Source organism: Hevea brasiliensis, chromosome 1 (genome assembly GCF_030052815.1).
Source record: "Hevea brasiliensis isolate MT/VB/25A 57/8 chromosome 1, ASM3005281v1, whole genome shotgun sequence".
NCBI lineage: Eukaryota > Viridiplantae > Streptophyta > Magnoliopsida > Malpighiales > Euphorbiaceae > Hevea > Hevea brasiliensis.
This window is the reverse complement of record NC_079493.1, coordinates 36,080,268-36,224,446: the sequence shown is the minus strand read 5'-3', so window position 1 is coordinate 36,224,446 and position 144,179 is coordinate 36,080,268. Positions and strand designations below refer to the sequence as shown.

At 32.6% G+C, this 144,179-nt stretch overlaps 4 protein-coding genes across 6 annotated transcripts in view; 2 read left to right on the top strand and 2 right to left on the bottom strand.

Annotated features, from left to right (window-relative positions):
* Positions 1 to 4,360, bottom strand: part of LOC110666229 (uncharacterized) — an 8,552-nt gene extending 4,192 nt beyond the window's left edge. The window contains exons 1-5 of the mRNA XM_021826642.2: positions 3,634 to 4,360; positions 3,239 to 3,394; positions 2,959 to 3,120; positions 2,487 to 2,648; positions 2,205 to 2,321 (exon numbers count right to left, since the gene is read on the bottom strand). Of these exons, the coding sequence (XP_021682334.2) occupies positions 2,205 to 2,321; positions 2,487 to 2,648; positions 2,959 to 3,120; positions 3,239 to 3,394; positions 3,634 to 4,017 (981 nt within the window). The 5' untranslated portion in view covers positions 4,018 to 4,360. The remainder of the gene's footprint in view (positions 1 to 2,204; positions 2,322 to 2,486; positions 2,649 to 2,958; positions 3,121 to 3,238; positions 3,395 to 3,633) is intronic.
* A 62,454-nt stretch (positions 4,361 to 66,814) lies between these two features.
* On the top strand, positions 66,815 to 99,027 carry LOC110671407 (ubiquitin C-terminal hydrolase 13). Of its 3 annotated transcripts, none has more exons than XM_058145352.1 (32): positions 66,815 to 67,066; positions 67,318 to 67,384; positions 67,789 to 67,939; positions 68,043 to 68,200; positions 69,963 to 70,228; positions 70,326 to 70,544; positions 70,646 to 70,754; positions 70,854 to 70,969; positions 72,792 to 72,890; positions 74,976 to 75,085; positions 75,575 to 75,649; positions 78,518 to 78,596; positions 78,712 to 78,858; positions 83,782 to 83,862; positions 83,967 to 84,086; positions 86,651 to 86,773; positions 93,134 to 93,211; positions 93,295 to 93,383; positions 93,538 to 93,646; positions 94,396 to 94,464; positions 94,549 to 94,659; positions 95,144 to 95,199; positions 95,326 to 95,503; positions 95,586 to 95,687; positions 95,772 to 95,843; positions 95,960 to 96,025; positions 96,312 to 96,377; positions 96,636 to 96,722; positions 96,856 to 96,972; positions 97,983 to 98,057; positions 98,141 to 98,227; positions 98,403 to 99,027. In XM_058145352.1, exons 1-32 carry the CDS (start codon positions 67,037 to 67,039, stop codon positions 98,442 to 98,444), a joined length of 3,354 nt encoding a protein of 1,117 aa, XP_058001335.1. In that variant the 5' UTR covers positions 66,815 to 67,036; the 3' UTR covers positions 98,445 to 99,027. The 3 variants fall into 3 exon arrangements, with proteins under 3 accessions (XP_058001335.1, XP_058001333.1, XP_058001338.1); XM_058145350.1 differs by having other exon boundaries at positions 66,880 to 67,066; positions 67,315 to 67,384; XM_058145355.1 differs by lacking the exons at positions 95,772 to 95,843; positions 95,960 to 96,025 and having other exon boundaries at positions 66,880 to 67,066; positions 67,315 to 67,384.
* Positions 99,028 to 114,334: 15,307 nt separating this feature from the next.
* LOC110671387 (protein BUNDLE SHEATH DEFECTIVE 2, chloroplastic) lies at positions 114,335 to 116,866 on the top strand. The gene is made up of 4 exons (XM_058145345.1): positions 114,335 to 114,706; positions 114,784 to 114,820; positions 116,015 to 116,098; positions 116,587 to 116,866. The coding sequence occupies exons 1-4, from the start codon at positions 114,407 to 114,409 to the stop codon at positions 116,637 to 116,639; spliced, it is 474 nt and encodes a 157-aa protein (XP_058001328.1). The 5' UTR covers positions 114,335 to 114,406; the 3' UTR covers positions 116,640 to 116,866.
* Positions 116,867 to 122,564: 5,698 nt separating this feature from the next.
* LOC110671385 (50S ribosomal protein L12, chloroplastic) lies at positions 122,565 to 123,397 on the bottom strand. The gene has a single exon (XM_021833831.2). The coding sequence runs from the start codon at positions 123,274 to 123,276 to the stop codon at positions 122,716 to 122,718; it is 561 nt and encodes a 186-aa protein (XP_021689523.2). The 5' UTR covers positions 123,277 to 123,397; the 3' UTR covers positions 122,565 to 122,715.
* Between the last annotated feature and the right edge of the window lie 20,782 nt (positions 123,398 to 144,179).

Here is a 144,179-nt window from a genome sequence, read left to right as displayed (position 1 = left end):
AGCCACAAAAAGTTATTTTAGGCTTATTTGAACATCCCTAAAAAGTTCAAGAGCAAATTTGGACTCTATTCCTATATATACAAGCTAGTGTAAAGTGTAAAAAGTGCTTGCTAAAGCGCAAAAGTGCAACGATAAATAGGAAAGCGCTTTTGTACACGCTAAGCGAAGTGCATTTAATAAGTAAGAGCTTTTTGCGCTTAAAGCACAAAGAATCTCAACTTCAAGGCCAATGTTGGAAGATATTGATACTGATTTACATGGAGATTTTGATGGAAATAGATCTTATTTTGGAGATTAGGATGAAAGTGTTGAGGACTTTGATGAAAAATCTAGTGAAAATCTCGCAGTTATAACTATGAATTTGAATGTTAAAAACTTTTAGATGTTTGATGATTTCTTAAAGGTTTAAATTTTATACAAGCATACTATATTATTAGTTAATTTTTTTTATAATTTTGCGGTCCCTTCAATGAAAAAAGCGCATTTTTTGCGCTTTGCGCTTTAAATGATGGGGTGATGCATCGCTTTGAGTGCGCATTATGCTTTTAATTACCTTGATATAAGCAATTGATTTCAATATAACTAATTAAGCTGTGTAAGAATAAATAATTAGTTATGTCTAAAAATACATCTCATTTCCCTTGTAATTTGAATTGATCAAAATTAAGCTTCACCATAATTAATTTATGAATATAATAATAAATTTGAGATTATTTCGGAGTGAATATTAATATTCAAATTCAATTGTCACAAATTCAACTCACCCTAAAGGCAATTGCATAATTTTTTTTTATTAGAAACCAAGACCCAAATTGGAACCGTACTTAACTCTATCAAAACTAAAAGTATCGAAAACCGAACTAGAACTAAAATATTGAAGAACCGAACTAAACCAAAACGACAACATTGAACAACTGAACCAAACCAGAACATTAAAAAACCAAATCAGAACCATTTTTTTATTATGTTCAGTTCCTATTCTGGGCAAGAACCGGAATTGAACCGAACTTGCATACCCCTAATGGCCCTATGCGATGGCTAATGCATGAAGTAGGAGCTGAAGTGCATGTAATTCATGGCCATTTTCTATTAAGTTGTGCATGTCACTATGTGAGTACAATTAACTTGAATTTAACCAACAAAATCTTTACAACAAATTATCTTTTGGAAAAAGAAAAATATATATATATGTTTTTTAATATGCATTACCATCATAGTTTATTACTGTTATATTGTTAATTCTTATTAGAATAGAGATATGTATAGCTATAAGTTAGGGGATTGAGTCAATCCCAATAATCATTTATATCTCATTAATCATGTATATCTTATCTATAAATGTATATAAATAGGTCACACAACTTGAGAAAATTAATAAAACTATTATTTCACAAATCTCTTCTTCCTCTTTTCTTTCAATTCTAAAGTAATTGCATAACATGCTAAAAAGATAAATTACAAATTAATAAGGATTTAGGATTCAAAAAATGCAAAACATTAGAAAAAAAAATTATTTGTTTAGCATATCTACATCTAATCTAATAAATTATTAAAAGAATTTATAAATTTACATGCACTTTTGTTTGGCTTAGTTAACCATTAGTTGTGTAAAAAGAAAACCATAACCAAATCAACAAGTTCAACTTAGAATTTTTTATTTTATATATATTGGTTTACTGGTTTCAAAATGAATTTTCAATTTTCTTTAGCAACCCCTACTTTTGAGCTAGGTGTTTGTGGTTTAGTTTTTATGGTATTGGTCAATGTGAATGAAGAGGCTGGTCAGAATTTGAGTTCAAAATGCTGTAAAGATCTGTTGATCCCCCTCTTCAATGTCCCACCACTTGAACTCAAACTTAGGCTCATATAAAATCCATTGTGTTATACATAAAATTATTGAAAGTTTGCACATCAGAATAAGAAACAGTACCATCAACCTCGAAATCATCACTAAAGGAGGTGAAAATGGTGTTTGCTTGAGCATTCCAAGGAAAAAAAAATATACAACACAGCAAGAACTGCAAAGATTTTCATATCTCAAAAGATAACAATTAAATGACCATCTTAGAATGTCTACATTCATATGCATGACAGTGTCCCTAACAATGGGAATGAAAAGATGCAGGCAACAACATACAGAAACGTTCCCTATTTCCCTTGGAGAAAAGGAAATGGACCACTGAAAAACATTTAATAGGACTTACCAAACCAGTATGGCCCAGTTCACCACATTTATAGCAAGAAACTTCTATTGGAATATTATCAACAAAGTTCACACAACATAGATGGCCATAACTCTTGCAGATGTAACACTGTATCTCCTGAATAAAAAATAAAATAAAAAGAAAAAGAGAGAGAGAAATTAGTTAAGGAACAAATAAACACAGTGACTAAAATTCAAATAATACAACTGTCTTGTTAGTTGTAAGTTTAAAAAAGAAAAAGGTATGAAAGGAAAAACACCAATGAAGGTACTGAAATGCAACCTTGAGATCATCAAGAGAATAATTGTTCTTGCATGAAAACATATCATGCCCAGAATCTCCGCATTTTAAACATACTTTTGAACTTTGAGGACCACCCTTATGTTTCTCTGGACAACGATTAGGACGGTGGCCACTTGATTTACAAATAACGCAGACTCGTTGCTACAAAGAGATCCAAGTGAAACAAATACTCAGAAAAAATATATATTTTAGTTACAAGGTGAACATAAATGCAAAAGAACAAAAGTAGAAGAAGATACAGCTGACTCAAAGAGTCTCTCATAGTAACAAGTAAATGATTCAATATAAGTTAGAATTTTCAATAGCGTTTTTATTTGCTCAATTAGAATCATCCATACTCAACGAACAAAAACATAATAGTAAAGAAGTTCAAACCAACTCAATCACCTTCGACAAACAACCCAGAAACAATAAATAAACAAATCTTTGCATCACTTTTTTAATTACAAACCTTGGAACACTGCTTAAAACCATGCTCCAAACTCCCACAAAGAAAGCATGGCCTTTTCTTCTTCTGAATTGATGGACAATTCAAGGCCATGTGACCTTCCTCGCCACAATTATAGCACGTCGACCATCCACTGTCCAGAGGATCAAAATATCTCCGGCCCCGCTGAGAGTATAACAGATGACAATATAAGTCTTCACATTGAATTGCATTCTTTTTTTGTTATTTTAAATTCTTTTTGTTTTAAATCGCAAATAAGAAAAGATATTTTAATTTAACTCACAAGAAGCTTTCGCAGCACAATATTCCCAGGCATCTCAACAACACCTGTGTACACATTTTCAAGCAATTCCAGTGTGGTATGAACAGCCTCAGCATTCTCCATTGTCTCCACTTTTCCGATTGTTTCTACCTTGTCTTCTTGCTTTGCAGTAACAGCCTAATGAAATTAGGGATTAGGAACAGTACAATATGTGAAATTGGGATGCCCAAAAATCAGAGAGCACAATCTTAAACTAAGTATTGTACAGAATGAACACGCTCAATTAATTAAAGCGGATTATATTACAACTCAATTGAGCCCCATAGTAAAAATTAATAGAATTCAATGAGTTAAGCAATTTAAAATCAATTCAATCAAGTAGAATAAGCAAGTTTATACTATAAAAAGTAACTCACGGATTGATCTCCAGTTTCCATCTTTTGAATCTTCTTCTTCTCCTTCCTTTTCTTAACCGAAGTGGAAACCTTAACCACCGTTTCAACCTCCAAAGACGAGGGTGATGCCAACTCCACCACCTCCCCCTCCCCACTATCACTACCACTGCCACTGCTGACAACGACAACGCCGTTGTCGTTCTTAGACACATTATCATCATCCAAAACGACACCGTTGTTGTCGTTTTGAGCCAATTTGACCGCCCCCATTAGAAGCTCTCTCTCAACTATACTCATACTCAAATCCTCGTTGGCGTCGTCGTCATCGTCGCCGCTGCTCACTTCTATCACCAGCTTGTCTTCATGTTCTTGAATTTTTCCTTTTAGCTTCTTTCCCTTTGCCATTTATGTGCAGAGAAGAAATCAAAATTCTTGATTTGAATTATAGCACTTGAGAAGCGAGAGTTCCATTTACAGTGTGTTTGGGAGAAGATATTCTTCCCTCTGTTTGGATCGGGGAAATGGAGAGGAGAAAACTCCGGTTTTTCTTGTTTGGACGATATATAGAGACAAATGAGGAAAAATAGGGGGAGAAATGTAATTTCCCTCTAAATCGGAAGGAGATAAGGAAAATGCAAGAATACTGGTCAAAATTATTTAAATGTCAGCAACAAAGAGAAGATGAAATTTGAAGAAGAAAATTAGGAGATATTGGTGAATTTGAGGTTAAAGTTTGAAGAATTGTGAGCAGTAGATGTGGATATATATGAACTAGAAGTATCTTGTCTAGTTGTACACAGTTACAGGGGTATTGGAACTAAATCGAATTGAACAAAAAAAAATTGAAAAAGAATTATTATCGTAAAAGCCCAATCGAAGTAAATTTTACTGTTTTGATTCATTTATTATTTTTCATCAAGGACTAAAATGAAACTGGATTGAAATCATACCGAATTGAATAATCAATTTTATATATATATATTTTTTATATATTTTAGATATATTATATAATTTTTATAAAATTATATATATTATATGTAATTAAGATAGTTATATATATAAAACTTAATTTATTATTAATTATAAGTATATATATGTAACTCAACGTTAACTTTTATTATTTTTATTATAAATATATTAAATTATTTTATAGTCATTAATCAATTAATTAAATTATTTTTTTATCATGTAGTATATTTTCTTATTAAAAATTATATAATTAAAAAATATGTGTAAGATAATAGAATATATTTATTAAAATATATGTCATGAAGTGACTTAATTTATATATATATATATATATATATATATATATATATATATATATATTATTTTATGAGATTGAATTATGGCCAACTCAAAATGTTAGTAGTGCAATCGAATAAAATATTTTATAAGGTATTTGATTATATTGGAGAGTATGAAGCAAAATAATATTTAAGATAATTGAATTGACTAAATTTAAGATTATATTAATTATCTTATTTTTAATTTGTCATACAAATTTTTTATAAATAACATTTACTATATTAAAATTAAATTTTTTTTTAATACTGATTATTCTGAATTAAAATTTAAATTAGTAAAAATTATATATTGTCTAACAAAATTTTAACTTTAAATAGTTGAATAAAAATATAATAAAGAATTTCTCTAAAGTCAAAAATTACATGATTTTATGCTCTTTATGTAGGTTACATTAATCCTAACTCATATTATATTTATTGATTTGCTGTTATTTTATAATTTGAGTATAAATATTATATGACTTATTATGTATAAGATCAAACACTTACTACCATATCAAAAGTTTAAACTTTTAGCAAAAGTATAAATCTAAAACCCTTATAATGTAGCAGCCCAAAAGCCATGGGTAGAAGGGATATGGGTAGTGTGCTAGCCCACTGAGTTATTCCCACTCAATGCCAATAATCCAACTCCAGCACCTGCGGGAGATTCAAACCTATTACCTTAGTTGTAATACCAATTGTAGGAACGAGCGTTTACCACCGTGCCAAAAGCTTAAATTTTTTGCAGAAATATAATTCTAACCTCTTATAGTATAACAGTCTAAGCACCATAGGTCGAAAGGACCTGGGTAGAATGTTGGCTCACTGAGCTATCCCACTCAGTGCTAACATTATGGATATTTAGTATTATCTTATACTTTTATGTGAGAATTATTAGTTTAATTTTAGTATTTCTCTTGATTAAGTTATTATGTTTACGTTACTTTATTGATATTTAATTTAATATTAGAAATAAATAATTATTTTTATTCTTTTAAAAGGAATACAATAATACTATAATTTTAAGTGTAAAAATCGATAACTGAATCAAATTGGAACCAAAACTAGAACCGAAAATAGAAGTGAAACTAGAACCAAATCAGAATAGAAAATACTTAGAACCGAACCGAAACCAAAATTTGGTTCCTTTTTTTATTTCAAAAAATGAAAAAATTAAAGTTCAGCTCTGATTCTGGTTCTTACAAAGAATCGAACTGGAACCGCAAAACCCTAGAAGCCACTATAACAAAAATAGTTTTTAGTAACATTCAAAAAACATTATTTTACATAAAATAAATGTTATTATAGACTTATGTTAATGTTTTTTACAAATACCACATAAACTAGTATAGCTATGTGTTAAAATGATATTTCCATTAAACATTTGTGTAAAATTAATACTACAACATTTTCAATAAATATTGTTATAATTACATTATAATAACTCTTACAAAATGATTTAACATTTGATTATTATACATGGAGTTTTTATTACAAAATAAATAAAATATTGTTAAATATCAATAATGTAACATTTTCACAAATTACTTTAATTGCATTAATAAATGTCACTTGAAGATCTTCTTATGACATTTGTAATAAGTTATTTTTTCTATAACAATTAAAATATTCATAAAGTAGTGTTAAATCATTTATTAAACGCCATTAGAAAATTATATTTCCATATTTGAAAATATAATTTAAGTGTTTATATTATAACAATTTTTAAACGATAATATAAAGTTTTTTGTAACATGTTACAAGTGTTTTTAAAAAGAATTAACATAACATATACCAAATATTACTAGAAAATATGATAACATTTGAAAATTATTATTAAAAAAATAACGTTTCATACGTGTGATTTAATAGTACATAAACATGACATATAATAATTATGATTTATAATATTTTGTGATATTTATAAATTATTTATATATGATAACTAATGTGGTATTTGTTGGCTATCAATACATATGCTTAATTTAATTAAAAAAATTAATATCGTTGCAAGCTAATTAAATAGGCATCCTGTTGCTTTATATAAATTTAAGATTATAAAGCAAAATATAAATATTTAGAAAAGAATAATAAAATGGTTATTTAAATATCCAAAAAGAAAATAAAATATCTTTTGATTTAAACATAATAAGTGGACATTTGCAAATATCAAAACATAAATCCTAGTCTTGAAGTCTTTGTCCCAAAAAAATACGGTTGGCTTTAAATGCAACCATTAATTCTTGCCTCTGAACAACAATGAAAATATGTCACATATAATTACTAATAATTAATAGTTAATATAAAATATATTTGTAATAAAATTAGAACAAATATTTTACTCTTACTCATAAATTTAGCACTTTTACATAAAGTAATACCATTGGAATTAGCAAAATTAATAATATTTGAAACCTGCTCAATGTTTTAATTATTAAAATCATATTAAATAATACCAACATAAAATGAAAAAATTTAAAAGTTTATCACTCAAAATTTTGGAATATAAATTGGTATTGAGTTGAATGATATAAATTAATCAAAATGAACATGCCTATATAATTTGTTAAGCACTTTTAACACGAATTGGTTCAGCTATTTGATTTTTCATCTCCAAAATTTTATTAGTCAAATTATTATAATTTTCTTTAAGATATTGTGCTCTTCATTCAAAGTAGTTAAATTTTCCTTAAGCTGCATATTCTCCTCTTTAACTTGTTGAAATTCTTGGGCTACATCAATATTATCCTTTTTAAACATACGTGAAGTTTTAAACATACGTGAAGTTATGCCATAACTCATACCACGAATAGGTCCATTTCTTTCAGGTCGAAGTACTTATGATAATATATCATTTTTCACAGGAGAAAATTCATCAGAACTTTCATAGTGGTTTATTGACATTTTGAATTTCCTCAATCCTATGCTACACGAAAAAATTAAAAAAAGTTTATAAAAATATCTCAATTACGTAACTAAATATGAATAACTTTCAATTACACTAAATACATATAAACGAATGTATGTGTAACTTGCAATGATAGTTGCTACCTCATCTGAAACAGGTATTCCATCTTTACGTTTACAATATTTGATCAAGAGACTTATTATAAATGTCAGTTTTTCATTTTTTTATGCTGCAATTAAAAATAATGTGAATTTAATTCTTTTGGTGTAAATGTTTTTAATAAATGTAAATGAATATATTAAAAAGGGCCAAAAGCATATTTTGCCCTTTAAACTTTCACAAGAAAATTAGTTTGCCTCCTCAATTTAACCTTAAATTAATTTGACCATTGAATTTAAAAAATTAGACCAATTTAATACATTTTTGCTAAGCCAGCTATGCGGTGTATTTTCACATGCTGATGCATGCATTAATGAAGGGAATGTGTAGATTTGGAAAAAAAAAAAAAGCAACAATTAACAACAATTTCTCTCTCCTTTTTATGACTCTTCTCTTTCCTTTTCTTTACCTCCTCTTCCCTATGCTTTTACAATTATCTTTGCTTATCTTCTTCTTCTTCTTCTTCTTCTTCTTCTTCTTTTGCCTCTCAACAACTAGCTTTCTTGTAACTTGATGGTTCCTCCACATTGACAACCCTTCCATTTTCAACAGGGTTCTCAATCCATGACCCTACTAGTCTTCAGCAACCCAATTCAATTGGTTCAATCACCTTACCCCACCCAAATCCATCAAATCCAAACCCAAGTTCACCTCTACATCCAAAATAGCTTCCCTTCCAGAATTACCATAATCAGATACCAACATACCCTCCACTTTTTAGGTCTCAAACCCATCCTTATGAAGTAAGTGGGCTCATCACTGAAACCCACAAAACTCTATAGAGGAGTATGGTAGTGACATTGGGGTAAATGGGTGGTCAAACTCTCCAAGAACCGTACTTGACTCTGGCTCATTACTTTTGACACAACCATACTTTTTTAAAACACGAAATACAATGTACACCAACCTTATAAATTAAGAAATACATTACTCTCTTTCATGATTTTGGGTGCTAATTCTTTTTGGCCTTTTGTTCAAATTGTCTTATGTTCATTTTCATGGAACGGTCCAACATGTGTGATGGTGAAATAATTTTTATTTTTCGCTTTCTAAATTTTAAATTTGGAATGAAGCATGTCTTCATAGTTCTAGATTGTGTGTTAAAGGTTTTTTTATGGGCACAAGAAAAAAAGGATTGCAGTTTTGAACCTTTGACTAAATTGAGAGGCAAATTGACTTTTTTATGAAAATTTAGAGAATAAAATATGCTTTTGGCCATTAAAAAGAGGAAAAAAAATCTATAATATTATATACCTCTATCTTAGCCCTTTTAGCTAAAAGTATAGTACCACAAGTGTATGGCATCTTCACTGCTTATTGACTTTTCTTTCCATTTTCAGATTTTTTTTCCATATAAATAAATAAATTAAATGGCTAAACTTATTTAGTTTAAATGATAATGTAACTATTTTAATTTATATCTTTGGTAGGTCATAATAATAATAATAATAATAATAATAATAATAATAATAATAATAATAAGTAAAAAAGTTAATCACCTGACATTCTTCTGTGTACCACTTAGCAACCCATTAGTCTTTATCAACTCTAAAAGGTGGATTTGCTTTCAATTTTGCCAATGATTTATACTTATGAAAATTTATTATACAAAATTTACTTGTAATTTCTTAAACGCCTACCAACTTCTTGAAGTACCTATGGTTTTCTACTTTCTGCTAAGTCAAACTAGTCTACCAATAATATATACATATATAAATTAGAGACAAGAATATGAAAAAATGGCCTGTTAAAAAATAATGAAATACAATTTACCTTCACAACCCTTCACATCTCTTCTTTTTTATCACTAGGAACTTTTCTCCAATCCGCATATTCAAGTGGAGTCAAATAAGGATTTTTTGCTACAGTGCCACAAAATTGCTCAAGCTCACCATCATCAGCACATTGATTCAAATTATCAAACTTTTCTTTAAACTTATCATTTTTAGAAAGGCTCCATACATCTGGAAGTAGAGTCGAACCTCGAGTTCTATGTGGTTGAATAAAATTTGCTACAAAATAATCAAAGCACATAGATGAATTGGTGGAAATAACATTAGTGATACTTACCCTCAATATTAGGGTCACTACTGAAATTTGTCTCATTAAAATCAAGAGAAAGTGATGGATGTGAATGGCTATGAGATTTTGAACTTTCATCATTGATATCATCTACAAGTTGAGGAGGATCCTATTGAATATTTGGGAGTCAACGGTGCTCAATTTCTTTTTTGGAGGTTGCATAGAAGTTGCCTTTTCATATTCTCTTCGAACTCTTTTTAGCATTGGCATTGTCTATCCTACATTTTTATTGAAATAAAAATATGAACGGACCAAAATTTTAGTTTAGAGGAACATGATTAATAAAAGTAATATAGCTTTGTTATTGTTATAAAATATCTAATATCTTGATTTTTTTTTTTTCTGTAAAGGCCATATTTTTCGTTAAAGTATGTTAATATCTCCCTTGGAGAAAATAAAATGCATATAAATCAATTAAAAAGAATTAAATGAACTATAAATTAAAATGCATACTTATCTATAAAACAAAACAAGCAATTATTTATTTTTGTAAGCATAATTATTATAATATTGAGAATAAAAAAAAAGAAAAACATAAAATACAAATGTGAAAGCTACTACCAAAATTCATGCTGACGTCTAATAAATAATAACTAAAGATAATCAAGTTTCTCAAGTTTTTCTTCCTTTTCACCATTTCTTTATCATAATACTTTCAAATATTTATTTGAATATTTGTTACTTATTATTTATTTATTTGATCTCTAATTCCAATCGCATAGAGTATATACATGACAAGTGTGATTAACTATTTGGACCCATACTTCTTCCAGCATCTATGTCCCTTTTTTTAAGCAAAAACAGATGGTGATTGAAAATAAAATAAAAAAAATTGTGGACAACACTAAAAATATGAAGCCATAATAAAAAAAAAAATTAATTTATAATCAATGCATGGTCACCAAATATGGCCAAAATTTTGGAGATATGAGTCCATGGCTACAATATTGGCCAAATAACATATTTAGTATTTTAACTTAGAAAATTACAAAATTCTATTTTAGTTTTTGGCCTCCTTAATTTAACATTTTTTCAATTATTAAAATCTAAACTATTAAGCATGATGATGGTTAAAATTCATGATTTTGTGCCAAAACAAAAATTTACGAATGTATCATAATTCTATTAACAAAGGAAAACCCAAAAAAAAAAAAAAAGAGAGAGAGAGAAAAGAAAACACTAAGAATTATATAAAATTAAAATAATACTCATATCTCATCAACCTTGTAAAATGATTTAAAGAACTAAACATTCCAATCAAATAGCTTTACATAAAGGATGAAAAAAAGTTAACATTAGAAATTAAAAAAACCTATTATCACAAAATCTTGCAAAAGATCAAGCAATGGCGAGCACTCTCCAAAAATTTTCTGTAAAAATTACAATTGGGTAAAACCTAGCATTTATGAACAATAAAAAGAAGTATATGCAGGGTTTGTGTTAGGGTTGGGGATAAAAACCTTGGAGAATATATGGCACTAATTAAGAGTTAATTTTAATAACCATTAACTAAAAAGGGTAGTGTGGTTCTTAAATATTTGGTGGTGGCTTGGGATTTTTATGATTTTGGACGGTAAGGAGGGAAAATTTTCCCTGTAAGAGTTTACCTACTTTTAAGATTAAAATTCAAAATATTAATAATTAATAATATTTTACAACTAATTAATTAATATAAAATTAAATTTGGATCGTTCCATTTTTGTATTATGATATATATAAAAGACCAATTGTTATCATGTTGAAAATTTTACCCACAAAAATATAATATTAATTAATAACATAATCATATAATGTGTTGTATTCTTATTTAAAATGGTTGCTATGTGATTTTCAATAATAGATAAATCTGTAAATTTTATGTGCCATTAAAATAGTTTAGATTTTTATATCACAACTAGAATCTTGATTTTCATTTTTTTGAAAATAAATTTATTATTATTATTATTAAGTTGTACATTTCTAATGTTTTTCCTTTTTTGACTTGAAAATAATTTGGATTTAGAAAATAATATCGTGTTAAATTTGTATTATATGCATTGCGTAGTAGTTACTTAAACTCATTTATGTAATTAATTAATTAATTTTATAACTATTTACTAATACATTTAATATATAAACTTTTTAAATTTTAAACAAATATTTATGGTTTATAGAAATGATAGAGAATGATTGAGTTAAATAGATGATTATAGAATTAATTGTGAATGACTCAATTATATCATTTGCTTCTTAAAAATAATGGAGTCTACAATCTTTGATGATATGTTAGTGACAAATTTAGGAACAACTTATTGGTTATCAATAAGGATGATAGCAAGTTGAGTATTTTTGGGTATTTCATCCGACTAAACCCTATCAGGATGGGTTTAGGTAGTTTAGAATCAGTTTTGGGATGGATTAAATTTAAAGAATCTTACTCGTGTCAGGTGTTAGTTATGTGTGCCCTAGAGCATGCACTAATCTTGTAACTTGTAAATAACATTGTAAATATTATAATAGCAATGAACATTTCATTTAAATGTAATGTATGTTTAATATCATATTTATTTGAAATTGTCCATTAGCAATATGTTATGTGTTCTATTCTTATGAGATAAGAATATGAGTGGCAGAATATATGGGACATTTATTATAAATCAGAGTTCGCAGCTAAAGGATATTTTAGTGGGCACATTATATCCAAAGAGCTGTCACCTCTTTTTATCTCCATTGAACAGCATGAGATGCTGATGAATATGGAATGGTGAGCCTCATGCTATCTGATATGAGATATCGGGATAAATACAGTGGGCACTTATGAGATAAGTAGGTCGAACTTGTGACGTTCAGATAACGTGAACATGGCATTTACTCGAGTCAATAAAATGTTATCTGTGTCATACTAGTGCATATAATTCTTAGACTTGAGATGACACGGTTGTCACTTATATGGGTGATTTGAGTTTGATACCACTTACATATTTGTACTGTGTATGGATACTTCGGTGTGTGTTGGCTCAAATTAGTCATATATTGGGACAAGTGTTCATTCAAGAGGGGATCCATAACCTTGAGTAAACAGGGTTAAAAGTCCTATGCGGATTTGAACTGTTAAGATTAAGTTCCTGGCCAAGACGGATGACTTTGTCACGAAAGGTGTTTCCTAATGGTAAAGTCTTAAATGTAAAGAATTAGATTTCAAATGAGTGCATAAGATTCCATAAAAAGGGTTTGACTCAACCATGACCCTTAATAGGATTGGGACATAATACGGAAGGATTTTAGTGCATGTTGACGTATGATTAAGGGTTTATAATTAAGGTATTCCTTATTATTGATTGGGTGGCCATGGCATACTATGCTAGGTGTCAACCATAGTCTATGAGATGCCTAAAATGATTTGGGGAAATTATTTGTGGACTAGAAGAGTTCCAATGATATTAAGGGTTAATATCATTTCTCATTACCAGTTAGTAATGAGCCTAGTAAGTCACACACCTACACAAGTTAACCACCAAGTAAATTATAATTTAATTGATTAATTAAAGAGTTTAATTAATTAGTTAAATAGAATTGATTTGCAATAAGATTGCAAAGTCCTTAGCATAACTTGAAACCAAATCTTGCATATTGGATATATTATATAAATTGAATTTATAGTTGAAGAGTTTAAATGTGAATTCAATTGTGAGATTAATTAATGGAGATTAATTAATTAAATGATATAAATTAATTTGAGAGAAAAATTATAATTTTGGGTTGAAAACTCAAAATTCATTACAAGGGCAAAATGGTAATTTCCCATGGTGACACTTGGCACCATGAGATGGTGACATGTGGCACCTATAGATGTGTGCCACTCGTCTTCAATGTGATGGAAGATGATTATTGATAATTTAATCATGGCTTGATAAGTGTCTTAATGAGATTAAGACAACTCAAGAGCTAGATTGAATTAGAGTTTGATAAGTGGTACTCCATTAATGAATTTTGTCTCTTGTATAAAAATGCTAGAAAAGAAGAAATTTCTTCTTCTCTTCTTCAACCTCTTGAACGACAGCTCTCTCTCTCTCTCTCTCTCTCTCTCTCTCTCTTCTTCTTATTTTCTTCCATTAAAGCTTGAAAGAAAGCTTGTTTCTTTCTTGATTCAAAGATTCTAGAAATTGTTTTTAGCATCTATACATCCATAGAACATCACCAAAAGTAAAACCCTAATAGTTAGTGGTTGGCAAGCATAAAGAGAGGACTTAGGCTACCATTTGGTGATCTTGGTGGAAGCTTGTGGTGGACAAGCTAGATGAGGTACAATTGAAGCTCTAGGAGACTTCCAAAGGGAGCAGGAAGTGTGATTCTGTGCCATAGAGGTTAGTCTCCTCCAATCCCTCTTTTAAGTTAGGGTTTGATTTGATTAATAGTTAATCAACAATCCTTGATGGCAAATGAATCTTAAATGCATGTTAAAAGAGTGTTTTGACATGCTTTAGGGCATTAGTTGTTGGCTAGGATCATAATACACTTATATGTTTGAATGAAACCCTAGAAAATTTTTGAAATCCAACCTCTAAGGCCCTAACCAAGCTTCCCAAAACGCCTTTAATTGGTATCAGAGCCAGTCTATTTGCCATTAGGATTGTTTATGGGACTTAATTGTGTGATTGGATGAGATTTGGGGTGATTTGAATGAGATTCGAATTGAAAAACCGTAAGAAAATTCTCTTTACCGCAAGAAACACGGCCTGGGCATGTCCCAGGCCACAGGCAGTGTTTCCGGGTTTGTGGCACACAAAATGGGTAGAAGGTTACATGGGCCATGTTACTGATTAACACGGGTTGTGCGTTTGCACCACACGGGCCATGTATTTCGACACCTCAGGCGGTGTAACTGTTACACGGGTCGTGTTATTTTCACACGGGGCGTGTTTTACATGGAGGGCATTTTTTGGCAAATTAAAGGATTTTTATGCAATTATTTTATAATTGATGACCTGAAACCATGCTTAGACCTAATTAAATGGTTTAATTAGGATTTTCAATCATGCAAATGAATTATGAAAATTGTTTTCATAAAAATTGAATTTGGGAAGGGTTCCTAAATTTGAGATTAATTTGAATGAGATTCAAATTTAGTTATAAATTGGGTATATGATATTCAATTTAATTATGCATGTATATTTATGTTTAAATGTTAAATGTTAATATGCATGATGGATGATCATGGACAATAAAAGACCATTGTGATTAGATTTAATTCTTTTATTTTCTTTGGGATGTAATAATTAATTTTATTTATAGAGGCATGTAATATAAGTGTCATATTACATAGGATGTAATTTCATTTGTTTAAGGATTATAAGGTCCATACTCTTGTAAATTCACCTTAGTATGCCAAGGGTTACTTTCTAATTGAATTGCAAGAAGCATGAAGAGATCAAGAGCATTGGTGGGACCAGTGGGAGCACATCAAGATCAAGAGTTGATTTATGTACTCCGTCAGTATCTCCTGTAATAGAATAGATGAAATGTTTCTTAATTCAATTCTTAGTGGCTCAGAATTGAATCCCTTAGAAAGTCTATGATCATACCATTTTATTTATTATCCATGTATGCATGAGATGTATATGAATGAATGCTTGTATGAGATATATGCATGCCAAATGTATAATGTGCAAAGTGAGACCTTAATAGTAATTAAGCCGACCACAAAATCTTCCAATAAATGATTAAGTTGGTAATGATATAATTATGGTAATTATATCATGGCTCTCCACTAGGGCAATTAAATTTGGAAATTTTAGATACTTACACTGTCGGCTATGGTTACATAGGGATGGTTTTCGTAGTCTAAGAGATTTTCTAAATTTAATTGTTAAAGCATGTGATGTTGTGAGCATGTGGGTACTTTGGTGATCAAGAATGGATGTACCTGAGGTCATCAAGGTTCAAACTTCCATACTCACTGGCCTAGTGGGCTCAACTTAACTAATGCAAGAAAGGCCAAGAATGGATGTACCTGAGGTTTTGAGCATTAGGAGCCAAAATTTATTGATTAAATTTCATATAATATGTGATGAGCAAGTGTTGTTCATTTATATGTTGTTAAAACTATCCAAGAAAATGTGATTTGAGGATATTTAACAATATATAAGAATTCAATCACCCACTAGAAATTCATCCATCTAGGATTTCCGTTTTCTACTATGAAAGTGTAGGATTCGCTAAGTTAGTAGGAGGACCAATTTGATTAAAAGACCATAACCATATTGGTGGTTAATTTACTTGATACAAGATGACTAATTTGAATCTTGCTTTTTCTACAGTAATTGAATCTGATAATTATGGCACAAAGGTCCAACCCGTTATCATGCATACTAGATGACAATAGGCTCACCGGATCTAACTTTTCTGATTGGCTAAGGAATTTGAGAATTGTTCTCAATCTTGAGCGTATAGGATACGTTCTTAATTCTAAGATTTCTAGTGCACTACCACTTGAGGCTACAGAAGAAGAACATGACACTTTGAGAAAGTGGCACAAGCCAAGTTCTATATGCTTGCTTCAATGACTAATCAGTTACAGAAGCAGCATGAGAAAATGCAAACATCTTCTAAAACACTGAGTCACCTTTAATAGTTGTTTGGTGAAAATAGTAGGTTGGCTAGATATGAGATATCTAAACAACTGTTCAGAATGAAAATGAAAGAAGGCCAGGATGTGGGAGAACATATCCATACCATGATCCGGCTTATAGAGCAGCTAGAGGCATTGGATTTCTTTATGGACTTTTCTCTTTAAATAGATTTGATCCTTCAATCCTTGCCAGAGTCTTTTGGAAGCTTTATCACAAACTTCCATATGACTAAACAGGAGTGCACTTTGGCTGGTCTTCTGAACATTTTTGTAATTGCTCAAGGCAATATGCCTGGTAGGTAGGGAAAGGAAGTGGCACTTGTTGCTTCTTCTTCTTCTGGTAAAACCAAGAAGAAAAAGAAAAGCAACAAGAAGAAGTTGTCTTCTGTCCCTGGCCCTTCTGGTAGAGTGGGCAAAAAGAGCCAAACTATGAAGAAGAAGGCAGAAGCAGCTCTTGCTGATAAGGAAAAATGTTTTCACTGTCAAAAGGATGGGCACTGGAAGAGAAATTGTCCAGAATACCTAGAATTAGTAAAGAGCAAGAAGGTAAAACCTTCTGAAGGTATAGCTATTTCTTATTTCTTAGATTCTGGTATTGCTTATCGTATTAATTCTGCTTGGGTCATTGATACTGGTTCTAATTCACATATGATTTCTGATGTGTAGGAACTAGTAAATCTTAGGAGCTTAGATCATGGATAAGTGAGGCTGAAGATCGGTGATGGATCAAGTGTTGATGCCAAAGCCATCGAATCTACTTCTCTTATTGTACATAGTCATTTTGATGATAATGTTTTGAATTTAAAGGATGTTTTGTATGTACCCAATATGTATAAAATTATCATTTCTGTATCTAGTTTGACTAGAATTTAGACTCATAAATGATGTATGTACAGTTTATTATTGTAATAAAGTTGTGTGTTTGGGTTACTTGCAAAATGAACTTTATTATGTTGATAATGAATGCAAAACAGCTCCAAGCACTTAATATGAAATTAATGCAACAAAAAATATCAACCTTAATTTAAAATAACTTTGGCACTTAAGATTAGGTCATGTAGTAGAAGATAGGATCACGAAGTTAGAAAGGATGGGGATTTTGTCCACTTTGGGAAATGAACCATCACCAACTTGTAAGTCCTGCCTTTAGGGCAAAATGACTAGATCTCCCTTTGTGGGACAAAGGTAAAGAGCTAAAGATATTTTAGAACTCATACATAGTGATGTGTGTGGGCCATTTAGAGAAATGGCTAGAGGTAGATATTACTACTTCATTACCTTCACTGATGATAAATCTCGGTTTGGGTATTTATATTTAATGAAATACAAGTCTGAATCTTTTGAAAAGTTCAAAGAATTCAAGGCTGAAGTAGAAAATTAAACAAGAAAAAGTATTAAAGTCCTTCAATCTGATCGAGGTGGTGAATACTTAAGTATAGAGTTTGATGAGTTCCTTCGGGAACAGGGCATAATTTCACAACTGACCCCTCCTGGTACACCACAGTTGAATGGTGTATCAGAAAGAAGAAACTGTACTTTGTTGGACATGGTACACAGCATGATGAGCTTCACTAATTTGCCTATTTCCTTATGGGGATATGCATTAGAAACTGCACTGTATATTCTTAATAGGATTCCAACTAAATCAGTTTCTTCCACACTTTATGAGATATGGCATGGAAGACAACCATTCCTTAAACATGCTAAGGTATGGAGTTGTCCAGCTTTTATCAAGAAGCTGAAAACTGATAAATTGGAAACAAGGTCCGAAAAAGGTAGATTTATTGGATATCCACAAGATAGTTTTGGATATTATTTCTATCTTCCATAATCACAAAGAGTTGTGATAAGTAGAGATGCAATTTTCTTGGAGAAAGAGTTTCTTCAAGAGGGTGGCAAAGGAAGGAAGATAGAATTGAAATTAGAGAATTTCACAAATAACCAACAACCTACACCCATGGATGTGGATCCAATGGGAGAGCCTATGCCTATAGATAATACATCCACAACACTGGTTCTTCATAAATCTAGTAGAATATCTCATCCACCAGAGAGATATGGATTTCATGAGAATAAACATGAGTTGTTTATTCATAAAGAAATTGATCATGGTGATGATCCTACTAGTTATGAAGAAGCTATATCAGATATAGATTCTTCAAAATGGCTAAAAGCTATGAAATCTGAGATGGATTCCATGCATAAGAACCAAGTTTGGGATCTTATAGACCTACCTGAGGGTATTGTACTCATAGGATGTAAATGGGTTTTCAAGAGAAAGATTGGTCCTGATGGAAAGGTAGAGACCTTCAAAGCTAGGCTTATAGCAAAAGGGTTTCACCAAAGGGAAGGAATTGATTATGAAGAAACATTCTTTCCCGTAGCCATGCTTAAATCCATAAGGATTCTTCTAGCCATTGTAGCACACTATGATTATGAGGTTTGGCAAATGGATGTCAAAACCGCTTTTCTCAATGGTGTTATTAAGGAAAACATATACATGGAATAACCCAAGGGTTTTGAATCCAAAGAAGGTTCCAAGGCGTACAAGCTTAAGGGATCCATTTATGGTCTTAAGCAAGCTTCTAGAAGCTAGAATAAACGTTTTGATAAAGCCGTTAAAACTTTCGGTTTTATTCAAAACATTAATGAACCGTGTGTGTATAAGAAGACTAGTGGGAGTATGACTACCTTTTTGGTGTTATATGTGGATGATATATTATTGATAGGCAATGATATTGGTATGCTAACATTTTTAAAAATCTGGTTATCAAGTACTTTCTCTATGAATGACCTTGGGGAAGCTACCTATATTCTGGGAATTCGGATCTATAGAGATAGATCGAAAAGAGTAATAGGTTTATCCTAAAGGCTTTACTTGGAAAAGGTGTTGAAGAGGTTCAACATGATTGATTCCAAGAGGGGATTATTACCAGTTAGGCATGGGATTCACCTTTCTAAGGAACAGTCTCCCAAGACTCTTGAAGAAAGGGAAAAGATGACCAAGGTTCCTTATGCTTCAGCTATAGGAAGCCTAATGTATGCTATGCTGTGTATTAGGCCTAAATTACCTATGCTGTTAGTGTGACTAGCAAGTTTCAATCCAATCCAGGTTTGAAATACTAGATAATTGTCAAGAATATCCTTAAGAACTTGAGAAGGACTAAGGATTTATTCTTGATATTTGGAGGAGCTGAACTTCAACTAGAAGGATTTACAGATTCTGATTTCCAATCAGATATTGATGACAGAAAATCTGTCTCAGGGTTTGTATTTTTGTGTAATGGAGGAGCTATCTGTTGGAAGAGTTCCAAACAGACAACTACAACAGACTCCATGACTGAAGCTGAGTATGTTGCTGCATGTGATGCTGCAAAAGAGGCTATTAGGATAAAAAGTTCATTTCAGAACAACAAGTGGTTCCTTCCATTGAGTCAGCAGTTCCTCTCTACTGTGACAATAATAAAGCCATTGCATAGGCAAATGAGGCTAGGTCTCACCAGCGATCCAAATACATAGAGCAGCGATTTCATATTATCAGAGAGATAGTTGGAAGAGGCGACATAGCCATGCAGAAAGTAGCTTAAGCTGACAACCCGACAGATCCACTGACTAAGGCCATGACACAGCAACAGTTAGACAAACATCTTGAGAAGATGGGTCTTGGATACTGTAGTGAATGGCTCTAGTCCAAGTGGGAGATTGTTAGTTATGTGTTCCCTAGGGCATACACTAATCTTGTAACTTGTAAATAACATTGTAACTATTGTAATGGCAATGAACGTTTCATTTAAATGTAATGTATGTTTAATATCATATTTATTTGAAATTGTCCATTAGCAATATGTTATCTATTCTATTCTTATGAGATAAGAATATGAGTGGTAGAATATATGGGACATTTGTTATAAATCAGAGTTCGCAACTAAAGGATATTTTGGTGGGCATATTATATCCAAAGAGTTGTCACGTCTTTTTATCTCCATTGATCAGTATGAGATAATGATGAATATGGAATGGTGAGCCTCATGCCATCTAATATGAGATATCAAGATAAATACAGTGGACACTTATGAGATAAGTAGGTCAAACTTGTGACGTTCAGATAACGTGAACATGGCGTTTACTCGAGTCAATAAAATTTTATTTGTGTCATACACCTAAGATGACATGGTTGTCTCTTATATGGGTGGTTTGAGCTTGATACCACTTACATATCTGTACTGTGTATGGATACTTCGATGCATGTTGGCTCAGATTAGTCATATGTTGGGACAGGTGTTCAGTTAAGAGGGGATCCGTAGCCTTGAGTAAATAGGGTTAAAAGTCCTATGCGGATTTGAATTGTTCTTGACAAGATTAAGTTCCTGGCCAGGACAGATGACTTTGTTAGGAAAGGTGTTTCCTGAAGGTAAAGTCTTATATGTCAATAATTAGATTTCAAATGAGTGCATAAGATTCCATAAAAGGGGTTTGACTCAACCATGACCCTTAATGGGATTGGGAGATAATACGGAGGGATTTTAGTGCACGGTAACATATGATTAAGGATTCATAATTAAGGCATTCCTTATTACTAATTGGGTGGCTATGGCATGCTATGCTAGGTGTCAACCATGGTCTATGAGATGCCTAAAATGATTTGGGAAAATCATTTGTGGACTGGAAGAGTTCCAATGATATTAAGGGTTAATATCATTTCTCATTACCAGTTTGTAATAATTCTAGTAAGTCACACACCTATACAAGTTAATCATCAAGTAAATTATGATTTAATTGATTAATTAAAAAGTTTAATTAATTAGTTAAATAGATTTAGTTTGTAATAAGATTGCAAAGTCCCTAGCATGACTTGAAACCAAATCTTGCATATTGGATGTATTATATAAATTGAATTTATATTTAAAGAGTTTAAATATGAATTTAATTGTGAGATTAATTAATAGAGATTAATTGATTAATTAATTTATATGTGATATAAATTAATTTGAGAGAGAAATTATAATTTTGGGTTGAGAACTCAAAATTCATTAAAAGGGCAAAATGGTAATTTCCCATGATGACAAGTGGCACTATGAGATGGTGACATGTGGCACCTATAGATGTATGCCACTTGTCTTCCATGTGATGGAAGATGATTATTGATAATTTAATCATGGCTTGACAAGTGTCTTAATGAGATTAAGATAACTCAAAAGCTAGATTAAATTAGAGTTTGACAAGTGGCCTTCCATTAATGAATTTTGTCTCTTGTATATAAATGCTAGAAAAGAAGAAATTTCTTCTTCTCTTCTTCAACCTCTTGAACGGCAGCTCTTTCTCTCTCTCTCTCTCTTCTTTTTATTTTCTTCCATTGAAGCTTGAAAGAAAGCTTTTTTCTTTCTTGATTCAAAGATTCTAGAAATTATTTTTAGCATCCATACATCCATAGAACATCACCAAAAGCAGAACCCTAATAGTTAGTAGTTGGCAAGCATAAAAAGATGACTTAGGCTGCCATTTGGTAATCTTGGTGGAAGCTTGTGGTGGACAAGCTAGCGGAGCTACAAGTGAAGCTCTAAGAGACTTCCAAAGGGAGTAAGAACTGTGATTCTGTGCCTCAGAGGTTTGTCTCCTCCAATCCCTCTTTTAAGTTAGGGTTTGATTTGATTAATAGTTAATCAACAATCCTTGATAGCAAATGAATCTTAAATGCATGTTAAAAGAGTGTTTTGACATGCTTTAGGGCATTAGTTGTTGGCTAGGATCATAATTCAATTGTATATTTGCATGAAACCCTAGAAAACTTTTGAAATCCAACCTCTAAGGCCCTAACCATGCTTCCCAAAATGCCTTCATCAGATTTAGGATGGATTTAGATTTTTAGCTTTATGTGCCAATTATCCAAACTCAATTATATAAATAAGTAATTCTTATGAATATTATAGTTTTATAATAATATTTATAAATTTTTAGAATATTATATTTTAAATAATTAGATTTTAAATAATTATTTAAGATCATCAATTATTTAAAATATAAATTATTAATAAAAATATTTTTATAACAATTATTAATTAAAATATATAAAAAAAATAAAATAAATTTGGATAATGTTCGAGTAATTGTAATTGGATTTAGGATGAATACAGGTAGTTTAGGATGACTTTTAATAGGTTTGGGACGGATTTGAATATTAAATTTATTAATTGGATTCGGATTTAGGTAAAATAAATTTCGCGGATACCGTACTCATTACAATTCCTAATTATTAAAATTCAAAATATTAATTAAGTAATTATTCAAAATTCATTTTTATAAATGAAATAATTATTTAAATTAAAATAAAATAAAAATATCTTATTGTATAAATTTTATATAATTATTAAAATAATTTTAAATATTATTAATGAGCTTTACGTCACTAAAGCCAGAGTCATTTTCAAGATCACAAGATCTTCAAAATTTAGCTTAAATCTAAATAAATTAAAATAAAAAACCTTTTAATCTTAATTTATGTTTTCAATCCAATACATATAATCATATTATTTAATGCTATAAAATGTGTTCTACATTTATGATTAATAACCAATAAATTAGAGTACAATTAACAACTGCATCAAGTTCTAACCCTATGTAGGGGTGAGCATTCAGTTTAAATCTAACCGAATCGAATTAAATCATAAAAATTGAATTATAAATTTCAGAAATCGAACTAAACTGAAATGAATGAAAAATCGAATCGAACAGAACCGCTCTATTTCAGTTCGGTTCAGTTCAAACTGATTGGTTTTTATTTTTTATTATTTTTAATTTATACTTAATTTTCAAGTTATTTGGTTTGATTTTGACCTTGGTTTGAACTTAATAAATATTCATCAATGAAATTAAACAATATATATATATATATATATATATATATATATATATATATATATATATATATAATTATATATAATTCATAAATTTCTCATAAAAATAAATTAATTCAAAAATCAATAAAACTATTCAGTTTGATTCGGTTTAGCCGATTTTTTTCTTTTCAAAATCGAACTGAACTGAAATAATCGAAATTTTTATAATACAAAATTGAATCGAACCGAATTATTTTAAAAATCAAATCAAATTACCGAATTAAGGCAGTTCAATTCTATTTATTCGGTTTGAACCGAATAATGCTTACCCCTAACCCTATGAGTTAATTGATGTTCCAAGACATTCAATTAAATTCAAATTTGGAGACATCTCTTGCATTTTAAGAAAATGATATGATACAATAAATATGACTTATCAGGCTTTTTTATTCTTCTTCTTTTTTAATAAGCAATTGATTTTATTAATGAAAGGCTCAAGAAAAAATTAGCATAAATCGCTCAACTAATACCGACCTAATAATAGGTGAATACAAAAAGGACAAAAAAAATATCTTAGCAATAAGCTTGCAATAACTGACAAAGGCAACAATCTCAAAGTGTAGTAGCAAACTCAAATGAAATATACAAGAATCAAGAAAGTATCTCCTTTTACCATGAGACTATCGACCAAGAAGGTGTTATCAAAATAGAAAGAGCAATAACTCTAACACGCCAACTAAATGAATCAATAATAATAAAATTAAATAAGTAAATATAAAAATATTAAACAATATTGTCAAAAATTGGTTCCACATTAAATGGCAATAGTTTACCAATAGTCAATATTTTCATGCAAATATAAAAGTACCTTTGTTAAAATCAACCATTATTCCTCATTAAAATTACCATCATTTTTTTCTTCCTCTTGTTCATTTATAGCAACGCCTTCTATGTCATTCCAAATCCAATTTGCTCCATTAATATCTTCATCACATTCTTTAATAACTCCATCAATATTTGAGAAAAGTGCATTATCAGAGTCAAATGTCAACTCATCGCCCATTTCATACAAGTCACGGGGCTTTGTCTCAATAATAACATGCCAATAAGCCTAAATCACATCCTTAACATAAAAAACTTGTTGCACTTGTGATGCAAAAACAAATGGTTCATCATTTACATGAACACCTATATGCACCAATTTCGATAAATTTACAAGTGTGAAACCAAGAGCATCTATTTTTATTCCTTTGGCCCACTTTACAACCCAATCACATTAAATAACACAACTTTAAACCTCTCATAGTAATTCAACTCAATTATATCATTAAGCACACCATAATTTGCAACCTCATCATTTGCGCTTTATATTTTTGTCATGATCATAACACTACTATTTTGGGTTTTCTTTGAGCCTTCCTTTCTTTAGTGGGGAACCAAATTCCTTTAATGATATACTGCTTGAATCTTCTAGCCATAAAATTTTGATCTTGAGCTAGCCATTTAATATGATCAACAATATGTGAACTTTTTAACTCTACTGACCGAGTAACTTAATAAATACATCATGAACATGTAATCAATAATAAATTTAATGTTCCAACTTTTCTTAGGAAGAAAAGGGTACATTACACTTACTTGGGATTGAAACGACTCATCAAATGTTGAATGATGAATTTTTTCTATATACATCTGAGAAGCCCCACAATTGCATATTTTATTACGGTGTTCCCTCTTTGTAATGCTTTTATGCTCCCTATCAAGAATATCAATGATATTTATTATAATTCTAACATTGATAAAACATAAACAAACCACAATACCTTAAAAGAAAAACAAAATTTAATACCATACTGAACAAATGGAGTAATTGCATCACAATACAACACATAGTGATGTGCTTACTTTAGTGTTAACTTATCCAAAGTCACCTTAAATGTTTTTCCAAATGGACGGCCTTATATAATAAGCATGGGAGCATCTTGTATGGTTAAAGGGTCAACATCATCATCATTATCATTTCTTATTGGTCGATTAAATCTTGTTTCAACACCTTCAACATATCTAGAAAAATGTGTGATTGATTCATTTAATGTATATTTACTACTTTAATTACTACACCACAAAATGTGTCTTTAACTACATAGGCAAGAGTCCTCTCATCAATAGATAAAAATTCATTCTTCTTGAATTCTATGTCATTTCTCCACCTTAGGCTGAAGCTTTTCTCCCTCAATGGGATTGCAATGAGCAAGAGTCCCTCATCAATGGGCAGAGCTAAATCTTTGACAATTAGCAAAGTCCTTCTCTACAATAGGTGACAACCCTGGACCATGAGCTAAAAGCCTTTCTCTTCATGGGCGAAGTCACTCTCTATGGGCAAAGCCATTTTCAATGGGTAAGGCCACTCTCCATGAGTAAAGCCAATAACCTTCTCACAATACTCATTTTTATAGTGTTAGTCACTCCAATCCAATCAAATTCAGAACCCACTCAATTTAAAAATAGTACTAAAATAGGAATTCTACTTTGTATAGGAAATATACCTCCATCTCATTGAGGAATATTTCTCCCACTCAAATTAGAAAAGATCTTCCAAATTAACTAGGATTTTGGCTCATAAATCTAACAAAAATCCTTTTCACCTATCTCCCATCTAGAGGCACCATGTATAGAACATACTTGATCATTCACTTTATCCTTTAAAAATAACATACAATTATATTATTAGGACAAGCATGAATCTTTTCATAACTAGACCTAGTTCATTTATGAGTTTTTAACCTCATAAGATGACTTTGGTAACCTTTCCCCTTCTGACAATGTTTCTCTCAAAGTGCCAAGTAAATCTTTAAAAGATTTATTGCTCCACCAATACATGCACTTCTTGTCAAATAGATCAAGAATAAATAAGATTTTACAATGGCTTTTGTTGCTTTCAAAAAGTGCTTCATCAGTGTTTTTCAAAAATCCATAAAACTTCTCTACTTCCTTATTTAACTCTTCAATATAGGAACGATTGGTTTAATAATCTTCAAAACCATAATATTCTGCCCTTTCATTAGCAAAACCTCTTTCTTCAATATTTGCATGGACAATTGCCATATCTTCTATGAATTGTTAAATATCGACTTGTACACCCAAACTACATTCTCCATTATCATATTGAAGATTATTAGATTTATCACCTTCCATGGTACTCAATAGTGATTCACCATGGCAGTACCATTGGGTAGTACCATTGGGTGTAACTTGGAGAGAATCCATATTATAATATACAATCCGTCACCATGTTCTTGGAAAATCTAAGATCATTGACACATTTTGTGTATGGACATGCAAGCCTCCCAGCTTTTGAAGATTTAATAGCAAAATCTAAGAAATTTAGAACACCTTGCAAATACTTCATACTTGATCTATTTGAATCGTATGTCCATTACTTGTTCATCAAAGCAAGCTGGTCTCACATTTTAATAGAAGAAATATATATTATTAATATATCGAATAAAAACACAATACAAACAATCATTGAATGCTTTAAATGATTAATTATATTGTTTTAGCAAGCATAGAATAAGGATTTGTGCTTAGCTAGTCTCAAGCCCGGATAAAGGAGGAGGGTTGCGATAGGTGATAACCAGCATAAAAATTTTCATCACATCTCAAGATATGAATTCAAATGATACAAACATTAGGGTGTCCTCTACTTACGACGTGCTACATCGGAGCCCTAGTGTAGTGAGAAATATGCAAGGGTGTAGGGCGTTCACCGAAAGCGACCCATCATGCTGGCCCCCGAGTGTAGCTTTAAGTGAGTAAGGGTTCCCACATCATAGACTAGTGTGAGTAAAGAAGTTAGTCCATAGGACAGATAGTAAAACAGATAATAGAACAAAACATAAGATAGGCATAGAGAACAATAGAAGATATCATAGAAGGAGATCAATTAGGAAAGAACAGGATAGGAGGAGGATCATGGTTGGTACTTGGAATGTTGAATCACTTACAGGAAAATTAATGGAGCTTGTAGATACCTTGAAAAGGAGAAGGGTGAATATTGCCTGCATTCAGGAGACTAAATGGGTAGGAAAGAAAAGCAAGGAAGTGGATAATTCATAGTACAAACTGTGGTTTACCAGAAAGGAGAGGAACAATAATGAAGTGGGCATAATCATAGATAGAACATTGAAAGATGCTGTAATAGCTGTGAAAAGAGTAGGAGATGGAATTATACTAGTAAAGCTAGTACTAGAAGGAGAAATAATAAATGTAGTTAGTGCTTATGCCCCACAAATAGGACTAAATAGTGAGAGTAAACAAAGGTTTGGGGAAGATATGGATGACCTAATGCAAGGCATACCGAATGAAGAGAATGTTTTCATCGGTGAAGATTTGAATGGACATGTAGGAAGTGATAGGCAAGGTTATGAGAAATTTCATGGAGGTTTTAGTTTTGGCAGCCGAAATGAAGAGGGAAAAAGTATCCTGGATTTTACTATGGCATACGACCTAATACTAGTAAATACCTACTTTATAAAAAGAGAGTCACATTTATTGACTTTTAAAAGTGGGCAACATAGAAGCCAAATTGACTTCCTCTTAACTAGGAAGACAAATAGAGCTCTATGCAAGGATTGCAAGGTCATTCCAGGAGAGGTTTTAACAAGTCAACATCGGTTAGTAGTCTTGGATGTCAAGTTTAGGAACAATTCAAGTAAGGTTAGAAGAAATAGTGTATCTCAAACAAAGTGGTGGGAGTTCAAAGAAGTAAAGCAAGTGAAGTTCAAAAATGAGCTTCTCGAGTCTGAAGAATGGAAGCTAGATGTGAAGACCAATAATATGTGGATACAGATGGTATCAAAGATTAGAAAAGTAGCTAGAAAAGTACTTGGAGAGTCTAGAGGACATGGACCACCCTCAAAAGAGAGACGGTGGTAGAATGAGAAAGTACAAAAGGCAGTGTAAGAGAAAGAGGGAATGGTATAAGAAATTACCTAAGTATGATAATAATGAGGCATATGAACAGTATAAGATAGCACAGAAAGAGGCAAAAAAGGCAGTTAGTCAAGCAAAAGTGCAGGCCTTTGAAAAGTTATATGAGAAACTTGAAACTAAAGAATGGGAGAAAGATATTTATAGATTAGAAAGGAGGAGTGTAACACCACTATATTCATTAGTTCTGTATATTCCACTATTCCGGTGACTAGTATTGGTCCGGACAGCCAAGGGGTTTAAAACCATATTTAAGTTATCTAGAAAAGCTATGAAAAAAAATTAATAGTAATTACATGAAGGTAAAATGGAAATGAAGAAAAAAAAAAGCATAATAGGTTAAATGAGCCGAGGTCACAGCGATGGGTGACTGAACCGGGAAGTGGCTGTAAACTTAGTCGCTACTCTGATTTCTTATGGACCCTATGGCACCCCAGGCCTAGGGATAATTGAGAAGTTAATGGTGTTGTGAAAATCACAGAAAAGAATAGAGAACAAGCTCAAATAATTGAATCAGAGTTCATGAAGCAATAAACTAATCAAACCGATAAAAGGCAATTTAGTCAATTCACCCTTAGAGGTGACTCTAAGCCTAAGTGTCCACTAAAATATATGAAATTAAAATTATGAAAAATATATTAGAAATGAAGAGGTGTGGAGAAAGAAAATGAAAGAAAAAAAGAAAATTTAAAATTTAATTACTTTAATAACATCATCATTATGTAAGCATGATATAATAAATATTTATGACTTCATTTAATTAATATTGGATAAGTATAAAAAGAGAATAAATGAAAATTTAAAAAGCCAAAAATTATGGTCTTCTTCCTTATGTTTGCCACCCCCTCTCTCTCTAAAGCTCTCTCTCATTTCAACCATTAACACATAAATTCAAGCTTTTAAAGCTTGATTTTACCTCATAAACCCTAACAAAAACTCATGGAAACCTACTAATTGATCCTAGAAGAGAAGAATTGAAGGGAGAAATTGAAGAAATTGGAGGAAGAATTGAGAATTCAAGAACACCATATAAGGTAAGTCTCTCTCTTGGTTAAATTGAGCTATACGTAGGGAAATGAAGTTTAATGAGTAGAAATTAACATAAGAAAGCAAGAAATCATGCATGTTAGGGAACCCATAATTTTCGGCCAGCTTGTGAGGGTGAGGAAATTGATGAGTTAATTTGAATTAAACATGTTTTGTTATGTTTTATGAGATATAAGATATGATTAGTAAAGTGAAATTGGCGTGAGTTAGACAATTACAAAATTAGGGTTCTTGGTAATTAGAGTTTGGTAGGATTTGGGGATTCTTGAGGATTGATGATCAATTGATGTTTTAATGCTCAATTTTGGTCAATTAGTGTGCATATGATTGTGAATTGATTATTGGAATTAAGTTAGATTATGAATGTGATAAGGTTGAATTTTGGTCAGCATCACCCCTATTCACTTAGAAGGCTATAAGTTGAATTCTGTTACTTCAATTGGTATAAGGCCAATTGAGGATGAAAATAGGGTCCTAATGCAATAATTTTCATGTAGAAATCTTGCCCTAAAACTGACCTTAAGTGGACTTAAAATCTGCTTGAATCCGGATTTAGTACCCTGTTGCTGGGCAAAATTGAACAAATGAATAGTACATGTTCAAATGGTCATAGCTTTGTATAGAGAGCCCCAAATGACCTGATTTTTAAACCATTGGAAAGATTAGATATAGTAAAATAACTTTCATGAAGAAAATAAATCCAAATTCTGACCATAATATAGTCAAATTACCAACCAAAATTAGGTTATTAAAACTGCCAGAACCAAAAAGTTGCCCAAAATTTTGGAATTTGACCAATCCGGCCAGTTATGGTAAGAGTGCCATAACTTGGGCTACAAAACTCCAAATGGAGTGATTCAAAAAGGTAATTAAACTAGACACATTAAGGAACAACTTTGATAAAGGAAAGTTGACCAAATTTCTACTGTAAAAAGGTCCAATGGAATAGTAAACCTTAGAGACAAAAACTGAAAATTTGCAATTTCTCTTAGGAGACTTTGAATTTCAATTGACAACCAATGCCAACAAAATTGTAACCCAAAATGTGGTATGTGGGTGTAATTAGAACTAACTTTCCTATTATTTATGGAAAAGTCAACATTTTCTATAACTAGTCAAATGAATAGTAACCACCATAGCCAAAAATACAAAGAACTCAATTTATGGGACTTTATAAGTAAATTTAAAGTGCAAAATTCAATTGTTGGACTTATTATTATAAATAATTTGGATAGGTATTGAAACACTTTAATTTTGTATTTTAGTGTGAAAAGAGCCTTCCGAGGAAAGAGGTAGAGCAGATTAAGTTAAGACGAGCATAAGTGGTTTGTGCACAATAATTTTTAACCCTTTGTTTTTCACTTGGATGTGTGTTGAATAAATGTGTGAATTTAATTTTGATGATTATGGATTGAGAATGTATTGAAAAATAGTGTGTTGCCTATTTGTAATTGAAAATTTGGAATGAAAAATGTTTAGTGCCTTGCATGAAATATTGAAACGATATGATTTCAAATTGTATTTCGAGATCACACTTGGCATGGCAATATCATTGTGTTCCTCCTCCATTTATGGAATTGAGATTGACTATGTTCCTTCCTCTGACTTGCCAGTTTGAGGTTGAGATTGGATGAGTACTCATTTAGCTAGTAAGCTACCTCCCTCATTGATTTCAATTAGTGGGGTTGAGATTGCTTTATCGTGGTGTACAACACAGTATTGTTTGGAAATTTTATGTTATGACCTAAGTTGTGTTATTGATTGGCAACACAGTGAATTATAATTTATTTTGAGAAAATAATGTTAAAAATGTTGACACCAATTTTACAAACTGTGATTGTAAAAAGTTTTAAATTTCTGTTTGTCGATGAATGCCTTTATTTTTAATGGTTTTAAAATTTGTTGTTGTGTACCACTGGGTATAGTACTCAGCGATGGCTTTTTCTTGCTGTCGCAAATAGAGGGAAAGATAAGGCAGCAGAGAGAGTTACTTTTAGCTGCAGTGAAAGCACTTTGCTTTGGATTTTGTACGGGTATAAAATTTTATACCCTTGTAAATTTATTTTGGTGTAAATTAGTTGTTCATATGTATTGTAGAACTTAATGAGCAATTGTACCTGAAAGTTTGTATTAATAATATTTTTTGTTTTCCTTTCTGTAAATTGAGACTTTTGTATGTAAATTGAATTAAATTAAATGATAATGAGGTTTATAGAAAATGTATTGCATTGTATTGATTGAGGTGAATTGTGTTGAAAATTATTGGAGTTGTGATTGAAATACATATTGGGAGTGTTTTTAACAGGTTTTGAAAAACTGTTTTCTCAAATTACAGCCGGCACTCTGCCGAAATTTTTATAAAATTTTAAAAATGTCGAATTATTCAAAATTCTAACTTATGACCTAAACTCCAATTAAAGACTTTTAATAATGATTCATCTTCACTTTACATCTTAAAATGAATTGAATTTGGTTTAAAATCCCTTGTAGTATATTTAATGAGTTATCAGTAGGCGAAGTTCAGTAATTCATTAGGTATACTACGGGATCGTGTTATACCTTACGGAGGGGTAAGGTGTGACAAGGAGAAAAAAAAATGTCAAGATCTTAATCAAGTTAAGTGTATTAAGGATAAAGAAGAAAAAGTATTGGTGAAAGATGAGGACATTAAAGAAAGATGAAGAAATTATTTTGATGATCTCTTTAACAATAGTCAAAGTGATAATAGCATGAATATAAACTACAGAGCAATAGAAAATAATGTGAATTATACTAGAAGGATTAGATCTTTAGAAGTAAAGTAAGCACTTAAGAGAATGAAAGTGGGTAAAGCCTATGGACCCGATGGAATACCAATTGAAGTATGGAATTGTTTGGGAGATATGGGAGTAGCATGGTTAACTAAATTGTTTAATAAGATTCTAACTCAAAGAAAATGCCTGATAAATGGAGGATGAGTATTTTAGTACCTATTTTTAAAAATAAGAGAAACATACAGAGTTGCTCAAACTATAGGGAAATTAAACTCATGAGCCATACTATGAAGCTGTAAGAGAGAGTTGTGGAACATTGACTACGTCATGACACTTCTATCTCTCCCAATCAATTTGGCTTCATGCCCGGTCGTTCAACTATAGAAGCAATCTTTCTCATTAGAAACTTGATGGAGAAATATAGAGATGTGAAGAAAGATCTACACATGATTTTTATCGATTTGGAGAAGGCTTGTGATAGTGTTCCAAGAGATGTCTTGTGGAGAGTGTTAGAACAAAAGAGGATATCTATTAGGTACATACAAGTGTTAAAAGATATGTATGAAGGAGCAACTACTATTGTGCGCACAGTGGGAGGGGACACAAGAGATTTTCTTATCTCAATTGGATTACACCAAGGTTCAACTGTAAGCCCTTACCTTTTTACATTAGTTTTAGACGAATTGATAAAACATATACAAGAGAGTATCCCTTGGTGCATGATGTTTACAGATGATATAGTCCTAATAGATGAGACGCGAGAAGGAGTCAATAGAAAGCTAAAGTTTTGAAGAAGTACTATAGAGTCAAAGGGTTTTAAGTTAAGTAGAACGAAAACAGAACACATGCATTGCAAGTTCAGTGAAGGCCGAACTGGTAATAGGGAAGGATTTAGTTTGGATGGAGTGGTACTGCCCTAAAGTAATCACTTTAAATATCTTAGCTCAATCCTTCAAGTAGATGGGGGATGTGAGAAGGATGTTAGTCATAGGATTAAAGCCGGATGATTGAAGTGGAGAAGTGCCACGGGAGTTTTATGTGATCGCAAGATTCCCAATAAGTTAAAAGGCAAATTTTATCGTACAGCCATACGACCGGTCATGTTATATGGTAATGAGTGTTGGGCACTGAAAGAGTTATATGTGTCTAAGATAAGAGTTGCGGAGATGAGAATGTTAAGGTGGATGAGTGGTTATACTAGACTAGATAAAATTCGTAATGAGAGTATTAGAGAAAAGGTAGGAGTGGTGCCAATTGAGGATAAGTTGAGAGAAGGGAGATTGAGGTGGTTTGGTCATGTAAAGCGTAGATATATGGATGCTCCAGTTAAACAAGTAGAGCACATTAGGTTAGAGGATATAAAAAAAAGAAGGGATGGACCTAAACTGACTTGGAGGAGAATAATACAACATGACCTAAAAGTATTACACATTTCTTAGGATTTAACCCAAAATCGTTTAGAATGGAGAAAGAAAATTCATATAGTTGATCCCAAATTTTTGGGATAAAAGTTTAATTGAGTTGAGTATATATATATATATATACACACACACAACCACTCAAGAACCTTTAAAATTGTAAGTAGAACAAATGAATAAAAATTAAAAATTTGAACTAATTTGGATCAATATTTAAATTGAAAAGTCTTTAAGAAATAGATCAAATTTAAGTCTGATTTTTTAGTTGCAAAAGTTTAGTGCACTATACATAGATTCCTTGCCCGTAAAACCTAAGGCCATATGAAGCTTAAAATCATAGCTAATTAAAGTTGGCTAACAACCTAATAATATGAAGCTGCATTTTCCAAACTCAAAATAAATAAGGAATTAAAATAAATTTTACATCTCAGTGATGTATATTTTCTCCAATTCTCACAATAAACATTCTACAACTAGTTCTTGACCGATGGCAATGAGGACCTCATCCCCCACCATAACAAATAAACTAATTAAGAATAGATAAAATCCACTATTTATTACATGCAGTGTTGGTAATGGCATTGAGTAATCTACGGTATATGTTTTAGACAGCGAAATTCCCAAATAAAACATAAAGATGAAAAGGAAAAGATTAAAAGAATTAGTGAAAAGGCATTTCAAGATTTAAGCAGATAGAGAAAAGCATCTAAATTTGGGTTGTAAAGTGAGTGTCTCGCTTACCACAATCGAAGGCTAAGATGAGAGACTTGCAATTCTCACCAATGGCCATGGTTCCCTTGTCAACTAATTCTTTGTTTGGGAAACTATAGGATTATGTTAGTCCAGCAATCTTGTTTGGGGAGTTGAGAATGATGAAGCTCTCATGGAGAGAAGAAGAAACATAAGAAGAAAGGGAAAAGTGATTGGGCTTTATTGATTATTGAATATAAAAAATAAAAGAACAAAATATAAATTAAAAAGGTGGAATTTTTTTCAAAAATTCCTTTTAATGAGTGTATGTTAATGTTTATAAGATTTGTGGACTGGGATTCGAATTTCAAAACTCTTGTAAGTTCAAGTTAAAGTCTAAAATTAGACCTATTAATATTTTTTTATTAACCAACCCATACTTATTCAAGCTTTAAAATATAAAATATTGAATAATTTGAGCTATGATAAACTATTCACATACCTGAAATTTTTTTATAATTACTTTTTAGATATTTTTAAGAAAATGGAAGCTATATGATTTGAATCCCTGAATATTATAATTTATTTTCTTCTAAAAATAAATTAATTAATATTTATGTAAATAATTATTTATTTAAAGAAAATAATAGTTATATTAATTTAAATTATATTATATAAAATTTTTGAAATTTTTTAAGATAAATTATTAACACAAGTGAAACATGAATTTGATAAGATGAAAATTCATGTATTAATATAAAAATAATAAATGTGGTTACTTTTTAGAATTTTAATAGTTTAATTACCCAACATGAAATTATCTCAATGGGAGACTATTAGAACAAGTAACTTATAATAATAATAATAATAATAATAATAATAATAATAATAATAATAATAATAATAATAATAATAATAATAATAATAATAATAATAATTTAAAAGTGCAAATTGAATTAAAAATTTTTAAAGGGCTAAGCATGAAAACATGTGGATTCGAATCCTGCCGTTTATATTTATCAAAGGCATATTATACTTTGCATGTAAATATTTTAGGTTATTAAAATAATTTTTTTAATGCGAAACTCTTCTTTTCTATAAGATATTCAAAATATAACAATATTTTTTATTTAATAATAACTCTTCAAGTTATAAAATTTGTATAGATAAATATAAATAGGAATAATTGTGTCTTTCTATATATCTGTCACGAGATGAATTCTTTTGTTAAGTTAAATTTTGCTTATTTTTTAATTTCACCGGCACTTATTAGAAAAGTTTAATTTAATTTAATTTTATTTTTTTTATCTAAATTAGTCAATGAGTTTTAATTTAAACTCAATTTAGTTCAAAAACAAGAAAATAAAAAAATTAAACTTATTACTTTTTAAATTAAATCAAGAAATTTAATACAAAATTTAATAAATTGAATTTTTTTATTTTTTATTCAAATTAAAAAATCAAGAAATTTAGTCCTAAAATTTTAATTTTGGGTTAAATTAAATTTAAATTGAAAATTTTAAATTAATTTGAGTAAAAAAATTAAAAAAAAAAATAAATTAAACATCCCTAACAAATACAGATGAAATTGAACATTTCACAATTAAAATTTTATTGAAATTTAATCAAAGCAACTTGAATAATATTTTTTTAATAACATTATAAATAAATGTCAAAAATATTATTTATAACGACAATTATCACTAATATTAGCTCATTTTATAATAAAATTTTTTAAATTGTCGCATAAAATGTTACAATAAATAAAATTCATGTGTCATTTGTTTCAAATGTTCCAATCAACGTTGTAAAAGAATGACACTATAACAACATTTTCTATCATCATTACTATAATAAAAAGAAGTGTTGTAATTGCTAAAAGTTTTAAATAAGTCATTAAAATGTCACTTTTTTAATTTTATGTAACATTTGCAAAAATAGTTGCTTTAAAAATATTACTAAAAACTGTTTTTATTATAGTGGCAACACCCATTTCCCATTTTCACATTAGATTAAGAGGAACATATAGGTTTAAGAGCCCCTAACTTACCGCAATGAGCAATTTCGTATCGGGAATATTAGGGAGTGATGATATTCTGATGGTCAAATTAGGGAACGAGCTATAGGAAGAACTCTCAATGGTGAATTGCAGGTGTTGTGTAATAGGAATAGTGAGTTAGTACTGCAGTCTTATATAACATAAAGGATGTGTTGGTGGGAGCTAATCACACAATTAGAAATCCACGAGTAATAGAGCAAGCAATTAAGTTAGGACTAAAAAATAAAAAGAAGGTTAGAGTTGATGATTGAATGGACATTTAAAAAAAAATAGACACAAAGATGAGAAAGGACAAGGTTGAGGACAAATGAGATGGATAGCTAAATACTATTGGTACTCATAATTACCACCGGCTAATTAATTTATAGCCTAAATAATAAAAATTCTTATTTAATTCTTTTTATATGTAAATTAATAAAACTATTTTATATTAATGTTTTACCTTTTTCCCCCTAAATAATTTAAGTTTTATTTAAAATATCATTCTAGAATTGCTCTGCTTCGCCTTCTAAAATATTGCTTCCTTTGTCTAAAGCTCATTTTCTTAAGATTAATATATATTATAACCTACGTAATTAATTAATAATATATATATATATATATAATTTGTCACGACCCAACCTATGGGCCGGACCGGCACTAGGACCTGGGCCAGCCTAAAGCCCCCAAGGCCCGTAGTAAGCCTAACTGTTGATTAACCCAACTCTAAGGCCCATTTGGGCCCAGTATCAAGAAAACAAACGGGCAGAGTCCGGCCATAAAATGGACTTTCCAACGGGGAGTTTTCGACTCACCCGACCTGTAAACACAATAAATACTCAATTGGGGAGCTCAGCTCACCCTCCACATACTCATATCCTCATAATAATAAATGGGAGCTCAGCTCCCTCATCCAATCCATCAAACATGCATATCATTATACGTTTATAGGTCCAACATGATAATAATATTACAGACCATAATCAATAAATACTTCTAACACATGCGGAAATTCTAGGAGTAAATAAAATTACACAAATATTGATAAACAACCTTCGTAGTAGAAAAGCAGGTTAACCCAGAATAAAATATCTTCCTGTGGCCTGTAAAAATTTTGAACTGAGTGAGCGTTCGACTCAGAGAGTAAAATATCAATTTTAACCATAATCTCTATAACTATCTAAAACTAATGCACCCTGTAGAGTGAAATGCAACATCAACAATATTTTCACATCATAACATCAAAAAGGTAATTTGGAGCACTCACACACCCTGTAGTATCAATCATAACATATGGGAGCTGATCCCCTATACAGCTCTCTTATATCCAACCTGATGCCAGCGAATTACTCAAGCTCGGACTTCCACTTAATAACCAAATCGAGGGTCCCAGCGAATTACTCAAGCCGTGACTACCCCTCGAAGGATCGGGTCCCAGTGAATTACTCAAGCCGTGACTACCCCGTCCTATCCATAGTCCACACCACATCACACGCACGCCAACGCACGCACACTGCTCCAAATTACCACAACAACATCCATGGCACATCAACAGTTATGAATGCAACATAAATCGTGCCTAGAGTTTAACTACATAAATATATGCATATAAGTGATGCATGGGCATGCTTGAACATATAATAATATCGAAATTACGATTAAAATTAATATTCTACTCACGGACTTGTGGCAATCACCGTGGCGGTGGGCGGAGGAAGAAAGGTCATCGCTCACGACAATTTTATTACAATCATTTAATAAATTTGACTCAATACAAACAAAGAAAAAGACCAATACGTCCTAAGTCGTGTCGAAAATCCGGCAGAGTCTCCCCTATACCTAGGACCTACCCAACCTGCAAAAGGGCTCAAAACACACTTCTATATCCACAATCCATATATCAACAACTCAATCACATCACACAGCCCCTCCTGGGCCCATCAAATCAATCATCCATCACAATATGTAAAATTTCAATTTAGTCCCTATAATTGACTATTTTTGCAAAAACTGCCCAAATAAGCTCTAAAAATTATAAAACTACGCTTGTGGTCCTTAGAAATATTACTAAGCTATTGCAAAAGAATCGTAATTTTCTAAGCTACCACGAATATTTTATGGATTTTCAATCCTATTTAAGCACTAGAAAATTACGAAAAACAAGGTTGGGTTTACCTTTGCCGATTCCGACTTAGAGGAACGCTCGGGATGCTGACAATGGTGGGGTAGCCAAAACCTCGATCCAATTCGGAGACTTTTCCAGAGTCTGATGCAATGCCGGAAATTCACAGATCCGGACAACTGTCAAATTTCCGCGAATTGAGGATACCTACACGAAGCCCAATAATAATATATAAAAAATCAGGGGTGTTACATTCTTCCCCCCTTACAGAAAATTCGTCCTCGAATTTTACACAAGGCAGAATAAAGCACATGATTATACATTGAACAGATAAGGGTACTTGCTATGCATGTCCCGTTCTGACTCTCAGGTGCACTCTTCCACTGACTGGCTCCTCCACAAAACCTTAACCATAGGGATCTGTTTTGATCTTAGCTGTCTCACTTGGTAGTCCACTATGGCTACAGGTTGCTCCTCAAATGTCAAGTTCTCCTTTAGTTCTATTACATCTGACTGTAGTACATGAGAAGAATCGGGAATGTATTTCCTGAGCATAGAGATGTGAAACACGGGATGAACGTGAGAAAGGTTGGATGGTAGCTCCAACCGGTAGGCAACTGCTCCAACTCTATCAGTAACCTCAAAAGGTCCAATATACCGAGATGCCAACTTGCCATTCTTTCCAAATCTCATGACTCCCTTCATTGGAGAAATCTTCAGGAATACATAGTCGCCCACTGCAAACTCCACATCCCTCCGTCTGGGGTCTGCATAACTCTTCTGCCTACTGAAAGCTGTTTTCAGTCCTTCCCTGATTAAAGGAACTATCTCTGAAGTGTACTGCACTAGGTCTACATCATGCACCTTCGCTTCCCCCATTTCCGTCCAACACAGAGGAGACCTACACTTTCTTCCATATAATGCCTCATAGGGTGCCATCCCTATGCTGGAGTGGTAACTGTTGTTGTAGGCAAACTCCACCAAAGCTAGCTGCTCATCCCATTGACCTCCAAAATCCAAGACACTCATGCGAAGCATGTCTTCCAGTGTTTGGATTGTCCTTTCGCATCGTCCGTCATGCGAGGGTGGAAAGCCGTACTGAAGTTCAACTGTGTGCCAAGTGCCTCCTGCAACTTTCTCCAAAACCGAGAAGTAAACTGGGGCCCTCTGTCAGATATTATGGAAGCCGGAACTCCATGCAATCTGACTATTTCTCGAATGTAGAGCCGGGCATACTATGCCACAGAGTAGGTAGTCTTTACAGGCAAGAAGTGAGCTGATTTGGTCAGACGGTCTATAATTACCCATATCGAGTCATATCCTCGCGTGGTACGAGGCAACCCAGTCACAAAATCCATAGTGATCATTTCCCACTTCCATTCTGGGATAGGGAGCTCTTGCAGCTTCACGGCGATACTGGTGTTCAAACTTCACCTTCTGACAAGTCAAGCACTTGGACACAAAGTCTGCTATGTCTCTCTTCATGCCATTCCACCAGTAGCTATCTTTCACATCATGGTACATTTTGGTGGAACCTGGGTGGACACTGTACAGTGTGTAGTGTGCCTCTCGCATGATTTCATTCCTGAGGTTGTCCACATCAGGCACACATATCCTAGAACCTTGCACTAGGGCGCCATCATTGGCAAATCCGAACTCACCACCTTCACCTTGCTGTACTCTTTCTATGATCTTCATCAATTGTTGGTCTCTGTGCTGGGAAACTCTAACTCTGTCCCTCAAGTCTGGCCTCACTGAAAAGTGAGCCAACAATACCCCCTCATCTGAAAGATCTAGGATTAAACCTTGATCCATCAACTCATGTACCTCCTGAATCAATGGTCTCTTCTCTGCTGAAATGTGCGCCAAACTGCCAGAAGATTTTCTGCTTAAAGCATCTGCTACTACATTGGCCTTCCCAGGGTGGTACTGGATGGGGCAATCATAGTCTTCCAGAAGCTCCATCCATCTCCTCTGTCTCAAGTTTAAATCCCTCTGTTGGAAGATGTACTTCAAACTCTTATGGTCGGTGTACATCTCGCACACTTCACCATACAGGTAGTGTCTCCAGATTTTTAGTGCAAAGACTACAGCCGCCATTTCCAAATCATGGGTGGGATAGTTCTGCTCATGCCTCTTCAGCTGCCTTGAAGCATAAGCCACTACTTTTCCATTCCGCATCAAAACACACCCTAGGCCAACTCTGGAGGCGTCACAGTACACGGTGTATCCTTCACCGCTCATAGGTAGTGTTAACACAGGGGCAGTGGTTAGACACTCCTTATCCTCATCATTATAACTGACTCTATCGAGCTCTCTTCCTGTCATTTGCATCTTATCCACTTTCCTTTTCCTATTTTTGGTATTGTTGGTATCATTTCAACCTGCTGTACTTATTCCTTAATTTTAGTCCTATCTCATCCTTACACCTTTTCCTTCAAAGATGTCTATCCCATCATCAACTTTAACTTTCTTTTTATTTCTTAGTCTTATCTTGAATACTAGTTTCATTACTTCAAGAATTCTAACCCTATAATTTACTCCTACCAGCACATTCTTCACCTTATGTAACACTTATAATTACCCATAGAAAAAAATTTTTTTTTTCTTGTATCCCCTTTTTTCCAACTTAACTATCAGAACATTATCATTCCCTATCAGCCTTAGTAGGAAATTGCTTATCCTGGATGAATATGAGCCCCATAAACTATAAGTTCCATCTGAACTAACACGGCTGTAGGAAATATGTGTCATGCCTTAATTCCAAACAAGATACTTCACGTGTTCATTCTCCTTAATATAATCATATATACTGCCCATAGCTTTCTAAACTTCAACCTCAAATTACCCATCAGCAACAATTTCATCTATTGAATCTCAACCATAAATAGTACTTCCTCCAGCTCATAGTTTAAAACAGTTGCAAGCCTTAGTAGCTAACTCAATTTAACTCCTGTCATTACTTTGTTCGTCCTTTCATACTTAATATTAGGTATGCACTTACTGTCATTCTCATATCAGGAAATTATGTATGAATTTATGCCTACTAAACTCTCAATAACTAGGTCTCCTTGACTCAGTTTCTGTTCCTTATATAACCTTCTAGAACCAAAAGCACAAGCTAAACTTGAAAAGAAAGAAAATATCCTCTTATATTCAACTACACCCGATTGTCATATTATAACATTTCACCTAAGTTTCTTGGTCTTTCTCTTCAAATTTCATCATCTCCTAGCACAATTATGCTCTACCTATAAGGTATCATCTGCATGAACCCTTTACCGTACCATTTTCCTTCTTGACATAATATTTTATAATTTATTAACTTTACTTATACTCGACCTATGATTCATATCTATCATCGTTTTTATTGTGCCCTTAACTTTTGTTGATTCCTGAAAGATTTCTCTCACTAATAAATTCTTCCAACACTAATTCCACCCTTATCTAGGGTCATTAATTTGATCCTTGAACTTTCTAGTGATTTATAACCATCCAGACTTGTCACTTTTCGTTCTACCCCTACTATTGTCCTGTCGTTATTGCTTCACTACAAAGTGATTCTGTTGATCACACTAAAAATGTTTGCCTGACATTCATAACGAACCTCTAACTACCTTCTCACTATCTCAAAAGTCTAACCTAAAACCTATGTGTCATTATCTATCATTCTTTTCCTCTCATCATACCTATTTGATCCCTTAGACCGACTTTTATTCAACTTATCGCTTACTAACTTCTCTTTCTCTACCTATTTAGGTAGTCCGCAATACCATCGCACACCTTCTAACATTTACTCATTATTATTGTATTCCATACCTCCATCACTTTTCTCACTAATGTGGTCCCATTTTGGGTTTTCCATCCTTGTCATTCTCCTTGCCAAGAATAACACTTAGCCTATCCTATATCTTAACTTTGTTCCTTTTATTATGCTCTTTAGGTTGTCCTTTCATTTATTTCCTTTGTCTTACCCAAAATAGAACTTGACTATTCTATCCTGGTTCCATTCTTCTTCCTAACATAATAAATTTGTACTTGATAACTATATCTTTCAGAGTCTCTATCGCGTTATCATATGTCTGTGCTACTCAGATTTGGTCCTTTGACCACTCTAGCTAGTACTTCCACTAGCATTTAGATTATATTGCATCTGCAATCAATTGCCCAAACTTTCATTCTGCACTTTCTTTATCCATTGGCCTTCAGATTTATCTTCGCTAATTTATTACTCTTAACACTATTATAATTAGATTATACTATTGTTTTGAATAATTTGAAATTAGAAAGGAACTCAGCAAATTACAGTCATACTTTTATTGTATGATCTCTATTCTTATCCTTTAGCTTACATAACACCCTTACTACCTCGAGAACTGATTCTGCAGTAATTTTATTTATTTGTTATTATTATTATTATCCATGTTTACTCAATTAGCCAAAACTTAAGGTTCCGGGCACCCAAACCCGTCATCCAATTCAAAGGATTTACATCCATCGTGATCTGATTATATATGATTCCTATAATAGAACTTGCATCCTCCGCAGGATACCTGAGCCAACTTCTCTCTACCACACTCTACAGTCCCATCTGGGGCACTATTTTGTTGGTCACCATTATTAGTAATAACTTTCGATCCCTTCTGAAAAGATAGGACTATACCCTAACTTGCTGCAACAAAAATACTACATTTACCACCTTGCCCAAAACCATGTCAAATTAATGACTCTCCTATCATATTATAGCTCTGTGAATCATCAATTCATAGTTCCGACTTTCCCTAGGTAGTAGGGTTGTACTTTATTTCATACTGATACACACAAGGTATACTATTCTCACTAAGTTCTAACCAAATGTTTGTCATACTGCAAAAACCATCCAAAATTCCATACTGAATACTAGATAATCTCACTTTATAGGTGTCACCTTTACTTTGCAACTAGTCCGAAACCTCTGGTCTGATGGCAATTCTTGATGTAACTCTAGCTCATGCTAGGGTAACTGAGTCACTGACTCTAGTTATCACCCCACTGTGACCTCTCAATATTCTAACTCTAGACCCCTAACTAGGAGTTCCCAACTCCTCTGCAGATATAGAACTCTGTTATGGTATTACTATACCAAAACAGAGACTGCCTGCAAACATCCTCATCATAAGCACTACAAGGAAGTACGCAGCTCTACACAATAATCTCATTTCGGTACTATAATCTGCAGCTTACAGAGCAGACATCGAGAACATTGTATAGTTACTACGATACGTCCTGACAGACTAGGTCTCCTAATTTCTTATCTCTCCTGAATCTTCTATTATCACAAACTTATTCTGACTGGGTCATCTACTGATGACTGCCAGTAGTGGTATCCTCATCCTTATCTAGGGCAACTGTACTTTTAAGACTCACTTTTATGTACTCGTGCCTTACACGAAATGGGCACACCATTTAAACCCATACTGACAAAAATATAACATTTCTTGGAGTACGTATCCTCATGATAGACCTCACATGTCTACTAACTCTATTTCACATTTCTGTGTACTCCACGAAAATCAAGACACTAACTGAGGTAATCTTATATTTCCCAAGGTATAACGTAGAATCTAGAAACAAAGAATTACAGGAAAAGACGAAATGTAATCCTATACTCGCATGTGACTCCTAGTAGACTCTTCCCAACACTTAGATAATTTTTCCCTATGAATCAAGCCTAAGCTCGATACCACATTTGTCACGACCCAACCTATGGGCGGACCAAGACTAGGACACAGGCCAGCCTAAAGCCCCCAAGGCCCGTAGTAAGCCTAACTGTTCATTAACCCAACTCTAAGGCCCATTTGGGCCCAGTATCAAGAAAACAAACGGACAGAGTCCGGCCATAAAATGGACTTTCCAACGGGGAGTTTTCGACTCACCCGACCTGTAAACACAATAAATACTCAATTGGGGAGCTCAGCTCACCCTCCACATACTCATATCCTCATAATAATAAATGGGAGCTCAGCTCCCTCATCCAATCCATCAAACATGCATATCATTATACGTTTACAGGTCCAACATGATAATAATATTACAGACCATAATCAATAAATACTTCTAACACATGCGAAAATTCTAGGAGTAAATAAAATTACACAAATATTGATAAACAACCTGCGAAGTAGAAAAGCAGGTTAACCCAGAATAAAATATCCTCCTGTGGCCTGTAAAAAATTTTGAACTGGAGTGAGCGTTCGACTCAGAGAGTAAAATATCAATTTTAACCATAATCTCTATAACTATCTAAAACTAATGCACCCTGTAGAGTGAAATGCAACATCAACAATATTTTCACATCATAACATCAAAAAGGTAATTTGGAGCACTCACACACCCTGTAGTATCAATCATAACATATGGGAGCTGATCCCTATCGACTCTCTTATATCCAACCCGATGCGGTAATTACTCAAGCTCGGACTTCCACTTAATAACCAAATCGAGGTCCCGAATTACTCAAGCGTGACTACCCCTCGAAGGATCGGGTCCCGGTAATTACTCAAGCCGTGACTACCCGTCCTATCCATAGTCCACACCACATCACACGCACGCCAACGCACGCTGCTGCTCCAAATTACCACAACAACATCCATGGCACATCAACAGTTATGAATGCAACATAAATCGTGCCTAGAGTTTAACTACATAAATATATGCATATAAGTGATGCATGGGCATGCTTGAACATATAATAATATCGAAATTACGATTAAAATTAATATTCTACTCACAGACTTGACGGCAATCACTGTGGCGGCTGGGCGGAGGAAGAAGAAGGCATCGGCTCACGACAATTTTATTACAATCATTTAATAAATTTGACTCAATACAAACAAAGAAAAAGACCAATACGTCCTAAGTCGTGTCGAAAATCCGGCAGAGTCTCCCCTATACCTAGGACCTACCCAACCTGCAAAAGGGCTCAAAACACACTTCTATATCCACAATCCATATATCAACAACTCAATCACATCACACAGCCCCTCCTGGGCCCATCAAATCAATCATCCATCACAATATGTAAAATTTCAATTTAGTCCCTATAATTGACTATTTTTGCAAAAACTGCCCAAATAAGCTCTAAAAATTATAAAACTCTGCCCCGAGGTCCTTAGAAATATTACTAAGCTATTGCAAAAAGAATCGTAATTTTCTAAGCTACCACGAATATTTTATGGATTTTCAATCCTATTTAAGCACTAGAAAATTACGAAAAAACAAGGTTCGGGTTTACCTTTGCCGATTCCGACTTAGGGAACGCGCTCGGGATGCCTGACAATGGTGGGGTAGCCAAAACCTCGATCCAATTCGGAGACTTTTCCGGTAGGCTGATGCATGCGTAGGAAATTCACAGATCCGGACAACTGTCAAATTTCCGCGAATTGAGGATACCTACACGAAGCCCAATAATAATATATAAAAAATCAGGGGTGTTACATAATTTATGTTATGTTTAATATTAATAAGATTAATACATGCGATAATTTATGTAATTAATTATTAAAAAATAAATTTTTTCTCATAATATTGATTATTATTTAATCATCATAATTGGTGCCGGCTAATTAATTTATAGCCTAAATAATAAAAAATCTTATTTAATTCTTTTTATACATAAATTAATAAAAATTATTTTCTTTAATATTATTATATTAATGTTTTACTTTTTTTTCCTTAAACAATTTAAGTTATATTTAAAATATCATTCCAGAATTGTTACCTTATAAAATTGCTTTCTTTGTCTAAACCTCATTTTCTTAAGATTAATATATATTATTGTTATGATGTTGAGTGTCATTCAATTATCATAATTGTTAAATATTTTAAAAGGACTAAAATAATAATAATAAATTACATTTAATCGCTACTGGTTTGTAACTTATGACCATTATTTTGTGACCTATTACCATTGAATGGCCAAAATGTTTATGATTGAATTAAATTTATTTTGAATTTTTCTTAATTAGCTTGCCTATAAATAGTAAGCATTTGGTGCCTCAAAACTATCAAATTTTCTTCTATCATTTAATGCATTCAAATTATTTTTTAATTTGGTATGAATTCTCAAAATTTGATCACAATTGCTGTTGATTCTTAATTCCTTACAATATTAGAAAGAGATCGTTAAATTCAAAACCAAAATATCAAGTAGTACCAACTACAAAAAAGTGTAATAATAGTATGGCAAATAGAACTGTTTGTAAATATATACAAAGATGATGAGCTTCCATGGTTAGTTTTGCATGTGTTTCCTTTTACCTTTATTTTTTTTTATTTGTCCTTGTTATTTATCTATTGATGTAATGATGACATTTTTATATTTTCTTTTTATTTATTTTTATTTGTTTATTTTTTTAAGTGATGATATATTTTAATTTTATATGTTAATTAATTTGTTTTTCATAGAAAATGGATTGCAAAAAGAGATAAGAAATGCAATTTTATTGAAAATCTAACTTAAATACGTAAAGTTTAAAAATAAAGTGATAAAGTGACAGTATTATAATTACATGCTGCAAATTTTAATAATTAAATTATATAAAAATTATTAGAAAATATTTTAATAAAAATGAAATATTAAAATTAAATTAAACATAAAAATATTAATTTCTATTAAATTTATACATAGCATAAGCATTTAACTAGTTTATAATATAACTTGAATTTTTTTGTAAGGATTTGAGATGGATAATTTGTTGAAGGTAATTTAATTTATGTAAATATATAATACAAATTTAAGTTGTGTTAGAAAGAAAAATATGCAGTGCATGACCTAAGCCGATAAAATTGAACGTATATTGAAACATCGACAATAATATATTTATCATTATTTAAATATAAATTTAATTAAAAAAGCACATCAATGTTGACCTAAATGTCCTCCTGTATCACATTGTAGAGGCCACCTAATATGATGTGGATTTCAAAGACCATTGAATTGTGGGACTGCTAGATCTTTCTTCTGATTCTGCATTCCTTTCGAGACTCATTTGTTTGTCTGAATATAATTAGTGGTTAATGTTGTGGACCATTATAGCTCAAATACTAACGTTGTTCTGCGGCCGGTTGAGCATATTTCGATTTAAATTAAAAAATTAAATTAAATTGAGTTAATTTAATTTAAAAATTTAATTAATTTAATTTATAAATTTAGATAATTTTGATTAATTAGTTCGATTTAATTATTTTGATAAAAAAAATTAATATCAAAATAATTAAATCGAACTAAAATTACTAATATTTATATATATATATATATATATTAAGAAAACCTTAAGATTTTTTAGTTTTGATTTCTAAGTTTTTTTTTTTATATTTTTGTTATTGAGATTTAATATTAAAAATATAAAAATTTATAAAATTCGATTTGATCGATTTAAAATCGAACCGAACCGATATTTATCGATTTGATTCGATTTAATTTTCTCTTAATAATCGATTTGGTTCGATTTTTAAATTTTTTTTATTTTCAATTATCGATTTTATTAGTTTGGTTTGGTTCCAAACCGAATCAACTATTTGCACACTCCAGCCTATGATGACCTGAAAGAATGCTTGGCATAACTTGTGGAAGCTTCTTTTGTATCATAATTTGCAGAAGAAGACACATTAAAAGTCATATATTGGAAGTAGGGGTGTGCAAACGGTTGGTTCGGTTCCGAACCGAACCGAACCGATAAAATCGAAAATCGAAAATAAAAAATTTAAAAAACTGAACTGAACCGATTGATAAGAAAAAATCGAACCGAATCGAACCGATAAATATCGGTTCGGTTCGATTTTAAACCGATCAAACCAAAATTTATAAAATTTCATATTTTTAACATTAAATCTAAATAATAAAAACATAAAAACAAAAAAAATTAGAAATCAAAACTCAAAAATCTTAAGGTTCGGTTCGGTTTTCTTTGATTTCGGTTCGGTTCGATTCGGTTCGATTTTTTTTTATTTTTTTATGAAAATAACCGAACCGAACCGATTAATCTGAAATTATCAAAATTATAAATCGAACCGAACCGATTAAATTTTAAAACCAAACCGATTAAACCGAATTAATCGATTCAGTTCGGTTTTTCGATTTAAACCGAAAACTGCACACCCCTAATTGAAAGGGCATTATGTTAGCAAATAGAGAGATGGGTGGGCATAGAGGTCTATAGTAGTACCATCGTAGGAGTAAAATGAGTAAAATATTATTATTTTCTTAAATAAAATTATACGAAAATGGTAAATTTGAAAAGTGTAAGTTCTACGCAATAAGTATTGTAAAACATTTACCAACGAGATTTATCCATATGGTATAATCGCTAATAACGTTTAGCAACTGAATATCCATTGCTATATCCCTAAAATTTTTTATTTCAAATATTATAATAGCTAATATAAATTAAAATTTTAATATTATTTTAATAATAATTCTACTTATACTAAAAATCTTATTATAATTTTTAACATTGTAATTAGGGGTAAACATTTGATTCAAATTAAATCAAATCAAATCAAATCATGAAAATCGAATTATATATTTTAGAAACCAAATCGAATCGCATCGATGAAAAATTGAATTGAACCGAACCGCTCTATTTTGATTCGGTTCGGTTCAAATTGATCAGTTTTATGTTTGATTAATTTTTTAATTTACACATGATTTTCAAGTTATTTGGTATGATTTTGACATTGGTTTGAACCTAATAATCATTAATCAATGAAATTAAACAATTTAAATATATAAAATTACATATAATTAATAAATTCTCTATAAAAATAAATCAATTTAAAAATCAATAAAACTATTTGGTTCAGTTTGGTTTAACCGATTTTTTTTTCTTCAAAACCGAACCGAACAGAAATAACCGAAATTTTTATAATATAAAAACTGACATAACCAAATTATTTTAAAAACCGAACTAAATTATCTAATTAATGCGGTTTAGTTCGATTTATTCGATTTGAGCCGAATAATACTTACCCCTAGTAATTATATAATTTGAATTCCATAAATATTATTAATTCATTAAAAATTATTTAAATTATTATAATAAAATTAATAAAAATCTTAAACAAAGAATCTCACTTCCACTAATTTATTTTTTAATTTTTTTTAAAGAATAACAAACCTGTAATATTAAATTTTATTTAATTTTTGAATAAAAAATTTTCATTTTATAGAATCAACTATTTTATTTACAAAACTAAATTATTATTAAAAATTAATATTTAATTCAATAATATTTGTACAAATAGATGTTAAATTTTAATCTTATTCAATTATAATTATTTAATTTGTTACAAATTTACCTTTCTTGGAAAAAGAAATATTCATAATTAATAAGTTTTAACTAAATATTAAAAATAAAGAATTAAAATTTTTAATAACAACCACTTTATTTGTATCAGTTTATAGCTCTTTTCTCTTTTTTTTTTTTTAAATATTGTTATTATCAAAATATAGCTTTAACCAAATTTAAAATTTATTTTGATATATAAATTGTAACACCCCAAAAATTTTAAATTTATTATTTTATGAGTAATATTGGTATTTTAATTTTATTTAAATTTTAAGAAATTATTTGAGATTTTTTCGGATTTTAAAAATCGGGCTCGATTTTTCGAAAATATAAACTTTGATGATTTTTAAAAATTAATTTAAAGATCACGTGGCAAAACTAAAAATATATTTGGAGTCTACGAATTTTTCTGAGTTTTCTGAAATTTTTTCGAAATTTTTGGATCTCATTTTCGGTCCCGAGATAGAGTAAAAATTTAAAATTTTGTATCCTGAACCGGACCGGTCGAATCGGACCGGCCTTTTCTTTTTCTTCCTTCTTCCTCCCCGCACGTCCCTACCCCTCTCCCTTTCTCTCTCTTTTTCTCTCTCCTCCCTCCTCCCCTTGGCGCGCCGCCACCTCCCCTGCCACCCATTTCGCCGTGTCGCCTCACCCCACGGTCGTGCCGCCCAAACGATCGAAAACCGCGCGCGCCTTCCTTCTTGCGCGACCGTTCGACTTCCCGGCCAAAATCTGGCCGATCCGGCCACCAATCGGACCAGGACTTGTGTCTAAATTCATCTACTCGTCGAGAGCTTTCCATAGATACCAAGAACAACGAAATCCATCGAGCGGTTTGTTCAATTTTTGCCCGGGAAGTTTTAGCCCATTTTGACTTTCGGGCTAGATTTCTCGCAAACCGTGAATCCCATGAGAAAACCGAGAGTACCAGAGCGCTCCACTCGTCGAGAGCTTCGCGGCGACATAAATTTCGAATTTTTCTGACGCCGTTTTTCGATGGGTCCTACGGAACTTCGCAGTGTCTTTCCGAGCATTAAATGAGCTTAGAAAATTCTGAAAAATTTATGTACTAACCCCCGTGTTGTGGGCTTCGTGTAGGTATCCTCAATTAGTGAAAATTCGACAATTGCCCGGGTCTGTGAATTTCCGGCCAGACAGACCTGTTACCGGAAAAGTCTCCGAATTGGACCAAGGTTTTGGCTACCCCCCATTGTCAGATGTCCCGAGCGCGTCCCCGAAGTCGAAATCGGCAAAGGTAAACTCGAACCTTGCTTTTTCGTAGTTTTCTAGTGCTTAAATAGGATTAAAAATTCATAAAATATTCGTGGTAGCTCAAAAAATTATAATTCTTTTTGCAATAGCCTAATAATATTGCTAAGGACCGCGGGGCAAAGTTTTAGAATTTTTAGAGCTTGTTTAGGTAGTTTTTGCAAAAATGATCAATTATAAGGATTAAATTGAAATTTTACATATTGTGATGGATGACTGATTTGATGGGCCCAGGAGGGGCTGTGTGATGTGATTGAGTTGTGGATATATAGATTGTGAATATGGAAAGTGCGTTTTGAGCCCTTTTGCAGGTTGGGTAGATCCTAGGTATAGGGGGTACTCTGCCGGATTTTCGGCACGACTTAGGACGTATTTGGTCTTTCTCTTGGTTTGTATTGAGTCTATTGTATTAAATAATTGTAATGTAATTGTCAGGTGAGCGGAATGACCTTCTTCCTCCGCCACCGCCACGATGATTCTTTGTCAAGTCTGTGAGTAAAATATTAATTTTAATTGTAATTTCACTATTATTATATGTTCAAGCATGCCCATGCATCACTTATATGCATATCTATGTAGATAAACTTTAGGCACGATTTATGTTGCATTCATAACTGTGAAAAGTGCCATGTATGTTGTTGTGGTAATTTGGAGCAGTGTGCGTGCGTTGGCGTGCGTGTGATGTGGTGTGGACTATGGATAGGACGGGTAGACACGGCTTGAGATCTTCATTTGGGACACGGTCCTTGGGGTAGACACGGCTTGAGTTCTTCACTGGGACCCCGATTTGGTTATTAAGTGGAAGTCCGAAAGTGAGTTCTTCATCACGCAGTTGGAATTAAGAGAGCTGTATAGGGGATCAGCTCCCATATATTATGATTGATATTATTGGGTGTGTGAGTGCTCCAAATTACCTTTTGCTGTTATGATGTGAATTTATTGCTGATGCTGCATTTCACTCCACAGAGTGCATTAATTTTAGATAGTTTTAGAAATTATGATTAAAATTGATATTTTACTCTCTGAGTCGAACGCTCACTCCTGTTCAATATTTTTCCAGGCCACAGGAGGATATTTTTGAGGTTAACCTGCTTTCTTCCTCGCAGGTTAGTTATTAATGTTTGTATAAACTTGTTAAATCTTAGAATTTTCGCATGTGTTAGAAATGTCTATTTGATATGGGTCTGTAAACTAAATTATTATTTTGGATCTGTAAACTTAATATTCTATGCATGTTTGATGGATTGGATGAGGGAGCTGAGCTCCCATTTATTTTTATGCTGATGAGTATGTGGAGGGTGAGCTGAGCTCCCCAATTGAGTATTTATTGTGTTTACAGGTCGGGTGAGTCAAAAACTCCCCGTTGAAAGGTTCATTTTATGGCCGGACTCTGTCCAGTTGATTTCTTGAAATTGGGCCCAAATGGGCCTTAGAGTTGGGTTAAGTGAATAGTTAGGCTTACTACGGGCCTCGGGGGCTTTAGGATGGCCTGTGTCCTAGTCTTGGTCCTACCATAGGTTGGGTCGTGAAAAATGTGGTATCAGAGCTTAGGCTCCAGATTCTTAGGGAATGTTCATCTAAAGTGTTGGGAAGAGTCTACTAGGAGTCACATGCAGAAAAATAGGGTCCACATTCGTCTTGTATTGTCATCTTTGCTTTTAGTTTCTGCTTCATATATTGTGTATAAATATGAGTCTATAGAGCTGTGTAATGAGTAATTTTGAATTTTGTGGTCTAATGCTGCTGAATTTCAGGAAAATGCATAGAAGCAAGAGAGCTGCCACTGCACTAGAACCAGATGTGCCTGACGAGGTGTCAGCACAGGATGAGGCACCTGCCCCGAGGAGGCGGGGTAGGAGGCCTAGAGCTGCTCAAGTAGAAGAGCAGCTGCCAACAGTTCAAGATCAGTCTTTCATGGCACAGGGTCCCATGGACCCCATGGCAGCTACTCTAGCTGGTTTGCAGAGGACCATCGACATGATGGCGCAGTATATGGTCCACCCTCCGCAGCAGCAGCAGTCTACCGCACCAAGAGGGGAACCTTACAAACAAATCATCAATTTCAAGAAGTTGGTGCCTGGTACTTATGATATGTCAGACGATGCATATCGGTTTTTGGATTCTGACAGCATGTGCAGAAATGTAATTGCGATTGGTGATAGAAGACTTATAGAGTGTATACAGCATGTCATGGGGCCTATGCCTAGACAATGGATGAATGACTACATATTATCTCGGATGGAGGGTTTGTCGTGGACTCAGTTTGTGGAACTGTTCATCAATCGGTTTGTGCCAGAAAGCTTCAGGGATCAAAAGAGTGGGCCTTTGAGGTCTTAAGACAGAATGGCAGGTCTGTAGATGAATATGCTACAGAATTTCTGAAAATGAGCAGGTATGCCCCTACAGTAGTAGCTACAGAAACTATGAAGGTGAAGAGATTCCTAAAGGGGCTTGACAGGAGGTATGCAAACCTGGCCATGATGTCGGATCAGTCTTTTGATGTGGTGGTTGATCGAGCCAGACAGATAGAGATTAGCTATGATGACCAACACAGAGGAAGAGCAAAGAAAAACAGAGCAGAGGGTTCTTCAGGTGTTCCCCACATGGGTACTACGGATAGTGGTGGCCAGACTACTTACAGAGGAAGAAGCAAGAATAAGAGGAGTGGTTTTAGACACAAATCCCGAGGGTTCAGACCAGTGCGGATCCGAGGTAGTCACGCCGAGGTACAAATGCAGCCTGGTCCAGTTCAGATCCTCCTTGGCACCTTGTGCACAGTGTGGAAGAGGACATTCAGGACCTTGTATGATGGGTTCAGGAGTATGCTTCAGGTGTGGCTAACCAGGTCACTTTGCTAGGGAATGCCTCGTGTTCAGTGAGCCACAGATGGGGTCACAGGATTTTGTTGCAAATATTCCTCGTCAGTTGTATCCGGGTGCTTCCAGCATGGCAGGAGTTAGTTCAGTGTCCAACAGGGCCGAGGACAAGGGGGACGTGGATTTGGAGGCAGATCAGGAGGTAGAAGTCAATATCAGGGTTCTACCACTCAGGGTAGGGGTCAAGCTCGGGTTTTCACCCTGACCCATCAGGATGCTCAAGCTTCAAATGCAGTTGTGGCAGGTATTCTTCTGGTTTGTTCCTATGAGGCTCGTGTTTTGATAGATCCGGGTGCTACGCACTCATTTGTCTCCCCTGTGTTTGCCATGAGATTGGGTAGAAACCCTACAACTTTAGAATGCCCTTTGTTGGTAGCTACCCCACTTAGTGACAACATAGATGTAGATATGGTTTTTCCGGGTAGCCCAATAGTAGTGAGTGGAAAGATCCTCCCAGCAGACTTGGTTCCTCTACCAGTGATAGATTTTGATGTAATCTTGGGGATGGATTGGTTGGCAACTCATTATGCCACTTTAGACTGCAGGAACAAAAAGGTGTATTTCCACATACCCGGTGTGGAAGAGTTTAGCTTTGATGGTGACAGGAGCGTGGCTCCATATAACTTGGTGTCAGCAATTAGTGCTAGAAAAATGTTGAGGCGTGGATGCCAAGGGTATTTGGCATTAGTGAGAGATACGTCTGTAGAAGGTGTCAACATGGAAAATGTTCCTGTGGTCAGAGAATTCATGGATGTCTTCCCTGAAGAGCTTCCAGGGTTGCCACCAGAAAGGGGAATAGAGTTCTGCATTGATGTTGTTCCGGGTACAAACCCCATATCAATGCCACCTTACAGGATGGCCCCAGCAGAATTGAAAGAGTTAAAGGAGCAACTACAGGAGCTGTTGGACAAAGGTTTCATACGTCCGAGCACTTCACCTTGGGGTGCTCCTGTTCTATTCGTGAGAAAGAAAGATGGGTCATTGAGGTTGTGTATTGACTACAGACAGCTGAACAAGGTGACTGTGAAGAACAAGTATCCACTTCCTCGGATCGATGATTTGTTTGATCAGCTCCAAGGGGCTAGATTCTTTTCCAAGATAGACCTGCGATCAGGCTACCATCAGTTGAGAATCAGGAATGAGGACGTGTCCAAAACGGCATTCAGGACAAGATATGGTCATTATGAGTTCTTGGTGATGTCTTTTGGACTTACTAATGTACCAGCAGCCTTCATGGACTTGATGAACAGGGTGTTCAAGCCATTTTTGGACCGTTTTGTCATCGTATTCATAGATGACATTTTGGTATACTCTCGGACCGATGAAGAACATGTGTGGCACTTGAGAATGGTGTTGCAGACTTTGAGGGAGCACCAGCTATATGCCAAATTTTCAAAATGTGAATTTTAGCTAGAAAGTATCTCATTCTTGGGACACGTGGTTTCTAGTGACGGCATTCAAGTGGATCCCAAAAAAATTGAAGCTGTAACTGATTGGCTTAGGCCTACAACAGTCACTAAGGTGCGAAGTTTTCTGGGTTTAGCTGGCTACTATAGGCGTTTTGTGTAAGATTTTTCTAGGATAGCGGCTCCCCTAACTAAGTTAACTCGGAAGAATGTTCCATTCATTTGGACAGATGACTGTGAGAAGAGCTTCCAGAAGCTTAAGGAGTGTCTAACCACCACCCCTGTGTTGACACTACCTATGAGTGGTGAAGGATACACCGTGTACTGTGACGCCTCCAGAGTTGGCCTAGGGTGTGTTTTAATGCAGAATGAAAAAGTAGTGGCTTATGCTTCAAGACAGCTGAAGAGGCATGAGCAGAACTACCCCACCCATGATTTGGAAATGGCGGCTGTAGTCTTTGCACTAAAAATCTGGAGACACTACCTGTATGGTGAAGTGTGCGAGATATACACCGACCATAAGAGTTTGAAGTACATCTTCCAACAGAGGGACTTAAACTTGAGACAGAGGAGATGGATGGAGCTTCTGAAAGACTATGATTGCACCATCCAGTACCACCCTGGGAAGGCCAATGTAGTGGCAGATGCTTTGAGCAGAAAATCTTCTGGTAGTTTAGCGTACATTTCAGCAGAGAAAAGACCGTTGATTCAGGAAATACATGAGTTGATGGATCAAGGTTTAATCCTAGATCTTTCAGATTAGGGGGTATTGTTGGCTCATTTTTCAGTGAGGCTAGACTTCCGAGACAGAGTTAGAGTTTCCCAGCACAGAGACCAACAATTGATGAAGATCATAGAAAGAGTACAGCAAGGTGAAGGTGGTGAGTTCGGGTTTACCAATGATGGCACCCTTATGCAAGGTTCTAGGATATGTGTGCCCGATGTGGACAATCTCAGAAATGAAATCATGCAAGAGGCACACTATACAGCATGCGATGTCCACCGAGACCGTCGTGAAGTCAGCACACTATACACCGCATAATCGCATGCTGCTTGACTTGTCAGAAGGTGAAGTTTGAACACCAGAGACCGCCAGGGAAGCTGCAAGAGCTCCCTGTCCCAGAGTGGAAGTGGGAAATGATCACTATAGATTTTGTGACTGGGTTGCCTCGTACCACGCGAGGATATGATTCGATATGGGTAATTGTAGATCGTCTAACCAAATCAGCTCACTTCTTGCCTGTGAAGACTACATATTCTGTGGCACAGTACGCCCGACTCTACATTCGAGAAATAGTCAGATTACATGGAGTTCCGGCTTCCATAATATCTGATAGAGGGCCCCAGTTCACTTCTCGATTTTGGAGGAAGCTACAGGAGGCACTTGGCACACAATTGAACTTCAGGGCGGCTTTCTACCCTAAGACAGATGGACAGTCCGAAAGGACAATCCAAACACTGGAAGACATGCTTCGCATGAGTGTTTTGGATTTTGGAGGTCAATGGGATGATCAGCTAGCTTTGGTGGAGTTTGCCTACAACAACAGTTACCATTCCAGCATAGGGATGGCACCCTATGAGGCACTATATGGAAGAAAGTGTAGGTCTCCTCTGTGTTGGACGGAAATGGGAGTAGCGAAGATGCATGATGTAGACCTAGTGCAGTACACTTCAGAGGTAGTTCCTTTAATCAGGGAACGATTGAAAATAGCTTTTAGTAGGCAGAAGAGTTATGCAGACCCCAGACGGAGGGATGTGGAGTTTGCAGTAGGCGACTATGTATTCCTGAAGGTTTCTCCAATGAAGGGAGTTATGAGATTTGGAAAGAAGGGCAAGTTGGCACCTCGGTATATCGGACCTTTTGAGGTTACGGATAGAGTTGGAGCAGTTGCCTACCGGTTGGAGCTACCACCCAACCTTTCTCATGTTCATCCTGTGTTTCACATCTCCATGCTCAGGAAATACATTCCAGATCCTTCTCATGTACTACAGCCGGATGTAATAGAGCTAAAAGAGAACTTGACATTTGAGGAGCAACCTGTAGCCATAGTGGACTACCAAGTGAGACAGCTAAGATCAAAACAGATCCCTATGGTTAAGATTTTGTGGAGGAGTCAGTCAGTGGAAGAGTGCACCAGGGAGTCAAAACGGGACATGCATAGCAAATACCCTTATCTGTTCAATGTGTAATCATGTACTTTATTCTGCCTTGTGTAAAATTCGAGGACGAATTTTCTGTAAGGGGGGAAGAATGTAACACCCCAAAAAATTTTAAATTTATTATTTTATGAGTAATATTGGTATTTTAATTTTATTTAAATTTTAAGAAATTATTTGAGATTTTTTCGGATTTTAAAAATCGGATTCGATTTTCCGAAAATATAAACTTTGATGATTTTTAAAAATTAATTTAAAGACCACGTGGCAAAACTAAAAATATATTTGGAGTCTACGAATTTTTCTGAGTTTTCTGGAATTTTTTCGAAAATTTTGGACCTCGTTTTCGGTCCCGAGACAAAGTAAAAATTTAAAATTTTGTATCTTGAATCAAACCGGCCGAATCGAATCGGACCGGATTGGACCGATCGAATCGGACCGGCCTTTTCTTTTTCTTCCTTCTTCCTCCCCGCGAGTCCCGACCCCTCTCCCTTTCTCTCTCTTTTTCTCTCTCCTCCCTCCTCCCCTTGCCGCGCTACCATCTCCCCTTGCCGCGCTGCCACCTCCCCTGCCACCCCAGCTCGCTGGCGCGCCACCTCACCCCTCCCCCACAGCCTGGCGCTGCCCCAAACGGTCGGAAAACGTGCGCGAATGCCCCTCCCTTGCGCGCTCGACCGTTCGACTTCCCGGCCAAAATTCGGCCGATCCGGCCACCAATCGGACTGGGTCTTGAATCTAAATTCATCTACTCGTCAAGAGCTTTCAATAGACACCAAGAACATCGAAATCCATCGTGCGGTTTGTCCAATTTTTGCCCGGGAAGTTTTAGCCCATTTTGACTTTCGGGCTAGATTTCTCGCAAACCGTGAATCCCACGAGAAAACCGAGAGTACCAGAGCGCTCCACTCGTCGAGAGCTTTGCGGCGACATAAATTTCGAATTTTTCTGACATCGTTTTTCGATGGGTCCCACGAAACTTCGCAGTGTCTTTCCGAGCATTAAATGAGCTTAGAAAATTCTGAAAAATTTATGTACTAACCCCCGTATTGTGGACTTCGTGTAGGTATCCTCAATTCGCAGAAATTCGACAGTTGACCGGGTCTGTGAATTTTCGGCCAGACAGACCCGATATCGGAAAAGTCTCCGAATTGGACCGAGATTTTGGCTACCCCCCATTGTCAGATGTCCCGAGCGCGTCCCTGAAGTCGAAATCGGCAAAGGTAAACCCGAACCTTTCTTTTTCGTAGTTTTCTAGTGCTTAAATAGGATTAAAAATTCATAAAATATTCGTGGTAGCTCAGAAAATTATGATTCTTTTTGCAATAGCCTAGTAATATTGCTAAGGACCGCGGGGCAAAGTTTTAGAATTTTTAGAGCTTGTTTGGGTAGTTTTTGCAAAAATGATCAATTATAAGGACTAAATTAAAATTTTACATATTGTGATGGATGACTGATTTGATGGGCCCAGGAGGGGCTGTGTGATGTGATTGAGTTGTGGATATATGGATTGTGAATATGGAAAGTGTGTTTTGAGCCCTTTTGCAGGTTGGGTAGGTCCTAGGTATAGGGGGGACTCTGCCGGATTTTCGGCACGACTTAGGACGTATTTGGTCTTTCTCTTGGTTTGTATTGAGTCTATTGTATTAAATAATTGTAATGTAATTGTCAGGTGAGCTGGGACAGCCTTCTTCCTCCGCTCAGATGCCACAGTGATTGCTGTCAAGTCTGTGAGTAAAATATTAATTTTAATTGTAATTTCACTATTATTATATGTTCAAGCATGCCCATGCATCACTTATATGCATATATCTATGTAGATAAACTTTAGGCACGATTTATGTTGCATTCATAACTGTGAAAAGTGTCATGTATGTTGTTGTGGTAATTTGGAGCAGTGTGCGTGTGTTGGCGTGCGTGTGATGTGGTGTGGACTATAGATAGGACGGGTAGACACGGCTTGAGATCTTCGCTGGGACCCGGTCCTTCGGGGTAGACACGGCTTGAGTTCTTCATTGGGACCCCGATTTGGTTATTAAGTGAAAGTCCGAGCTGAGTTCTTCGCTGGCACAGTTGGAATTAAGAGAGCTATATAGGGGATCAGCTCCCATATATTATGATTGATATTATTGGGTGTGTGAGTGCTCTAAATTACCTTTTGCTGTTATGATGTGAATTTATTGCTGATGCTGCATTTCACTCCACAGGGTGCATTAGTTTTAGATAGTTATAGAGATTATGGTTAAAATTGATATTTTACTCTCTGAGTCGAACGCTCACTCCTGTTAAATATTTTTTCAGGCTACAGGAGGATATTTTTGAGGTTAACCTGCTTTCTTCCTCGCAGGTCGGTTATTAATGTTTGTATAAACTTGTTAAATCTTAGAATTTTCGCATGTGTTAGAAATGTCTATTTGATATGGGTCTGTAAACTAAATTATTATTTTGGACCTGTAAACTTAATATTCTATGCATGTTTGATGGATTGGATGAGGGAGCTGAGCTCCCATTTATTTTTATGCTGATGAGTAGGTGGAGGGTGAGCTGAGCTCCCCAATTGAGTATTTATTGTGTTTACAGGTCGGGTGAGTCAAAAACTCCCCGTTGAAAGGTCCATTTTATGGCCAGACTCTATCTGGTTGATTTTTTGAAATTGGGCCCAAATGGGCCTTAGAGTTGGGTTAAGTGAATAGTTAGGCTTACTACGGGCCTCGGGGGCTTTAGGCTGGCCCAGATCCTAGTGCCAGTCCAGCCCATAGGTTGGGTCGTGACATAAATAATTATTTTATTTTCATTAAAAATAAAAATAAAAATAAAAATAAAATAATTTTATATTCTCAAATTGCTTTTGGGTATAATAAATTAAAAAATATTTTTTTATTAAAACATAAATAAAATTATTAAATTTAGATTTAAATTTTGACTAATTTAGGTAAATAGAATAAAATTAACATTAATTTTATAATCTTGATAAAATTAGTTAAATTAAGAATTTATATAAAATTAAAAAAGGAGCTTGTAGTTTTTTTTTTTTAAATTAATTAGTCCTATTTTCAAATGCATCAATAAAATATTCTAATTCATAAATTCATTTAAATAAAAAATTATATTCATAAAAATTAATTAGACTTTTTTTATAATTAGTCATTTAAAATAAACATTAATTGTTATTTTAAATTAAAATATAATAAAAAATCATAATTTTAAATTTAAATACTCATTTATTTTAAAATTTTTTCTGTTTAAATAAATTTTATATTATTTTATATTGCAAGTTGGGTAGGTCCTAGGTATAAGGGAGACTCTACCGAATTTTTGGCATAACTTAGGACATCTTTGGTCTTTTCTCAGTTTGTATTGAGTAAAATGTATTAAATAAGTGTAATAAAATTGTCAGGTGAGCCGGGACAGCCTTTCTCCTCCGCCCAGCCGCCACAGTGACTTCGGTTGAGTCGGTGAGTAAAATATTAATTTTAATTGTAATTTCGATATTATTATATGTTCAAGCATGCCCATGCATCACTTATAAATATGTATCTATGTAGTTAAACACTAGGCACATTTTATGTTGCATTCATAATTGTTAAAGTTCCATAGATGTTGTTGTAGTAATTTGGAGCAGTGTGCATGAGTTGGCGTGCATGTGGTATGATGTTGGCTATGGACAGGATGGGTAGACACGGCTTGAGATCTTCGCTGAGACCAGTCCTTCGGGGTAGACACGACTTGAGATATTCGCTAGGACCCGATCCTTCAGGGTAGACACGGCTTGAGTTCTTCGCTGGGACCCCGATTTGGTTTATTAAGCGAAAGTCCGGCTTGAGTTCTTCACTAGCACAAGTTGGATTAAGAGGGCTGTATAGGGGATCAGCTCCCATATATGTATTGTTTGACATTATCGAGTGTGTGAGTGCTCCAAATTGCCTTTTTGATGTGATTTGTATGAAAATTATGACAATGTTGCATTTCACTCTACATGGTGCATTGGCTTTAGATAGCTATAGAGATTATGGTTAAAATTGATATTTTACTCTCTGAGTTGAACGCTCACTCCTGTTCATTATTTTTCCAAGCTACAGGAGGATATTTGTTGTGGTTAACCTACTTTTCTTCCTCGCAGGTCGTTTATTAATATTTGTATAATTCTATTAACTCCTAGAATTTCCGCATGTGTTATAAATATTTATTTAATTTGGGTCTGTAATATAATTACCATGTTGGACCTGTAAACTTATTATATGCATGTATGTTGGACTGGATAAGGGAGCTGAGCTCCCATTTATTTTTGTGACATTTGAGTAAGTGAAGGGTGAGCTGAGCTCCCAAATTGATTATATATTGTGTTTACAGGTCGGGTGAGTTAAAAACTTCCCGTTGAAAGGTCCATTTTATGGCCGGACTCTGTCCGGTTGAATTCTTAAAATTGGGCCCAAATAGGCGTTAGAGTTGGGTCAATGAATAATTAGGCTTACTACAGGCCTCGGGGGCTTTAGGTTGGCTCAGGTCCTAGTGCCGGTCCGGCCCATAGGTTGGGTCGTGACAAAATATTATTTTAAAATTAATTTAAAAATTACTTTATTTTATAATAAATATTTTAATTCATGCATTAATATTATATTGATAGAATATCAAACTTCCATTTCATTACAAAAAAAATATGATAAAAATAAATTGTTATTTTGATTGGCATTATTATTTTTATATTATTATTACTATTAATTTAAAAATTACTTTATTTTATGACAAAATATTTTAATTCATACATTAGTATTATATTAATAGAATATCAAACTCCCATTTCATTCCAACAAAAATATAATAAAAATAAATTGTTATTTTGATTGACATTATTATTTTTTATATTATTATTATTATTATTATTATTATTATTATTATTATTATTATTATTATTATTATTATTATCTAAAAATGAAAAAAAATTATTTATATACTTTTTCAATAATATTGGTTTAGAGTTATTTTAAGTAACCAGAGTAGTTAATATATTAAATGTGTAAATTTAAATTATAAGTAACAAATAATTGTTTTTTTTTGCTTTTAATTCTTGATGAAATTTATAATATATTTAATTTACTTTTTTTTTTATAAATTTTAAAATATTTTAAAATAATATACATATATATTATTTTTATACATTAAACTTATTAGTATAATAATGTTGTTAAGCTATTTTTTGATGGACTAATCATTCATTTTTCTTAACCAATATTACTGATTATCTTCTTTCGTAACTAGATTTAAAATTAAACATTTTTTATTATTAAATTATATTTAAGTAATTAATAAATATTGTATTATTAACATTAGTTTGCCTTAGAGTAAATTATATACGCATAATTAATATGTAATATAGCAAATGAAAATAATTTTATTTTAATTGAATTGACTAAATATTTTAATAATTATTGATAAATAATAATTTATTATAATTTATAAGCATAATATTAAATTAAAATTAATATATTTTTTATATAAATATTTTTTATTAAATATATTAATATACTAAATTAAAAAAAATTCCGCAGCATTGTAGGGATTTTGAAGCTCATTATTATCTAATTATACGAATATATAAGCATTTAAAGTTATAATAAAGAATGAAATTAATATATAATATATGATCATAATAATATATTTTTAAACTATATAATTTAAGTTTTGATGAATATATATTTACCATATATATATATATATTTTTACCAATATTTCAAATTTTAAAATTTGAATTCATTTTATATACAATTATAAATATAAATAAAAACTTATGAAAAAATTTTCAATTATTAATTAGTTAATGGATATATATATAGAAAGGAGAACATTAAAATTTTCAAAAATACCCTTAATCGTTTATAATTATTACAATTTTAAAAATTTTAATAATGTATAATTATTAATGAAAGTTTTTAGTATTAATATATTAAATTTATAATTTTTATAATTATATTTAATTAATCAGTTTTTAAATGAATTAGCATTATACCATCCTATGTATAGGTAATTTATATTTTATATTTTTTATTTTAATTTTTAATTATATTTTAATTAAAATAAATAATTACTATTATATTAATTTTAAATTAATTTTTTATTAAATTTGCTTTAAATAAATTTTTATTTATTATAATAATAAATTTTTAATTAATTTATGATGTAATTAATTAAAATATTTATTTAATATTATATATATATTAATAGTAATTTTTGTGATTATTTTGTTTAAAATGTAATAAAATTATATTATTAAAAAATAATTTAAATTTCATAAAATTTTTATATTTTATTTCATAATTTATGTAAATTGATATTTATTTTTTTATAAATTATAAAAAATATATTATATTAATGAGAAAATTATATTATTTTAAAATGTTATTAATATAATAAAAAATATTAAATTACTAAAAAAGAATTGAATTATTTAATTTTAATAATAATAAAAATATCTAATATAATTATTAATTAAAAATAACATTCTATTATATTATTTTTTAAAATTTACTATATCTAAGTATAAATATTTTATTAATTTGATATATTTTTTATAAAATAAATCTTTGACAAAAATAATTGTCACTTTATATAATTTTATAATATAAAATATATATATTTCATAAAAATTTAAAATTTTAAAATATCATATTTTTTTATTAATATAATAAATATTAAAAATATATACTATTTTTTAAAAGATAAATTTCATATTTTTAACACTAAAATTTTAATTTTTTAATCATCTTTATTTATAACTAAAATTTTAAAATAATTATATTTGTAATTTATCTTTCAAATTCTACTTTTATATAAAAATATAATTGAGAGGAAATTTATATATAAAAATAGAGATATTTAATTAAAAATAAAAAATAATTATTTTAAAAATTAAGGATAATAAAATATAAATAATTAAAATATTAGTTATAATTGTATTTGATATTTAATTATAATATAATAAAATATTCAAAAGTTTAAGAAATAATAAATAAGAAATTTATAAAAAAATTAATATTTAAATTCATATTAATTAAATATATTTAAATAAATAAATTTTGAAAATAATAACTAATAACTTTTAAAAGAAATAATAAAAGAATAGTATAAATTCAAAAAGATTTGAAACTATTTATGTGAAATGAAAATACTTGGTGACAGAAGAGTGTTTGATATGTATAAAATGTTTCATATGATATACTATATATACATAAATAATGAAAATAATTTAAATAAAAAATTAATTTATAATTAAATATTATTTAATTAAAAAATAATAAAAAAATATTTAAATTCAATTTTTATAATAATAAAATATTTTCTATTTATTTGATCATTTTAGTTGAATGGTCTTAAGTTGGCCATAATGATAATAATAATAAGTATTAATTAATCTTAAGAAAGTAAAATAAAAAGAATATTAAATTATTAATATAAACAATAATACATACTAATTGTAAATAACTTAAATATTTGTATTTTATTTTATAATTTGTTATGTAAACTATACTTTTTATCTCTCAAATTTTTTAACAAAGATTTCATAATAAAAATAATAAAAAATATAATAATGTTACAAAAATATTTGTTAAAGACATTAAATAATTTAAGGTTGATTAGCTTATATGATAGTTGATTATAAGATCATAAATTAATAGTCAATTTTATTTAAATTAATGGCCATCAATGACCTATTATTATTATTATTATTATTATTATTATTATTATTATTATTATTATATAGGATAACATGTGATAAATAATATTTTTACATAAATAAATTATAAAAAAATAATATAAATAATTTTTAAATATTGTATTTAATCATAAAAGATTTTAATTTTTAAAAATTAAATTAAAAAAAATAATTTAAATAATAAATATACAATAGAATTATAAATAATAATGATAATTAAAAGAGAAGTAAAAAATAAATAACAATTAGTATTTATAAAATAATATAAATAATTTTTAAATATTACATTTAATTACAAAATGTTCGAATTTTTAAAATTAAATTTAAAAAAAAATAATAATTTAAATTATAAATATTAAAGTAGTATTTTAAATAATAATGATAATTAAAAGAGAAATTAAAAAATTAAATAATAATTAATATAAAAGAGAGTATTTATGATTGATTATGAGATTATAAATTAATGATCAATTTTCTTAAAACTAATGGCTATAAATGATCTTTTTATTATTATTATTATTATTATTATTATTATTATTATATTTTAAATTACTTTTTTATTTTAAATTATTATTATTATTATTATTATTATTATTATTATTAACATGTAGCAAATAATATTTTTACATAAATAAATTTATAAAAAAATAATATAAATAATTTTAAATATTGTATTTAATCATAAAATGCTTTAATTTTTTAAAATTCAAATTAAAAAAATAATTATTTAAATTATAAATGTTAAAGTGATATTATAAATAATAATGATAATGAAAATAAAAATAAAAATTTAAATAATAATTAGTGTTTATGAAACAATATAAATAATTTTTAAATATTAAATTTAACCACAGAAGGTCTTTATTTTTAACAATTATATTTTAAAAGAAATAATAATTTAAATCATAAATGTTAAGATAGCATTGTAAATAATAATAATAATTAAAAGAGAAATAAAAAAAATTAAATAATTAATATAAAGGAGAGTATTTATAGAATGTAATACATGACAAACTTTTCAAAGAAAATATTACATGATATTTTCTTGAAAATACCTCTTTACAATAAATATATATATATATATATATATATATATATATATATATATATATATATATATATATATATATATAGATTTACTTATAATAGATTCAAAATATAAAATTAAGTTACACTAAAAAATTAGGTGGCCTTTTGAAACACAACATATTAAAAATTTATTATTTTTTTAAATAGTAAACCATATGTATCTCTTACCCTCTACTTATAAAAATTAAATATTTGACTTTATTTAAGAAATATAAAATTTTTTATTACCCATATAAATTCGTCGATTAAAAAATTATTATTTAAAATTAATATTCTATATTAACATTATATTATATATAAAATTTAACGGAAAAATACATATAAAAAAATTAAATTATGAGCATTGTTTTATAAAATGTTTGGGCTAAGCTCCGCTAGCCCGCTTATTCCGCTTCTGTTAAAATTCCACATATTTGATCTCATTCGGGGCGGGGAAGCGGGTATCCGACCGGATAAAATTGCTTCACTTGGCTGGTATCGTCTTTTATATGCATTTCCAAAAATAGCCCCATTCAAACGAAAGACCGAGAGAGCATCGACCTTCCCCTTCTCCAGAAGCTGCTTCTGGTGTGATCGTCTTCTTGCTCTAAATTTCTCTCGCCCCCTACCTCTGCAATTCCTCTATCTCTCTGTTCATATATAGCAGAAATAAGCACGATGACAGTCATGACTCCTGCCCCCATCGATGTACGTCCATCTCCAATCCCTCTATCAAGAATTGGCGCATCATTTCAGTCTCCATTCGTGTTTTTCATCAACTTTTTTTTTCTTGTTTTTGTTTGAATTGTTATGATGCTTTGATTTATGTTATAATGTGTGTGATTGATCACTTGGGCCTTAGTGGGTCTTGTAGTTCGATTCGATAGTTTGTTTCTTGCTAGTGGATCCAACAACTCTTCTGATTTGGTTGCTCCTTTTTGTTTGAATTTACATAGCAGCAGCAAGACGACGAGGAGATGCTGGTGCCACACTCAGATTTGGCTGACAATCACCAATCCATGGAAGGTACTGTTATGTTTGATCCGTACTTGAATCACATTAGCTCTTCCTTGTTGGGTTGCTTGGGAAAATGTTAGAAGTGGAAGAAATTGTGTTATCAGAAGTTTGGTTATTTAGTTAACTGTAATGCAATACATATTTTCACTTAGTATGGTGCAAGAAAGGCAGCCGTGATACCCCATGACCCAATACGAAAAGAAAAAAAAATGCAATGCAACTGTTGTGGATCGTTGTTACGAGCCTCCAATTATTTAGAAGCCATTTGAAGTTTTAATTCTTATATATTTTTCTTTCAAGCGAATAAAGTGGTGGCATATGTTGTAAAGTGTCACGGCAATAGATTTTACTATATATTAATGATGGGCATTAGAGGGTCTTAATAGTTTTCCCTATTTTTTGGCCAATCTTAGTTGTTTCACAACCTGAAGCTGGAAATACTGTGGAGAACCAACCACTGGAAGATCCTCCTTCATCAAGATTCACATGGAAAATTGGGAACTTTACCAGATTGAATATAAGGAAGCACTATTCAGATATTTTTGTTGTTGGTGGTTATAAATGGTATGCTTAATTTCTGATTCTTGGCAACTTCAAGATTTTATTTAATCTGTTATATTTGTGTCATAAACATCATTTGTTTTCCTTTTGCTTTTGCATCTGGCAGGCGTGTGCTTATTTTTCCAAAAGGGAACAATGTGGACTTTTTGTCAATGTACCTAGATGTTGCTGATGCAGCTAATTTGCCTTATGGATGGAGCAGATATGCACAGTTTAGTTTGGCAGTGGTTAATCAAATCAATCCCAAATATACAATTAGAAAAGGTATGCCATTTATGACAGTTATTTCTGGGCATGGATAAGCATTCTTATTGTTTCATCTATTAGTTTTGGTCATAGATTTTAATTCTGATGAAATTGAAAAAGTAGTCTCAATAGTTACTGTAACACAAACATTGGCTTGTATCTTAGGCGTTTTCATTGACAATTGTGAAGTATTTACTGACCCATGATCTATATGATTAGCTTTGCTTGTTTTCAGAATGTTAAAAGGACCATGTAGCAATTGTTAAGTTATAGGATAATGTGTTCTTGGCAGAAAGTTGCTTTTATTGAAGGTATCTTCATTACTGTTTTGCCTCTTAAACTTTGGTATTTAGTATCTTATTTTATGCTTGGATGTGCATTTAAACGCTGAATGCATGTACAAAAGACAATAAGAGATAGATAATATATAATGTGTTTGAAGTCTTGAACTCTTATGATTTAGTCAATGCAAGAGATAACACATGAAAAATGGCATTCTTTACGTGATTAAATGAAGAATATGACTGGAATTTTTTTGGATCATTGAATCTAGTTACAAGAAAAAAGAGGACTTAAAATGCCTTAATAAATAGTTTCTCCTCTTTTTTGGCACATTGCTTTTATATTTTGGCTTTCCTTTCTTTTGTTAATAAACTCCTTACGTACTAAAAACAAAGGAGAGTAAACATGTTTCTACTTCTGTGTGTGTTTACAAATGTGTGTGTCCTTTTTTCCTTAAGAAACCAGAAGGAAATAGGTTGTCTGCCCCTCTGCTTCAAAATAAAAAGCATCCCCCATGAGTAACGGCTATTACCCATTACTTAACAGCAAATAATGGTTGTTACAATTGCAAATTTTTTTTCTGCCGTTATTTCATGTATATAATGGTAACAGGAGGCTTGTAATTATGTTACGTGTGATAATAACAACTAAATCATAATCCTAAACTAGTTGGAGTCAATTATATGAATTCTTTTTCACCATTCGACTTTTTTGGAAACCAATTCTGCATTAATTTCCAAAAATTATAAATTTTTTGATATTACTTTTCTTCATGTCATTTAGGTCTCTCCCTTTCCCTTCGCAGTCTTTCCATCATTACCTTATCATACTTCTATATTGGGGTATTCAATAGTTTACATTGGACATGACCAAATCATCTTAATTGAGCCTCTCTCATTTTATCCCCAACATCTTAATATTTGCATTTTTGCCACACTCATTTTATAGGTATGTTGTACCTTCGATGCTCAACATTCATTTCCATACAACACATCTGGCCTGATCATGATTATATAAAACTTACCTTTCACTTCTGCGGTTGCAAAGCACACCCCTTGCACTCCTCCATTTTATCTATCTTATTTTGACCCTATGAGTTACGTTCTCTCCTTTTGTTTGGATGATTACGATAGAACCTATACTTGATTGGTTGCATTTTGGCTTCAAAAATTCATCCAATTGAACCTCCTTTCCATTCCTTCTACTAGAGCTAAACTCGAAATGCATTTAGTCTGTCTTACTTTCATTTATCCTAAAACCCTTACTCTCAAGAGTCTTTTTTCACAATTGTAAGCATGCTTCTTTCTTGTTCTTGAATTGGGACTGCTGGCATTTCAGCACTGCCCGTATTTCTTGATATTGACTATTTCAATTATATAAGCTATTCTGAATTTCTGATAATGTGTCTACTCCATTTTGTGAACCAGATTTTTGGCTTGAGAAAAGCATGCTTATAGTTATTATCATTTTAATAACTCCATCTTTCTGCAATTTTCAGATACACAACACCAGTTCAATGGACGAGAAAGTGATTGGGGTTTCACATCGTTCACTCCTCTTAGTGAACTATATGATCCTAGTAGAGGGTATCTTGTGAATGATACTCTTATAGTTGAAGCTGAGGTTCTTGTTCGAAGGGTTTTGGATTATTGGACATATGATTCAAAAAAGGAAACTGGTTATGTTGGACTCAAGAACCAAGGAGCAACGTGCTACATGAACTCTCTCCTTCAAACTTTGTATCATATTCCTTACTTCAGGAAGGTTAGTACCTATTTTCATTTTTCCTTTAAACTCATAGAAACTTGTGTGGTTAGGATTGAATTTTAAATAAATGAATTATTTGAGTTCTACATTTCAGGCTGTGTACCATATGCCTACAACCGAGAATGATATGCCTTCTGCCAGTATCCCTTTGGCTCTGCAGAGCTTATTTTACAAGCTTCAGTACAGTGACAGCAGTGTAGCAACAAAAGAACTAACTAAATCCTTTGGATGGGATACATATGATTCTTTTATGCAGCATGATGTGCAAGAACTTAATAGGGTTCTATGTGAAAAACTTGAAGACAAAATGAAGGTGATTTACTTACAAAATATTTTTTTTAACTTTTCTTTTCCATATTTTTTGTGTGTGCGGCATCCAACTTGGAAGTTGGATGGTTGTTAACTTGTCACCAGGGAACTGTTGTGGAGGGCACCATACAGCAGTTATTTGAGGGTCACCATATGAACTACATTGAATGCATCAATGTGGATTACAAATCTACAAGGAAGGAGTCATTTTATGGTATCCATTCTAATTTAAAATTGCAATTCCTGATTTAGGGCGCTCTGCTTGCTCAGTTTTTGCTTTGGTGCTTGATTCTAATTTCTTTATGTATCGCAGACCTTCAGCTTGATGTAAAAGGCTGTTGTGATGTTTATGCTTCTTTTGATAAGTATGTAGAAGTTGAACGTCTTGAGGGTGATAATAAATATCATGCTGAACAATATGGATTGCAGGTTAGTCTCTGTATGTTCTTTTGATATTAAGATTGCTGACTTAAACTACAGTGAAATTCACTGGGACTGATTTAGACAAATCTATTATGGTTTGGTGTTGGTATTGATACTTAATAAGTGATTCTTAGGTGATGAGGCTTGTTCTATTTTGATCAAGCCTGGCTCTACATTTGTTTTGAGCTCCTTTGTGGGCGTGTCAATTAAGAATTAATTTTATACATCTCTGTTTGGATTTGCTATTTATTTACACAATCCATATTTTGTATGGAAAAGCTTCAAAAGGCATTCTGTGAAGCTGTTTTGAAGAGTAAGAAAGTGGAGAGTAGAGTGATGTGTTACCTTCAACTTAACTTTGAAAGTTGCAAGCTCTCTCTTTGCAAGCTGTTATTTCTGCAAAGTATTTTTGTGGGATTGTGTTGGGAATGGGGCTATATATTATATACATGTATCTTGATTTTTATTTATTGAAAATGTAACTGATTTTTCATGGATAACTATTTGTTTTTGAACTGGTTAAAAATCCATTATTCCATGTTTAATACTCTATTGATATGTCAACAGAACATCTTTGATTTTGGCAACATCAGTAGATCGATCTCAAGATTGAACATATTAAACAAAATTTCTAGGTGGAGTCCAGGTGGGCTTTTAAAATAAGAAGACGGTTAACTTGGGTTTATATTAATTATTATTTAATTTGTCTCATAAAATTGGCCTAAGGAATTTAGCAAATAGCATCAATATTTAATTCTATATCAAGTGGTGTGCCTCCTTATATTTTTTTATTGAACAAATTAAGATGGTGTGTTTGAAGATATCTAAATGTTATCTCCTCCTCCTCCTCCTTAGGTGGTGTGGTGGGGCGGGTTCTCTTTTAACAGCATTTCTACCTTGGTTGTGTCCTTTTGTTTTTATTAACCTTTTTTGATAAAACTTTATTGTTTATTATAGAAATAAAATTACTTTTATATTTAGTTTCTTTTAATTTTATTATTATTATTATTATTATTGATGCTTTTAGAGTCTCTGCGGGTATGGACTTACAACACAGAGGCCTTGGCAACCACTTTGATGCTTAAGTCAGTAAAGGGAATAAAGGGATCTAAGAATGAGAGTTGAGAGAGTGGAGATTAGGTCTAGAAGCGTACTTGCTGGTCCCCTTTTGTAGGCATTGGGTGGACACCTATTTAGGTTAGGAGTATGCTTATAGAAGATTCTTATTTTGGAGGAAGTCCAACTAGAATGGGACTTGGAATCCTAGATGTGACAAGATCCTTTAGATAGTGTTCATATTGGGTTAGGTTTCTCACCTGGTTGGGCGAGTATTACAATGTCCAAGCATTATGATTTGTTACTCGAATCACATTGCCTCTTCGAGACTTATGCCAAAGGGCGAGCTACAAGATGGTTCGGATCACATCAACCGCTTGCCCAATTAACCAGTCCAAGTATTAGGGTTATTTGAGGGTACTGTATCAATTATTATTATCATTTTTTGTTGAAATTGTTCCGTTACTCTAAAAGGTGGTATTTATAATACCTATTAAATAGTTCAAAATACTATTGATGTGTATAGGAATTGATTCTCAGTTTGGCTACAATTATGAATGAAATGAGACTTGCCATGGAATGAGTGGAAAATTTGTATCAGGCTGAAGTTCAATAGTTCAATAATCTTTTGTTGGACTTGGACACAAGGCTTATTATTTCCTTAAGTTATTTTGTGTTGCAATTTGGAATGTAGTCATCAAAAAAAAAAAAAAAAAGAATATGGTTTTCTTTTGATAATGACTGTAATCTGGATTTTGCATGGCTCTTTCAGGATGCTAAGAAAGGTGTGTTGTTTATTGATTTCCCCCCCGTCCTTCAGCTACAGCTAAAACGATTTGAATATGATTTTATGCGGGACACTATGGTAAAGGTTAGTAGTATAACATCCATCTTTTGTTATGTGCCAGTTTTCTTTTAACCCTTGTGATGTGCATATCAATTTTAATTTCATTTCATTGAAATGAGACGAGTATGGATTACACATTAACTTTTTTGAATAAAGAATTTGGAATATTAACCTCTAATTTGTGCTATGATCATAAAGTTCCTATTAGGCCAAAGTAAAAATTCTGTAAAACTGCAATTAGCTCAGCATATCCCATGGAGGCAAATGCTAGTGGTGAGGCAATACATTCATAGAATGTGTTGCTGAAATGAGATTTTTAGTGTATTGAAGTGTCAAGTCTAGACTTGTCAATGAGTTCATCTATTGGAAGGTGCATGGTGGCATCCATTATGGATGAGTTGAGGGAGAGTTGACCGAGGTGGTTTGATTATGTTCAACATAGTCTTGAGGATGTCTTGGGGAGGAAAAATTGGTGGGTTTAGATGAAAGATATTTAATATCAAAATTCATTATAGATGGTTAAATGCTTGCCTTTGGAGCTGAATGGAAGACAAAGTTGTATATTGTTGCCGATAATAAAAAGTTTGGCCTTAAATACAGCTGCGAGGAAAAGGATCTATCTAATTGAGGCTTAATTGAATAGTCATGTTCTATCTTCATTTGACCAATTGCTGCTCGCTTGTATTTGTCAAATATGTAAGTTAAGGTAATCTTTTTGCTTGGTAGCATTTGTAGAACAGGAAACATATTCAAGTTCTCAAGGATAAATTATGCTGCGTTATGATCTAAACTTTATTGATGGTTGGTAGTGGTATGTGGTTGTTTCTTACGAGAAAATATTGACTTCTTGACTGAATAGCAAACTAGATTTTACCATTGGGATGTATCAATGTTGTTAAAATTGGGCATGGTCATTTTGCTTCTATAGAAATTTGAACATTTGGGTTGGTTTTTTCAGAAACAGCAACAAATCCAGAGTTTTTCTACTGAATCAGGATAGGAATCAGCAATTATCAGAGCAAAGGAAAAAGAGTTTTAATTATGTTTTTCATAAAGAGTATGTCATACAGAACTAGCACGGCACAAAAAGTTTTGCAGGACTTACATTTGTAGTTGTCTTGTCATGTAGCAAATTTGGAGTTTTTGTTAACGGAATAATAACATTTGATGCTTGTTTTCATTGTGCATGAAACAGGAAAAATAAAACATGACAAACTCTTACCTCAGAGAGGACTAGTATGTTAAATAAAACATAATGAAAGGCCAGCCTTAACATGCAAATATAGCTTGTGTTTCATTTTCTGTAAATCCACTTCTTACAAGTTCAACTGCATAGAAGTATGCTTGAACTTGTAATCCGTCATTGCTTAACAAAGGAAGCTGATAACTAAAGGTTCAGCTACTGGGATTGAGGTCTGCTAATTAGATTTGGAGGAGAATTATCTTCTCCGAAAATTCTCTGTTTTATCTGAAATCTTTAAGGATAAAATATGCCTGTTACTTCTCTGCCCCTCTCTATTGTAATAAGGTGAAGCAACCCCCCCACCCACCAGTGGGACGAAAAATAGAATGAAGATATTAAAAGTTTCAAAGGGTGAGGGTTAAGGATAAAATCTTTTTAAAGGCATTTTTCTTTTGTTTCCTCCACATTTAGGGAAATTGGTTTTTTATATTTCGCTTTCTGATATAGACAACTTATGGGTGTGAAAACTCCAAAGAAATATAAATATATGGAATTTATGATTCTTGCAAGAAAAGTATATTTTTCAAAACCTCTTGGTTCTCAATTCCTTGTGCAACCATATTTAACTTTCATATATTTCTACTTATATCATTATGCATTGAAATATTGTCTCTAATACCTTTGATCCATAAATGATTCGGTGCTGGATTTTATCTTTATGAATCTTAGGAGTGCTTTTATTTGATACATATTGTGTTTGGCATCATGTATCATTGTAACTTTTCTATGAAAAGAGGTTTTTTTTTTTTTTTAATTAATTTTGGGCAGAGGTGAGTTCTATTTATGTTAAGGCAACTTTGTTTGGTAGACTTATTTTTTCCATTATACAGAAGATGAAGATAACTTTGTGTGCTTCTGTTATGTAGATTAATGATCGTTATGAATTCCCTTTGCAACTTGACCTTGATCGAGAGAATGGCAAATATTTATCACCTGACGCTGATAGGAGTGTTCGCAACTTATATACTCTTCACGGGTATAAATAACATCTGTTCCCATTTCAAGTCTATTGCCAACTTTTGGTTATGTGATAACCTAGTTGATCTGGGTGGTCATTCCATTTCACATTCTAAAGTTTCATTTAATGGATAAGAAAGATGCTCTGCTCTTCACTAAGATTGATTCAAATTTAGATGTACTCTCCTCTTTTTTCCTTTCCATTTTGCCTTTATGTGCGTGTGTGTGTTTTTGTTTTTTTTTTGGTGGTAGTGCATCTGTTGTGGAGTTATTGTTTAAATGACCCTTTTCTCTACAACATAGTTTTGCAGTGTGCTATTACAACAAAGTTTCTGTGCCAAACTTTCTTCGCCATCACTCTTAACAAATAGGGAGGATGAAAGAGGGATTTGAACATTATTTCTGTTGAATTCTATAATCATTACGCTGTAGAACTTTTCCATGTAGTTCAAAATCAATCTGATTTTCGTGATAGATTTATTCACTTATGTTTTTATTTCATTTACAGTGTTCTTGTTCACAGTGGTGGGGTTCATGGTGGACATTATTATGCTTTTATCAGGCCAACACTTTCTGATCAATGGTATGTATCATTTTTATCAGATATCTATTTTCCATCCCCTCCTGTGCACATGCATGTTTGTATCTAGAAATGATTTATGTCATTTTGTTGGATTTTCTTCCTAGGGATGGCAATGGATTGGGTATTTGCGAGTACCTGACCCGACTGAACCCTAATAAGATGGATTTGGGTAATATATAATCGAGTTTGGGACATGTTCGGGTTTGAGAAATAATATCCGTGATGAGTTTGAGTTTTGAGTATTGGATATCCGTTATTCGAATCTATTTATATAAACAATTAATTAAATATAAAATATATTTTTTTATAATAATATTGATAAATTTTTATATATTATATTGTAAATAAATATAATTTACAATATCTTATAGAATTGTTAATTTTTTAAATAGAAATTATTGATTAATTTTTTTTTATGTAGATTATCAATTAAAATATATAAAATTAAATGGGTTTGGGTGTTTTTCCGATAAAAATAATCGGGTTTGGGTAGTTGAAGATAAATTTTAAGGGTTTGGGTTGAGTTTTGTTATTGAGAATATTAATGGATTTCAGTTCGGGAAGGTTGTAATGATTGTGGCAGAGAGAGTGTTTTTCTTGTTTAGTAGGAATACATCCATGATGAAAGGGCTGGGGTATTAACTGTGCTATTGTTATTGTGTCATGTCTAGAGTGAGGGATTCATCAGAAAAATAGTATGTGTACCTATTGCCTAGCCTCTTTAAACATGGAAATAAGTTTACCCATATATGTCTATAATAGTAGACACGTGTTAAAAAAATGAAACTCTTTCCCAGTTATTGTCTATGATGCACAGAAAGGTTAGCGTACGGTTACACACATTTTTACATTTCAGAAATTTTTCTGAAATGGGCTCAAAATGTTCTGGTCTCATTTCTGTAATTTTCAGAAATTGTGAAATGCATTTCTATCTCAGAAACACATTTCTTTTCCTTCAAAGTGTTGGCTGCTAACATCCTTGGAAGGTCGAGGAGGATGCTTCAGCCCTGAGAAGGCCCTAACAGTAGAACTGAGAGAGGGAAACAGAAATAAAAAATGAAAAAAGTGAAATTACTAAAAAAGAGAGAGATAAGGGAGAATCAAATATTGGGGAGTTGTCACCACAGCACCCTTGTAAGGTCAGAGGTTTCTAGCAGCTAAGAATGGTAGCTGGTGGTGGTTTGGGTTTGAGGGGAAGAAAACAGAATCAAGAGAGAAGAAGAAAAGTATTGCTGCTGTGAAAGGAAAAGGAAGGAGATTATTTTTGTTTTTTTAGAGTTAATACTTCAGGCAAAGTTGAACTTACACCAAAGCTACATAATTTTCAAAACTACAACATTCTGGCTTCACATTATAAACTTGAGAAAATAAACTACCTTTTCAGGTTTAAGGATTGAGATTCCTTACATTAAAGTCAAGTGTAATTTCCTTAAAACTATATTAAAATTTTTATATGAAAATTTAAATCTATAAATATGCCCCTGTATTTTTTTATATTTACATGTTCCCCCCCAACATTTTAGTTTTCTACATTTTTGGAAAATGCCATTTCCTAGTGTCTGTTTTCTACTTTGTCCATTTCTGCATTTCCTTTTCTGTGCTGCATGGGTTACTGTCCCATTGAACTGGTATCCTTTGGTCCTGGGAGGGGAAGCTTGCGACGGTTCTTCCCTCATGTATTTTTTTGCATTGCGTAGTTTCTTTGAGGGCCTGAACTTGCAACTTTTCAAGACATGTACTGTTACACTGACATTCGCATAATGAATTGACAACTTACATTATTATCTGTTTGCTGCCTGGCATCTGCATGACATCACTCTGTGAAATTAATGCTGGGGTAGTATTAAGTTGTAGTTTATTAAATTAGTGCAGTTATATTGTTGTGGAATAAATTTGCTCATTTAGGTTCTTCAACTTGCATATTTGTACTTTCTGTTGGAGTGTTAATATATTCTATTTCTATCTATACAAGTTTCTGCAATGGCTTCTCTATGGAGGAGTAATATGATATTCTGGGCTTAAATGTTATCTGTAGCATCTATCAAAATGACTTGAAAATGTCTCTTTTCTTGCTTGGGCACCGCCCTTAGATATATTAATTAATTTGGTACTAACTGGCAATTGTTTCTCTATTTAAAGGATTCGTCAGTGCATCATATTGTAGAAGCTCTACCTATTTATGATCTTAACAAAGTCATTTGTTGTGTCCCATAACTATAGGAACACGAGTCATACTGTACATTAGTGATAGGTTCTGACATTTCTCAAATAAAATATTTATTTAAACCTTGAAATAAATGAAGTATCACTAGGTTAAATATCTTAATAAGTCTTCATAGATGTTGAAAGCTGGACCATCAATTTGGCTTTATTCAAGTATTAGATGCTTTAATGTTGCTAGATGATTGAATTTTAAGGATTGTAATTGGAAAGCAGTGTTTTAAAAACTGGACTGGACTGGTTAAACCATGAACTGGTTCAGCCCATTTAGATTTAACTTATTATTATTATTATTATTGTTATTATTTTAATTTTCCAGCTTAAAAACCACTAAAAAATTTAATTTTAAAAATTTTAGAATTATTTTAACTGGGTCAAACCAGTTGAACTAGTCAGTAGAACGGTTCAGTGACTATTTGATTTTAGAAATGAGGGCTTAAGTAACTCTTCATACCTAAGTGTAAATTCAGTTACATGGTTTATATTTTTGCTAACAAAAGATAAAGAGCTTGTGGACCACTCTGGTGAACTGTTAAACGTGCACCCTTAGGCAACAGGTTTAGAGTCTACACAGGTGTATGTGTTCAGCCATCATTTCCAGTCTTTTGATGATTGCATCATATTTCCTTACAATTTGGTGGCTTCCAGGTACAAATTTGATGATGAAAGAGTAACAAAAGAAGATATGAAGAGGGCATTAGAAGAGCAGTATGGTGGAGAAGAAGAAGTAATGTTTTCATATGTTGCTGCTTTTAATTTTTTATAAGTTGACTATTTACCTTTCATTTATAATTTTATTCTAGCTTGATTTGATTTATTTTTGTCTGCCTATGATTTGACAGTTACCACCAACAAATCCTGGATTCAACAACACTCCCTTTAAATTTACCAAATATTCAAATGCGTACATGCTGGTGTATATACGGGAAAGTGACAAGGACAAGATAATATGTAATGTAGACGAGAAGGATATTGCGGAACATCTTAGGGTAAGACATTTATTTCAGCTTGTCTATTCAGATTTCAGAACTCAGAGCTAGCTAAGCCAAAGTCAGATAGTAGGAATGTAGGATGCTTGAGCTTGATGGGGAAAAGTGATGAAGATCTGATCTAGGATTGAGCTTAGCTCATTTGTATTGCAATGCAAATGATCACAGAAGAACCTTAATAGAACTGATGTCTTTTAGGCTGTTTGCTATTAGCAAAGTTTCTTGAATGATTAATTTTCTCTTTGAGCTTGGCATGAAGAAGTGATTTGATTTTAAGTGAAAATAGTTTTTCGATATTTTAATAATGATGATTTTGAATGAAACTTAGGGAAGCTGATTTAATGCCAAATCAAATATTTGTCTTAGATATGCAGTAAATTACATATATTTGATTCTACTTTTTCAATTGCTTTATTGTTGAAAACATGTCCTGAGTGTTGAGGCAGTGGGTGTAAAATGGGCTTTTAGGCGTGATGAATCACCGTCTTTAAGGTATTAATTGCCTCATTAGAATTGCAAGGTTATGAAAATATACTTCCAGGATATAACAAAGCCTAAAATTTGTAGACAACAACTTCTGAAGATTTTCCTTAAGGACTTTTGTACGAACAAAATTTAGAGAGACTAGCAAAGAAGAAGAAGAAATAGAAGTAGTAAATGATTTGAACAATTTATCCATATTTATAGAGAATGAAAAGTCATGGCATCTTTCTAGATGGACACATCTGTCTGTTTCTAATAGACACGACTGTTTGTTTTAAATTGGCACCTTTTCTAATAGATGTAATTGTTTGCGTGTGATAGACATGTCTGTTTATTAACAGACATATCTGTTAGTAATTTAATTATAAAAATAAAATAAAATAATTATTTTATTTCACACAAATATGTGCCAAGTGTCATAATAGAATTATATATATTTATTTAAATATTTAAATATATATAATTCTATATATTTCACTTTTTTTTTTCACTTATTTCCTTTATTTTATTTTAACAATGTGAGAATTCTCTCTCTCTACTATTTAACATACAAGCTATTTACAACAATCCCCCATTTAGCTTGTAATGTTAGATCCATTGTTTTATACATAATAAAAAAAAATCTTTCGATTTAAACTTTTTCTTAGTGTGAGTATTTCAAAGTTCTAAAGAAATCACGATAGTCTTAACTTAAACCTAGATTCCTATTAAATAGAACTAAAAATACTACACACATGAACTAATTAGTTGGAATCAAAAGGTCATCAAAATTTCAGTACTAATATGCCCTTTTGCTACCTCTTATTTTCATGAACATTTACAAAAAGTATTCTATCTTTTTGTTAACACAACACTACTTTCTATGTTCATACAGGTGAAGTTTCATTTGCAACAATATTAAACTTCATTAAGAGTATAAATACTCATCCTTATTCCATTAACTTATTACATTAAGTACTCAAATATAATGTTTACTAAATACTTGTTACTATTTAAACTTTATTTAGTAATAATACTATAAAGTAGGGCTCCCATCACTAGTAAATTTAATGGAATATTCTTAATCCTATTCCAGCACATGTACTTATGATCATAACTCTCAAGAGTCCTTTTGTTAAATGATCTGCTAGATTATTAAAGGATTTAACATAAACAATGGTAAAATCACCATCATAGACTAATTATCTTATATATTCATGGCTATCACAATGGCATCGGTTGTGGTCAAAACTTAATATCCGGTAACAAGCTTCTCATCTATTCTACTTCTTTACCTGTAGCTGCCAAAACTATAAACTCGATTTCATCATAGAATGAGTTATATAAGTTTGTTTTTTTGATACTCAAGAAATAGCACCTCCACCTAAGGTGAATACTCAATTAAAAGTTGACTTGTTATTATTAGCACTAGTTATCTAACTAGCATCTATATTACCTTCTAGCACAATTAGAAATTTAGCACTAAACAATTCGTAGCTTATAGGTCTTTTTAATATCCAAAAACCCTTGAAATTGCTTCCAAATGTTCCATACAAGGATTACTAGTATATCTTGACAAATTTTACACCGAAAAAGCAATATCAAGTCTACTGCAATGTATAGCATACATTAAGCTACTAATAGCATTAACATACTTAATTTAAGCAATTGCTCTGCCAGTTTTTTCAATTAATTTTGCAAAAAGCATCATGTGGGGTATTTAGTTCTTTAACTTTTAAATGATTAAATTTATTTAATAATTTCTTAATATAATGGGATTGATAAAGAGCAAAAGCCCTACTATGTTTTTTTATCTTTGATACCAAATATTGTATCTACCTCCTTTAAACCTTTCATATTAAATTTTGATGGTAGATACTTTTTTGTATCATTCATACCTTCCATATTTGTTCCAATTATAAGCATATCATCAACATAAATATAAATTATTACACCAAAAAATCTGTAAATTTGGAATAAATACACTATCAGCACTATTATGTTAAAAGCCATATTCCAAAATTGTAGAATCAAACTTCTCTTGCCATTGCTTAAATGCTTGCTCTAAACCATACAAAGATTTAATTAATTTACAAACTTTTCTTTCATTCCCTGGTAGAACAAAACCTTTAGATTGCTCCATATATATTTTCTCATCTAAGTCACCATTTTGAAAGACTTGTCTTAAAATTCATGTGATGTACATATAAACTACATATTGATGCCAAAGATAAAATTACTCTAATAGATGTTATTCTAGCTATTGGTGCATATGTATCAAAGTAGTCCATTCCTCCTTTTTTTTTTTTTTTTTTTTTTTCAACTTCAGATTTATAAATCTGAAGCATTTCGAATGCTTTGTCTTTATTTTTTTTTATAAAATAAGCATAAGTATATTTGGAGAAAATATCTATGAAAGATAAAATACCTATTTTCTCCTCTAGTCAACATTTTATTTAATTCACAAACATTAGAATGTACAAGTTCTAATAACTCAGAAGTTATAAATAGAAACATTTATATTATTATTAATACTGAGTTTAAACATACCGTCATATGAGTAACCCTTTCCTACAAATAGTCAATTTTGGACACAATTATTTTGCGAGACTCCAAAACAGTTTTAAAATCTTTTTTTACACAACGGACTAGCAAACACAAGTTTTTTTATTTTTATATTTATTTTGTTTTAATTTCTGGCAGATGCAATACATTTACTGACAATAGTTTCTTTCCAGAAGTGAAGTTTAATTCAACTCTTAATTTTTCCATCACTTTAGCAATAGCAAAATCATGATTGCTCATTAGAGCTATCTGCCCATCAACAACTTTATAATTTTTAAGTTGAGTCTTGTCATTGCAGACATGGATAGCAGCTCCAGAATCATACCACCAGTCATTAGACTTAGTTGTTGCAGTCATATTGAGTTCTGTAACAATTTCAATACACAAATTTGATAACCTTGCAATCAACTCAGTATTTTGTTCAACCTTATTTGTTTTATTGGAATTTTAAGCACTATTATTCGTTTCTTCTTTGTTCCGTTTCTTTTGAAACATGCATTCATGTTTGTGATGCCCTTTCTTGCCACAATTGTAAGAAGTTTTTCCTTTTATGACTTCCTATTGTTGCCAAAACTAGCATTGCTACCTGCTGCTTCAGAAAACTCTCTTATTTTCAGAATTTTTCTTTTGAAAATTCTGACTTCCTTGTACAAAATTAACTTTTGTGATAGATTCAGATATAAATTTCTTATCACGATTTCTTGTTTCTTCTTTAGTGCCCAAAGTGTTTTTGAATCTGTTCAAGAGAAAAATCTTCTATGGTATGCAATAATTTCTTCCTATAATCATTCCAATTAGGAAGAAGTTTTGCTATTATTCCCCCTACTTGTAACAATTCAGGAACTACCACTTTCAAATCCTTAAGCTTTAAAACAAGGATATGTAACTCATGGACTTGATCCATAACAGGCACATTATCAACCACTCAAAATATTTCATGATAAAAAATTTATTCACACCTTGTTTTTTTTTTTGTGTTGTTTTTGAACTCTAGTGAATTTAAGATTTCCTTTGGAAATTTGACAGAGGTAAATAGATCATACAGCCTATTTGACAAGTTGTTGAGAATATGACATCTGCATAGCAATTCATCTTCTTCACCCTTTTTTCGATCTGCTTTTTCTCGTTTAGAATCTTCTGGTATTGGTGACGAAATGTTAGGCGGACTTGGATTAAGTATATAAGAAATCTTCAATGCAGTAAGTAAGAATAGCATCTTATCTTTCCAGCGGACATAACTTGTTCCATTAGAACGATCCAGTTTAATGAACTTTTAATTCATTACAAAAACAACCTTGGATTCCATTGCTATTAATACCTTAAAATTGTTAAGATAGTGGGTGTAGAATAAACTTTAAGGCATGATAAATCACTATCTTTAAGTTATTAATTGTCTTCACTGGATTGCTGTAAGGTTATGGCAATGTACCTCCAGGATACAACAAAACCTGAAATCTATATATAGCAACTTCTAAAGTTTTTCCTTAAGTACTTTTTGTACGAACAAAATTTAGAGAGACTAGAAGAGAATAAGAAGAAATAGAAGTAGTATATGACTCGAACATCTCATTCATATATTTCCAACAAACATGATTGTTTATTTTAAATTGGCATCTCTTCTAACGGATGTGACTGTTTATGGGTAATTGACATGTCTGTTAGTAATTTAATTGTAAAAATAAAATAATTATTTTATTTCACACATATATATGTCAAGTGTCATCATAGAATAATATATATATATATATATATATATATATATATATATATATATATATTTCATTTTCTTTTCACGTATTCCCTTTCTTGGATTTTAACAATGTCAGAATTATTTCTCTCTCTGTTATTTAATATATAAGCTATTTATGACACTGAGAACTTAGTGACTTTTTCCAGGAGAGACTGAAGAAAGAACAGGAAGAGAAAGAGCACAAGAAGAAAGAAAAGGCTGAGGCTCACCTTTACACTATAATAAAGGTTATCACCTAAAACAATGGATCCAGTAGTGAGCAATTGTTTTACATGTTTGGTTCGGATACTTTATGAGCAAACATTGTATTTCCATTGTACTTTGCTTCTAGGTTGCGCGAGATGAAGATCTTGCGAAGCAGATTGGAAAAAATATATATTTTGATCTTGTGGATCATGAAAAAGTCAGGATTTTTCGTGTTCAAAAGCAGACGCCTTTCCATCTGTTTAAGGTATAGATGTAATCTTGGAACTTCCAGCACCTGTTTCTCAATTGTGTTTTGTGGGAATACTATTCTCAATCATGTTTGTTTGAATTAAATAATGGGTTCTTAGCATGTACAAAGTTGTTGTTTCTTTTTTTTTTTTTTCTTTTTCCTTTGGGGGATATTGCACAAGATACATCATAGTCATGTTAATTGCAGCTAGAACTGGCTTAAATCAAAGTACATTTGCAAGAAAAGTAAGGGATTTGAATGTGGGACCTCTTGGTTCCAGGGCCTCAACCTTGGCTAGTTTTACCACTAGAGTAAAGCATCATTAGCTCTTAGAATGCCCCAAATTATCAGTAGAACCGGTTGATATCTTAATTCCTACCAGGGTTACATGTGGATTCTTGGGGTTTCTAATTAGAATATTATTATGTGGGACTGCAGCTGGTTATGATTCAAGTTAGCGTTTATGGGTTCTCTAGGTTTATTTCATTGTAGATTGATTGGTCTGGTTTCACGTTTACTTGGCTTTCTGGCAACTAACGTGCTTTATAAGTTTGTTTTCAGAGCATTATGAAGTTAGTTTATGTGTCTTGATATCTGAAAACCTAGAAAGAACTATGCTTCTTAGGAGCTCTGCTGGTATGGTGCTATTGATTCTCTCTATTAAATTAATTTTGTATTGTTCTTGTATGGTAAATAAATGGAGAATCAAGTAGGCTATTTCAAAAATTGTGATTCAACTTTAGGAACATAAAATATTGTTCCCATTTCAGGTGAAAGCTAAAGTATCAGCTTAATACTCATTTTGTTCTTCTTGAACTACATTGAGCACCTTGGCCATAATAGCATTGAGATTAATTGGTTGAGAATGCCATAAACATTGTTGCAACCTACTGCATTTGGAAGTATAAAATAAAGCACCAAAGGAAAGAAATAGTGATAATAATAATAATCACAATGATGGTGATGGTGTGCTGCTGGAGGCAGCAGAAGTGTATTACAAAATCTAGTACTTCTTACTTTTCTATGACAGAGCTGAGAACCAAAAGAATAAACTGTCAAAATTCTTAGAGGAAAAAAGAAAATGATAAATTACCAAAAAAAAAAAAGAAGGAAGAGCATCTAGCTCCTATAATCTGATGCATCCAGGAATTCTGTGGAAGATGAAAACCAGGATAGACTTCTTCAAACTCTCAGATTCTATCTGCTACATAGAACATTTATCTGATGATATGACATTGAAAACCAAGGGAAAAGCGTCCTGACGTAGATTAAGCTTGCAGGAGTGAACAGTGAAGCTAGATTTTGGGCTTATTAGAAAGCTAAAATGGGACGAAGACAAGATGAAAAATCAGAATTTGCAACTAAGAGTAGCTAGGTGGCAGAGTAGCAAAAAAAGAGCATATTATGAGGCCTGTTTCATAGCTGTTAGGCACCATGACATGAACAGTACATGAGTAGTAAAATAAAAAGGTTATGCTTCAGACCAAATGTATTATGCATCACACCCAAGGTTCCATCGCGTCATACCTAGGGTTGAATTGCATTACACAATACATAGAAGCATAATTTCTAGAATTTTATTGACAAGAAAAAATGAATAATAAGCATTACAAGCATTGATATTTGTAAAACCAAAACCTGGAGGACAGATTTGAACTCCAAAATTAGCCTTTACATTCTTAATGATTTGGACTCCCAATCTTCCATGGAAAAATAAAAAAAATAATATTATCCTAAACCAATAAGGATTCAAATTGAAACACTAAAATGAAAAAAATAATAATAAATAAAGACTCCTAAAGACATCTGGCCAACCTATTCTAAAAACACTGGAAATTACAAAAAAACGTGAGACGAAATATTGAACCGGTTGCTTTTATTTAAATAAATATATAAATAAGACTCTAGAAGGACTGGTAAGTATAATATAATATCTCAGACTAACTCAAAATTAGATCTGAACCATAATTCCAATTTTCTTGTGTACTTAAATCTTATTTTTCATAGAACTTCTTATTGTCTGCGTTAGCTCCTCAAACTCCTGGAGAAATAGAAAAGAAAATGATAAATTGAAAGAAAAAGGAAAATATCTACCTCCTAGAATCTGACAAATTGAAGAATTCTGTGAGGAAGCTAGAAACCAGGAGGGTAAGCCTCTGAAACTCCCAGATTCTATCTGTAGTGTTGACTGCTTTGCCTTTTTGAAGCCTTTGGGGCGCTACACTATTACTAACTAGGGTTTTATATGGATTTTGCCCCATTTCATGGTTTTTTTCTTTTTGTCCCTGCTTCGAAGGTTGGAACAGTAGCTCCATTGAGGTTGAAAAGTGATTTTAGATTGTGTTGCTATCTATTCCTAATGCCAGCATATCGCCACTTTATCCGAAACTATTGCATGCAAATGTGGATATCTTTTCCCCCTTTTTTTTTCTGGTTGTGTTGCTGGGTGTATGCATTGTATTGGCAGGGCATATTTTGGCTTTCAGTAATTTTTGTCATACGCTTACGCTTAGTTTGGCTTAGTTTGTGTTGCAATTTCTTCATGGTTTTATTATTAATCACAATACTTATTTGTACAGGAAGAAGTTGCTAAAGAGTTTGGCATACCAGTACAATTTCAACGCTTTTGGCTGTGGGCTAAACGTCAAAACCATACATATCGTCCTAATCGGCCATTGGCACCACTAGAGGAAAACCAATCTGTAAATGTTTTCTAATTTTCTGTTTTTTTTTTCCTCTGGGTGTTAAAATTTTCATCTTTGCAGAATTTCTGGCATTGGCTTCCACATATGATCTGGATTTGTATTTAACTGCCTCTCTCTCTCTCTCTCTCTCTCTCTCTCTCTCACACACACACACACACACACACACACACACACACACACACACTTGCACGGAAAACACATTACATCACATGCATAGTTGCTAACCAAATATATATTTTCAGCGATGGTGACATGCTAGTATTTGGAAATTTTCTGATGGATTTGCTTGATATTTCTAATCAGTTTGGTGCATCATATTTACTTGTACTTTTTCTCTCTTTAGCTTGATACGCTATACTTTGTGAAGATTGTGCATTTTAGTCCATGGAGTTTTCTAATTTGTTGCCCATGTTGAGAATCTAATTTTCTCAAAAATCACAGTTATGACACCAAAAAAAGAGGTGCATTTTGTGGAAAACATGTAAAGAAGTGCTTTTAAGTATGGTGATCACATCTCTTAAAAAAAAAGGTATGGTGATCACATTTTGATAGCATTAGAATATCACTTGTGTGAACAAGTCCAACATCAATGGTGTACAAAAATTAAAGGGTGTATAAATGTTAGCAAACCAAACTAAAAAGGTTTAGGTCATTTTGGTGATGGGGAGTCTAGTTTCAAGCCGAGTTTACTGTGTAGTTTGCCAATTTGATAGTCACACTCTTGGGTCCATAATTCTCATGGTATCAGAGTGGTCAGGGCCCGATTGCAGTTTTAGTTCAATTTCTTGATGTTGCTGCTGCGTTTCGGTTTCGGTTTCAGGTTTCAAGTGTCAACCGTATGTCCCAGCCCCACTTGAGGGGGAGTGTTGGAATATCACTTAGTGTACAAGAAAATTAAAGTGCGTATAAGTGTTAGCAAACTAAACCAATAAGGCTTAGGCCATTTTGGTGATGGGGAGCCTAGATTTAAGCCCAATTCAACGTGTAGCTTGCCAGTTTGATATTCACACTCTTGGGATGATGCGTACAGATGCAGAAACAGTAATAACGAGTTTTTTCCCCCCTTGAGACTAATTGTAGAAAGAGAAGATTCTCCTTAATTTCAATTAATTTGTATATGGTTATATATATACAATTGATTCCTATAATTGTATTCTACTAATTAGGAAGAAATCCTAAATAGGAATACAAAATACATAATATACAGAGAAATAATATAGTGATTGACTTTTCATAACACTCCCCCTCAAGTTGGAGCATAGATGTTAGTCATGCCCAACTTGTTACAAATGTAGTCAATCCTAGCTCTATTCAGAGCTTTTGTGAAAATATCTTATAACTGCTCTCTAGTTTTGATGTGTCCAGTTGAGATGATCTGTTGTTGAATCTTTTCACGAACAAAGTGACAATCAATTTCAATATATTTGGTTCGCTCATGAAACACCGAATTAGAAGTAATATGGAGAGCAGCTTGATTATCATACCACAATTTCGCAGGCAGGGAGGTCTTAAAACCTGTCTCATCTAGTAATTGAAGTATCCACATTACCTCACATATTGATTGTGCCATGGCTCTGTATTCGGATTCAGCACTAGATCGAGAAACTAAACTTTGCTTCTTGCTTCTCCAAGACACCAAATTTCCTCCAATAAAAATGCAATATACAGTAGTTGACCTCCTGTCAACCTTAGATCCAGCCCAGTCGGTATCTGAAAAACATTCAACATTCAAATGCCTATGATTACCATATAACAAACCTCTTTCTGGAGCGTCCTTCAGATAACACAAGATTTGTCTCAAGGCTTCCCAATGAGCAACAGTTGGGGAAGACATAAATTGACTTATCACACTAACGGTATAAGCAATGTCAGGACGAGTGACTGTAAGGTAGTTCAATTTTCCTACCAATCTCTTGAATCTCTCTTGATTTTCAACAACTCACTATCCCCTGCTAACAGTTGTAAATTTGGAGTCATTGGTGTACTACAAGGCTTAACACCTAATTTTTCTGTCTCTGTCAATAGATCGAGGACATATTTTCTTTGAGACAAGAAAATACCCTTCTTACTTCTCATAATTTCAATACCCAAGAAATACTTTAACAATCCCAAGTTTTTGGTCTGAAACTGGGTTTGGAGGAAGGTTTTAAGAGATGAAATACCTGCAGAGTCACTCCCGGTGATGACAATGTCATCCACATAGACTACCAGGAGAATTTAACCAGCCTCAGATTGCCTATAAAATGCTGAGTGATCACACTTACTCTTTTGCATACCAAATTCCTGTACTGCTTTACTGAATCTCCCAAACTAGGCCCTAGGACTTTGTTTCAAGCCATAAAGAGACTTTCGAAGCCTACAAACTTTACCCAACTCCCCCTGAGCAACAAACCCAGGTGGTTGCTCCATATACACCTTCTCCTGAAGATCACCATGAAGGAAAGCATTCTTGATATCCAATTGGTGCAGGGGCCAATCATATGTAGCTGCTAAAGAGATAAACAAGCGAACAGAAGTAAGTTTAGCTACAGGAGAAAAAGTGTCAAGAGTAATCAACCCCATATGTCTGAGCATATCCTTTTGCTATAAGGCGTGCTTTTAATCTAGCCACAGAACTATCAGGATTTACCTTTACTGTAAATATCCATTTGCAATCAATAGCTTTCTTGCCAGTGGGCAAAGGCAACAGTTTTCATGTATCATTAGCATCTAAAGCTTCAATTTCCTCTTTCATAGCAGCACACTAGCCAGGATGAGACAGTGCCTCACCAACAGTATTAGGGATAGGAACAGAGTCTAGAGAAGTAACAAAACAACGAGAACAAGAAGACAATTGATTATAAGAAATAAAAGAAGAGATGGGGTAAGTATATGAATGTTTACCTTTACGAAGAGTAATGGGTAAGTCTAGATCAGAATCATGATCAGTATGAGGTATAGGATCTCCCAACGAAGTAGCTGGTGGAGGATCTGAGTCAGGAATCTCCAATCTCCTAGAATAAACATGAACAACTAGAGGTCGAGTAGGTCTAGAGACAGAAGGAACAGGCTGTGGGAGAGGACTAGACATTGGTTGGACAATATATATTAAGAGATCATCCTCCTCCCCCTGACTCTCATACGCAGATGATTGAGGAAAAAATGGAGTGGACTAAAAAAATGTGACATCTGCAGAAACAAGATAACGATTAAGAGTAGTAGAGAAACAACGGTACCCTTTTTGGAGCCGGGAGTACCCAAGGAAGACACATTTGAGAGACTTTGGATCCAATTTAGTAATATGTGGATGAACATCACGCACAAAACAGGTACAATAAAAAATACGAGATTCAACAGGGAACAAAGATTTTGTAGGAAACAAAGCAGTATAAGGAATATCCCCTTTAAGGATAGAAGACGGCATACGATTGATAAAAAAACATGCCGTAGAAACTGCATCCGCCCAAAAGTGTTTAGGAACTTTCATATGAAAAAGAAAAGCATGAGTTACCTCAAGAAGATGTCGATTTTTTCTTTCGGCCACGCCATTTTGGGATGGGGTATCCACACAGGAAGACTGATGAAGAATGTCATTTTGTGTTATATAAGACTGAAATTGTGCTGAAAAGTATTCTTTGGCATTGTCACTTCTTAATATGCGCACAAAAATATTAAATTGAGTTTTGATTTCATTACAAAAGGCACAAAAGATAGAAAACAACTCAGAACGATTCTTCATTAAATATAACTAGGTAACACGAGAGTAATCATCTACAAAAGTAACAAAATAACAAAATCCAGTTTTAGAAGTAACAGAATAAGGACCCCAAACATTAGAATGAACTAACTCAAAAGGGGATGAAGCCCGTTTATTGACCCTAGACACAGAAGGCAAACGATGATGTTTTGCAAACTGACACAACTCACATTCTAGTACTAATAAAGACTGAAACCGAGGACACAACTTCTTCATGGTAGACAAAGAAGGATGGCCCAATTTACAATGAGCTTCAAGAGGTGTTAAGATACTGGAGCAAACAAGCGACCGAGGTACATGATTTTCCAGAATGTAGAGACCACTTGACTCACGTTCTCAACCAATAATCTGCTTCGTCGTAAGATCCTGAAACAAACATCGGTCAGGAAAAAAAGAAACAGAACAATTAAAGGTACGAGTAAGTTTATTAACAGAAAGTAAATTAAAAGAGAATTTCGGTAGACATAAAATATATGACAAGGAAATTGACGAAGTCGGGTTCGCAGTTCCAGAACCCATGACACAAGAAGTAGAACCATCAACTAAAGTAACAGTAGAGGAAGTGAGATTAGACTGAAAAGCAGATAGAAGACTAGAATTACCTGTCATGTGATCTGTCACACCAGAATCAATTACCCATTTGGATGAAGAAGATACAAGGCATGTAGTGGATTTACCTGACTCAGCGATCGCAGTGACAGGATAACTGGTAGGCTTTAGAGATGTCTGATACTGGGAAAACTATGTAAAATCTTCTGCAAATACCAAAATAGTTTTCTCAGAGGAAGATACTGTAGAATCCTCTGCTGCCATATTTGCCATCTTTGATCGCTGATTTTTCCTCTGAAGTTGCGGGTAATTATATTTTGTATGGTCAGGCTCATGGCAATAATAACAAATGGCTTCTCTTGAGTCCTGATTAGAACTAGCCTCTCCATTACGCTGATTACTTCTGTTTTCTGTAATTCCTCCTCTACTTCTTCTTTTATTACCCTGTTGTCCATTTGGATTACGGCTAATAAGAGCACTATTGGCAGGCTATGAAGATTGGGTACTCTCTGTACGAAGGACTCGTGTGAACGTTTCATTCAAAGAGGAAATCTCAGAACTGGAGAGAATATGAGATTTAGCAGTCTCATACTTTGAAGGAAGGCCTGCAAGAAAACTCATAACAGCCAGTTGCTCCTGTTGGGCCTGTTGAACTTTCACATCAGGCCTAAAAGGCAACAATACATTAAGTTCTTCATATACCCGTTTAAAATCCATAAAATAAGACGTGAGAGACTTATCCTCTTTCTCAGTACGGTAGAATGTCTTACAAACATCATAAATACGGAAAATATTTCTTTTACCAGAATACAGAAAATCTAAGTAATCCATCAATTCCTTAACAAATTCACAGTGATTAATTAAACTAATTACCTCACTGTGAATCAAGTTCTGAAGCTGCAAAAACAACCGAGCATCTTCCCTTAGCCAAGTTTGTCATGTATCATCAGTAGGTAGATTTTGAGTAAGGTTATCATCCTTATTAATGCTACGCAAATAGACCCTAACAACTTTATTCCACTCCAGGTAATTCGAACCATTAAGTTTGTGTTCCGTGATCTTAGTCATCACCGGAATCACATCAGAAATAACATTCTTATTGTCTGCCATTTGTTGAGACAAAGAAAACTAACCGAAATGCTAATGCAAAGTGCTTTCAGCAGCAAAATAACCCAAAATCACAAATCAAGCAAATATCGAAATAGGATTTGAGAGCCAAACCTCAGAAGTCATTCAATGGTGTACTGGATTAGGCAACAGCACACAGTGGTGGAATGAGGGGGTTGAGGCGATGCCGGCGATGTTGATCGGAGTCGAAACGGCCGGTCGGCGGCCAAGGTCTATCCAGAGCTGGGTGATGAGAACAAATAGTCACCCTAGATGGATGACCTGCTCTGATACCATGTAGAAAGAGATGATTCTCCTTAAATTCAATTAATCTGTACATTGGTATATATATACAATTGATTCCTATAATTGTGTTTTACTAATTAGGAAGAAATCCTAAATAAGAAATCCTAAATAAGAATACAGAATATAGAATATACAGAGAAATAATATAGTGATTGACTTTCCATAACACTAATAAAAGTAAATGTTCTCTAGATAGCAACTAATTTCATGAAGATATTAGCACCTCGCTAATTGTAGCATATCATGGTTCTTTCACTTCCTCTTCCTTCTCTGGGTGTGAAACATTTTCTGAATTTATTACATTAATGCATGAACCTATTAATTAGATATAGCTGCAGGGGGGTTCTGTAGGCCCCTTATTTCTTCTTAAACTTCTTTTGCATCTTCAGTTGAATGTGTTGAAAATGCAATTTTCTTCTTCTGCATCTTTTCGTTTTTCTGCCTATGATAAATTAGTTTGGATGGCCTGATATTATTCATATTCGTTTATAAGTTTTTACTAGTCTTGGGTTGTCTTCTTTGCTGCATTTGTTCTTTGAGAAGTCTGATTAATGCTGGATTATTTTGTGTTTCTACTGTTAAATTTTCTCTTTGCTAATGCTATAGGGACAGATTTCATTTTTCAATCTCATATGGTATTTGTTCTTACTGAATTTTAGGTTGGACAGTTGAGGGAAGTGTCAAATAAGGTTAATAATGCTGAACTAAAGTTGTTCTTGGAAGTAGAACTTGGACCGGTAATTTTGTGTTAACAATTTAACATGCTTGCATGAAATTCGCTTCATTGTACTCAGCTCTATTAATGCTCAATATCTTTCAGGATTTATGCCCCATATCTCCACCTTGCAAGATGAAGGAAGATATATTGCTTTTTTTCAAGCTTTATGATCCTGAAAAAGAAGAGCTACGGTACTTTTCTTGATTGTTCTTCTGTTGTTGATAACATCGGTATTATGTTTATGTTTTTATTATTTATTATTTATATTATGTACTTATTTTTAACTCTTTCTTTAGTATAATGTCACACGAAATTGACTTTGGGTTTACTTTTTTATGTTATCAGTTATGTTGGTAGGCTTTTTGTAAAGACTAATGACAAGCCAACAGAAATTTTGACAAAATTAAATGAGATGGCTGGCTATGCTCCTGATGAAGAGATTGAACTTTATGAGGTTGGCTTTCAATAACAGATGTTTCTTGTCATACAATATTCTTCCATTTTTAAGTCCCCATTGAGTGGAACAATTCAACTGGATGTTTGATGTGGTAGTAAGTTGAACATGTGAATCACGTCTAACTTGGTAAATCAAGAAGAATAAGGGGAGACACATACATGCACACACAGAATGTTGCTTACTTTTTTTTCTTCAAAAGTTTCTTCTTGCTCTGCTGGCTACTTAAGGCATTCATTGCCCCATATGGGTATTTAGTCCCAAGTACCACAACTGCACTAGTACTTAACCCACTTCTCAATTTACCTCTAATCTAAAATGTATCTGTGATTAGCTACATTCCTTTTTCTCCATTATCATGGCACTAGACTCAATTTATTTGAATTTAGTTCACATTTGTCAATGAACAGAGACAATAGAGATGCTTGCATGCATGAGTAGGCACTGTATTGCCATCATGGTCTATTTGCTCCCTCATATCTTTGTTCTTAATTCAGTTTGCTGTTTCTCTATGCATTAATTACTTATTACTTGCACTTCATCTGGCTCAAACTTTTTGACTTGGATCATTTCTCTCTTGCTATCTCTTATATATTGATATGCATGTGCATTGGCCAAGTTGCTGTTGTGAGTTTTTAAGTCTATTCAATATGTATGACAGCATATTGATCTACATATGGACTTTGACTCGTACACTTAAGTATATATAATTGTTGGTGATTGTAGCTTATGTGCCCCTTGATATTCAGGAAATTAAGTTTGAGCCAAGTGTAATGTGTGAACCAATTGACAAGAAATCAACTTTTCGAGCTAGTCAGGTACATGTTAACTGTCATCTGATTCAGGGACATGTTTAAGTGGCATTTGTTTGTGTTTTAACTTGTGTACTTTTTTTATCCCAGCTTGAAGATGGAGACATTATTTGCTTTCAGAGATCTCCCTTAGTTGAAACCGATGAACAATTCCGCTGTACTGATGTTCCTTCGTTTTTGGAATATGTGCACAATCGTCAAGTATACCTTTCTAGAACCTTTTTTACCTGTTAATTTGACAGTTCTGAATCTCTTATGCTTGAAACTTAATATGTTGTATTCTTTGCGTTCTTCTGTTCTTTTATTGATAAGTGGTATAGTGTAAAAAGCTCACAAGTTAATTTATCCCTTTGGCTGGATATGGCAACCAAGCAAGGTTGTATATGAGAAAAATTATGCATGTGATTATTCTTTTCTTTTTCCCCCATTTTGTATAAATATCATGCTCAAAGTTCATTTAATCAGTATTTACTCATCTTTTGTAATCTGTTAAGATCATAGCATTTGTATTTTTAAATAGCAGAAGTACTAGCCATATGACTTACTAATTTCTAATTTCTTAATTGATTAAAATATCATGTTTTAAAATTCGTTTAATCTGCTCCTTTGTTATCTTGGACATATGATTGTATCGGAGTAAAATATAAAGAAACAAGAGGCATTCAAATGGTTTTGTTTATTGTAGGTTGTTCACTTTCGGTCTCTTGAAAAGCCCAAGGAAGATGATTTCTGTCTGGAGTTGTAAGTTTTTTGAAGTTGATATCTGTTTACAATTACTAACATCATCTTTATTCACCAGATTGTAATTTTACTGATGAAATGGATACCAATTAGAATCTTTTTAATGCTCATCATGTGAATATGAAGGTCAAAGCTTCATACGTATGACGATGTTGTTGAAAGAGTGGCTCAGCACATTGGTTTAGATGATCCATCCAAAATAAGACTGACATCTCACAACTGTTATTCTCAGCAACCCAAACCCCAGCCTATTAAGTACAGGGGGGTTGACCATTTGTCTGATATGCTGGTCCACTACAATCAGGTAATAATTACATGGCTCGGAATAATATCAACTATGAGAACTGGAAGATAATTTAACTGTTTTTAACCACCTCCTTGGGCAGATTTCTGACATATTGTACTATGAAGTATTAGACATCCCTCTGCCAGAACTACAAGGTTTGAAAACTCTGAAAGTAGCATTTCATCATGCTACCAAGGATGAAGTAAGCAAGCCAACATATTTTTACAAATTTCTAATGGTGCTGTTGAATTCCTGTTGACAAACTAAAATTCTTGTTTAAATTTAGGTGGTTATTCATACAATTAGATTACCAAAACAGAGCACTGTAGCAGATGTAATTAATGATCTTAAAACAAAGGTATGTTTGGGTCTAGTCATGCCTGAGGATCTTAGTAATGGTGCGCATGCTAATAAGGCCTAAGTTGGGTAAACTTCAATCTTGAGATTTATTTCTTCCATTGGATTCTGTCGTAGGTGGAGTTATCTCATCCTAATACGGAACTCAGGTTGCTTGAAGTTTTCTATCACAAGATTTACAAGGTGGAACTTAATATGTGTGGATGTTATTACTCTGATATTTGTTTGTGATGAAAATTCATAAATGAATAAGGTGAAATCTGTTGTTTGGCCATTCCATCTAACACAAGTGGTTATGTGATATTTTCTGGTGAAAGAACTTTCATTAATCCTTATTGGCTTGTCATCTTGTTAGCTCTCTAGTACCGTTTGCTAGGTTTTGGAAACTTGAACCAAAATCACTTCTTTATTTCTTCTTTACTATACTTTTAATGATTGTTGTAATACTATCTATGCATGATGTCCGCAGATTTTTCCACCCAATGAGAAGATTGAGAACATAAATGATCAATATTGGACTTTAAGGGCAGAAGAGGTCAGCCTCCTACCTCTCTTTTCTTCCTCGTCTGTTTTCCTCGCCCTTTCTCTCTGTCCGTTTTAAATTATGAGCAACATGCAATTTCACCTATGGGACTGGAAAGAAATCATTTAGTTTTTGTACATGAGAAATTATAACATACTATGCCGGGCATATGCAATAACTCCCTTTGTATTTTAGGTTTGTCTTCTGCTGATTTAGCTAATTTTCGGTGCTGTTTTGATATTTGAATGATTTTTTTTTTTCCCTTTATAGATCCCAGAAGAAGAGAAGAATCTTGGTCCCAATGATCGCCTCATTCATGTATACCATTTTACAAAAGAGACAGCTCAGAATCAGATGGTACCCCTACTAATTAGTATTATGACAAAATTCTCTTGGCTGTGTTGCATTAAACTTTGTCTGCATTTCATTGTGAAAATGGTTATCTGCACAACATCGTTCATCTAATCCTCTAATAACTTTTGTCTTGTAGCAAATTCAGAACTTTGGTGAACCTTTTTTCTTTGTAATACATGAAGGCGAGACATTGGCAGAAATAAAAATACGAATACAGAATAGATTACAAGTTCCAGATGAAGAGTTTGCTAAGGTATCTTACTAACAATATTTTGACCATTTTCTAATGAAACATGACCTTACCTTTTTTATTGCCTTTTATTTCATCATCATCATCATCATCATCATCATCATATATCTCTCTCCATCCCTACTGATTATTGCCTTCCTTTGGGAGGTGAATATTGTCTAACTTCTAACTTGACTAAAACCTTAATCACAAAGTAGTTGGGTTCAGCTATATAGACCTGTTATCTACATTCCACTTAGTTTAGGGTTGCGTCTTCACAATAATCAGAGCCACTGAATCCATTCTCACTGCTCTGTCCTCGTGTATTCTTAAGTTTGCTCCTCCCTCTCTTTTTTTCCTACCATTTCAATGTGCTCAGCTTTTTGTACGGGAGCATTTACTGGTCTATGATGCACATATTTAAGTAACCTCAATCTCCACTTTCTCAACTTTTCCTAAATTGGTGTCTCTTGTGGATGTAGTCATTCCTTACCAGATCCATTCTTGTATTTCCACACATACATCTTAGCATCCTTATTTCTGTCACATTGATATTAAGTATGCATTGTTTCATTACCATCCAACACCCCCACCAGACATCATAGCTGGTGGAATTGTGGTCCCATAAAAACTTTTCTTTCAACTTAGCTAGTATTTTGCTAGTATTTTGTGAACATGTTGGACTTCTGTCACACTTTACTACTTCATCCATCTTACTTTAATCCTATAGCTAACATCCTCTATACCTCCTCAACTCTACCTAGATATGAGTGTAGCCATGGTTAGATCATAAATTGCCCTTCCCAAGCCCAAATGAAGTAGGTTGTGATGGGTGATAGCCAGCACAGAACTTTGTTGCATATTATGTTATAAATATTATCTAATTAAAAACTTAAATCATGTAGTTGGAAAGTGGATTCTAAATTTGGTCCTTTTACTTGATATTTTTTTTTATGGGAAATGTGCCTTTCAGGTTTTTCAATTTTTTTATTGTTAAACATTATTTTATGACCATTATTTTCTCTTTTGAGCAGTGGAAATTTGCATTTCTTTCTCTTGGTCGTCCAGAATACCTTCAGGACTCTGATGTTGTGTCCAGCCGTTTTCAGGTATGCCCATCTGAAGTTTTTACTATCTGATTATCAAGATCATAATGTACGTGTTTGCCATTTTGTCATTCATCTGCCCATAGAGAAGAGATGTTTATGGTGCTTGGGAGCAGTATCTAGGATTGGAGCACTCTGACAGTGCTCCTAAGAGAGCTTATTCAACTAACCAGGTAATCAGCTGGTGCTTCTACTTTGATCTACGATGGTGGTGTGATTTTGTTGAACTTTTAATTTTCTTGTTGGTCTTTGTTTTCCTTGCGGCAGCTTAGTATTTCTTTTGAATGTTCTATTTGTTTTCCTTTGAACCAGATGCTTACAACTAATAACATCATTGAACTTTTGCAGAATCGCCACACCTATGAGAAGCCGGTTAAAATCTACAATTAGTAAATTTTAAGAAGAGAATTTCCTTCGAATGTTGGATGAGCCAAGTAACAATGAACACTTTTTGTCTGTAAAAATGGGGAGAAATTGTGAACAGATACACTGTGAAGGTGGCATGTTAAGCTGCACATTTAGACGAGTTTTGGTATTTGCTGTTGTATGTAATTCTGCACTAGCGTGAATGGGAAGGAGCATGTATCTGAAAATGTCGATCACAGCTATCAGACATGTACTTCTGGGATAGTTCAGTGGCCTTTGGCTTTCAGTCTAGTGTAATTTAACAGTATATATTACAAGATTTTGGGTTAGTGAATGTATACAGGGTATAGTTGGGTGATCTTTATCCTTTTGGCCTTGTTCACCTGATTTTCTTCAGGTAGATGCGAGCAGTGAAATGAGGATTCAGTCGTGATAGGTATCTAAGCCTGTTTCTTTCTTCATTTCCATTCTTTTTGACAAAAAGGAACTGTTCTGCACCCTTGATTTCTTACTGGGACTTGCAGTCTTGGCGACTTATTTTTGGGCTGTAAAGAATATTTTGGTTGGTCAATAATACAATGCCAGCTTCCTAAATGATTATGGTTAAGCTGTGTACAGATATGTAGATATTCAAATGAGTTTGCTTTTTGTTGGAATTCTATTGGTTTTCTGTTTTGGATTCATCAGAAATTCTTTAGGTTTTAAAACCTGGCTTGAAAAAGTCACAGTTTTAAAGGTTTGGAACTTTTAAAAATCTATCTTCATTGAAAACTTTTCTCCCCAATATGACTTATTAATTTTAAAATCTTTACCATGCCTTCACAAACTCTCTCAAACATAGTATTGCAGGTTGTTCACATCTTGACATCTCGAGGCTTTTTTTTTTTTTTTTTTTTTTAGTGGTAAGTTTAAATTGAGTTAAATTAAAAACATACAATTATTCATTGTGGACTTTAGATTTAAAGAGATTATAATTGTTATATTTGACTAGTCTTATTTTATGCCGGTAAAAAAAAAAAATAATAAAGAGTAACATTTGAAAAAAGAAGATAAAAAAAAGTTAAATTTAGTAGGAATTGAACTTGTAAATTTGCTGATTATGAGTTGGGTGTTTTAGCCATAGCAGGGATCTTTAGGCATGGTGAATAACCAAATTTCAATTGAAATAAAGTCTTTTACGTAAGTAGTCTATTTTTGGCTTAAATTGTCTACCCATCATTTTTAAGCGGATGAAAAAGACTCTTGTTTTCTATTTTGGCATAAATAGTCTTTGCTTTAAAAGATAGAATAGAAAACATATTAAAGTAGGTTTTCGAAGTGGATTAATTATAAAAAAGATATTTATCAAACGAATTTGATTTTGAAATTATTTATAAAAATAGTGAATATGAAATAAAATCAGTTCAAAAAGAGTAATTTTCAGAGAAGGTATTTAAATAAGAAAAAACCAATAAAGCAAGAGTTTCAGTTGCCCATATGCATGAAATTCTGTAATGGAGGACAAATATGACACTAGAAAATGGCATTTCTGAAGCTGTCAAATCATAAAAGAAAAAACACCAGGTTAATTGATGTTTTTATCAGCACTGCTACATTGCATGGCAGAATTTTTTTTGCTCATGCACGCCTATGGCTATATATATATATATATATATATATATATATATATAACTGGTAGAACATGAATGTAGATCTGGTCATGGTTTAGTTCAGACTGTGAATCAGATCGGGATAGGCCCAAGTCAATTTAATCGGATCAATGATTTTGGTTTTTGAATCAAAACCAATTGATTCAAACCGATAAATTAACTTTAGTTGGATTTAAAATTTTTAAAATTTCTCTTTTTTAAAAAAAATATTTTTCTTTCATTATATAAATTATTTTGAGTATTTTTAATTCTTAGAACATTTTCAAATAAACTACACTAATTTTTACAATCTTTAATTTCGATAGCATGTCTTAGATTTATAGTTTCCATTTGAAATTTTCAATTTATTTTTTAACATTTTTCAAAAATTATGTAGACATTGTGAGTATCTCTAATGCTTACATCATTTTCAAATAAGGTAAACGATAATTTCTATGAATTTTTTAAAATTAATTAGCATATTTAAAATTTTTAATTTTGATTTGAAATTTTTAAAATTTTATTTTTTTAACACTTTTTTCAGATTATGTAGATAATTGTGAGCATTTTTAATTCTTGAACCGTTCTTAAATAAAGTGAAAAATAATTTCTATAAATTTTTAAATTAATTATTACATTTTAGACTTTTATGTTCGATTTCAAATTTTTAAAATTTTACTTTTTTTTTTAACATTTTTTTCTGATGATTGTGAGCATACCATTCTCAAATAAGGTATTCAATAATTTTTATGAATTTTTAAAATTAATTAACATATTTTAGACTTTTAGTTTTATTAAAATTTAATGAATTAAAAAAATATATTCAAATTTTTTTTTTCAAATATAATAGATGTAAACTGAGATATAAATAAGAGTTTGTTAAATTTATTATAAATGAAATCATAAGATTGTGATTTAGACTAATTAATGAATGGTAGATTTAATAATTATTAGAGTTCTCACAGTATTTAATTAAAAAGAATTTTAACCTTTTATTTGTAATTTTGTTAAATTTAAAGTTTTTTGAAAATATCGATTTAAAATTCATACTAAAATCGAAATTGTCTAGAATTAGATAAGACCGTGGTCAAATCGCAACGGTAATCATAAAAAATAAAAACTGAAACCACTTTAAAATGAGACCAAAATCGATTTGAAATTGTAATTAAACCTGAATCAATTCGAACTGTCTGAATCTGAATCAATGTTGATTCGAGCCTCCAAAAAGTTAAGGAACCACCATTTCGAATCGGAATAGTACAAAACCAATGCTTGGCCATAGTTGATTATTATTATTATTATTATTATTATTATTATTATTATTATTATTATTATTATTATTATTATTGTCTCAAAATAGTCCAAGAAGGGGGTGAATTGGACTTTAACAATTTTTCGGCCCTTGCTTGTAGCCTAATGAAAAATTGTGGCTTTTTTCAACTAGGTGTTTCTCTATGTAAAATAAAAGTAATATGTGCTTCAACAATGTGTTCCTAAGTTTCAATTCAAGCCTCAATCAATTTATATGACAATATCTAACAAAGTATTTATCATACAATATACAATCAATTTCTCAAGTCACTCAAAATGTCAACAAATTTATCAACTCAATCTATTTAACCAACATTCAATATCATGTATATGAGGAAAATTTAAAATTGCACAAAAGTAAGGAAGTAAGGGTTAGAGAAATCAAACACAAGGATTTTTATAGTGGTTCGGCTTAACTAGCCTATATCCACTCTCTCAAAGAACCCGCTTTGAGTCTTCTTTCCACTATTTGCTCTTTTGAAGGCAAGAGACCAAAAGCCCTTTACAATTTCTCAACACCAAGCTTTTACAAAGGTAGCTTGACACCTTCACAAGTGCTATCTCAAGCACTCACACTCCCAAGCTTCAGTAGGTGCTTGTACAACCTCTTTTAAATGCAATTCAATATTTCAACACTCACTCTTACTCAATACAAATCAAACTATAAAGAAGAGATGAGTTGATTTGCCAATGGAAGCTCAAAATCTTTAAAGCTCTTGAATGAAAGCAATAAATGAAAAATCAATGTTGGAGTTCAAATGTAAGCTTTCATTAAGTGTAAATGAAGTGAAGAATGTGTATTTATAGTCCCAAATCATTTTAGACCGTTTGAAACCCTTTTGGAACGTTATACACACTGCCCAAGACAAAATAGCCGTTATTTTGTCCTTTTGTGCGAAGTTGAGCAGCTCTGGTCAGTTAGCAAACTAATAAAATTTTAGGAGCAGTCAGCAAACTGGTTAGTAAACTAATGTTTTTAGCAAACACATTAGCAAACCGAAAATTTTAGCAAACCAGTTAGGAAACTAAGTCAACAGCTGCATGTCTCAACTTGCAATGTAAAATGATTTAGACCTTTAAAAAAAAATGTTTCAATAGTTGTGTTCAAGGTCATGATGAGAAAAAGTATTCTTAAAATAAATTTTCATTTTTGAGCTCCATATGACTAAATTCTCATCTATTCTTTTTCACAAAAAGACCTAAGACTCTAACACTATGCTTCTCATACCTTTGCTTTGAGTCTTGATTTCCATAGCCTTTTTCTCATTTTGTATTTGTCTTGAAATACCTTTGAGTATCCTTTCTTCTTAGATACAACTTCAAAGGTTCTTTATGCATAAGACAAAGAATCTACACATCACTTTAAGGTTAGGTTAGATAGATTCTCTTTGAGTTTTGTTATCATCAAAATCAATGCTCATTTTGAGCTACACGGGGTCAACAATCTCCCCCTTTTTGATGATGACAAAACTCAACTGAATCAATCAGTCAAAAATAAAAGTGTGTGAGAATTTATGTGAGTATGTAAATCCAAGTATAGTATACCGAAAATGCTCCCCCTAAATATATGCACATAATTTCCAAGAAATCTATTGTAAGCTCCCCCTGAATTTATGCTATAAAGCATATTCACACTTCACAAGTATCAATCACATATATCCAGCAACACAAGTATCATCACAAGTATAACCATATATCCAGCAACACAAGTATCATCACATATATATATCACCACACTTCACAAGTATATATATAAACACATTTCCATATTTTCATGGTCATCAACACATATTCACATATCCATAACCATTCTCCCCCTTTTTGTCATCAATCAAAAAGGAAACAGGAGAAAGTACCCAAAAAGAATCATGTGAGCCAAAATGTAAATGCAGTAAGATAGACAGTAGCAAACTAAACACCAATAGCAGCAAACAGACTAGTAAACTAAATATGCAATCAGTAAACTAAAAATCCAGAGGAGATGCTATTTAAGTCTGTTACTCCTGCGAGTGGATTTTGAAGGCACCATTTTCTTCCTAGGCAGTTTAATAACAGGGGCCGGAGGTGCTTGGTTAGCCACTTGACCATCTTTGTCGGCCTCATCATCTCCAGAAGGTGGTTGAAGAGCAGCAGCGAGGGTCTGGTATGGATTTGACACGGTTGACTTGTACCTTTTCTTACCTTTCTTTGCTGCAGGGGCAGCAACTGCAGATAGCTGAGTTTGAGCACTAGCTTGGTGATCTTTTAAAGAAGGTTCCTGGTGTTGCGTAGGAGCAGCAGCTGGCTCAACTGGTGGAGCAGGAGGAGGTTCAACAACTTGTTCAGATTCTAGAACCTTTTCACCTTCCTTTGGTAACTCACTTTCAGCTTCTACAACCTTGTTACCATCAAGTTCATTAGGTACATTAGCTGTAGGACCAATTTCAGGTTCAAGAACCTGGTCACTAACATGCTCATCATGGGCATTTCAAGTTCAGCTTCAGCAACTTGACCACTTTCACATGCCATATCAGCAGGAGACTCTTCAACTTTGTTGCTTTCTTCCTTATCAGCAGAAACCTGAGTAGCAGCCTCAACTTTAATTGGAACTCCAATTTCCTTGGCCTGCTGAAGAGCCATAATAAGCTTCTTTAACTCCTCATTTTGAGTGAGCAGGTGACTCACTTTATAGTCAACCACATCCACAAATTTTCTGAGAATGTCAAGGGACTGATTTGTTGAACTAAAATGTTCATTAACAGTAGCTTTTATCCCTTGAATTTCATTCAAAACTTCACTAGCAGAACCAGAATCAACTTTAGCAGAGGAGGAACCACCCTTTTCAAATCTTGTTTTTCTCCCATCAGTGTCTGAATGTATTTCTCTAAGCACTATCAAGTCAGCCCTAGAGCTTTCCTTAGAAACATTCACATGTAGCTCTTTAAACACAGCAGACAGAAGGTGTGCATACGGCAGTTTTCCAATTCCGTAAGCTTTGCACATGTTTTTGAAAATTAAATAAGCTAGATTCAATCTAACTTTATGCACAATATGCCACATAATACACATGTCCAAGTGACTCAAATACCCATAACTGCCAGATTTCGGACAGAACACATAGTTCACCATACTGTGAATAATTTTGATATCTTTGGAGGGCTTTGAGTACTGGTGGATTTCTCATTTTTGGCGGTGTTACAGGAACACCTCATTTTCAAACTCAATCAGATTGAACCCTGCCACCCTAGCAACATCCTTATGTGAGGAAATTTTATTTCCATCATTGGGCAATTTCAAAGCCGTGGCTATCAGTTCAACAGAAACACTATATGTAGTTGTATTCAAAATCACTTCAAATCGATCCTCATCATCAACAGTTCTCATGGTTCTATAAAATTCTTGTACAAGCCTAGGGTAGTACTCATTTGCACATTCACAGACACCCAACCAGCCTTGAAACTCAAAAAGCTCTTTAAAGTGAAAGTTTACCTGATTAAAGTTCTCCCATTTGATGAATTTGCAATCCAACAGTGCTTTATCCACTGAACCCGAAAGTTTTTCGATACCCATTTTCTTTTTAGTATCTGTCCGTTGCTTCTATACCGTCTTTTTCTTTTCTGACGTCGATTTAGGGGATTCGACACCCTTGGACGAGTGAGAAGACTCACTAACTGATTTTGATTTCAGCACGTTTTGCTTTCCTTTCATTTTCTTCCGCAATGCCGCGATAGGAACATCGTCGGAGGCTGACGAGGAAGATGAAGCAGCGGCAACAACAGGGGATTTTCGTTTGGTGCGAGCCATTGAGACAAAATGAAATCGGGTAATGGTAGTTCGGTGAGTGAAGAGAGAAAGAGAAAAGGAAATTGAGATTTTTGGTGAGTTAGGGTATGCTTCGCCTGAAAGAGGTATTGGGTATGGTTTTGGGGATGTCGGAAATCGAAACAGAGAGAGAGAGAGAAAGCGTGGGAGGTTTCGTGTGGCAGAGGGTTTAAGTCCTCTTGAGTCCCGCGCTTTTCATTTTCACTGTACTTTCAACTGAACATGTTTTTCCCATTTCTTTCCCCCTTTTTTTTTTATTTTATTTTGCATTTCAAGCAAGTCTACCTATACCTATAAACACAAAAACACATTTCTACATGTCTGACACATTACTGAGAGTATGATATCAAATGTGGAAAGATAAATGCATTGGTGAACACGTAGAAAACTTCAAGAACAATCACCTTTTGGTTTGAAATTTGAACAGTACATGATATAGCAAACTAATTTTAGCCACGCAATATTAGTATACAACTTAGTAAACTAATTTCACGAGTACACAAACAGGTTAGCTAATATGCTTTAAGGATTTTTCAGCAAACTAATATCACAGCAGATCAATTACACATTCAATAAAATGTAGATACATGAAGTTATTATGACTTAGATTTCAAGCAAGTGATTCACACATACCAATTTCCCTTCTAATTCTACAAAAGGTTTCTTCATTAAGAGGCTTTGTAAAAATGTCAGCAAGTTGATTTTCAGAGGCAACAAACTCTATTTTGATATTTCCATTTTGAACATGATCTCTAATAAAATGATGTCTAATCTCAATATGTTTAGTTCTTGAATGTTGGACTGGATTTTTGATCAAGTTTATGGCACTCGTGTTGTCACACATAATTGGAACAAGATTATATTTTAAACCAAAATCTTCCAATTGTTGTTTCATCCATAAAATTTGAGCAACACAACTACCAGCAGCTATATATTCTGCCTCAGCTGTAGATAAAGCTACTGAAGTTTGTTTCTTCGTACAAGAAACTAGTGCAAGACCAAGAAATTGACAAGCACCTGAAGTACTTTTTCTATCCAGTCTACTTCCAGCAAAATCAGAGTCACTATAGCCAACAAGATTAAATGATTCACACTTTGGATACCATAAACCAATTGATTGTGAGCCAATAAGATATCTAAAAATCCTTTTAACTGCACTTAGATGAGATTCTTTTGGACATGATTGAAATCTTGCACACAAGCAAACACTAAAGTGTATGTCTGGCCTAGATGCAGTAAGATACAAAAGAGAGCCAATCATACCTCTATAAAGCTTTGTATCCACTTCTTTACCTTTTTCATCATTGTCAATTTTGATTGTTGAACTCATAGGAGTGCCCATGCTTTTCAAATCTTCCATTTTAAATTTCTTTAGCATATCCTTGATGTACTTTGATTGATTTATGAAGATGCCATCTTTCATTTGCTTAATTTGGAGTCCAAGGAAGAATGTGAGCTCACCCATCATGCTCATTTCAAATTCATTCTGCATAATCTTACAAAATTTCTTGCAAAGAGATTCATTAGTAGCACCAAAAATTATATCATCAACATAAATTTGCACAATGAGCATATCATTATGATGCTTCTTAACAAAAAGTGTTGTATCCACTTTGCCTCTTTGAAAATCATTTTGTAAAAGGAATTTACTAAGCCTTTCATACCATGCTCTAGGAGCTTGCTTTAAACCATATAAAGCTTTAGTAAGTTTATAAACATGATTTGGATGCTCATGATTTTCAAAACCTGGAGGTTGTGCAACATACACTTCCTCATCAATATAACCATTTAAAAATGCACTCTTGACATCCATTTGATAAAGCATAAAATCCTTGTAACATGCAAAGGCACACAACATTCTAATAGCTTCAATTCTAGCAACCGGAGCAAAGGTTTCATCAAAATCAATCCCTTCCTCTTGGTTGTAGCCATGAGCCACTAGTCTAGCTTTGTTCCTAACAACATTGCCTTTTTCATCCATTTTGTTTCTAAAAACCCATTTAGTACCAATAATTGAATGATCTTTTGGTTTAGGCACTAAATTCCAAACTTTATTTCTCTCAAATTGATTTAGTTCTTCTTGCATAGCAAGAATCCAACTTTCATCATTTTGAGCATCTTCAAAACATTTAGGTTCAATTTGTGAAACAAAAGCAACATTACCAAAATATCTTCTCAATTGAGCTCTAGTCATCATCCTCTGAGATGGATCATCAATAATGTCTTCTTGAGGATGATTTCTATAGAATCTCCATTCTTTAGGTAAATCTTCATGTTGGGGCTCATTTACTTGTAATTCTTCCAAATTTGGTATTTCTTCATTAATTTGATCTTCATTGGCATCATGGACATCTATTGTAGTTTCTCCTTGAGTTTCCTCATCTTTGTCATCAACTTGTTCCATTTCTTGACTTGATATTGAATTTTCTTTTCTAAAAATCTGCTCATTATTATCATCACAAGCATTTTTCCTTCTAATAGAAGGGTTAGTCTCATCAAACAAAACATGAATAGTTTCCTCAATAACCAAAGTTCTTCTATTGAACACTCTATAGGCTTTACTCTTTGTTGAATACCCAAGAAAGATTCCTTCATCGGATTTACTATCAAATATCTTTAAGTTATCCTTCTTGTTATTTAAAATATAGCACTTACAACCAAATGCTTTGAAATATGAGATATTTGGTTTCCTTCCTTTCCATAGCTCATAGGGGGTCTTTTTCAAAATTGGTCTGATCAAAACTCTATTCAACACATAGCAAGATGTATTAATAGCTTCAGCCCAAAAGTATTTTGGCAAATTATTTTCACTCAACATAGTTATAGTCATTTCTTGCAAAGTCCTATTTTTCCTTTCCACTACCCCATTTTGTTGTGGTGTTCTAGGAGCTGAAAAATTATGATTAATTCCATGTTTATCACAATATTTCTCAAACAAATGATTTTCAAATTCAGTTCCATGGTCACTTCTTATAGATGAGATGCAAAAGCCTTTTTCATTTTGAACCATTTTACTAAAAGAGGTGAATTTTTCAAAAGTTTCATCTTTATGAGCAAGGAAAAATGTCCATGTATATCTTGAATAGTCATCAACAATAACTAAAGCATATGACTTTCCACCAAGACTAGTAGGAGTTACGGGTCCAAATAAATCAAGATGAAGCAATTCTAATGGCCTAGTGGTAGACACAATATTTTTAGATTTAAAAGATGCTCTAGTATGCTTTCCTAGTGCACAAGCTCTACATTGAAATTCATTTTCATACTTAATCTTAGGAAGACCATTAACAAGTTCTTTCTTAGACAATTTTGAGAGTGTATGCATGCTTGCATGACCTAATCTTCTATGCCACAAATAACTAGAGTTATCAAGAGATACTAGACATGTACCATGATTTGTTTCAAAATTATTCATGTCAAGCAAGTAAACATTATTGGATCTATTGGCAATGAACAATGTATCATTATCTAAGTTATTGATTGTACACAGAGAAGAAGTAAACTTTACCTCAAAACCTTTATCACAAAGTTGGCTTACACTTAGCAAGTTGTATTTCAAACCTTCAACAAGTGATACATCTTCAATACAAGGTTTGGTTCCAATTGTGCCATTTCCAATTATTTTTCCTTTCCCTTTATCTCCAAATTTTACATATCCTCCATCTTTCATTGTGATTTTTGAGAACTTGTCCTTTTCACCAGTCATGTGCTTTGAACAACCACTATCTATATACCATTTATCACTTTCCTTCATTCCTTTGCAACAAACCTGAAATTTAATCATTTAGCTTTAGGTACCCAAGCAACTTTGGGTCCTTGGGGGTTAGTGACCTTAGGTAAGGTTCCCTTTGGTACCCATACCTTCTTTACCTTAAAATGACCTTTCCTAAGTGCACAAGAGCTAATCATATGACCTCTTTTGTTGCAATAATAACATGTAACATTAGACAAGGAAGATGTAGATGCTTTAATGAAATGATTCTTGTACTTGTCATAGTTCATGAAACCATCAAAACCAATTCCATATTTCTCATTTGAAATTCTTTGGTTTCCAAGAAGTACATCTAGAGTTTCTTTTCCTTTTGTAAATTTTGCCAAATCATTTGTCAAAGACTCTACTTTAGTTTCAAGAACTTTATTTTTTTCAATGAGCATTTCACAAGTATTTTTTGAGATTTTCAACTCTAAATCTAGTTCTTTAAACATGGCAATTTGTCCTTTGTAAAATTCATTTTCTTTATACACATTGGACATGGCAATATTTTGTGATCTCAATGATTCAATCTCTAAATTCATTTTAGTGCACTTTCTTTTGTAATTTCTATACTCATCATATACTCTAGCAAATGCAAGTTCAAGTTCTTCTACATTAGGAGATTCATAAGAGTTTACCTCATTGTCACTTTCTTCTTCCTTTTGTGAACTTTTGACTTTCTCTTCAAGTGCCATCATACAAAGGAGAGCAGCCTCTTTGTCACTTGATTCATCATTTGAAGATTCTTCACTGTTGCTCCATACTACTTTCATAGCTTTCTTGCTCCTATCTTCTTTTCCTTTCTTCTTTTTGAGTAGTGGACATTTGCGCTTGATATGTCCAGGTTTGTGACACTCATAACATACAATTTCTTCTTTTGAATCTTTGAAATATTTATCCTTGGGAGTATACTTTTTCAAGAATTTCTTGTATTTGCTTCCTCCCTTCTTGAAAGCTCTTTTAAATTTTCTTGCAAGCACAGCCATTTCATCTTCATCATCACTTGAAACACTTGAGTTGTCACTTGAGTCAACTTTGAATGCAACACTTTTCTTCTTATCTTCATCCTTGTTTGACTTGAGAGCAATGATTTTCTTCTTCTTTTGCTCATTTTCAACTTCATCTTTTTTGTATACCATCTCATGTGCAATAAGAGAGCCAATGAGTTCATCATAGGTGAAAGTTTTAAAATCCTTGGTATCTTGGATAACTGTAGTCTTTGCTTCCCAAGATTTTGGAAGTGATCTTAGAATTTTCTTCACAAGTTCAGCTTCCTCAAATCTTTTACCAAGCGCTTTGAGAAGATTCACAAGATCAGTAAACCTTGTACTCATATCCGCAATTGATTCTCCTGGCCTCATTTCAAACAGCTCATAATCTCGAATAAGAAGGTTTGTTTTGGACTCTTTAACAACATCAGTTCCTTCATAAGTCACTTCAAGCTTATCCTAAATTTCCTTAGCAGATTGACATCCTGAAACACGATTGTATTCATTAAGGTCAAGTGAGCAATGCAAAATATTAATAGCTTTAGCATTTATAGAAATTTTCTTCCAATCATTGTCATCATATTCATCTTCATGTTTTGGAACCTTTGTAGTTCCTGGACCATTCTTTTGAGGAACATGTGGACCATTTTAAATAATTCTTCATGCATCAATATCTACAGATTGTATGAAATTTCTCATTCTTACTTTCCAAAATGAATAATTAGTGCCATTAAAGAGTGGTGGTCTAGTGATTGAGTAGCCTTCAACTAATGGTGCGGGTATACCGGCAGAATTACTAGATGAACTAGCCATTGTGGATCACTCTAAGGTTGTAAGACCCTAAGCAAGAGAGTCAAGCTCTGATACCAATTTGTTGTCCCAAAATAGTCCAAGAGGGGGGTGAATTGGACTTTAACAATTTTTCGGCCCTTGCTTGTAGCCTAATGAAAAATTGTGGCTTTGTTCAACTAGGTGTTTCTCTATGTAAAATAAAAGTAATATGTGCTTCAACAATGTGTTCCTAAGTTTCAATTCAAGCCTCAATCAATTTATATGGCAATATCTAACAAAGCATTTATCATACAATATACAACCAATTTCTCAAGTCACTCAAAATGTCAACAAATTTATCAACTCAATCTATTTAACCAACATTCAATATCATGTATATGAGGAAAATTTAAAATTGCACAAAAGTAAGGAAGTAAGGGTTAGAGAAATCAAACACAAGGATTTTTATAGTGGTTCGGCTTAACTAGCCTACATCCACTCTCTCAAAGAACCCTCTTTGAGTCTTCTTTCCACTATTTGCTCTTTTGAAGGCAAGAGACCAAAAACCCTTTACAATTTCTCAACACCAAGCTTTTACAAAGGTAGCTTGACACCTTCACAAGTGCTATCTCAAGCACTCACACTCCCAAGCTTCAGTAGGTGCTTGTACAACCTCTCTTAAATGCAATTCAATATTTCAACACTCACTCTTACTCAATACAAATCAAACTATAAAGAAGAGATGAGTTGATTTGCCAATGGAAGCTCAAAATCTTTAAAGCTCTTGAATGAAAGCAATAAATGAAAAATCAATGTTGGAGTTCAAATGTAAGCTTTCATTAAGTGTAAATGAAGTGAAGAATGTGTATTTATAGTCTCAAATCATTTTAGACCGTTTGAAACCCTTTTGGAACGTTATACACACTGCCCAAGACAAAATAGCCATTATTTTGTCCTTTTGTGCGAAGTTGAGCAGCTCTGGTCAGTTAGCAAACTAATAAAATTTTAGGAGCAGTCAGCAAACTGGTTAGTAAACTAATGTTTTTAGCAAACACATTAGCAAACCGAAAATTTTAGCAAACCAGTTAGGAAACTAAGTCAACAGCTGCATGTCTCAACTTACAATGTAAAATGATTTAGACCTTTAAAAAATGTTTCAATAGTTGTGTTCAAGGTCATGATGAGAAAAAGTAATCAGAAAATAAATTTTCATTTTTGAGCTCCATATGACTAAATTCTCATCTATTCTTTTTCACAAAAAGACCTAAGACTCTAACACTATGCTTCTCATACCTTTGCTTTGAGTCTTGATTTCCATAGCCTTTTTCTCATTTTGTATTTGTCTTGAAATACCTTTGAGTATCCTTTCTTCTTAGATACAACTTCAAAGGTTCTTTATGCATAAGACAAAGAATCTACACATCACTTTAAGGTTAGGTTAGATAGATTCTCTTTGAGTTTTGTTATCATCAAAATTAATGCTCATTTTGAGCTACACGGGGTCAACAATTATTATTATTAAAGTGAAATAAATAATAGTCCCTTTCCCATTAACTATTTCAGAAAAATTAAATCTCGTTTAAAGTTGAGATTACATGTTAAAAAATATTATTAAAAAACTGTTCATTATTTTAAATTTTTATAGGTTAGATAGATTCTCTTTGAGTTTTGTTATCATCAAAATTAATGCTCATTTTGAGCTACACGGGGTCAACAATTATTATTATTAAAGTGAAATAAATAATAGTCCCTTTCCCATTAACTATTTCAGAAAAATTAAATCTCGTTTAAAGTTGAGATTACATGTTAAAAAATATTATTAAAAAACTGTTCATTATTTTAAATTTTTATAATTAAAATATATTAAATTTAATTTGATATTTTTAATTCATATATTAAAGAAAGTATTTTTTTAATATAATATCCAATTAAAATTTCTAATAAATCCTTAATATAGGGTAATTAGACAAAAAAATATCGTATATTTATTTAATGTTATAATTTTATCCAAATATTTTAATTTTAAATTAATTATCAAAATCTTTCATATTTAGTGCAGTTATAATTAAAATACAAAATTGATTAAAGAAATTTAAATTTTATCTACTAAACATATAGTTATGGTAAATTTAAACTTTAAATTTGGTGTACAAAATTTATATTTCAAAATCAAATTTAGATTTTGGCTATAATTATATTCAATGTGAAAGATTCGGATATTTAATCCAAAATTAAAATATTTTGATAAAATTATATAATCACATAGATGTTTAAGCTACATTCAATAAACGTAATATAATGTAATATAATCAATTATGTAATACAATTAAAGTTATAATTTATGTAATTTTTATTATATTTTTATATTTGGTTGCAAATAAAAATATAAATGATGTAAATATTTAATGTATTTATAGTGTTAAAATTAGTAGTGATTAGTAGTGAAGTGGTAGTGGACGACATATGGTGGTAATAGTAGTAACAACGATGATTAAGTGATAGTGGTGATATTAATGGTTAAATTAGATGGTGGTGGCAGAAAATGAGATAATGGTTGTGATGGTGGCAAGATGAAACAGTGATGGTGAGAGTGGCTAAATAGTGGCAGAGACGACAATGTTTAAGTGGTGGTAACTATAATAAAATGATAGTGACAATAGTGTAAAAAAAATAAAAAAGAGTTATTATCATTATATCAATTTTTTAATATAAATATCATTGTATTACTTTACATTAATTTTTTTATTATTAAATAATATAATTAAGTACATAATATTATTATAATTATATTATGATTTTAATTATGTCATATTAAATAAATAAATTTTAATAATATTTAATATAATTTTTTAAATATATGCACTGATATCAACTCGACTTATATACACTGAATACTTCTAATTCACATATTTGCTTTTGGATTGTGTTTTTGGAGATAACAGATCGGCGATTGGGTTAGCAGTGCCTTGGAAATTTTGCCGTATAGTCCATTGATCAAAAAATGCCAAGTCGATTGGGGTTTTAATGCAATCTGACAGTGCTTATGAAAACGGCAGTCAGCTGAGCGTTTTTTCTTGCCATTGAGCATGATTCAACAGCTTTAAAAATACGAGTTTGACTGGGTTCTACTATGTCCTCCAGCACAGGATTTCACGCATATGAATAACCAAAACCGCTTATTTATATGGTGTGTTTTTGTTTAAATGATTTCTCTGAAATTATTATAATAGTAAAAAAAAATTTATATAAATTTAAAATTATTATAAATCTTTATATTATTGTATTTTAAAAATTTTAGTGAAATAAATATACTAAATAAGAGTTTTTACAAATATTTATAAGATATCTTCTTAAATTTTAAATTTAAATATTATATTTTTATTATTTATTTTATTAATAATTTTAAAAAATAAAAAATATTTAAACAATGCACAAATAAATTTCTAATTTATAATAAAAAAATAATTTTATATTGGATGTTTATATGTATACAAATCAATAAGAGTTAACACTAATTTTAAAAAATTAGGCTAAAATTGATAAAAGAAAACTATAATTGGCAAAGTTTCTTTTTTTTTTTTTAAACAGTTAGGCCAATAAAATGTTTTTAAAAAAAATAAAAACCTTGAAAAATGACAGGCTACAGTCTATCACTGGCAAAATCTCATTTGAAGAGAAAAAGAAAGAACAGACTTCGCCATTCAGCTCCACATATTCATTCCCTTTCTATCCATGGCTGCACTCTTTTCTTGCACCTCTCTCCATTCTTTCTCTTCTCTTTTTCCTTCTTCTTCCTCTTCTTCGTTTCCAATCACTCATTTTCTGCCACAGTTACTTCCAACAAAACCAGAAATCCTCTCTCCTTCCCGTTTCAGCTGTAGCCATAGATTACTCCTTCACCCTCCCACCAATCTCATTCTCCACCCTTTTTTCTTGCTCAGTGGCTTCGAAAGGCCTTTGGATACTCAAACTGCCCTCGCCACCGTAAGCGTCTTCGCTGCCATTGTTCTTTCTCTCTTCCTGGGCCTAAAGGTAATAATTGCCTATTTCCTTTCCCTTGGTTATCTGAAACTTTAGATTTTCAAGTTTTACCATTCTGGGTTTTGCAGGGTGATCCTGTTCCTTGTGATCGGTGCGCGGGAAATGGTAATCTCTCTTCTAGTTTCGGTATTGTTGTGAAAGCTGAATTGGGTGAAATTGGAAACTTTCCAGTACATTGTTTCTAAATTTTTAATGTGAAGGTTTGACACAATGAAACTAAGTGAAGAATCTTGCAATTAAGGTAAAAACTAGAAACTGGTGTTCAGAAGTTTTGTATACGTGATCATGAAGGTGTTATTATGTGGTATACCATAAGATTAAAATGAGTTGGAACAATGAATAAGAATTAATTTCATCTATGTGATATTAAATATTAAATTAATTGGTTAACTTGAAGGACTTTTTTCCCCTTCTTCTTAGATCATGTATAATGAAGTGTAGTTCCTGTTGGATTTTCTTAATTTAAACCTGCTCCGATTATCTAGAATGCTTGTACTAGAAAAATCCAGCTTAAGATGATTGCTAGATGCTGTTAAAGGTGTATAACTAGCACTTTTACAGGATCTGATTCGCTTAACCCCAGTTTTGGATTTGATCAAAATTTTATCGCGGGATAGTATGCAATTCCATTTTGCATGCTACTAAAAATAATATGACTTCGGCTGCTGGACTAGTTTTGTGATTTCTCAATACATTGCAATCATGTATTAGTAAAAATTGGTACTATTAATTGCTAACATCATCTACCTTGATGTTCATAAACTGATTGTTTTCTTAGCACTTAACCTTTTCAAGATTTTGCCAAACTTTTATTTGAGCAGGTTGTGCCAAATTCTTGCATGACCTCAAGAGGGTATGGCAGATGCTAGATATTGCATCTCTATGATAGGATTTAAGATCTACATTCTTTTCCTAGACTCTCTTTCTTTCTGGGGCTGCAGGGTGGGGTGAGTGGAAGAGGAAGGAGAATAAATGTTGCTTACATGCTTATAGATTTTCATTATTGCAGCTCAGTGACCGAATATTAATAGTGGAGTCTCCCATAGATAACTTAGTAGTCTGACTCGCGTTGCTTCCTGAATGTAAATGCACTATTTGAGTCTTAATTATTACTGAGATAACTCAGACTGTACCATTAAAATGTTTTGTGTATAAATTGGCCTTCCTGTTATCAGAATTTCAACTTGCTTTAAATTTTATTGGGATTATGCCATTTTCACTCATCAGAACCATTCATTACTATTTACTATATGATGTTGAGTAGAAACAGCTGGTTGTAACCGTACTTTATGATGATAGGTGGCACAAAATGTGTGTTTTGCAATGATGGCAAGATGAAGCAGGAAACTGGCTTGATAGATTGTAGAGTGTGCAAAGGTGCAGGTATTATATCCAAGTTCAAATATTTTAAGAAACAGTTGTGAGCACAGAGGGTGCATTTGATGCTTGATAATGATTGATTTACTAAAATGAACTTTATGTGACATTTATAATCAGTTTATTCTTCCTACAGTAATTTTTAACAACTCTTTGTTTTTGCTTTTTTAAAACAAGTTTATACAATATACGATCACTTGCCTATTTTCTGTTGTGATTGCCATTTTGGTGATTTATTAGAAGTTAATTTTGCATGGCTAGGTCCTGCATTCATATCCATTGATCAAAATGCAATAATTTCCACTCTGTTTGTGGATTCTTTAAAAAAAATAAAAATCTTGCAAGTTCCTATGATCTTATGTTAGTTATAAGTGATTTCTCAGTTTATGTTCTAAATTCTCTGCCCCAGGACATTGGAATGTGAAGTATTTGAAATTATCTATGCTTTCCATCTCCTCCCATTTCCAAATTTAAATCTTATTCTGTCTCTGTAGGATTGATACTCTGCAGGAAGTGTGGAGGTTCCGGATATTCCAGACGCCTATGAGCTTGAGTTCAGCACATATTTTTGACCCATAAGACAAATTTACTGAGGCTTCAATTCTTTTCACCAGGTCCTTGCCTTGTTTTCCCCCTTTATATTCTGTAAATTATATCCCTTCTCTTTTATCCAATTTCTTGTGTAATTATAGTTAAGTGTGAATGACAGAAATGTAAGACTGACTCTAATGCAACTTTTATTCCCATTTAACATCAATTCAATTTTTAAAGCCATCTCCAGCTGCTAGCCAGATAATTCTCAAAGAAAAGAAGATATTGTTCTGTTTCTTCTACCAATTGGGAAGAAATTCTTGAAAGATTGATTACTTTGGCTCTGTTGATTGAATCAATATCAAGGGTTTCACTATTAATAAGCTCAATTTGACCAGGTGAAAACCTCTTAATTCTAGGAGCCACATGAGTATCTCTAGATATAATTTTCTCCAATGCACTAATTTCCACTTCTTGAGCTGCAATGAACCCATGGATGGCCTCTTCAACTCATATTTTTCAATGTTTCCAAGCAATATCCATGCCAAAATCAACAAGAGCTTATCAACCAGCCGAAAAGGGCTTATGGCTCACAAACTACAGCATTGTGAGCCAGGTACTAAACAAAGTTTAGCTTCTCTCGTCATTGCCTTTTTGCCTCAATGTGATTGAAAGAGTTCTTCCATTTCCTTGCTTCCAACCCTGTTACGCGGCCGCCTATCATCCTGTTGTGACCCGGCATGTTTAAATCTCAACCTGCTAGCACAATTTTCCCCACACTATTATGGTGCATAAGAGTGCGCCACAAAAGCAAAGGATCGACAGAAGTCAGCACCCCATCCTTTTAGGGAACTGTTTAGCCTCATTAACTGAGTTGCGTGGGTTTCTAAGCCAAAACTCGAGCAGAATCAAAGGCAAAGAGAGCCCTTTGGGTTGCGAGAAACTACAGTTATGTCACAGGATTGCCAAGCCATTGTTAAACATGTGTCTCAAAGTGTTTCAACAATGGTACCTCCTAGGGGTGGCCACGGTCCGGTTTTCGAACCGGAATCGAATCGGAACTGATTCGATCAAAATCAAAACCGACTTCGAACCAAACCGAAATTGTCATTCTACGGTTTGATTCAAGTTCATATTTTTTAGAAACCGTGAACTGTCGGTTCTGAACCGGATTGAACTTATGGTTTCGAGCCGGACTAAACCGGTGATTTAAGTACAAAAAAATTCAATAAATATCTCGCTCCACTTCTAATTTATATATATATATATATATATATACTACATTCTCTTTAATTCTTAATATTTTTTCAATTTCTCTCAAATTTTTTAAATAATTATTTTCTACAAATTTTTTAATTATCAGTACTCTCACAATTCCCCTACTTTATTGTTTTATATGCTCACTGAAATTTTTAATATTATCTCAATTACTCTGTTATTATTTTATATCTTCAATAAAATTTTCAATACACTCTATTTAAATTTTTTTTTCTTTTATACTTTTTTAATTATCAATTATCATTTAATTTTTTTTTAAAAAGGGCAAGTAATACTCAACTCAACTAAACTTTTATCCTAAAAATTTATTGGGGTCGGCTATATGGATTATCTTTCTCCACTCTAAACGATTTTGGGTTAAATCCTCAGAAATGTATAATGTTTTTAGGTCATATTGTACTACTCTCCTCCAAGTTAGTTTAGGTCTACCTCTTCTTTTCTTTCTATCCTTTAACCCAATGTGCTCTACTTGTCTAACTGGAGCTTTCGTATGACTACGCTTCACATGACCAAACCACCTCAATTTCCTTTCCCTCAACTTATAACTAAAAATTTTGATTCACCTAAATCCTAAAGGAATACATAGGCAAAATTAAGTTCATGCACATTTTTCTAACTTTTTTTTTATAAATTAATTTCATCTCTAATTTTTTAATAAGTTCAAGTCTTTGCTTATTAAATTTTTCTTAAAAATAAGTCATTTTCATTCTTTTTTTTCTTATTTTATTTTGATTGAAAGATTTCTAAGAAAAATTAAAATATTTTTACAAATATAACTTAACTTCTAAATCAATAAAAATTTCTTCTAATTTTTTTCTTTAAGTCGCTCTTAAACTGCCCCTAAACCGTTTCCAAACCGTCCTTCAAACCATCTTGAACCTTTATTTTTCGTACCGTCCTTTAAACTGTTTTAAATTGGGGCTCGAACTAAAATCGACGGTTTAGGAACCGTCTTCCAAACCATTCCATGATGGTTTAGTTCAGGTTCATAATTTCATTGAACCTGAACCGGCGGTTCAGAATCGTAATTGGCGATTCCTGAACCATGGCCACCCCTAGTACCTACAACACTTGATACTTGAGTCTCTTTAACATTTTTTGGGCTTCCTATCTAATGGTTTTGAAGTGTTTATTGTGTTTTGGGTGGAATTGTCACGGAGCTTTGAAGGAAGTGGTAGAGACGGTGTAGAAAGAGGTGTTCGATTATGTCAAGAGTAAAGATTACAAGGAATTCAAAAGGCTTGTAAGAATGAAGGGTTAGTTTCTAATTGGTTAGTTCTAACCTTTTAACAATGGTTGATCTTAGCCCGAGTAAGCTCATCTCACGCGTCACGGACTCTTGCCTCAATCCACTCACTCACCTTCGCCCATTCAACTCAAATTTAGTAATATGATATCAGAGCACGTTCAAGTGTTAAGGCTTCTCGTGTTGTCGTTGCATCAAAGTTTAAAGGTTTAAGGGGATTGCCACTCGAGAGGGAGTGTCAAGAGTCCCACATCAAAAGATAACAAGGAATTCAAAGGGCTAGGGGATTGCCTTGAATTAGGAAGCCATTCACGTGAACTTATAGTCACGTGTGCACATGATCGATATTCTAGCTAATATGACCTTTTAACAATTGAGTTAATATGACCATTTTAAAAATTACAAGAGCCTGTTTGAATGTAAATTTTTTAAGGGCTTAAATAACTATTTGAAATTACTATATTCTAGATTGAAGCATACACCTTTGCATACTATATATGAAATGGAGGTATATGGCTTTATGTACACAAGAATTTTCACTTGAAACTTGATATTTCACCTATCCAAGCGAGTATATATCTTACCTATATTTAGGGTATATATTTGATCCGATCTGATAATGTTAGACTCAAAATTCACAAATTTAAATATGATTTTCATTATATATATATATATATATATATATATATATATTTCATCACTTCATTTATGTAACAATCTCATATTAGCTTCCTTTGAACAAATCATTTACAAGGAAAAATTCAACTGAATGCCAAGTGTCCTTCACTACCAACCACAAAATGTCACTCTCCCTCCTTAAGAGGTGGATGAATGCCAAGGAGTCCTTCACGTTTACAGCATTGGCTCTATCTGGCATTCCACTGAGCAGTTTCAAGGTTTCTGTCAATAACAATGGCACTATGCTATGGAATGATCTCCTTTTTGATCCCACGAATAATCTTCACCTCCGCCTCTGCAAGCCATCTTCTTCTTCCACTGCTAAGCTTCTAATCTTTTACCACATCGATGGTGGAAGGTGATGAAGGATAAAAACAGACTACAAAAGAGAAGGTGATACGTGGAGGTTGACAAGTCAAACTCCTAGCTTTTTGAATAGTCAACAGGGGTAACTCCACCAAAAGGGGCATGTCAAACAATAGGGTGATGACAACTAACCAGATCCAAAGACTTGCAATCAAGATGACCAAGTCTGTTAAAGATCAACCAAAAAATCAAGTCGAGTTAGATAGAGAACAAAGAAGATGTTCAAGTCGGGTAGAGTCCACTCTGCTTGACTAGGTCAAGTAAACACCACACGACCTAGATAAAAGAAGTCTACGTTTAATGTTTAACAGAGACAAGGCACCTACTGCACCTACTTATCTCCACTTATTCTGACACATCTATTAAACGAACCGAGTTAATCGTGAAGCAAGTTGCATTGATAACTGGAAGACCTACTATGACTTATAAAGGGCTTATCATAAGAAGTTCTCAGTTATGGCTTGCACCCATTCACTATATGAGGACCCATCTTAGAAGATAGGTAAGTTTTTTCAAGATCACTCAACCATATTAACTCCTACAAATCAGGCATTCTTGATTCTCCTTTCTTCTCATCTTCATTAATCCCTAACTAATTTAGGGTTTGAACTTGAATGTCCCCTTAAATTCCACTTTGGTCACATGTAGCAGAAAGTTCAATGTCCATTAATGGGTTTTGTATCATGCTTCCTAATTGCAGTAATTGTCGAAATTATTGTTTCAATCTTTGTTTGGAGCTTCAAGTTGTGGCTGTTTCACCAAGCTACCGGTTGACTCTAGAATACCGATTGAATCCCAATTGCCATTTAAGTTTGGCTGTTAAATGACTTCGAGCTGAAGAAGTGTCTCAGGACTGAAGAGTGCAAATTATACTAATCGTACATAAATTTAATCACAGGTGAAAAGACGACGTGATATAGACACCGTAGCTATTTTAAAAATCTATTATCTGTTCTCTCTCATGCACATCCAAGAAATACTCTCCTCCAAATGAACAAAGTCTCTCTCTTCTCGACGCTCTCCATTCATTTGTGCCTTTCTCTCCTTATTTTCTCTCTCTTTCCACTGGGATTTCCCTCAGTTCCTCTATGAAAGCTTTCTACCTACCCCTTTCTCACTCGTCTGGTCTTGCTAGCTTCTACGAAATAAATAAGAAAATTATGGAGTTGTAGCTATGCATGAAAGGACGGATTACTAAGAATGCTTTCCTCCAGTGGACGGAACAGAGTTGAATCTCGAAGAGAACTTGATTTCCCAGAAAAAGCTTATGGAAGTTGATAGAGGGGTAGTATTCTGAATCATGTCTACATCCTAATTACCTGAAGCAAATATATTGAAGGAATGTGTTGAGATATATGCTGATGAAGCAAATGTTGACACTGAAGTAGCTGGTTCTTCCGGCACTGATGATGTACAAATTGGACCTACCTTATTTCACAGGGATCGTCAAGAAGAAACATAAAATCAGATTGGTGTTGGAACCTTTACAAAATCTTATTGCACTCAAGATGGCAGATGATATAAATTTGATCAGGATGCAGAGCAAAATCATTTGGACCCTGCTGAAATTCTTTCCTAGATAAAGCGTTTGATAAGCTTTGGAGGGAAACCCAAGCAACTGAAGACGGGTTTCAGATCAAGCAGCAAGTAGATCCATAAAACTACTTTCTTCAGAAATGCAAGAAAGAAAATCATCTACTAGCACCCAGAGATTCTCTGTTAAGCTTTTCTCAATCACTTAAGAGCAGCAAGAAGAGGAATTGGCCCCATCTTCAAGTCTGCAAGGATGAATTCAAGGCTGCCTTGGGAAGGATTGAACAAGGAAAGGTTAACATGAGAAGCAAACTTTCATTTTCGAAATCCAAACTTGCAGGAGAAACATAGAGAAAGCAGATAGCTCAAGAAGAAATTGAATATGAGATCAGGGAATAGACACTGAAATGCAAGCTGCTCAAATGGACATAAAAAAAGGCCCAAGGTCTCAAGCATGAAGTGAAACTCTCTCAGAGAATAATGTTAACACCTTCAGTAGGTGATAGACCTAGATTTGAAAGCGATGGAGACCAGGATACTGGATGAAGAATTAACAACAGAATTAAGAGAATAATAAGGTTAGCATCAACTGAAAAAAGAAAGACTTCAGCTGTTTAGGAAACATTTTCATGCTTCTGATCAGAAACAGCTTAAGAAGAGCTGCAAAATGACATTACCAGATGAGGGAATTTCAAATCACCATATAGAATTTGTTTTCTGCACAAACATAGCATGTAATTTGATTCCAATTTTCATTTTCCACAGCATCCATGCTTCAATTGGATTCTCATCTTGTAAAATTGGGAAGGAATTTATATGGTAATTTGCTACATGTTAATCAATCCCACAAAAACCCACAAGTACAATCCTAAAACAATGAAAATCCACATTCAATTTTGTGAATTCAAATACATTTTCAAATTAATAAAAAGAAAACTACAAATTTACCCAAGGAGTACACAAAATTACCCTCTAAATTCTCATTCTTGTTTCAAACAATGTTAATCTTGGCTCCGGCCGCTTCCAGCTGCTTCTTAGCGTCCTCCGCCTCGACCTTCAAAACTCCTTCTTTAAACTTCTTAGGCAAACCCTCAATCAGTTCTTTAGCGTCTTTCAAAGCTAAGCTCGTCAATGCCCTAACCGCTTTAATCACTGCAATTCTCGCATTAGCCGGCACCTCCTCAATCACAACATCGAACTCCGTTTTCTCCTCCACCGCTGGTGTTCCAGCATCGGTACCAGCTCCAGGGGCGGCAACCACTGCTGCAGGGGCAAAGGCGGCAGCGGAGACTCCTAGCTTATCCTGGAGATAGTCAACGAGTGTGCGAGCTTCCTCAAGAGTCAAGGAGGAGATTTCGGCACCCAACTTTTCAATTTTCTCAGAAGCGGGAACGGCGTAGATGGGACGGAGGTGGGTTGAGCGGTAGGTGAGGGTGGAGAAATTGGAACAGAAAGGGAATTCGACGAGGAATTGATTGGTGGGGGAAGATGTGGGATAAGTAGAAGGAGGAGAGAGAGTGAGTGTTCCCGTAGAGGGGAAAGGGGTCGCCATGTTTTCTCTGTAGAGAATCACTGAAGAAAGCAGTTTAATGACGTATGGGAAAGACAAGGAAGAAAAGGAAGTGGGAACAATTTGACGGGCTTAATTGCACCGATCATCCTCGTCGCCATTAGATGATATTTTATTCCGGTCATTTAATTTTATTTTATTAAAATAAAATTTTTTAATTTTATTTTAATAGAGAAGGAGGCCTTTTGGTCTCCTATAACAAGTTTTTTAGTTATCTTTCTCTATTTTTTTTTATGTCTTTTTTTTTTCTGACTATTTTTAGACTAATATTTAAGTCCAACCATAAAGACTTATTTCGGTCATTTAATTTTATTTTATTAAAATAAAATTTTTTAATTTTATTTTAATGGCAGAAGGAGTCCTTTTGATCTCCTATAACAAGTTTTTCAGTTATCTTTCTCTGTTCTTTTTTCTTTATGCCTTTTTTCTCCGACTATTTTTAGACTAATATTCAAGTCCAACCATAAAAGACTTTTCCAGGATTTATTCTAATCTTAAAAATCATAACACAGACAAGCTTAAAAAAAAAACCTTCATATATTTTATACTTAATTAGCTTAATATTTAACAAAATCAAACAACTTCAAAGTCCAATTAATATAAAGAATACATTGTTCTGTTTCATCTACAATGAAGAATGGATTGACAACAAAAATGAACTGACTTGTTATCAATTTCTCATTAATACGCACTAATAAATTTTAATAAAGAAAAGAATTTCTCACAATTAATTAAGCTCAAATTAACCACTTGATTAAAAATTACTTGACAATATTACAAACCCATTAACAATCCAAATCTAATCAAACCATAAATAAGACAAATCAAATCCAAATCCAAATAAAAAAATAGATGAAAAAATTATACTCAAGAAAACTGAAAAAAAAAGTAATAAAAAATGGCCAAATCCCCAATATATAGTGGAGAATTTTAAAACCCATGCGAACTTTGCTTGTTTTGAGGGGATATGTCAAAGTGATGATTGCAAAAGATAAGAATCTAGATGGGAACCGATTTACCTATGCGATATTTCACCTTGGACAAGTAGATGGCAAGGAAACAACCACAAAATTGGCAAGAGGAATAGAAATTGAGTTTTGGAGATGGATTCCCACCTAGCACTTGCATGGAACTGGTGGGTGTTGCTCAATTGGGACATCTACAATTGACATTGACAATTGCTCAGATTTATTGTTTACACGAGGAGGAGAAAGAGGGAAAGGAAAAGGAATATGGAAGAGGAAGAAGAGGCGGTGTGAACAATTGAGTAGTGAAGGGGCAAAGGAAATTGATAGTTTATAGGAGATGAAAGAAACAAAGAAAATGAGAGAGAGAGAGAGAAAAAAAAAGGGATGGGGTCGGTTGTTACCGGATAACCTATTATAGGAGGTGAGAGTGATTGTTTTTGCAATTGAAATGAAGTTAAGAGATTTTATTATAACAAATTAAAATTGAGTGACTGAAATGAAATAACACTTAAAGTTGAGGGACGGTTAGTGCAATTAACACTAATTTAATGGCATAGCTTAAGTAGGATGCACCTTGTAGCTCAATTTGTGTGTGTTAGCCTGAAACGCACCAAAAACACCACATAAGTATGTGGGGGTAATTTTGATCAACTATCCCTTAATTTTAAGTGTCATTTCATTTCTTCATATTTAATTTATTATTAAAAAATCTATGAATTTTAATTTTATTTTATAAAAATCTCTTTAACATGTAATAATAAATTTTTAGTTGAAAATAATAAAATTAAACAGGTAGCTTAAGTAAGGCGTATCATGCAACTCAACTTGTGTGTGCCGCATGACACACACCAAAAGCGTCACACAAGGATGTGAGAGTAATTTTGATCAACCATCTCACAATTTTGGTATTGTTTCATTTCATCCCTCATATTTAATTTCTTTTTAAAAAATACTTAAATTTTAATTTTATTTTATAAAAATCTCTTTAACGTGCAATAATAGATTTGTAATTGAAAAGAATAAAATTAAGTATGGTAGCTTAAGCGAGGTGTGCCATGTAGCTCAACTTGTGTGTGCGACATGACACGTGCTAAAAGCACCACATAAGAATGCAAGAGTAATTTTGATTAATCATCTCTCGACTTTGAATTTTGTTTCATTTCATCATTCATCTTTAATCTATTATTAAAAAAATCCCTTGAACTATAATTTTATTTCACAAAAGTTCCTTTAACTTATAATAGCAGATTTATAGTTAAAAAAAATAAAATTATCTTTTTACCCTTCTCTCTCAAAAAGAATAAGATCACCATTTTTCCCTTTTTTTTTTCTCTTTCTTACCTTTTATGATTAAATTAATTAATTATTTTTATTCAATAAAATTATTTTATTTTAATTAACTTTATTAATAAAATTATTAATTATATATATGTTATTTATTATCAATTAAAATTTATTATTAGTTAAAATTTAATTCATAACAACAACAACAACAACAACAACAACAACATAATAATAATAATAATAATAATAATAATAATAATAATAATAATAATAATAATAATAATAATAATAATAATAATAATAATAATAAATTTTCAATTTTAAATTTTAAATATTATTTTACTAACATATGATATTTCATCTATATTTTAGTTTGCATATAAAAAATAAAAATAATATAATAAATAATAATTTATAGATTTATTTTATTTAAATATTAATTTAGTAGCAATTTAATCATAAAGGTAAAAAAGAGAAAAAAAAGTAAAGAAGCAAAATGGTAGAGTAAAGGGGCAAAATGATAGTTTTATCTTTAAAAGAGAAAAGCAAAAATATAATTTTATCGATTTTAACCTTGGAACATTCTATTGCAAGTTAAAGTGATTTTTGTGAAATAATAATTAAAGTTGAGAGATTTTATCACAACAAATTAAAGATAAGAAATAGAAGTGAAACAACCCTCAAAGTTAAGGGACGGTAAAATTTACCATAAGGATGTGCAATCTATTGGTTCAATTCTGAATTAAAATAACCTAGTAACTAAAAAAGATAGTTATGTAAACTGAACCAAACCAAAGCATCTAGAAATTGATTCAAACTGAATGGTACAATTTTAGTTCATTTTAGTTTGATTTATCAATGTTTCTACTCTTGCTTTAACAAACACAATAATACAGATTATTGGTAAAATCAATGGCCAACAAATTAACAATCTAAATTTGTCTAAAAAATGAACAATCAAAATTTACCTAAAAATTACAACCCTTCAAATTCCAAATAAATTAACAATCACAAACTTAGTAACTTGACAACTACAAAAAATAATTCTATAATATAAATATCCTGTAAATTCACAAACTTAAACCTCCAAATTTCTCAACAAATTTTACTGTCAACAAGCCCACAACCTAGTGGAGTAAGAGATGTCTTAAGGTGTGTCCATGCAAGGCTACTTGGTTGGCGAAGGTATATTTTGCTATAACATACATGCCTTGCCTACTACAACATAACCAAAAGATGTAAACATCATATTAAGGGACTAAAACTTCATGTAGCCTTTTTCCTTCTAAAAGGACTATAATGTATACCTAAACCAAATATAAATGGTAATGGAAGGCAAACCAAACCACACATAAACAAATAATGGTTAGAACCTTCCCCTTTCTTCTCATTTAGTCTTTTGCCAAATGAGTATAGATGGAACAAACTCAAACCTAAAGACCACTGCTTCAATAAGCTTGCTCTACTGTGGATAAGTATTATACACGGTCCTTGCTACTCTTAAAAATGAAGAAATAGATAATGGTGCTCAACATCATAGAGATACAGAGGACTATAGGGCAGACAATGCAGAGGAGAAAGGAAAACAAATTGGCAACTAGGTTTAGGTTTAGGTGTTAGGATTTTAACATTTTGTTCTAGACATGGGCTACAAAAATATGAAGGTGAGCCTAGGACATTGGGCTAAATAGAGGCATAATAATAAAGCCCTAAAATGCATATTGCGGGCCCTTTATCAAAAACAATTTTGATTTGATTCAATCTTTTTGATTTTTTGGCCAAAATAACCTAATTGAATAAAAAACTAATATTTCTAAAAAATACTAATTAAATTGAAGTATTTGAACTAAAAAACTAAATTAAAATAGGTCAATTTGATTTTTTTGTTATAATTAATTTTTACTCAGCCCCAGTCCACGTGGCGCTCTTTAGTTAAGCATGCTTGCTAGTTAAAAAAAAAAAAATCCCTTTTTTTTTGCTTTTTTTTAATATATATAGAAAATATCCATTTTACTCCAAATAATAGCCGAATAAAGGCTAAATTCTGAGAGCATTTTAGGAATGTGAAAAAAAAAACTAATTTTTCTATAAATACAATTGATGTCAATTCATTTCACACTCTTCAAACTCTCTTGATTCTTAATTTCTATATAATTCTCTCAATAATTCCCACTCTTTCAATTATGTAATTATTTTTAATTGAATTAATTTTCATTTATAAAAAAATCAAGTGGAGGTTCATTTAGGCATCCAAGAATCGATAAGAGAAATGGAAAAAATTAGAGAAAGCCAATCTTCTGTTAATCTAAATTTTCAGCTAATTGGTACTACCACTTTCAATCAAGGCCTAATATTAAAAAAAAAAAACCAAAACTTTGCGCATTTTTGCAATTATAGCCAAAACTTTTTTTTTTAGTCAATTTTAGCCTAATTTGAAAGTTTAGTTTTATTATGGCCCGGTTAAAATTGAGGATTTGGAGGCACTGACATGGTGGCTGACTTGGAAAGTATTATCTTTTTTAATATATTGTTGCTAACATGGCAGAAACTTTTATGTTCTTGCTGATGTGACAAAATATTATCATTTTATATGTTATTGCTGATGTGGCATAACTTTAATAATTAAAAATCCAAAACTTTTTGGCTTTTGTCAATTATAGCCAATTTTATAAGTTTATTTCATTTATAGTTAATTGATTAATTTTGATCTAACTTGGTCAAAAATTAATATTTTATTACCTAATAAAATTGTAAAAATGAATATTTATGCTACTTAGTATAAGGATATAGGTATAAGGATATTTTAGAGAGAGAGAGAGAAAGAGAGATAGAGGTAGATATAGAGATATTATTTAGAGGGAGAAAGGTGAGTGGAGGGTGTATATATACATATTATTCGATGATAATGGGTAGAAGGAGAGAGAGAAAGATGGCTAGATGGATATTTTTAATTTTAAATAAATAAGAATTTATCTATTTTTATAAATAAGTTCTATAAATACTACAAAAAAAATTGAGAGAGAGATAGGGGAATATTATTTTTTTTGTTATACTAAATAATATAAATATTCATTTTTGACAATTGTATTAGATAATAAAATATTAATTTTAACAAAATTAGATAAAAATTAGTCAACTGGATATAAATGAAACAAACTTATAGAATTGGTTAACATTGAGATAAATTTTAACAACTGTCCTTGAACTTATATGGTTATAACACTATAGTCCTTCAACTTTAAAATGTAACATAAAACCCTATAAACTTTCAAATTTTGCATAGTAAAATCCCTCTGACTTTCAATTATTGATTTTCCAGTTAGAAACTGATGTGAATAGCTTTCACATGGTGTTTTATCAACATTTTTCTCTCATCTCTTATGCAAAGTGTAAAATTATTCTCTCTATATGTGAAAAATTATTCTATCTATAGAAAGGAGAATAATTTAATTTACACATAACTTGAGAGAGAAAAGAGAAATATTGACTAAGTTCCATGCTAGAATTATCCAAGTCAGCGTCTAACTAAAAAAATCAGTAATTAGAATTTAGAGGGATTTTACTGTGCAAAATATGAAAGTTGATGGGATTTTATGTTACATTTTGAAGTTGAGGGACTGTAATATTATAACTAGATAAGTTCAGGGATAGTTGTTAAAATTTATCCGTTAACATTGACAAAAGTTGAAAAGTTTTAGATTTTTTTAATTATTAAAGTTATGCCACATCAACAACAACATATAAAATACCAGTATTTTTGCTACATCAGCCGTCATATCAGCAATAACATAAAAGTTCTTGTCAGTAATAAATATAGTTAGTGCTTATACCCCACAAATAGGACTAGTTAGTGAGAGTAAATAAATGTTTTGAGAAGATATAGATAATCTAATGCAAAGCATACCGAATGAAGAGAATATTTTCATCGGTGGAGATTTGAATGGACATGTAGGAAGTGATAGGCAAGGCTATGAGAATGTTCATAGAGGTTTTGGATTTGGCAACCGAAATGAGGAGGGAAAAAGCATTCTGAATTTTGCTATTGTCACACCCTACCCCTCTGTAAGGCATAACATGATCCCGTAGTATACCTAATGAATTACCAACTTCGTCTACTGATAACCCATTAAATACACTACAAGGGATTTTAAAACTTTTCTTACTTCTTTTTACAGTGGTGAGCACTATTTACAGGTGTTAAAAACCTTTTTGAACTGAAGTGAAACAGCTAACTCATTAGGACTATTAGTAATTTCTGTAAAAATTTTGGCAGAGTGCCATCTGTATTTTGGATAAAACAGTTCTTCAAAAACCTGTAAAAAGAACTTCAATATATTTCCAAATCTCAACTCCAACATATTTATCAACACAACATATTTCTCAACTCAAATCCACAGTAATTTTTTAAAGACTGAAATAAAGAAAATTAGTAGAATTTTTACAAGCCAAAATATCTCATAATTTACTTTACAACTTTAAGGTACAATTTTATTTTACAACTGCTCAAGACCAAAAAACAATATATACATATAGTGGTCATACATTACAGTACAAAATGCAAAATGTGGTATACTCGTTAAACCCGATAATCTCTCGCTGGATGTACTAGCAGCCTAGTCTGCTGCCCTGTCCGTCTGTCTACTTGCGACAGCAATGAAAAGCTATCGCTGAGACAATGTCTCAGTGGTACACAACATTAACCAAATACAACTTTAAATCACAGTTCATAAATCATATAAATGATAGATACGTAAAACCATAGTTAAATTCAAGACAATGAATGTCATAAGGAATTTAACACAATATCACAATAAATCTCAGTAATCAAAACGTAGTTAAATCCAAAAGACAGTGAATGTCAATAAGAATTTAAACTCCATTTCACAAATTATCAAAGCTCATAATAACACAATTTAGTCAAATAATTTACGAACACAGTGTTGCCAATTCATACACAACTTAAGCTATGACACAAAATTTCTGATCAATGCCGCGTTGTACACCACGACAAAGCAATCACAACCCCACTAATCGAAATCAATGAGGAAGGGAGCTAGCTATATAATGAGTACTCATCCGATCACCTCAACTGGTAAACCAGAGAGGGAGAAAAATAAACGATCACGACTCCATAAATGGAGAAGGAAAATAAACGATCACAACCCCATAAATGGAGAAGGAATGATATGATACTGTCATGCTAAGTGTGAACACAAAATCAATTCCAAACATTTTATTTAAATGATTCGTGAGATTCCAGTAAATTTCTAAAGTCATAACTTCATTCACAAAATGGCAACACAATTCATAATTAACTTCAAATTTTCACAAATCACACTAAATCAATTTTTCCACAGTTTCAAACTATTTACAATGCTTTTCAAGCAATAAGTATCCATTCAAACACATTTCCATAATTGAAAACAATAATATACAAATAGTCATAATTTATTTCAATTGAAAAATTCAAAAGAAATAACTGCTGTGTACAAACCTCTGATAACTGTCTCTTGGCCTTGACTCAGTATTTCCTTCCCTTTCCCTGAGTCTTTGCTAACTGAGAAACATAATTTGAAGTGTTTCAGTACTCATTTAAACTGTCTCTAACGATAATGCTTGATAATTAATTCACTGAATTCTAATATTTGCTTAGTCAACCTAGTATGTCGACCCTCGATGCATCCTAGGTAAATTAGGTTTTAATGTTATTAATATGTCACATTCGATAGTATTTTAGGGTTGGTACATGTTACCAAGTTCATTTCCGTGTATACTGCATTTTCTTGCAATTTGCTGGATTCCGGGATACTAGTTTGACCTAGTCGGACGACCTAGTTCCATCGGTTTTCGGGTTTTGGTCAAAACTAAAAACTTGTAGATCTATGTCTTATGGAACGCGGGGCAAAATTTCAGGTCATTCTGAATTATGTAGACCAAGTAATGGTCATTTTACTATTGCTGGTCAAAATGCTTCAAAATTGGTCACTTTAGGTCATTTTAGGTCATTTTAGGTTCGGCTAGTTTTTGGACCCGAACTTGTGCAAGCTGTTTGACTTGCTTATGGTCATTTTTGGGCTTTTGTGTCTTCATAAGACTTGTAGATATGGGTCTTAACTATTCATGGTTAAAATTTCAGGTCAATTGGACCTGTTTTGAGTGAGTTACGGTCTAAAAACTAACTGCTGCCCAAATGGTCAATTTTCAGGCCTCAATTACACTTAATCCGGATTTGGTCATTTTTCAAGCTACCTTGCAAGCAGAATAGCATCACTTTAAACACTTACCAAACTTAACATTCAAGCCAATTCTGGTTGTACCATGACCTAAACATAATTCACAACACATTATAGGTCATTTTGGCAGTTTACAATTACATTCAATATGCACCATAAAGTGCAGAATTTATCAACTCATTTACAACAATTTAAGCATCTAACCATAACACTTTTACATGTTCAACTTCACACCATCATACATACACTCAAACTGCCATAACCACTATTACAATTCCACATTATTATTCCATAAACCAAGCATGCATTCCAACATTCTTCAAGAATTAACAAACTGCCGCAATGGTACCTTTACATTCCATTAATTTCCAAGCTTCAAATTTCAATTTACATTTACATATACTAAGCATACATCACCCAAACAATTTCCTACACAATATACATTTAATCAATCATTTAATTCACCATTTACAAGCAAAAATAAACTATCTTTAAAGTGTTTCCATGGCTGCCAAAAGTACACTTCCCCATTCAACATCAAACTTCAAAAATCTCTCCATAAATCAAACACCCATAACATCCTTACAAACTTTAATTAAACAATAATAAAAAACACAAACTTACCACTTTGGAAATTCTTCAAAACCTCACCAAAACTTCTTAAAATTGCTATCAAACTCTTCCTTGTGATGTGGGGATAAACTTTAATGAAGCAACCTTGGTGTTTGGAGGTGGAATGGAGGAGATGTGGGAGCTTGAATCACATGCGGCAATGGAGGATTTGGGAGCTCTTCACTACGGCAATGGTGGTTTTGAAGGTTGAAGATGAAGTGTGAGTGGAGTAATCTGCCCACTTAATGCATATTATAATTCTTAGTGGTCCACTCACATAAATTAAATCATATTATATGTTTTAATTGATAATTACTCCATTTACCCTCCATTTTTGCTATTTACATTAGGTACCCCTAAATGTAACACCTTACCCCTCCGTAAGGCATAACATGATCCCGTAGAATACTTAATGAACTACCGAACTTCGCCTACCGATAACCCATTAAGTACCCTACAAGGGATTTTAAAATGATTTTCTTACATTTTGGAAGTGGTGAGCATTTTAGTGAGAATTAAAAACCATTTATTCAAAGCTTAAATACTAGTAAAAATTTTGTCCATTTTAAATTTTGCCGCGAATTTTATAAAAATTTTGATAGAGTTTCGTTTGAAAACTGGAGAAAACAGTTCTTCAATTACCTAAAAAAAACACTTCCAAAAATATTTCACAACTCCCAACCTCCAATAAATCTCAATCATCTCAATTCAAATCACTTCAAAGTAATTCCACAATACAAATCAAAATTCATCATCTCAAAATATTTAATACTTCATTCACGAGGCATAAAACATGAAATTCACATGTACAAATATTAAATTTTTACAGATGGAAATCCAAAATATTATTATTACAATTTATTTATAACTGCTCAACTACATTGATACATACAACATTTTTATATTTACATCAAGATTATCTACAAGGGTATAAAATAATACCCGTACAAAATGGTCAGAGTAGTCCTCGATTTAACAGCAGCTCACTCTGCTGCTTTCTCCTTGCTCTTATCTGTGACAGCAAAATAAGCTATCGCTGAGTATAAAAATACTCAGTGGTGCACAATAAAAATTTAAAATGCAATAATTAAATCATTCGTTGCTAAACACAATTCAAATGTTTCTCAAACACATTTCAACAATTATCAAAGTTCCTAATAACACCATTTTGTCAAATAATCTATTAAACACAGTTTAGTCAAACAATTTCATAAACACAGTGTTGCCAAAGTCATACACAACTTAAGCCATGACACAAAATTTCCGATCAATGCCGCGTTGTACACCACGACAAGCAATCTCAACCCCATTAATCAAAGTCAATGAGGGAGGTGGCTAGCTAGCTAATGAGTACTCATCCGATCTACAACCTCAACTGGCAAGCCAGAGAGGGAGGAAAATAAACGATCTCAACCCCATAAATGGAGGAGGAATAATAAGTAACTGTCATGCTAAGTGTGAATCAAAAATCCATTTCAAACATTTCATTCAAATATTGCATACAAAAATCAAATCAATTTCCAAAGTTACAATTTGATCACAAGGTGGAAACACAAGAGTTCATAAATTCATAATGCGTATTAAATCAATTTTTCAAGGATAAAATGCTTAAATAGGGTTTATTGTGCACAAACCTCAAGTGAGTCGTCCCTTAGCCTCGACTCGGTTCCTCGGGTTCCTTCTCGATATTCTTTTCAACTGAAACACACAATTTTATAATGTTTCAGTACTAGAACTTAACATAAATCCAAAATAAATTTAGCTTCATAATTACCTAGCTCTAACGTGCTAAATTCGACGTTCTTTAAATTTTGTGTTTCGGGTTACTATTCACTGCACTATTCAAGTCAAATAGTTGAATTTTTAAGGCTTAATAGGTATGGGAACTCCAACTTCACCCACATACCACATTTTGGTCATTAAACTTGTTGGTTTTGGTCATTTTCTCAAAGCTTAGGTCATTTTGGCAAAATTGCCAATTTTCGGTTTTGGTGCTCCGAAGTTGCACTGTTCCATTGGTCAATCTACTGTTGGAATTTGGCAAAACTTCCTTCATAGAAAATGTTCCTTATTGTCTTAAGTGTATTCTCATTTTTGGATCACCCCAATCGGAGTTTTGTACCTCAAGTTATAGCCAAAATACAATTACTGTTCACATGCACTGTTCATGCTGCAATTTTGGTTCTGGCAGATTTTTGGTCCAAATTCATTCAATAATTTGATCAAGTTAAGTCCATAATTTGGTCTAATTTCCTTCATACGAAATGTTCTACTATGTCTTAGGTTTCCATCGGTTCAAGAATCGCCTAAATCTGAGTTTTCTAGAGAGAGTTATAGCCATTGGAACTTTACTGCTCAATGGCAATTCTGCAGAGTTGCAGGTTCAATAACTCAACTTTGCTCAATAATTTGAAGGGGTTAATGGCATAATTTGGGTTGGTGTTCTTCATGAAAGTTTTAGATCTATATCTTATCTAATTGCTGGTAAAATTTCAGGTCAATTTGACCTGTCTAGCTCGAATTATGACCAAATGAACAATTACTGTTCATTTAGTCAGTTTGGTGCAGTGGCAGCCTGCTCTCATTTCACTTTGGTCAATTGGTTCACCAAGTTTTAGTCAATTTTTGGCCATGGTTCCTTAATGAAAATTGTGCCCTTTTATGTCTATTTTCATCCCCAATTGGTGGCATATCAATTGGACTTGTAAAATTTCCGTTTTGGTCCTTCAAAGTTGGTTTGGTCATGCTGCTACGAATTTGTCTTCCATTCTAACAATTTCCATACATTTCCTTTGGTCATTATTGACCCTTTTTCAGTCCACAATTGGTCAAAGATATCATTTATGCATTTCTCCAAAATTTGGTTCACAAACCCTAACATTCAAACCCTAATCTCACTAATTCATTGTATTTAACTACATTAATGGTTTTAATGCTAATCATTCAACTAATTAAGGTTTCTACACTCATTCAAACTCATTAAATTCATGCAATTCATACTCCCTTCAACCAGACCAAAATTTCAGCAATGGTCCTTCCCCCATATTTGTTTCATTTAATCAAGTTCCAAGCTCATTTCAAACACTAATTATGCATTTAAATGGAAAAATAAGGAGTTAACATACTAACCTTAACTTAAAGCTTCAATCCCTAGCTTTAGCCCTTCTTTCTTCTTATACTCTTCTTCCTAAGTTGAGATTACAAGTTCTAGTGAGGTATTTAAGGGAGTTAGTTGATTAAGTGGAGAAAATCAAGCTTAATTGTAAGCTTAAATGGAAGAATTCCATGGAGATGAGAGGGAGAAGGTGGGGCGGCAAACCAAGGGAAGAAGAAGACACTTTTCTAATTTTTTTTTTGTTTTATTTTCTTTAGTCTTATCCCCTTTTTGAAGACCAAAAATCCCAAATTAATAAAATAAATTAATTAATCCTTTATGACATCATGCATGATGTCATCACCTTTGACTTTTCCATCTTCTTTCTTTTTTTTTTCTATTTATTTTTTTTATTAGTTCTTTAATTTAATTCTCGATTCCGAAATTTTCTTTTCTCCGATTTTATTTGACAGTTAGGTCAGGAGTCAGCTCTCGGGGTCAATTGACCAAATTGCCCCTCGCTGGTTCATCCTGGTTTGCAAATAATCCAATATTTCTTCCGGCTCCCTGACCTAATTATTTGACTGGCTTAACAGTTCTTTTTCCTGATTTTCTCTTTTCCACTGTGTTCATAAGGGTCCTAAGGACTGCGGCATCACTTTTTACTGTTCGAAATTTGAGTTTAAAACGACTTCGCAGTCGTTCCCGAGGAGGTCACCCATCGCCGTGACTCTCGGCTCGTTTAACCTCTTATGTTCTGTTTTTCTTATTTATACTTAACTAATTGGACATTACTAATTATTTGTGTTTATGGCTTCTCTAGTTGTCTTAAGTATGGTTCTAATCCCCTTAATTGTCCGGACCGACACCGGTCACCGGAACAGTGAAATATACCAGGCTATACAAATAGGGGTGTTACACTAAATTAATTTTTCATTATATTTTCCAAGTGTAATATTATTTATTTTTAATGGACATTTAGGTCAAAAGACAACTCGGGATGTCAAATGACCACAATGCCCCTGTTCGGGTTACATTCCCGATTTTTCGGTAACACCGGGTTTTGTCCGTTTTTCGATTTCTCACTTTTCTTTGTACTAATTAATTAATTTTTCTTTGATATTTATAATGGCATTTATACTTCAATAGGGGTCTATTTAAGTCCTAAAAATATTTTCCAGGGTTCCCCGCAGTCCAGGGCTAGTCAACGGTCCACGCCGTGACTTCCCGGTGCGGTCACCCATCGCTAGGGTTCTCGGCTCGCTTAACTTGATTGCATTTCTTTACTATTATTTTTTCTTTATTTTTCTTGTATTTTCTTTTCTTGTATTTCATTATTTTATGTCTCCTCACTCATATTGAAGTATAGTTCTAGGCATCCTAGCTGTCCGGACAACACTGGTCACTGGAATAGTAGAACGCACTACCGAACATAGGGGTGTTACAGCTATGGCGTACGGCCTAATACTAGCAAATACCTACTTTATAAAAAGAGAGTCACATTTAGTGACTTTTAAAATTGGGCAACATAGAAGCCAAATTGAATGTCTTTTAACCAGGAAGACAAATAGAGCTCTATGCAAGGATTGTAAGGTCATTTCGGGAGAGGCTTTAACAAGTTAACATCAGTTAGTGGTCTTGGATGTCAAGTTTAGGAACAATTCATGTAAGGTTAGAAGAAATAGTGTAGCTTAAACAAAGTGGTGGGAGTTCAAAGGAGTAAAGTAGGTGAAATTCAAAAATGAGCTTCTCGAGTCCGAAGCATGGTAGCTGGATATGGAGGCCAATGATATGTGGATACAGATGGCATCAAAGATTAGAGAAGTAGCTAGAAAAGTACTTGGAGAGTTTAGAGGACATGAACCACCCTAAAAAGAGAGATGATGATGGAATGAGGAAGTACAAAAGGCAGTGAAGAGAAAGAGACAGTAGTATAAGAAATTACCTAAGTATGATGATAATGAGGCATATGAACAGTATAAGATAGCAAAGAAAGAAGCAAAAAAGATAGTTAGTCAAGCAAGAGCGTAGGCTTTTGAAAAGTTATATGAGAAACTTGGAACTAAAGAATGGGATAATGATATTTATAGATTAGAAAGGAGGAGAGAAAAGAAATGTCAAGATCTCAATCAAGTTAGGTGCATTATGGATAAAGAAGGAAAAGTGTTGGTGAAAGATGAGGACATTAAAGAAAGATGAAGAAATTATTTTGATGATCTCTTTAATAATAGTCGAAATGCTAATAGCATGAATATAGACTACAGAACAATAAAAAAGAATGTGAATTATACTAGAAAGATTAGATCTTGAGAAGTAAAGGAAACACTTAAGAGAATGAAAGTGGGTAAAGCTTGTGGACCCGATGGAATTCCAATTAAAGTGTGGAAGTGTTTTGGAGATATGGGAGTGGCATGGTTAACTAAATTGTTTAATAAGATTTTAAATTCAAAGAAAATGCTTGGTGAATGGAGGAGGAGTATTTTAGTACCTATTTTTAAAAATAAGGAAGACATACAGAGTTGCTCAAACTATAGAGGAATTAAACTCATGAGACATACTATGAAGTTGTAGGAGAGAGTTGTGGAACATCGGCTACATCATGATACTTCTATCTCTCCCAATCAATTTGGCTTCATGCCTAGTCGTTCAACTATGAAAGCGATTTTTCTCATCAGAAGCTTGATGGAGAAATATAAAGATGCGAAGAAAGATTTACACATGATTTTTATCGATTTGGAGAAGGCTTATGATAGTGTTCCAAGAGATGTCTTATGGAGAGTGTTAGAAAAAAAAATGGGGTGTCTATTAGGTACATACAAGTGTTAAAAGACATGTATGAAGGAGTAACTACTATTGTGCACATAGTGGGAGGTGACATAAGAGATTTTCCTATCTTAGTTGGATTACACCAAGGTTCAACTATAAGCCCTTACCTTTTTACATTAGTTTTAGATGAATTAATGAAACATATACAAGAGAGTTTTTACATTAGTTTTAGATGAATTAATGAAACATATACGAGAGAGTATCCCTTGGTGCATGATGTTTGTGAATGATATAGTTCTGATAGATGAAATCCAAGAAGGAGTTAATAGAAAGCTAGAGCTTTAGAGAAGTACTCTAGAGTCAAAGGGCTTTAAGTTAAGTAGAACGAAGACAGAATAATACATTGCAAGTTCAGTGAAGGCCGAACTGGTGACAGAAAAGGAGTTAGTTTGGATAGATTGATATTGTCCCAAAGTAATCACTTTAAATATCTCAGCTTAGTCCTTCAAGTAGATAGGGAATGTGAGGAGGATGTTAGTCATAGGATTAAAGCTGGATGGTTGAAGTGGAGACGTGCCACGAGAGTTTTATGTGATCACAAGATTCTCAATAAGTTGAAAGGAAAAATTTACCATACACTGCATGAACGGCCATGTTATATGGTAGTGAGTGTTGGGCAATCAAGGAGTCATATGTGTCTAAGATAAAAGTTATGAGATCAAAATGTTAAGGTGGATGAGTGGCCATACTAGACTAGATAAAGTTCGTAATGAAAGTATTAGAGAAAAGGTAGGAGTGGTACCAATTGAGGATAAGTTGAGAGAAGGGAGATTGAGGTGGTTTGGTCATGTGAAGCATAGACATACGGAGGCTCCAGGCTCCAGTTAGACAAGTAGGGCACATTAGGGTAGAGGATAGAAAGAAAATAAGGGGTAGACCTAAAATGACTTGGAGGAGAGCAGTACAACATGACCTAGAAGCATTATATATTTCCGAGGATTTAACCCAAAATCGTTTAGAGTGGAGAAAAAGAATCCATATAGCCGACCCCAAATTCTTGGGATAAAGACTTAGTTAAGCTGAGTTGAGTTAAGCATTTTTGTTACATCAGTCACCACGTCAATGCCTCTAAATATGTAATTTTGACCAGACCATGTTAAATACTAAACTTTCAAATTAGGCTAAAATTGACCCAAAAAAAGTTTTGGTTATAATTGTAAAAGTTTTGGATTTTTTATAATATTTTGGCCGTCAATCAATTATTGGAGAGCCAACTTTCATACTTGGAGCCAATATAAGAAAGAGAATGAATTAATTTGAAGGAAAATGAAGATAAAGATTTAACTCCTACTCAATCTGTACAAGGTGTCAAAAGCCTTGTAATTGGATATTTTCATTCTTCATTGTCAATTGTTACAATTCAAAGAATGAGGCTGGTGTGTGAGACATTTATAAGATACTTGCAAAATAGACATTTAGCAGAGGCAGGGATGGACATAAAACACACACAAATCGAGCAATTTGGAGGTTCACAACCACCACGAATAGTCAATATTTTTCCTCAAAGATTAATGAATAACTTGTCAAGTTAGTGTCCATCAAACGTCTTTTTCTCTTTTGGAGAAAAATTACAAGTTTAACAATTTCTCCAAACTGTTATGAATCCTTAATTTAAAAGAATTCTAAGAAATATGTTGAAAAGAGCAATTATTTCAACATATTATAAGAAAAAAAAAAGAGTTGATGAAATTGTTAAATTTAGTGGGACACTAGGTCTCAATTTATTACAATATTTGGAGTGACCATTGACAAGTTAATTTCTACATGAAAAAATAACTTACCATCGGATAGGTGATTTCTTTTTTTTTTTTTTCCCTTCAAATGAAATTATCATCATTTAGAGTTTTTTTCTATTATTATTTTACAAATGGCTTTGACTAGGACTCAAACTTGCGACCTCACGGCTCTGAAAACAACTTCAGTACCTTTGAAAAATTAACTTTTTATCTAAAAATGTTTGAATTTCAACTATTGAAATCTTATTTCATACAAAAATATAAATTGAAACATGAATTAATGAAACATATACGAGAGAGTATCCCTTGGTGCATGATGTTTGTGAATGATATAGTTCTGATAGATGAAATCCAAGAAGGAGTTAATAGAAAGCTAGAGCTTTAGAGAAGTACTCTAGAGTCAAAGGGCTTTAAGTTAAGTAGAACGAAGACAGAATAATACATTGCAAGTTCAGTGAAGGCCGAACTGGTGACAGGAAAGGAGTTAGTTTGGATAGATTGATATTGTCCCAAAGTAATCACTTTAAATATCTCAGCTTAGTCCTTCAAGTAGATAGGGAATGTGAGGAGGATGTTAGTCATAGGATTAAAGCTGGATGGTTGAAGTGGAGACGTGCCACGAGAGTTTTATGTGATCACAAGATTCTCAATAAGTTGAAAGGAAAAATTTACCATACAGCCGTATGAACGGCCATGTTATATGGTAGTGAGTGTTGGGCACTGAAGGAGTCATATGTGTCTAAGATAAAAGTTGCGGAGATCAGAATGTTAAGGTGGATGAGTGGCCATACTAGACTAGATAAAGTTCGTAATGAAAGTATTAGAGAAAAGGTAGGAGTGGTACCAATTGAGGATAAGTTGAGAGAAGGGAGATTGAGGTGGTTTGGTCATGTGAAGCATAGACATACGGAGGCTCCAGGCTCCAGTTAGACAAGTAGGGCACATTAGGGTAGAGGATAGAAAGAAAATAAGGGGTAGACCTAAAATGACTTGGAGGAGAGCAGTACAACATGACCTAGAAGCATTATATATTTCCGAGGATTTAACCCAAAATCGTTTAGAGTGGAGAAAAAGAATCCATATAGCCGACCCCAAATTCTTGGGATAAAGACTTAGTTAAGCTGAGTTGAGTTAAGCATTTTTGTTACATCAGTCACCACGTCAATGCCTCTAAATATGTAATTTTGACCAGACCATGTTAAATACTAAACTTTCAAATTAGGCTAAAATTGACCCAAAAAAAGTTTTGGTTATAATTGTAAAAGTTTTGGATTTTTTATAATATTTTGGCCGTCAATCAATTATTGGAGAGCCAACTTTCATACTTGGAGCCAATATAAGAAAGAGAATGAATTAATTTGAAGGAAAATGAAGATAAAGATTTAACTCCTACTCAATCTGTACAAGGTGTCAAAAGCCTTGTAATTGGATATTTTCATTCTTCATTGTCAATTGTTACAATTCAAAGAATGAGGCTGGTGTGTGAGACATTTATAAGATACTTGCAAAATAGACATTTAGCAGAGGCAGGGATGGACATAAAACACACACAAATCGAGCAATTTGGAGGTTCACAACCACCACGAATAGTCAATATTTTTCCTCAAAGATTAATGAATAACTTGTCAAGTTAGTGTCCATCAAACGTCTTTTTCTCTTTTGGAGAAAAATTACAAGTTTAACAATTTCTCCAAACTGTTATGAATCCTTAATTTAAAAGAATTCTAAGAAATATGTTGAAAAGACCAATTATTTCAACATATTATAAGAAAAAAAAAAGAGTTGATGAAATTGTTAAATTTAGTGGGACACTAGGTCTCAATTTATTACAATATTTGGAGTGACCATTGACAAGTTAATTTCTACATGAAAAAATAACTTACCATCGGATAGGTGATTTCTTTTTTTTTTTCCCTTCAAATGAAATTATCATCATTTAGAGTTTTTTTCTATTATTATTTTACAAATGGCTTTGACTAGGACTCAAACTTGCGACCTCACGGCTCTGAAAACAACTTCAGTACCTTTGAAAAATTAACTTTTTATCTAAAAATGTTTGAATTTCAACTATTGAAATCTTATTTCATACAAAAATATAAATTGAAACATGAATTAATGAAACATATACGAGAGAGTATCCCTTGGTGCATGATGTTTGTGAATGATATAGTTCTGATAGATGAAATCCAAGAAGGAGTTAATAGAAAGCTAGAGCTTTAGAGAAGTACTCTAGAGTCAAAGGGCTTTAAGTTAAGTAGAACGAAGACAGAATAATACATTGCAAGTTCAGTGAAGGCCGAACTGGTGACAGGAAAGGAGTTAGTTTGGATAGATTGATATTGTCCCAAAGTAATCACTTTAAATATCTCAGCTTAGTCCTTCAAGTAGATAGGGAATGTGAGGAGGATGTTAGTCATAGGATTAAAGCTGGATGGTTGAAGTGGAGACGTGCCACGAGAGTTTTATGTGATCACAAGATTCTCAATAAGTTGAAAGGAAAAATTTACCATACAGCCGTATGAACGGCCATGTTATATGGTAGTGAGTGTTGGGCACTGAAGGAGTCATACGTGTCTAAGATAAAAGTTATGGAGATCGAATGTTAAGGTGGATGAGTGGCCATACTAGACTAGATAAAGTTCAGAATGAAAGTATTAGAGAAAAGGTAGGAGTGGTACCAATTGAGGATAAGTTGAGAGAAGGGAGATTGAGGTGGTTTGGTCATGTGAAGCATAGACATACGGAGGCTCCAGGCTCCAGTTAGACAAGTAGGGCACATTAGGGTAGAGGATAGAAAGAAAATAAGGGGTAGACCTAAAATGACTTGGAGGAGAGCAAGACAACATGACCTAGAAGCATTATATATTTCCGAGGATTTAACCCAAAATCGTTTAGAGTGGAGAAAAAGAATCCATATAGCCGACCCCAAATTCTTGGGATAAAGACTTAGTTAAGTCGAGTTGAGTTAAGCATTTTGTTACATCACCACCACGTCAATGCCTCTAAATATGTAATTTTGACTGACCATGTTAAATACTAAACTTTCAAATTAGGCTAAAATTGACCCAAAAAAGTTTTGGTTATAATTGTAAAAGTTTTGGATTTTTATAATATTTTGGCCACAATCAATTATTGAGAGCCAACTTTCATACTTGGAGCCAATATAAGAAAGAGAATGAATTAATTTGAAGGAAAATGAAGATAAAGATTTAACTCCTACTCAACTGCATAAGGTGTCAAAAGCCTTGTAATTGGATATTTTCATTCTTCATTGTCAATTGTTACAATTCAAAGAATGAGGTGGTGTGTGAGACATTTATAAGATACTTGCAAAATAGACATTTAGCAGAGGCAGGGATGGACATAAAACACACACAAATCGAGCAATTTGGAGGTTCACAACCACCACGAATAGTCAATATTTTTCCTCAAAGATTAATGAATAACTTGTCAAGTTAGTGTCCATCAAACGTCTTTTTCTCTTTTGGAGAAAAATTACAAGTTTAACAATTTCTCCAAACTGTTATGAATCCTTAATTTAAAAGAATTCTAAGAAATATGTTGAAAAGAGCAATTATTTCAACATATTATAAGAAAAAAAAAAGAGTTGATGAAATTGTTAAATTTAGTGGGACACTAGGTCTCAATTTATTACAATATTTGGAGTGACCATTGACAAGTTAATTTCTACATGAAAAAATAACTTACCATCGGATAGGTGATTTCTTTTTTTTTTTTTTCCCTTCAAATGAAATTATCATCATTTAGAGTTTTTTTCTATTATTATTTTACAAATGGCTTTGACTAGGACTCAAACTTGCGACCTCACGGCTCTGAAAACAACTTCAGTACCTTTGAAAAATTAACTTTTTATCTAAAAATGTTTGAATTTCAACTATTGAAATCTTATTTCATACAAAAATATAAATAATTATTTAAAATTCTTTTTACTATATTTTTTGAAAATTTTAGTTTAAAAATTTTTAAATTTCTGCTGATCATAATATCTCTAAAAATTAACCATTTAAAAAAACATTTATATTAAATTAAAAAAAGAGAATTATTTTTTGAAAATTACACACACACATATATATGAAAGCCACGAACTAAAAACTTTTAATCAAAATTTAAC

What these genes read in the sequence shown, in the direction of transcription:
- LOC110671407 (XM_058145350.1), top strand. Translation starts at nt 67,037, where the DNA reads ATGACAGTCATGACTCCTGCCCCCATCGAT. An exon ending in ATATTGCGGAACATCTTAGG is followed by an intron (nt 78,859 to 83,781) that starts GTAAGACATTTA and finishes GACTTTTTCCAG; the next exon opens with GAGAGACTGAAGAAAGAACA. An exon ending in TCTATCACAAGATTTACAAG is followed by an intron (nt 96,026 to 96,311) that starts GTGGAACTTAAT and finishes TGATGTCCGCAG; the next exon opens with ATTTTTCCACCCAATGAGAA.
- LOC110671387 (XM_058145345.1), top strand. Translation starts at nt 114,407, where the DNA reads ATGGCTGCACTCTTTTCTTGCACCTCTCTCCATTCTTTCTCTTCTCTT. An exon ending in CTCTCTTCCTGGGCCTAAAG is followed by an intron (nt 114,707 to 114,783) that starts GTAATAATTGCC and finishes TGGGTTTTGCAG; the next exon opens with GGTGATCCTGTTCCTTGTGA. An exon ending in TAGAGTGTGCAAAGGTGCAG is followed by an intron (nt 116,099 to 116,586) that starts GTATTATATCCA and finishes CTGTCTCTGTAG; the next exon opens with GATTGATACTCTGCAGGAAG.
- LOC110671385 (XM_021833831.2), bottom strand. Translation starts at nt 123,276, where the DNA reads ATGGCGACCCCTTTCCCCTCTACGGGAACACTCACTCTCTCTCCTCCT.